Raw genomic sequence first — 123,155 nt, 5'->3', positions numbered from 1 at the left:
CTCTAGAGAGGTCAAAAGATTTTAATAATTTTAGACCTACTGACCTAGTTTTTGATCGCAGTTGACCCAGTTTCAAACTTGACCTAGATATCATCAAGCCGAACACTCAGACCAACTTTCATACAGATCCCATGAAAAGTATGGCCTCTAGAGAGGTCACAAGGTTTTTTTATTATTTGACCTACTGACCTAGTTTTTTAAGGCACGTGACCCAGTTTCAAACTTGACCTAGCTGTCATCAAGGTGAACATTCTGACCAATTTTTATGGAGATCCATTCACAAATATGGCCTCTAGAGAGGTCACAAGGTTTTTCTATTTTTAGACCTACTGACCTAGTTTTTGACCGCACATGACCCTGTTTCGAATCTGACCTAGATATCATCAAGATAAACATTCAGACCAATTTTCATACAGATCCCATGAAAAATATGGCCTTTAGAGAGGTCACAAGATTTTTCTATTATTTGACCTACTGACCTAGTTTTTGATGGCATGTGACCCACTTTCGAACTTGACCTAGATATCATCAAGATGAACATTCAGACCAACTTTCATACAGATCCCATGAAAAATATGGCCTCTAGAGAGGTCACAAGGTTTTTCTATTATTTGACCTACTGACCTAGTTTTTGAAGGCACGTGACCCACTTTCAAACTTGACCTAGATATCATCAAGGTGAACATTCTGACCAATTTTCATGAAGATCTCATGAAATATTTGGCCTCTAGAGAGGTCACAAGGTTTTTCTATTTTTAGACCTACTGACCTAGTTTTTGACCGCAAGTGACCCAGTTTTGAACTTGACCTAGATATCATCAAGATGAAAATTCAGACCAACTTTCATACAGATCCCATGAAAAATATGGCCTCTAGAGAGGTCACAAGGTTTTTCTATTATTTGACTACTGACCTAGTTTTTGAAGGCACGTGACCCAGTTTCGAACTTGACCTAGATATCATCAAGGTGAACGTTCTGACCAATTTTCATGAAGATCTTGTGAAATATATGGCCTCTAGAGAGGTCACAAGGTTTTTCTATTTTTAGACCTACTGACCTAGTTTTTGATGGCACGTGACCCAGTTTCGAACTTGACCTAGATATCATCAAGGTGAACATTCTGACCAATTTTCATGAAGATCTTGTGAAATATATGGCCTCTAGAGAGGTCACAAGGTTTTTCTATTTTTAGACCTACTGACCTAGTTTTTGATGGCACGTGACCCAGTTTCGAACTTGACCTAGATATCATCAAGATAAACATTCTGACCAACTTTCATAAAAATCCCATGAAAAATGTGACCTCTAGAGTGGTCACAAGCAAAAGTTTACGGACGCACGGACGCACGCACGCACGGACTGACGGACGGACGACGGACGACGGACACCGCGCGATCACAAAAGCTCACCTTGTCACTTTGTGACAGGTGAGCTAAAAAAACACCAGGCGCATCAATAAAATATTATTAGACACCCAGACGTTCTAACATGGAATTTATAAAACAAATGATGATATATCTGGATCTAATAGGTTTTATTTTCTTTTTTATTTCTAATACTCTGAACTACTTACACGTCAACTTAAATGAAGGCAACAACATATTGAAGAATTGGAGTCTACAACATAGGTTCGAGTATCAATAATTTTGTGCAGTTTGCAAATTAATACTCGCAAACTATGAATATACATTTAATGCAATTACTTCATATACTAAAATGCAGACTAAATTAACAATTTGTACACCCGAGCCATGTTAAAAACAAATCTGCACAAGGGGTACACAATCTGTGAAATTATCATTGCCCTGTCACACATGGACAATAGCATCTAAATCCGATAAACAAGAGGACCATGATGGTCCTGAATTGCTCACCTGTCCCCACATGACCCAGTTTTAAACTGAGTATGACATCGTTTTTTCTATTATTTGACACTGTGACCTAGTTTTTGAGCTCATGTGACCCAGTGTTGAACCTGACCTAGATATCATCAAGATAAAAATTCTAACCAATTTTCATGAAGATCCATTGAAAAATACGGCCTCTAGAGGTCACAAGGATTTTTATTATTTGACCTGACCTAGTTATTGAAGGCACGTGACCCAGTTTCGAACCTGACCTAGATATCATCAAGATGAACATTCAGACCAACTTTCATACAGATCCAATGAAAACTATGGCCTCTAGAGAGGTCTCAAGGTTTTTTATTATTTGACCTACTGACCTAGTTATTGATAACACGTGACCAAGTTTCGAACTTGACCTAGATATCATCAAGATGAACATTCTGACTTACTTTCATGAAGATCCATTGAAAAGTATGGCCTCTAGAGAGGTCACAAAGTTTTTCTATTTTTAGACCTACTGACCTAGTTTTTGACTGCAGTTGACCCAGTTTCAAACCTGATCTAGATATCATCAAGATGAACATTCAGACCAACTTTTATACAGATCCCATGAAAAATATGGCCTTTAGAGAGGTCACAAGGTTTTTTTGTTATTTGACCTACTGACCTAGTTATTGGTGGCACGTGACCCACTTTCGAACTTGACCTAGATATCATCAAGATGAACATTCTGACCAATTTTCATGAAGATCCATTCACAAGTATGGCCTCTAGAGAGGTCACAATGTTTTATTATTTTTAGATCTACTGACCTAGTTTTTGACCGCAGCTGACCCAGTTTCGAACTTGACCTAGATACCATCAAGATGAACATTCAGACCATCTTTCATACAGATCCCATGAAAAATATGGCCTCTAGAGAGGTCACAAGGATTTTTTATTATTTGACCTACTGACCTAGTTTTAAAGGCACGTGACCCAGTTTCAAACTTGACCTAGATATCATCCAGATGAACATTCTGACCAATTTTCATGAAGATCCATTAAAATGTATGGCCTCTAGAGAGGTCACAAGGTTTTCCTATTTTTAGACCTACTGACCTAGTTTTTGACCGCAGTTGACCCAGTTTCGAACTTGACCTAGATATCATCAAGATGAACATTCTGACCAACTTTCATAAAGATCCCACGAAAAATGTGACCTCTAGAGTGGTCACAAGCAAAAGTTTACGCACGCATGGACGACGGACGCTGCACGATCACAAAAGCTCACCTTGTCACTATGTGACAGGTGAGCTAAAAATGAAGTCGACACATCATAATGTTAATTAAATTAACATTTTCTTACAATAAAGAACCTCATTGCCTTCTCTACATCTTAAAATTACGGAAAATTGACTAGATCTAGTACCAGTTGTATTGATGACTGAATTTTCAACTTAAAATGCTGTATGCCCAGGCATTCTGAAGCAGTTTTCATCGATGTAAAGTTCCCAGCATCATCTACTGACCGCAGAAGTTCTATGTTTGAAGGTCGTAAGCTTCATCGTTCTCCACTTATAGATCGGAAACCAAATAGTTTTATCAACTTACTGACATGCGAAAACAATAGATCGCATATTTGAAGTTGGTCACGAATAAACGACACAGTTTACAATTGCTTTAAGGTGAACAAAACCCCAAGATAAAAGGGCGGGCAGAAATATTAATCTTTTGTAAGCCATCTGGATTACTTCCTGGCATTAAAAATGTCTCGGTTTTTTTTTCATGCCAAGTGTCTTTTCAATTGTATATAAGCTCGGGACACTAAAGTTTTAGACAAGATTTATCAAGTTTTACTGCACATCTATGTAAAATAAGTTAACCCCAGGGCAGGGCAAATTATTATCCAAAGGACATGATGTTAACAAACTTGGTGTAAAACTACTTAACAATGCTTCATGCCAGTTACGTAAGTTTAAGGCCTCGACGTTCTAGAAGAGAAGTTTTTTAACTTTTTCCTATACATGTCAATGCAAAAAAGTGGTCTGTGGTGGGGCAAATCTTAACCCAAATTGGCTGAGGACCACAACATAATGTTACAAGCCAAAAATTTAAGCCCCGAGTCTTAAGCTTTTAATGAAAAAGATTCTTAAAGTCTTTCCTATAGAAGTCTATGTAAATCAAATGAATCCCAGGGCAAGGCCACTGGAATGTGACAACTTGACAATACTACACATTTTAAAATACCTAAGCTCTGCACCTTGTGGTTTTCAAGGTTGTTATTTTTTCCCCCTTTCGATTACCATGGTAACCAGAACATGGAACACAATTCTTTGCACAACTTTGGAACAGGACCATGGACAGAACATCCAGACAAAGTTTCATCAACTTGCACCCAACACTTTCAGAAATGAGATGTCGTTTAGAAACAAAGGGTGGACAGACTGACAGTGATAAACGGTCACAACAGCTCAACTTCCTGCTCAAGTGAGCTAAAAGGAGGAAAGAGAAACATAAACAGGGCCAATCTAATAGTAACCTTATAGTATGGCATTATGTTCTTGCCAAGTTGTTTGAATATCGATCTGGACTAACAAAAGAACATTTTATAAATACAAGTACTTTATTCATTTTAGCATTTTTCAGATTTCAAATAGCACTCTACGACATCATATACAATTGCATGAAAACAAACAAACAACAATTCAACATCTTCAAATTCATTCACTTGAATAATGCATCTATCGGGTTCAATGTCACACAGATATAAGTTATCGGTCATATGGTGACTTTCCAGCTTTTAATGCTGTAGGAAAGACCCAAGCTTTTAATGGTGTAGGAAGTCCCAAGCTTTTAATGGTGTAGGAAGTCCCAAGCTTTTAATGGTGTAGGAAGTCTCAAGCTTTTAATGGTGTAGGAAGACCCAAGCTTTTAATGATGTAGGAAGTCCCAAGCTTTTAATGGTGTAGGAAGGTGCTCCTTTGTGCATTATTACAGGCACAAGTGATTACCTCGGTAGAACCACCAATCTTCCATAAACCAGCTGAATGATTTTCTCACAAAGACTTCTACATCCCAAGTGAGTAACATGGTCTCAACAGCAAGTATTGATGTAAACCTAAACCATGCAATGATATTATAATCTAATGAAGCAAACTGTTCTTGTTAACTCTACAACTCATTTTCCACTGGAGTGTTTGCATTTTATAATATAACAAGAGCTCGCCGAACACGAAATGCCCCCCTTGATGCATTCAGTAATTGCACAAGGAACAGAAATTATCTGCTCACTGTAAACACAAATTCCATTTCGGAACACAAAACTATGCAAGTGGTCCAAATTTGAAGCCTGTACCTTCAGAAATGTGAAAGTAGGTCACTAGGTCAATCTCAAGATCAAAGTTCATTTCAGTGCACAAAACTATGCTTGTGGTTAAAATTTGAAGGCTGTAGCTTGAGAAATGTGAAAGTAGATCACTAGGTCAAAATCAAGGTCAAATTTTATTTTGGAACAAAAAACTATGCATGTGGTCCAAATTTGAAGCCTGTACCTTCAAAAATGTGAAAGTAGGTCACTAAATGATGCTACATTACAAATTACCAAAGCCATAGTCTTTGTGGTTTGGACAAGAAAATTTTCGAAGTTTTTCCCTATATAAGTATATGTAAACCATGTGACCCCCACGGCGGAGCCATATTTGACCCTAGGGGAATAATTTGAAAAATCTTAGTAGAGGACCACTAGATGATGTCATATACAAAATATCAAAGCCCTAGGCCATGTGGATTTGGACAAGAGGTTTTTCAAAGTTTTTTCCTATATAAGTCTATATAAACCATGTGACCCTAGGGGTGGGGCCATATTTGACCCTAGGGAAATAATCTGAACAATCTTGGTAGAGGACCACTAGATTTTGCTACAAACCAAATATCAAAGCCCTAGGCCCTATGGTTTTGGACAAAAAGATCAGAAACCATTTAACTGTTCCTGGCCAATGTAACCTTGACCTTTGACCTAATGACCTCAAAATCAATAGGGGTCATCTGCTGGTCATGACCAACCTAACTATCAATTTTCCTGACACTAGGCCCAAGCGTTCTTGAGTTATTGCCTGAAAACCATTTTACTGTTCCTGGTCACTGTGACCTTGACCTGTGACATACTGACCTCAAAATCAATAGGGGTCATCTGCTGGTCATTACCAACCTCCCTATCAACTTTCGTGACCCTATGCCTAAGCGTTCTTGAGTTATCATCCGGAAACTGTCACTGTGACCTTGACCTTTAACATACTGACCTCAAAATCAATAGGGTCATCTGCTGGTCATTACCAACCTCCCTATCAACTTTCATAATCCTAGGCCCAAGTGTTCTTGAGTTAACATCCGGAAACCATTTTAATGTTCAGGGTCACTGTGACCTTGACCTTTAACATACTGACCTCAAAATCAATAGGGGTCATCTGCTGGTCATTACCAACCTCCCTATCAACTTTCATGATCCTAGGCCCAAGTGTTCTTGAGTTATCATCCGGAAACCGTTTTACTATTCAGGGTCACTGTGACCTTGACCTTTGACATACAGACCTCAAAATCAATAGGGGTCATCTGCTGGTGATGACCAACCTCCCTATCAACTTTCATGATCCTAGGCCCAAGCGTTCTTGAGCTATCATCCGGAAACGGATTGGTCTACATTCTGACCGGCCGACCGACCGACCGACATCTGCAAAACAATATACCCCTCCTTTTTCAAAGGGGGGCATAATAAAGAATAGTATTTGCAAAGAATTAACTCAAAAGTGGCATTATTCACAAATATTAGCGAAAATAAAACCCATCACGAAATCTACCAAATCTGTAGCAGTCAATACATGCAGGTCAATGATGGTAGTACTTTTAGATTTCTTCCCTTTTTGAATTCAGATCAGCTTCATCATTTCTTTGTACAGTATTCTAGTCATATTAGGGCAGCAATTTAACTCAGCTTAAGATTTTTTAAGAGTTAATTCTTGAATGATTTTTGTTTGTGTACATTATGTTTTTCTTCAAACGATATTACATACATTTAGCAGATATTGCTAGATCAAACTGTTCATCCCAATGTTGCCTCATACACATAGCTAAGAAAGTAAACCTAATGCTTTTACTATTAAATACACCATGTAGAAATTTTCTGACTGGTTTTACTAGATCTCCCATTCATTCTACCATTACTAACCCCCTAGCCATTTCTAAGCAGCAAAATTTCATATATCATATATTACCACTTATGCCATCAATGAAGCAGCAAGTTAGCACATATGGTGTGGTATAGTCACTTTGGTATAGTCACTAACTTTGCTATCAACAACACAGTAACAATCCTTTTACTAATGTCTTTTCAGGCCAAACACATGCTACCTTCACTAATCCGCAACACTTCCCTGCACGGTATTTCCATAGTTTTCAATACCAGTTAACAAATGTTTAGCAAAGAAATCCTGTCATGATTTTCCCTTTCCTTTCCCTTTTCCTTTTGACTCCCCTTTTCCCTTGGCTGGGCCCTTCCCTTTTCCTTTTGTTTCTGTTGTGCCTTTTCCTTTTGTTTTCTTCTGTGAAAAAAATAAGAAAATCATATTATCTCATCAAATTCTTCTCGCAATCATTGTTATTAAACTTAGTTTATACATAATTTATTTTAGGTCAACTGTGAAGGAAGTTCTTTAACTTATATTAATCACTCTGGACACTTCATTCCTAATGAAATCCACCGCCTCGAGGGTATGAGAGAAGAGGCCAGTTTCCCATTTTTAATGTCCAGCGCCAAGCAAGGGAGTTACTGGCACCATTTTTCACGTCTTTGGTATGACGTGGCCAGAGATCGAACCAAAGACCTCCCGCACTCGAAGCAGACGCTCTACCACTAGGCTATCGCGGCGGTTTGTTATTAAACTTAATACAAGACAGAACTTCTTTTAGCTGTATAGTAAACCTTGGAGCTAATTTCCCCATGGCTAGGCTTGGGTTGCTCACATGACCAAAATCTTGACCAGTTTCATACTGCTGACCTTTGCAGTAATTAGACGATACCTTACCCATTAAACCATAATATCTGGGCATACAATTGAATCTGCCTTAGCTGCAACCTGTATTAAACATCCACTTGCTACTCAGCTAACTTTCCAAACTATTGTTATATTATTGTTTCAACTTTTCTAAAGCAGCCACCTGTCTTCAGCAGCCAGACTGTGCTGTTCCCATCACTGGCTGCTTAACCTTTAGGCTAACCTGCTATATTTCTGTAATGGACTGGTCCATCATTCAATTCGGGCAACACCATTTATTATTCGAAGGGGTGTTCACTGAAAATTTACTAACTGAATAGCGAAACAGTGCAGACCATGATCAGACTGCACGGATGTGCAGGCTGATCTTGGTCTTCACTGGTCTCAAAGGCAAAATCACTTGCCGCCAGCCGGCTAAGGGTTAATACAGGTTTAACTATAATAGATTTATTAATCTTTCATGTGCAATGAAGTGTACGCAAGAATCTGTAGTGTTCCTTCATTTCATCATTTTATTACACAATGATAACTATAAAAGAACCCATTCCTTACTTTTATCATTGTATCAGTTTCTAAGTCATCCCCCTCTTCCTCCTCCTCCTCAACAGCTCCGCCCCCTTCCTCCTCGTTTCCAAGGAGATCAAGCTCATCTGTATTTGCTCCACCTCCACGTTTCTTCTTAGTAGCCGCTCCTGTTGAGTACGGTGTCATATGAACCTCTTTGTTGTAAGTGCGGGTAAATGCTGCTTTTGTCTGGAAAGAAAGAACACAGTTACATTAGCATCAAATAAATGAAAGACTACTGTCTATTAACATTACACATAATAATCTTTCCATTACCTGTTGACTACTTAATTCAGATAACAACATGTACATTTTATATTTTAGAAATGGACTGTGACGAGACAAGCTTCTTTTTAAATTTGGTTAATTCTGTAATTGACAAGTTTCAATCATGAAATAGTTACCGACGAAAAATGTTAGACAGTATAATTTTAACAACCTTGTTTGGTCAGACCACCACAATTTAGTTAATTTGGCAACATTCCATCGTAACTGTGGAGGACTTTTGCAACATGCTGATCTAGACATTATTTCAGGCATCAGCAGTCATCACAGTACAATCTTCTTTCTAAGTTCGGGCAAGCAGTTCCATACAAGAAGAATTTGAAAGTTTCCATTACATGGAAGGGTTATCACGCCCCCTGGCTACCATGTTTTTTGATAAATCAGAATAATCTGAACAATCTTGGCGGATCATTTGTGTGGAATTAATTTTAAAGTTGGGCCAGCAAGTTTGATCAAGATTTTTCAAGTTTCCACTAAATAAATATAGAGAAAAGATACCACCCGACCTGGTAGCCTTGTTTTTTGACATATTAGAACATGAACATCACAGAAAGACTACTTGTGTGAAATTATTTCAAAACTGACAAACTTTTCTATTTCTAGCTCTGGCAGCCTCAATGCGTAACCAAGTAGAACCACTTGAAAAGATTTTGGAAGAAGACAAACAAAGAAACATCCAGGCCAAAATTTATCAACTCCCACCCAACAGTTTCAGAGATGTAGTTTTAAGAAAAGAATGGACAGACCGACAGTGAATGACCACAGAAGCTCACCCCAAGCACTTTGTGCTCAGGTGAGTTAATAAGGCAGGGGGCTTTTTTGCCACTGAGACCACATAATGAGTTTAAGTCAGATAATCATATATGCCATCAGCTTTTAAGAATGTAATTTTGGGTATACATACTTGACTTATGCACCTTGTTTTAGATTTTAGATTTCCTAAAGGATCTATGCCAAGTTCACATGAAAATGTAATCTCACCTTTGTGCTAAGTTTACTCAAAGGATCAATACTGTTTGGCCATTTCGTTATGTCCATAATATTATCAAAATCATCTTTAACTATATCGTATTCATCCATCAACTTAATAACATCTGGTACACCCTCAGCTTCCTTTTGTATCAAAGGTTGTGTCAGTGACTGACGGAAGAATGGCAGATAGTCCAGGTTCAAACTTTTCTTGTCCCCAGATATCCTGAAAATAAATGTAACAAAATAACACATGTACCAAGACAAAAATGGACCCAACGTAAAAAAATAAGAATAGTGACCAGTCTAAAAATTCTGGCATTTGACTGGTTGATCTTGAGCTCAGTCTTGATACTGACCAATTACAAGGCTTTATTTTGGGACTGGTCCCAAATAGAAGTTTTACAATCTCGGGACTAAAATGCAGTTGGTCTCAAATTCAAGGAGATTAAAATATTTTGTGCAAACTATCACAAAGTTATTTGCCAAGAGGGACTTAAAAACAGTTTTTATCCAGAGAGGCAGTTATACACAAACCATACTTTTCATGAGTATGCATTAAAGTATGTGATACAAGTCTTCTTCATCAAGAAGTAAACTTTCCATTTACCTGAACATTTGAGCCGTGCCATGGGAAAACCAACATAGTGGGTGTGCGACCAGCATGGATCCAGACCAGCCTGCGCATCCGCGCAGTCTGGTCAGGCTCCATGCTGTTCGCTTTTAAAGCCTATTGGAATTGGAGAAACTGTTAGCGAACAGCATGGATCCTGACCAGACTGCGCGGATGCGCAGGCTGGTCTGGATCCATGCTGGTCGCACACCCACTATGTTGGTTTTCCCATGGCACGGCTCATTTCTATAAGTGTATTTTCTCCTTTCTTTAACACAGAAATGAAATCTCTGAGCTGAGAGAACTTCCTACTGAAGACTTTGAAAGGAGTTAAGTTCACATACTTGCAGACACCAAGTAGATTTTCAGAAATAACCTGCTGTTTTTTTTTTTTTGAAAGAGTGCGTATATTAAGACAAGGAAAAATCAAATATTTTCTGAAATTATTCACACAAATTCTTTTTTTAGTGAGTGTATACATTTAGATTATGAAAAATCAAACTTACTCCAGTCTCATATGTGTTCTTAGTTCTTGCAGGATTCTCTCGGTTTTTCCTGTTGTAGAATTTTTACCGAGCCAACTTGGAAATGCAATCATTTGTGTTATATTGCCCCGCATGTATTCTCCAGGTAGTACACTTGCATACACTGCCTGGTAAATACAAAAGGTTACTGTTATATATATAATCGTACAGAAAACATTTCTGAATAATTTTAGAGGTGATGCAAGTATCATATGCGCAGAACAAAACTATGTGACAAGCGTACTTTTCTGTAAGTGTTAAAGCAATCTGCAAAGTTTTAAAGTCTTAATAACATTCTTTTTTTACCGAACTGATCTTAAAATAGGATCTTATTTTCCCATGATATGGAACTATTTTTCTCTTAAAATTTAGCTTAAATCTAAAAATAACTCCACCTTACTTTTATAAGCACTGGGGACACTTTTTCAATTCAATTCAAATTTATTCAGGCATAAGTTAAAACATTATATAAAACTAATGCAATAAAAACATGTATACAATAGCTGATATAGATTAAAATGAGTTGATTATAATGTTATAAACCTCTTAAAATAGATGTGCTAAGTAATACATGAAGGATAACGTCAATTATACTAATGATTTATTAAATAGAATAAAGATATGATCTTAATACCTGGGATGACCCATCAAAGTAAAATCAATCACTTATTTCCAATGGGGTCCCATTAGGTAGATATAATTTTCAATCATTATCTTACCTGTTTAAAGTAATTTAAAATTTACATTACCTTTATTTCTTTTTTAAATTTTTACACTATATTCAAAAAGGTATAATATCTGCTATTAAAAACATTTTAGATTTTTGTACATGCAAATATTATCCATTTCCCCCAAGTATTATAAAATCTGCACTCCTGTGTGCAGTGTCTGCTGCTCCTGTCATTTTTCTTATGTAAGTTTTTGAAATTAACTGACATGTTTCCAACAAGAAAGTAAGTTAGCTATCCTTTCAACACAATATCTTTGGTCTTTTAAACTGAATCAGAATACCTGATGTTCCACCTAGGCTCCCTAGGCAAAGCCTGTATTTGCAGTCAAAAGTCTGAATCTTAAGACACAAATACACTCGATTGTAGCAAACTACAGGTGAGACAAAATCTAAACAAACCTCTAGAGGTAGTAGACCCCAGCTTTGACTAGTTCTAATTCTTTTCTCGCAAACATCTCCATCACACAGAGCGTCAGCTGATCGTGCCAGCAAAGACAAGTGCTTGGTGTTGCTATTCCTAAAACAGTTCAATCATTCTTATTAATCAAATCTTCAAGGTAACATGAATCCAAAAGGTCAGCATTAAGAACTTTTATCCAAAGTAAAAATGTGACAACGAACCCTGGTGTAATTCTTAACTTATTAATATCAATCTAATACTGTTTTTCAATACCATCTCAAATATGAAACTGCAGACAGACGGCCTAACCAGTATTCCATACCAATACTGACTTATTCTCTACCAATAACTAAAAAACTTCCCTATTACAGTCAAAGGCAGGCAAAATTTGTTCGAGTTAAAAGTAGTTGGAGCCATAGCACAATCTACATTATTTAGCGATTTTGCCAGGACTTGATGATAAGTTTGACGAAGGGTGGTGTTTGAATTATCCCAGTTCAAGCGAAGGAAGTTTGACTGTATATTAGAAATGAAGAACACTTCAGACTGTCAAATCATTATGGGAAATGTTCAACCTGCCTTGATGCCAAAGCCATAACCTTATGACTGACTCACTGTACCAAGCTAACTGGAACTGGCTATTTAACACTAAGCCTGCTGGCAGCAAGTGATTCTGTCTTTTGTGACCAGCACAGACTAAGATCAGCCTGCACATCCATGATGCAGTCTAATCATGGTCTGCACTGTTCACCATTCAGTCAGCATCTTTTTGGTAGGCATCCCCTTTGACAGTTAATGGTAGTGTCCAAATTGAAAGATGGACAAGTTCATTATAGAAATTTAGCAGGGTAAGGGTTAAAACTTGAGAAATGGTGGTTATTAGTGTATACACAACATTACCTGGCTGCATATGGTATGACATGAACATAATTTTCCTGGACAAACAGTGGCGCTATGTTGTAGTCATGGAAGAACAAGTCTGACTTATCATTCAGCGTCATTTTGTTTGTTTCCTCGCCTCCAACAAAAACCTTCCGACAGACATCAAAAGGTCCCTGCAAACATAAAATTTAACTGGATGAACCAGACCTGATTAAATTTTTCTTACCAAAAATGCCTTCTTTTTTAATTCAACATCTGGAGAGTGAATTGAAGAAAAATCTTAAAATTCATTTTGATCTCTACTACCTCCAGCTGCTTTTCAATGGCACCAATATCTGCTACAGCTGCATTGGATGGCATAATAATAATGCACAGCTAGTTAATAAAAACCAATTTTTTCAAAACATTACAATTTCAATCCTTCCTTCATTTTTTATTCTTAATTTCCATATGAAGTCTTTTCTTTAAAAGATACAAGAGGAATAAATTTCAACAGTCTGTTTAGTTTTGGGTTTTAACCCAATTTTTTTCGTCAGTATTTTAGTTATAGAACAGTCAGCAATTACCCTAACCAATGTTCCTGGATTCTGTACCAGTACCAACTTGTTTTCCGCAAGTAACTACCAATTTCTCCACATGAATCAAGAGGTGGAGGATGAATGCTTTCAGACACAATGTCTTTTACCAAATAGTCACAGGGAACATTCACCTCACCTGGGGATCGAACTAAAAGCCCAGTGGTCCATAGACCTGCTCTTCCCATACTGTGTTAAGTGGGCATGCTCAAAACATAAAGTCTGAACTAGTCATCAAAATCTTTCTTTTGATAGTACACAATGCCTCCTGAAAAACTTTACCTCTGTGAAAATTTATCTGCAATGTGCATTTCATTGTAAAGAGAAACCTATTTACCAGTTTCATATCTTTCTTCGCATGCTGAGCATCAGATTTCACTTGATCGTACGTAACAGCCTTGTCAGCCGCTGTCCATAGTGACAAATTGTGTATCACCTGTTAAAGTAGAACAAAAATATTTTGCCATGAATTGGCAACAGTTCATTTCTTTCATGAAAATTCAGCAAATCAAACTATTGTTCAATTATATCAATGTCTAAATTAGCTAAACTCCCTGAATTTATAAAATTTATCACTTAAATGAAGTTGTGAAGCATTACTTGAAAAGGATTTTTTAAAAAAGATTTTGACAACGGCATGGTCTGTTCATTGGTTCAACGTCACACTGGCACAAATATGTCTGACGCTGGTGAAAAACCTAAGGTACCCCTCCTGGCATTATTCATCCCATATGGGCACCAGGGTAGAGCCTCGGACCTTCCTTTAACCAGCTTGGTTTCATCAAAGGGAAGAATTCTAAACCCGAAAAGAGGTTTTGAACAAACAGAAGTCAAGGGCAAGTGATTAGAAGTCGGCATCACTGGCCACTCTGCCAGGACGACCCCTCAGATAGTTCTTGAGATCACACTGGGTATTCGGCTACCTACTCGTGTAAGCGATACCGTCCTCGTGTGATTTATGTACATGTAGGCGTACTGTATATTCACACATAAAACAGGTGTTTATTCCGTATTTTACTGAGGATTTGAAAACGTTTTAGTACTGAATGTGTAAGATCATACCTTAACTATATCCATGTCAAATTTCTATCTCATATGATATGAATAATTGTTTCACAAAAACTGGAAGCACAGTAAAATTAGAAAGTTTTTTTTTCCGAAGACATTGTGTAGAAAAAAGGATACCTCTGACCAGGGCTTCGGAAATTTGCCGGTTTGTCGGTTTTGGACCGATTTTTGACTTTTCAGACCGATTCATGAAGTGAAAAAACGAAAAAAATCGGTCCCGTAAAAATGGAGAAAAGTATAAATTTCGGTCTGATATCTCAATACACCATCTATTGCCAAGCAGGAAATTGTTGGTCGCACCCTCAGATAATCAATAAACGTGTCAAACGGTCTGATTGTCACTTTGATAATCGGTCCGTAATAAGCACGTGACGCAATCAGTGCTCGCGCGGCACATCCTTTAATGTTTGCAGACAGTCGACTGCAATGTATTAAACATTTTTGACTGGTTTCCAAATATGTCTGACTGGATCCAAATCATTTCGACGGGGATCCACTTCTTTTATTTAGAATCCGACGGATGTTTTTTTTCAAAAGGCTATGTTTGATCACGGTAAAAGACAAATGGTCACTGCATTTAATCAAAGAGCTATAATTGTTTTAATGAGACATCACACGGAAAACCGATCAAAATATTTTTTATAATTACTTGATTTGAAAAAATTACAAGATTCATTTGTTGGGGCTCCAGTAGAAACAAGTGCAGACAATCGTCTTTGCAACCTGACTGTGCAAGAAAGAAAAAGAAAAAAAAATGGACTGGCAAACACGAATGATAAAGAAAACCGGAGTGGCGCTGTTTATCAAATTGGTCTTTTAAAAAACGTTTCAAAATGAAATTTTGTTTACATCAGAAGAGAACATATAACTTTATAAAATGTAGTTGCTTATTGAAGTACAACATAAGTGAAATGAAATATCCGTGGCCAACACGCGTGACTTTTTGGTACTATACATGCGGGAAATTCGATCTCAGCTTTCATATAACGTACACATTCGGTCCGCGGCAGAGTATTCTTAAAATACTGAGACTGTTTAGCAGAGAATATGTGTCGTGTAATTCACTTTGACGCATTGTATTTTATAGAATTCCGTCAAAGAATGAGGAAACATCATAAAGTATCTGCCGTGTATATGGTACCGGTCACGTGCGTTGGCTTTTAGACTAGTTACGCACACGGTGTTGCCTCGGTAATTTTATCCTTACAAGTATTTTCTCGGAAAAACGTCGAAATTTAAACAAAGTAACAATCACACATAACACTGAATAACTGTCTTCATTGTATAGAAACACGCGGTGACCGGTAACTCAGTTTTAGTGCATGACATGCTTATTTCTTTACTCTATCACGTTTTACAAAATATGTAATATTGGGAATGCAGTGGATGGGGTAGCACCGATGTCAGGATTTTCGTTTCGGACCGATTGAGTTATCAAAATTTCCGGAGCCCTGCCTCTGACGATGTACAATGATACCATCCTCGCTGTTTCTGTCAATCGAGCGATACCGTTCTCGTTATTGAAATGAACATTACATTGAAGCAGACCCCTTTTCCCAGCGAAAAGCGATAATATGCAATGACTAACCAAGGTAAAGATAAAACATGGATCTTTTATACTCTTCAGCGACTGGAAGCAGCCTATCCGAAGAAAACTTCTTCTCGCTTATTTTCTTCAAATTTGCTACCAAGATCCATCCACACAGACCCATTCTTGTGTGTACTTACCAACTGAACTGCGACTTCAGAAGAAGCAAAGTCTGTACGAACATGTTGTCGTCTTGTATAAAATATTCACCCATCGAGCCTGCCATCACCCCCTCCCTTTAATTTCACAACACCCTTGGAATTTCATAGCAGACACTTAAAATTATTGCAAAGTGGTGTGGTAGAGGCTAAGTTGTGGGTCAATCATTTGAGAGTTGCGGGTTCAAACTCCATCAGGTGCCCTAGACACTAGTACTGGTTGTTCACAGGATGCGGACGCGAACATGACTCGGTAAACTTTCAGTTTCTGTCATAATCGAACTGAAATAACTTAGAATGTATACACTAATCAGGTCTGTAGGAAGCATTTGGGGCACTCAAACTCACATTGAGCAATTTTAGAGCGTTTAAAATCGATTCAGGGTTCTCAAAAAACTTTACTAAAGCCTATATATCTAACAGGCATTTGAAGTTCTTATGAGTATCCTGATGAATGTAACTGATAAGTATGAGACTGAATCTGATTCACAAAGCCAGTGGGGTGTTCCTAAACCAGGCTCGTAGGAAGCACTTTGGGATTAAGGGGCACAACTTATGTTCGTAAAATTTCAGTTTTAAATTAAGAAAATTTGTCAACTTTTGTCAGGAGTGGAAGGCACGTGCCCCCTTGCCCCCGCCCCCGTTCCTACACCCCTATCAACCACAGAGAACCAGGACTGTAGGCCTCGCAGAAATTTAAATTGAGACTGACAGTAACAACGTTTTATTGTTACCCCCTCTAGTTTTGCAGGTTTGTCGAAAAAAATTCAGGCCTCAAAAAATTTGCTAATTACACTTTTGTATCAAAATGTTGAACATCGGACCTAAAATAGTGGGAAATAAATAAAATGAAAACAACGACAAATTTTGGTGAAACTATATACTTTTTGCAGTTTGGCGGGCCCCACTGATAAAAATCCTGGATCCGCCCTATGCTTGTTCTAGGTAACTATTTGTACATTATTTCAAAGTTATTAGAGCTCGTCTGATACTTCTTTATTAAAATATCATCCTTCCTGTTTTGGCATCTGTCGGCATGTTGTGAACACATGTATTGCAAACGGTGATTATGAATCTGAAGCCGGGGAGTAAGTTGAAGTATGAACAAACCAATCTACATGTATGTATATTGTATGCACTTGTAAGTAAGTCGTGTAATGAGCACTACCTTAATGGAGAATGCGCCTATAAACATAGGTGAATATTACCCCATACGATATAAGCCGAAACCTCTCCCTATACGCAAACATGCGCAGATCAGGTGAGGGGACCGAATTCCCTTTCGGAAAGAAGAGGAAGGTCTTACCATACGCACAAGTGCTCAGTGCTTCCACAAGTTTTGTAGTTTTAGAAAGAGACTGAAGGAGAAAAAGAAAAAGAACTTCAAGAAGAGGATTTTTCACCAGTATGAATTAATACATTGCCTCGGACGAATCTGTCTATAAAATGTTCGACATCATTAAATATGTGTTATACGTTGGCATTGTTTTCATTTACTCTGAACCACCTACATGTATATAAATCACACGAGGACGGTATCGCTCACAGTTGGTAGCCGAATACCCCGTGCGGAGATCGCCCTGCTGGAAATGCTATTAACCTTTACCTTGCTAAATTTCTAAAATAGACTGGTCCATCATTCAATTTGGGCAATTTCATTTATCATTCAAAGGGGTGTTCACTGAAAATTTACTGACTGAATAGGGAACAGTGCAGTGCTGATATTGGTCTGCACTGGTTGCAAAGGCAGAATCACTTGTCGCCAGCACGCTAAAGGTTAAACAGAAAGCTGCAGGTATAACATACCTGTCTCATATCTTGATTGGCTGCTATAATAATTTCATTCACAGCTGGAGGTGGAACTTTTAATCCTTCTTTAAATGCTATTGACATCACAGCTGCCTGAAACATGAAACATTTTCTTGGTTTTGCTTTCAATTTGAAGCCCTGCTACTGTGTTGTTTTATGAACATGTGCATAATATATGTGTTTAGTAATAGTAAGATAAAACTGTTTGGTATGCACAAATACAAGCAAGCAGAATTGTTATTTTACTTTCACTGGATTATCGTAACAGGAATGAAGACAGCAGCAACATGACCTAGCAATGTACTATAAGTCCCATCTGTTTTGGTTTTAGAGCTATTTCCTTTTATTATTTATGCAATTCTACTAAATTATAGCAAGTTTATATACTAGGGCTAAATCTTTTCTCTGAAGTAGTACTGATACGATGCCAACTACCTTTATTTGTTCCACTCTGGGTCGTTGAAATCGGAGATCGAAGCAATGGTTTGATAGTGTTCTCATTTTCGGATGGTTTCTATCGTTACACATTGTAATAATTGGTATCTTTGTGTTCTTGATGAGATTTACCAATTCCTGAAAATAAAATTGGAGGTAAGTTATTGCTGCTTATCTCTTCAACAAACTGTCAATTTCAGTTCAAGCTTACATGTATTTACTTTTTATCAATTACAAGGATGCTCTTAAATACTTGTTAACTTCGCATGATGACAGCTTAGTGGGCTTCCAACCAGTACTGGCACCTTGATAAGAGGCTGTGCAGATCAGGTTCACATTCTGCTCACATCTAGATTCGAACCGAATTAGAAAGTCTGACAATCCCCACACCACTGTGTCTCCCCAATAAAGATTTTAATAGTGGTTCCAGTCTGCTTGATTAGAAGTTTCACTTATAGGATAGTTTTGCATATCTTTCCTTTATATTGAATGAGACATTATAAATCTAACATTTTGTATATCAGCCGTGCTATGAGAAAACCAACATAGTGGCTTTGCAACCAGCATGGATCTAGACCAGGATCTAGACCAGTCTGGTCAGGATCCATCCTGTTCGCTTTCAAAGCCTATTGCAATGAGAAGCAAATAGCGAACAGCATGGATCCTGACCAGACTGCGCAGATGCGCAGGCTGGTCTGGATCTATGCTGGTTGCAAAGCCACTATGTTGGTTTTCTCACGGCGTGGCTCATTTGTATAAAGCAAACTGAGCTTGCAAAAACAGATTTCATCTCATACATCATTAGTGTGGCTCAAAGGGCACTGAGGAAATCCATAATTATAGAAACAACAAGAGTGCCAGAATGTCACAATATACGCCCGTCACAGCAAATTTCTTTACACTAGCACCTGTATTTGCAAATGGAATTTTGATTTTGTAGTTGTTCACAATGTTTTTTTTAGAAATTATTGTAATTCTTTTATTTTTCTAAGTCCACGAAAAAAATTACTAGGTAGAGATACCTTAAAATACACACAAAATTTGAAAGTAACATCAATGTTGTACATCAATGTTGTACCACAGAAAAGTGGTCTTGGTTTTTCCCTACGGTCAATTATAAAAAAGTTACAATGTAAGTTATTTATAGTAACAACTAAGGGAAGTTAATCTTTAAAAAAAAAAAAAAAAAAAAAAAAAATTGCAAGTCCGTACAAAAATCCTTACCAGGTAGAGATAGCTCAAAATTTCAAAATTGGATGTAACATGCATGTTGTACTACAGAAAAGTGGTCTCCATTTTTCCTTACGACTAGTAACGAAAAAGTTACAATATAAGCTATTTATAGTAACAACAAAGGGCAGTAATTCAAAAGAAGGGACCAGTGATGACACTCCTTCTCATGATGGTGTACAATTGTGCCAAGTTACATCAAAATCCCTCCATGCATGAAGAAGAAATGCTACGGACAAAGTCATTCTTGTATTTGACCTTTGGCCTCTACGTGTGACCTTGACCTTAGACCTAGGGACCTGGTTCTTGCGCACGACACTCCGTTTCATGATGGTGAACATTTGTGCCAAGCTACATCAAAGTCCTTTCATGCATGAAGAAGATATGCTCCGGACAAACTTTTCATTCTTGTATCCTTTGACCTCTAAGTGTGACCTTGACCTTAGACCTAGGGACCTGGTTCTTGCGCAAGACACTCCGTCTCATGATGGTGAACAATTGTGCCAAGCTACATCAAAGTCCATTCATGCATGAAGAAGATATGCTCCAGACAAAGTTTCATTCTTGGATCCTTTGACCTCTAAGTGTGACCTTGACCTTAGACCTAGGGACCTGGTTCTTGTGCATGACACCCCCTCTCATGATGGTGAACAATTGTGCCAGGCTACATCAAAATCCTTCTATGCATGAAGAAGATATGCTCCGGACAAAGTCATTCTTGAATTTTTCATTCTTGTATCCTTTGACCTCTAAGTGTGACCTTGACCTTAGACCTAGGGACCTGGTTCTTGTGCATGACACTCCGTCTCATGATGATGAACAATTGTGCCAACCTTCATCAAAATCCCTCCATGCATGTAGAAGTTATGCTCCGGACAAAGTCATTCTTGAATTTGACCTTTGACCTCTAAGTGTGACCTTGATCTTAGACCTAGGGACCTGGTTCTTGCGCACGACACTCCGTCTCATGATGGTGAACAACTGTGCCAAGTTTCATCAAAATCCCTCCATGAATGTAGAAGATACGCTCCGGACAAAGTCTTTGGACGCCGCCCGCCCATCCGCCCGCCAGGGGCATTCCCATAATACGTCCCATTTTTCAAACGGGCGTATAAAAAAGGGAAGTAATTCAAAAAAATATTTTTGTAAGAGAACAAAAAGGGATCTGCCAAATAAAAACAAGAGCACTGCAATGCAGAGCAATACACACAAAGCAAAGTCATATATGACCTTTGACCCCTAAGTGTGACCTTGACCTTGAAATGACACATCCAAAACATGTGCTCTGCACATCGTCTTGGTTTGGTGAACATTTGTGTCAAGTTTCTTTGAAATCCTTCAAGGGGTTCAAGAGTTACAGAGCGGACACGAAATTGCTAACGGACGGACGGACACACTCCCATACGATTCATGTATTAGGTGGTCATTTCATTGTTTGAAAACAATAGAATGACCACTTAAGGAACAAAAAAATTAAGTGATTACGAAATGAATACAAAGGAGTTCTATTGTCCTAGGCCACACCTCCTACCACCTAATGTACCAATCGTGCGCTCGGACGGATGGACGGACGGACAGACACCGGGACCATAACATAATACGTCCCTTCGGGCGTATAAAAAACACCTGAGAATTTCCATCTCCCTTCAATATTTTCTATTTCTTACCCCTACACCTCCTCTGTCTTCGTTCCCACTCATCCCGTCTACCTCATCCATTATGAGACAGTGTTTGTGTCCATGTGTTGTGGACAATCCTGACCCAATGTAATCTACAATACTTGTATTGCCTACTGACTGCGAGACTACCTCCTTCAAACTTTTGGCATTTCTTGTATCCGAAGCATTCAACTCCACGTAAGAAAACCCTGCTTCCTGAAAGATTATTTGAAACATAAATTACATAATTGCATGAGGCAGAAAAACTATTTTCAAATAAATTTTAATGTTTCTCCTTACTTGAAGGATGTACACCAGTATGACAAATAAACAAAGCCTCAAAATTCATGGAAATTGGTCACCAAGGAATAATAATGACCTTGCAGTATCAACAATATTAAAAAGATGTTCTAGCCTACCCAGTTAGGAAAGTATACATTTGTCCAATTACATGCCAGGGACAGGAACAATTATCTGTAAAAGTGTACACTTAGTGATGTTACTTGTACTAGTTTTAAGTAACATAATGTTGTCACAAATTACATACATTATGTCGGGAATTACCCTTGAAATCTATGTATAATTGGGATCCATTTCTTCAATGTGATATGATATAAAAAGATCTTACATCTGCCTGTGAATGGCAACCATTGGACCCGCAAGATTAAGAAACCCTGCTTACACCCAGTATCTCAATCCATGTGGTCCCTCTGGTATGGAAAACCCTGTCTTATACAGTAAGATCATCCTAACAAACTATTTTCATGCAGGTACAAACTGAAAAATAAATATCAGCTGAAGTGGTACCACAATGGACTTACCTTACAAACAATTGTTGCTGTTGTAGTTTTCCCTATACCAGGCGGTCCTGACAACAAAGCTGCTTTAAACCCCGCCCCGTCACCACTTCCGCCACCTCCAAAGAATTTCCCAGTCACAGGTTTAACTCCAGCAGCTTGATTTCTATGCCAGTCATTCAGCCAATGAAGTAACTTCTTAGCATTACTTTTATCACCAGTTTGACCAATAATCTGTTTCATTTGAGTTGGTTTGTATTTGTCAACCCACAGTAACGAGGGCTGTGATTGGTCAGTTTGAACTTTACCACTTTTCACTGATTGGTCATTTTGCGAACTAGTTAATTCTGATTGACTGTTTGACTCAGATGAGGTATGCATTTTAGAATCACTAACACTTTCTGATTTTGTAGGAGTGTCTCTCTTAAAAGAATCTAATTTTCCGGATGCCATTTTTTGCAGTGAATTCTCCTGAAATAGACCAATTATAGGTAGAAATCAAATCAACGAGTTGTAACATAAAGTAGATGAGTAACTTAATTATGGTCTGTTTTAGAAGTCCTTAACATAACCCTATGCCCTAGTATGTAAAACTGGAGTAGATCAAATTTATCTGGAGTAAATGTATTTTGTCAAAATATTTCTCATAATCTTATCCAAAGTGTAATAGAATGAAATGAAAAGAACTTTGTTTACAAGTAGAATAACAACTTATACAAACGTTGCATCTTGAGTCAACATTTCTGTACAAAGTCTATACTTATTTAAATAAAAATAACGTTTATATCTTGCTTCGAAGTTTAAGTGAAAACACACCGACAACCAATATTCTCTGCCTATCTACATGAATGCGTTATCATGATTATGGTACTATCTGTTACAAATTCTTTTACCACTTCAGGGTTTTCCCCTAAATAAAATTACTTTTGTTAAAATGCGGCAGTCACAAAGTATAAACATGTCTTTTCGCCTCAAATTTTGAACTCAAATCTCAAAGGACTAAATATTTAGGGTTTTTACTAATTAACATCAACTTTGCTGCACAGTTAACATTTGTGTGTATACTGAATTCAGTAAGTAATATTTACTGCTGAAAAAGCTTTAAAATAACATTAAAATACCATGATGAATTTCAATTTTTTTTTCATTAACATTATGTAATGTTTCACTTTCTCCCAAATTCATGGAAATGTTTCTTAAATTTCTTCAAAAAATGATGAAAAACAAGAGTTGTCACTAATGGTGACAAATGCCCCCGCAGCGCCTTGACCTTTGACCTGGTGACCTTGACCTTTGACCTGGTGACCCCAAAGTCAGTAGGGGTCGTGTACTCAATAAGTACTATCAGCATTTGAAGTTTGAAGGTCCTGGGTGAAGTGGTCTGCGAGTAAAGTGCCTTCATGCAAAAAGTTAACGTTGTGATGAACAGACGGACATTTGAAAACTAATAAGCCTCCCTTCGGGGGCAAAAAAATTCAGAAACTTTACTTTGTCTTTAGCATAAGCTTTACATATAATATTAACATTTAGCTGCTTTATCCCTAAATATAAATCTTATCAGTATGTTACCGTATGTAGTACTGACTTTTTTAAAAGATTCCTCAGCTTGTATGGTATATTTGGACTTCTTGCCTGGTCGTGTTCTGATTAAATCTAGCAGTTGATCCTCATCAATAATCTTGGTTTTCAACGATTCTGCCTAGAATAAAGAATAAGTTCAGATCTGATATTTCTGGGTCAATCAAAATGTCCACAGAATATTTTATTCATGATACTCTGAATTACTTTAAGTTTCAAGAACTTATCACAGTGTAAAATGGGAAACTCGACAGACAAGAGAAGATGACTCTTTCTCAACCTGCAGGTTGCTGACTTTAACCCTGCTGAGGTTATAACAGTTTTGAACAACAAAATCATCCCAACTGCAATCTAAATCAAATACACTGCACTCATGATAAATCGTGGATCAATTTAACACATTTTGTGTACACCAATGTAATATGGTCACACTGTAGCTCAAATCTTTTAAATCTATATATTCTTAAAATCAAACGACCCAACAATTTCATCCATACATTTCAGCTTTACACATACAGCCGAAAGCTTTCCTGCCCATTACATTTCGACGGCTGAGCGCGAAACTATTGTATCTTGTTCTTTATTCATATAAAGTTACAATAGTTTCGCGCTCAGCCCACGATTTTCATCTTTGCCGAGTAGTACTATATCAAATGTGCATGTAAATTTCTTTCTTAGGCTGATCAGCTTTACATGTATATGTGACAAGAGAATATTCCACAGAACTATTTCATTAAACATGCATGCTGTTTTCAAACAGCAGAGGTACTTAGATTCAGAGATGACTTAATGATAAGTTTTATCAATAATTAAGACCATTATCTGAAACGGAGTTGTTTCAAAAATCTGAGAAATTATATACATCTCTTTTACCTTATCCAAAAACAATTCACTGCATTTTATTAGTAAATATTGCTACAAAAGGAATATTTCAATCATTTCATAAATAATATGATGCAAAGTAAATAGGAGTTATGAACTGTTTATGAAACACTGTCAAGTAAATACATTTTCCTCTTGTAAAATTGTGGCAAGACATATACTGTTCAATGTTAATATGGTTCGACTCTCTGGTTGCCATTGGCAGCATTATAGCAGGTTTGCACTGTATATGTAAACAAAGATACGTAAGATCCGAAAACACCAAAAACCAAACTTTACCTTTGACATTTTACTCTGTCCAGGATCCCTGCCAGCCACGAGGTAGTCTGTTTTCTTAGTGAGGCTTCCAGTAACCTTTCCACCATATCTCTCCACCATAGACTTAGATTCATCCCTCTCAAATGACTCTAGAACTCCTGTGATCACAAATGTCAGCCCTTCTAAACAGTTTTCTGCTCCCTTAAAGATAAAATTACAGTTAAAACAAGGCAGTCTGAAAGACAGCTAAATCTCCCGCCACTGTTATGGATAGTGAAAGGGTAAACCTTTGACCTTTAGCTGTGACCTTGACCTTGAACTGATATGGCTGATTCATGACTTCTGCACAACGTCTTGATGAGGTGATCATTTGACCCAAGTTTCATGAAAATCTTTCTAGGGCTTTATGAGATACAGAGCTAAAACTTTTGACCTTGAGTTGTGACCCTGACCTTGAGTTGACATGGCTGACTCATGAGCTCTAGATGAGGTGATCATTTGACCAGAGTTTGATGAAAATCCTTCAAGGGGTTTAGGAGATAAAGAGTGGACACAAAATGGAAGGCTCAAACCTTTGACCCTAAGCTGTGACCTTGACCTTGAGCTAGCATGGCTGACTCCTAAGTTCTGCACATCATTTTGATAAGGTGATCATTTGACCCAAGTTTTATAAAATTCCTTCAAGGAGTTTAGGAGATATAGAGCAGACACGAAATGGAAGGCTTAAACCTTTGACCTTGAGTTGTGACCTTGACCTTGAGCCGGTATGACTGGCTCATGAGTTCTGCACATCGCCTTGATGAGGTGATCATCTGACCCAAGTTTTATAAAAATCCTTCAAGTGGTTTAGGAGATATAGAGCAGACACAAAATGGAAGGCTCAAACCTTTGACCATAAGCTGTGGCCTTGATCTTGAGCCAACACGGCTGACTCATGGGTTCTGCATATCGTCTTGATGAGGTGATCATTTGACCCAAGTTTCATGAAAATCCTTCAAGGGGTTTAGGAGATATAGAGCGGACACAAAATGGAAGGCTCAAACCTTTGACCTTCAGTTGTGACCTTGACCTTGAGCCAGCATGGCTGACTCATGGGTTCTGCACATCATCATGATGAGGTGATCATTTGACCAAAGTTTAATAAAATTCCTTCAAGGGGTTTAGGAGATATAGAGCGGACATAAAATGGAAGTCTCAAACCTTTGACCTTGAGTTGTGACCTTGACCTTGAGCCAGCATGGCTGACTCTTGGGTTCTGCACATTGTCTTGATGAGGTGATCACTTGACCCAAGTTTCATGAAAATCCTTCAAGGGGTTTAGGAGATATGGAGCAGACACAAAAGTGTTACGGACAGACGGACGGACGGAGACCATTCCTATAACAACCCTCCACTTGTGGCGGGGGATTAATGAAGATGTTAAGTTGTCTCTAAGTATTAGTTCACAAATGAACCATAGATGGGTATAGCAAAACAATTTGCCAAAATTGATTTTACATGCATTGAAATAGTGAATACTTTTATTAAAAGTTTCCTTTATTCTTTTCGCCAGTGTTCGAAATAAGCGCTTGCCCGATTGCCCTGGCAAGTAAAAAACCATGACGGGCAAGTAAAACTGACTGGTGAATTGCCCAACGGGCAAACTGTGAAAATAGTCTTTGACTTAAACCGCCAGCCAGAAGCCCGAGTCGAGTAATATGCAGATCAGTCGAGTATAAAATCCAACCTTCACGCTCCACCCTAATATCCAGCAAACGTCAATTTTGTGCTCTTTTGTTTTCGAAGGAGAACAAAATCAATACACAGTAACATCAGTTAATGATGTGACTAGCTCCGCCCTGTAACTTATCAAAGCGGTGATTAACTCTTGATGTCTGACTGCCTCCTAAAGCATGTTCGATAAATAGACCGTCTGTAAAATGTAAACTGTCATTCAGATCAGCTGACATGTTGAGAAGGCGCTGATTGCCGATAATAACAAGAGCTGTTTCCGTAGGATGACACATGCCCCCGATGGCACTTTGAATGAATAGTTATGGCCAATGTTAGAGTTTAGGACCTTTGACCTACGGAGCTGGGTCTTGCGCGCGACACATCGTCTTAGTGTCACACATTCATGCATAGTTATTTTAAAATCCATGCATGAATGACAAAGACATGGACCGGACATGCCCATCAATGCACTATCATGAAAAATGATCTTTAACGTCCAAGTGTGACCTTGACCTTTGAGCTACGGACCTGGGTCTTGCGCATGACACGTCGTCTTACTGTGGTACACATTTATGCCAAGTTATTTGAAAATCCATCCATCGATGACAAAGATATGGACCGGACACGCCCATCAATGCACTATCCTTTAACGTCTAACTGTGACCTTGACCTTTGAGCTACGGACCTGGGTCTTGCGCACTGCACGTCGTCTTACTGTGGTACACATTCATGCCAAGTTATTTGAAAATCCATCCATCGATGACAAAGATATGGACCGGACATGCCCATCAATGCACTATCCTTTAACGTCTAAGTGTGACCTTGACCTTTGAGCTACGGACCTGGGTCTTGCGCACTGCACGTCGTCTTACTGTGGTACACATTCATGCCAAGTTACTTGAAAATCCATCCATCGATGACAAAGATATGGACCGGACACGAAAATTGCGGACAGACCGACAGACGGTTCAAAAACTATATGCCTCCCTTCGGAGGCATAAAAAGAAGTACATGCATTTGTCTTGGATTAAGTTGGTAAGTCGTTTGCTCCGAAGTCTGAAGACAATAGAAATAACTGTCGTAATGATACCGACAATTCTAGCACAAAAAAGTTAAATGAATAAATTTTATTTGGAAATTGGTGAGTAATTAGACAGTTCAAAGTCAAAGTTTAATTTGCTACTTACTTTCGAAAATTATAAATCCAACTTTTACAGTATTAAAAAAAAACGCACACACTTCTATCCTCTCCTATTTAGGTTACACAACTGATATCTATGACAAATTTTGACAGCTTGAAATAAACCACCAGCACATGGCAGCTGACTTTAAAGGCAAATTTTCCTTTATTGATTTTCGCTATTGCTCTTTGATGTGGGATGAAAGTTAACTGGTTGGACACTGCTGGGTGACTGACATAATTTGACACAATTCTACATCAAGAGTATAAAAATGTACATTAGTTGTTTGTGGATTTTCATTATGTAGAGGAAGAACAGTAAGTTTGTTGATTTTAATATTTAATGCTGACTGTTGCTATACTTATAATAAAACTATAAAATAGTTTTTGTTAAATATACAATGATATAACGTTTTCTTATCATTCTAGTGGTCCTTTTCTTAAAATTCTATTACTTAACACCATGTTTTGAACCAAATAAATATGAAGATGATATTTCCTGATAATGATGAGGATAAGGGTCATTGTACAAAGTAATACCAGGACTCCAAGTAAATTAAAAAGGGACTGCAAAATCTTAATGTTAGGCAGTACTGACTCCATGAAATTGAATCCTTATGGAAGCCCTTCTGTGAATGAGAAATATAACTTTGATGATAAGGATAATGATAAGCCATAGTTACCACAGGGGACTGTGTTTTCGTTTATTCTGACTTTCAGAGAAAAAATATAAAAGAAAATGTTATGACTATACATTTACAGGAATGTATTTCTACAAAGCAATGCTGTTTCATTTCATACAATGCTGAAATACCAATTATTTTTCTGGCTAGCAAAGTTAACTTTAATTTTGGCTAGTATTATTTTAAAGGCACTAGCCCGAATGTTCTGGGATTGAACGTGTTTTTAAAGAAGAGATCCAGGGCAAGCTGGAATCTAAGGGGGCAAGTTGAAATCAGTTCTAGGTTGCCCTATGGGCAAGTTGGAATTCAGATTTAAATGCTTCACAAGAGTGGCAGAATGTCACAATATACGCCCGTCACAGCAAATTTCTTTACTCTAGCACCTGTATTTGCAGATGTAATTTTAATTTTATGGTTGTTTAGTAATCATTGTAATTCTTTTGTTTTTCTAAGTCCACAAAAAAACTCCTTACCAGGTAGAGATACCTTAAAATACACCTAAAATTAGAAAGTAACAACTATGTTGTACCACAGAAAAGTGGTCTTGGTTTTCCCTATGGTCAATTATAAAAAAGTTACAATATAAGTTATTTATAGTAACAACTAAGGGAAGTTAATCTTAAAAAAAAAAAAAAAAAAAAAAAAAAAAAAAAAATTGCAAGTCCACACAAAAATCCTTACCAGGTAGAGATTGGTCAAAATACACCTCAAAATTGGATGTAACATGCATGTTGTACTACAGAAAAGTGGTCTCCATTTTTACCTACCTCTAGTAATGAAAAAGTTAAAATATAAGCTATTTATAGTAACAACAAAGGGAAGTAATTCTAAAGAAGGGAACTGCGCATGACACTTCGTCTCATGATGGTGTATAATTGTGCCAAGTTACATCAAAATCCCTCTATGCATGAAGAAGAAATGCTTCGGACAGTCATTCTTGTATCTGACCTTGACCTTAGACCTAGGGACCTGGTTCTTGCGCATGACACTCCGTCTTGTGGTGGTGAACATTTGTGCCAAGTTATATCAAAATCCCTCCATGCATGAAGAAGAAATGCTCCGGACAAAGTTTTCATTCTTGTATCCTTTGACCTCTAAGTGTGACCTTGACCTTAGACCTAGGGACCTGGTTCTTGCGCATGACACTCCGTCTCATGATGATGAACAATTGTGCCAACTTTCATCAAAATCCCTCTATGCATGAAGAAGATATGCTCCGGACAAAGTTTTCATTCTTGTATCCTTTGACCTCTAAGTGTGACCTTGACCTTAGACCTAGGGACCTGGTTCTTGCGCACGACACTCCGTCTCATGATGATAAACAATTGTGCCAACTTTCATCAAAATCCCTCTATGCATGAAGAAGATATGCTCCGGACAAAGTCATACTTGAATTTGACCTTTGACCTCTAAGTGTGACCTTGACCTTAGACCTAGGGACCTGGTTCTTGCGCATGACACTCCGTCTCATGATGGTGAACAACTGTGCCAAGTTTCATCAAAATCCCTCCATGCATGTAGAAGATATGCTCCGGACAAGGTCTGTGGACGCCGCCCGCCCGCCCGCCCGCCCATCCGCCCGCCAGGGGCGTTCCCATAATACGTCCCGTTTTTCAAACGGGCGTATAAAAAGTTAAATGTTTTAACAATTAAATGCTGAAACAGTTAAATGCTTAAATGGTCAAATGCTTAAACAAACATACAACTAATTCAGGTCAACCTACCTCTGGCACCTCCTTGGAGCCAAGTGCCTGCGGACCAGCCCGGTTCAAATAAGACCTATACCCAGTTCCACCTTTATGACCTGGTGTCTGGAAAATACAGCTGGATTTCAAAACATAACAATACAATTGTATTCAAGATTTATGCTACTGTACATGGTTATACAGAACATCTGAGGCAAAATTCAGATACTTTTCAAAGACTTCCAGAGCAATTATTTTAATTTTTCAAGGTCATCTTTTCTCCAAACCATGTCTTGAAATCCTAGTCCATACAGCTTTTATTAACTTTTATCAACATTAATTTTATTTTCAAAAAGTATTATGGCAGAAAAAAAAGTCTATGAAAACTGCAATAAACTATGGTCACAGACCACCACCTATGCATATTTAAGTTACAAGTGAGAAAATACCATATTTTCTTTCTAACTATCTTCATTTATTCTACTGTTATTCAAAATTTATTCCTTACAGACATAGCAAGTTGATGAAAGATCATTTTTCAAGTTCTGGGTGAAATTCAGTTTTCTTCAAGTACATGTACTTTTTCATCTTTTTTTCTCTGCATTGTCGCCTAAACCTTTTGTCTTCAAAGGTTTTGTTTGGTTTTTCACACTTCTTCACTTAGTTAATACAACTACATCATTAATAATAAGTTTAGTGCATTGTAATAGTAGTAGTAGTACGCATATGAAAAAACACTTTTTCTCCAATAAATAAATTTCTTGGCAAATTAACTACTGAACTGAGAGCATCTACTTCCACATTACTATATTAAGTCTTCCCATTCATTCTACCGATGCTGCACTGATTTCCAACTATACACTCACAGGCAGACAAACATATATTAAATTTCATATAGAATGACCACATACATTTACTCTTGATGTAGGCAATTTATATTACCTCAGAATCAGTTTTAGCCGGACTGATTTTCTTCTCGGCACTCCCCGTTTTACTTCCCCCTTTATCTGGAGTTTTCTTCGGAGGGGTGTGTTTATCAGGCCTAGTTGGAGATTCCTTAGGCTTTGTTGGAGATGTGTCAGATTTTCTTTCAGTCCTATGCATAACAAACTCCATTTTGGCTTTCTTTGGAGAGGGCTGTGGAGATAAAATAATTAATACATATATATTCTAACAATCTGTGTACTTACGTCTGTTAGATACAGGACTGATTAAATATATGATTAGGAAGACTTAAATATAATTCAGCAAACTTACATCAACACCAACGTATTGTAAAACCTGTACAGTGCATCTATAGCTTTTTTTTCATGAAACTTCCCAAATTCAAATGTATTTTTAACTTACAATTTTTTCATTGCTTCTTGTTCTTCAAATAAATATGTAGTGTTAAATCTTATAGATTTCAGACTGTTAGATATATGTGATTGTGTTTTTCAGCTGAATTTTGTAACTGTGTAAACTGTTTTTTTAATACTGAAAACACTGACTTCTTTTACCTTAAAAGTGACACAAACAACTGCCTTCTTTTCAAGTGTGAGTGTTTGAAAGTAAGCTTTATCTTAATCACATACTTAAGACCATACTGTGAAACTCATCCTTCCAGTATCGAAGGCTGTAGCATCCAGACTTGCTCCATCACTTAATTTTGTCCTAGGCTGTTTTCCTTATATTTTCTACATATCTTTGGACTGCTCCCAACCCTGTATAACTTAAGCAGTTTGCTTATCTGCTTGCGACCTCTAGAGATCAAGGGTTTTACTGTATTATTCGACTACATATCCCTTTCATGAAACAGGTCCCTTATCAAATTTAAGTTATCTGATAATCTCGAATACTCACTGAAATGTATGCTTTATCTAATTTACAACAGCCTCAAATATATATCAATATATCCCTGCATGAAATGTGTGCCTCCCCAAATTTACAGTTACCTTTAATACATACCCATTTATCCTTCATGCAGCATGGCCCCTTACCAAATTTACAGTTAATCTCTAATACTTGTAGCGAAATGTGTCCCTTATCATATTAACAGTTACTTCGAATACATACCCGTTTAGAATCAGGCGTATCAGCCACAAGGATGCCTTGTTTTTTCTCTGGTGATATCACAGACTGCTTTGCTCTACTAGCAAGTTTACTCGACAGACTGGTCATCTCTGAAATCATAAATCAAAACATAAACAAAACTGAAAAGTTAACACAGCGTAACAAAATGAACAACACCTGGTGATTAAGACTTCCATGTTTACAGAATTTTGTGAATGTTTACACTATATTTCCAGACATCCCAACTCTCCCGATCCGATCGGGTTTCTCCCGATTCTGGTTGTAAAACCCGATCACCCCGATCAGAAGTCTCAATCTCCCGATTAAAAAAACCCCAACAAAACAACATAAACACACAAAAATTATGAAATAATCCGCTTCTTTGCGCCTATCTGATACTGTATCACTACTGATGAGTCTGTAAACAACAGCTTTCGGATATTTTCGCACCTTATTCTACCCGTGCTGATTATTGTTTATTACACGATTTAACAAAGCCAGGTGTTGATTAATGTGTCACAGTTGAAATTAAAATCCAGACATTAGATATCTAATTAAATTCAATCAAATTTAGATTAGAAATTATACTGGCTTTACCTTTTTCTGTAACTTTTTGAAATCGAAAGTAGATGGTCGCCGAGTCAACCTGCTAGGTTTTAAAAAACATTTCTCTTAAAATCATTTTGATAAGAAGAAATGTCGTGGTAAATTTTAATATCACTTACTATCAAATGTTGTTAAACTGTCTTTGCATCATAACAATTTGTCAAACACATCCTTTTAACTGGAGATTTAGGCAAATCTACGAAAGTGTAACAATACCCGGACATTCAATTTTGGATAACAGGATTTTGATCAATAAAAGTATTTGAGCCAGGGGTTTTAAATACTGGTTGACAGGGATGAGAATCAAACAGTAAATTTTCTATTGCTTAAACTTTTATTCTTTTAGCTATATACATTTATTTTTTACAGTTCTAACAGCTGCACAGTGTTTGTCATGTAAAATTCACCTGGGGAGTCTTCTTTCCAACAAAAGAAATAAAAGTGCAGGTTTAATTCTCAGTGGTGTTTTGAATTTAGACATAGTGCTTAAAGTGCCATAACTATTTACTTTTGCACAGAAGGCTTCATGTATTATTGTTCCAAAACATTAAAAATGCATGAATAATAAGATATAGACAAGTGAATTTTTTAAGACTAGTGATTTTATAAGGGCAAATAAGTTTATATTATCATTAGATTTGTTAAAAGCTTCGTTATCATGAACACTATTACCGCGGTATAAAATCTCCCACTTGAACACCTCAATCTCCCACTTTGGAAAGCAAAAACTCCCACTTGGCATTCAGAAAAAGTTGGGATGTCTGTATTTCAGACATAGAACAGTTTCATTTAAACAACTTCCTATTACTGCCCTCAGTCACCATCAGGGCACTATTTTTGCCTTCTATAAAGGGTGACAGGAAAAAAACAAATTAGAGGGCCATGAAGGCCCTGTATCGCTCACCTGACCTATTGACCTAAAGATCATCAAGATTAACATTCCGACCAAGTTTCATTGAGATATAGCCAAAAATGCGGTCTCTAGAGTGTTAACAAGCTTTTCCTTTGATCTGACCTTGTGACCTAGTTTTTGACCCCACATGACCCAGATTCGAACTTGACCTAAAGATGATCAACGTTCACATTCTGACTAAGTTTCATGAAGATATAGTCTTAAATGTGGCCGCTATGGTGTTAACAAGCTTTTCCTTTGATTTGACTTGGTGACCTAGTTTTTGACCCCACCTGACCCAGATTTAATCATGACCTAAAGATCTTCAAGATTAACATTTTGACAAAGTTTCATTAAGATATGATCATAAATGTGGCCTTTACAGTGTTAACAAGCTTTTCCTTTGATTTGACCTAGTGACCTAGTTTTTGATCCTACATGACCCAGATTCAAACTGAACCTTGAGATCATCAACATTCTTCCCAAGTTTCATGAAGATACAGTAAAAAATGTGGCCTCTACAGTGTTAAGAAGCTTTTCCTTTGATTTGACCTAGTGACCTAGTTTTTGACCTCAGATGACCAAATATCGAACTCGTCCAAGATTTTATTGAGGGTAACATTCTGACCAAGTTTCATTAAGATTAGGCCAAAATTGTGATCTCCAGAGTGTTAACAAGCTTTTCCTTTGATTTGACCTGGTGACCTAGTTTTTGACCCCAGATAACCCAATATTGAATTTTTCAAGATTTTATTGAGGATAACATTCTGACCAAGTTTCATTAAGATTAGGCCAAAATTGTAACCTCAATTGTAACCTAGAGTGTTAACAAGCTTTTCCTTTGATTTGACCTAGTGACCTAGTTTTTTACCCCAGATGACCCAATATCGAATTTGTCTAAGATTTTATTGAGGGTAACATTCTGACCAAGTTTCATTAAGATTGGGCCAAAATTGTGACCTCTAGAGTGTTAACAAGCTTTTCCTTTGATTTGACCTGGTGACCTAGTTCTTGACCCCAGATGACCCAACATCAAACTCATCCAAGATTTTATTGAGAGTAACATTCTGAACAAGTTTCATTAAGATTGGGCCAAATTTTGACCTCTATAGTGTTAACAGTCAAATTGTTGACGACGACACTGCCGCCGCCGACTGACAGACGACGACGGACACAGGGTGATCACATAAGCTCACCTTTGAGCACTTTGTGCTCAGGTGAGTTAAACAAGAGGGCCATGAAGGCCCTGTATCGCTCACCTGACCTATTGACCTAAAAATCATCAAGATTAACATTCTGACCAAGTTTCATTAAGATATGTCATAAATGTGGCCTCTGAAGTGTTCCTTCGATTTGACCTGGTGACCTAGTTTTTGACCCCAGATGACCCAATATCAAACTCGTCCAAGATTTTATTAAGGGTAACATTCTGACCAAGTTGCATTAAGTTTGGGCCAAAACTGTGACCTCTAGAGTGTTAACAGTCAAATTGTTGACGACTGACGACGGACGGACGACGGACACAGGGCGATCACTAAAGCTCACCTTTGAGCACTTCATGCTCAGGTGAGCTAAAAACTCAAGGATGTTTTTGAATTTTGATAATGCCCTATGTTAGCTTATCAAACACAGTTTTGTTTGGAATTCATTTCTACGTTGATTGTGAAGCAATTTCTACAACTTGTATTAATAACTTGCAACACTTCATTCCTGTTGGAATTCATTGCCACAATGATAAGAGAAGAGAAGCCAGTCTCCCTTTCAATGCTGAGCACCTAGTAAGGGAGCTACTACAACCGTTTTTCACGTCTTTGGTATGAAGTGGCCAAGGGTCAAACCCATGACCTTCCCCACTCAAAGCAGAAGTTCTACCACTAAGGCTATTGATATTCAGTTTTATGAGCAGAAGAAAAAGACTTTCATAGTTCGACAGAGAACATACTCCTCGCCCTGGGATTGAACTTACAACCCCGGGATCCTTAGACCTATGCTCACCTTACTAAGTGGGTGCAGGGTAGTGAAAGGAGTGTGTTGACTGGGGTGGGGGAGGAGGGTATATATAGGGGTATTCAGTACTTTATAGTCTCTGAAAAAAATACTAGCCTTGCACACCTACTGGGTGTTTCTTATAAACAATATTACCATTTTCTTCCTTTACAGGTCTACTCTCCTCTTTCTTGTCTTCTTCTGTTTTCTACAACAATATTCACATAATAAGTCTGTTTTAAAATCACTCTGAAGTAAATGCTTTCTGAACAAATGTTCAAAATTAAACACTCATCCACATCTGGTAAAATGTTAACAAAAGCTAGAATTAAACAGTTAGAACAGGCACTGTAGTTTGCAAAGGACAAAATTTCTTCCAAAGTTAACTTCTTCCCCATCTTGGTAACATTTTCCCCAAGATAAAAAAGTCTTGTGTTACATCAAAGGTAACAAGTCCCTGTTAATTTCTTTCTGTGATAGCTCTAGTTTATTTCTGTAACTCATATGTCAACAAAACAAAAGTTAGGTAATATGGCAGTTTTGCCAGATGTTAAAGGTTGCAGAAAAACTTGAATACAGCTCTATGCACTGCTTCAGGCATGAGCAGACACCTGACCTTCCATAAGCCAGCCAGTTGACTTCCTCACAACCAGACTTCTACATAAAAGTCGAGGTTCCAAACCCCCATTAGTGGAGGGCTGGTGGTTCAGTCAGCAACCTTAAACACTCAGCCAAGGAAGCCCCTTACCTCAGCCAAATTGAAAGCTTCTTCATCAAGAAGTTCTAACGTTCTTTCAAAGTCATCATCACTGTGCATCTCAACATCATCGATTTCCACAGGAACACTAGCCTCCTTTCCTTCATCCTAAATAAATATATTAATTTCAACTTAAGGTTGTGTGTGTGTTGGGGGCGGGGGGGAGGGGGTGTGAATGTAGAAGGTGGTAGGTGGGAATTCATAAATTCATGCAAGAGCTATTTCTGAGTTAAAGAAAACCTATTATATACACTAAGTAGTAATACTTATTTACATGTGTCCATTACAATGTGTTGTAGCCAGTTTTTTTTTTGCTTTCTACAGGAGGGGCAGTTAACCGGTGTCTACCCCTAACAATTTTTTTTGTAATCATGCAGTTTTTCCTTAGAATTTAGCAGTTTTTTCTTTAAACTTTACAACATCAGGATTCCTGATTATGAATTGCAGATCTATTTTCAACCCAAAATGATAAGCACATGCCTCTTCCTACCTCCATGATAATGACCCAGAGCTATTCTTGTTATCCATAATTTTTTTCAGAAATTTTAAAGAAACTTAAATCACATTTGAAACACTATCCAAGAGAGGTAACTCAAGACTTCTTGAAAAGTAATACCTTTTCTGGTTTTCTTTCAACATGTGTAATCTTTCGCTCAACTCTATGCACTGATGACTTTCCAAAGAAATCTGTCGCAGACACCTCTTTTTTAACCTCAGTTTTCGTGGGTTCAGCGTTGGGTTTTACCTTCTTCTGGGGACTGGGGCTCGTCAGGAAGTTATCAAGGAAAGTCTTCTTTGGTTTAACCTCCTCTTCTGTATATTCACCTACAAGTACAGGGGGCTTTTAGCAGTTTTAATTACACGACTTAATACAGAAAAAAAATCGTGAAAAATCATACAGCCATGTCGATTCAATCTTGATCTTTAGTGCCAAGAAAATTAGCTGTAACTATATGCAATCTCAGGAACAAGATAGTCCTTGACAAGACTTCTGGAATGTTGGGAAAAATGGCTGGACATTCGGTCTGGCAATGTCTAGAAATCTGCTGGACCAAAAAAATATCAACCGGACCAAAAATCAACTTGTAATGCAGAACCAAAAGAAGCCGCGGTAGACTACCATTTTAGTACGTTGTTTTACAAGCTAGGCACGAATCTTTGCCATTTATCATTTATATTTTAAAAGATAGAACGTCTTCATTTCGTACTCATTTTTGCTTTCTGTACGTTCGGCAGGCGTGTTTTTTCATTGATTTCTGGAAAAGCACTGGCATTTTTTTAATGACGCCATTTTGTGTGAGCTGTTGCTGTTCTGGGGATACAATAAATGCCGGTCAGCTGGACCGCATCCGGATGAGATGGCGGACCGCATCAAAATTTTGCGGTCATGTCCGTCAGCCAGAAATCTGCCTCGGTATTATTACACCCAGTTTTGTTTACATGAAAATAATTGCTTTTTCCTTTTCAATCAAACTGTACAGTGAATGTAAATGATTTCAGTATTTCTCACACATATAACTACAATAATTATTAAATATCCTGATGGAGGTTATTGTAAATAACCGAAACCGGTAGATTAAAATTAGTTAAACTTGACTCGGTGTTTGACGTGTTGTTCCTCACTTTTATTATTTCCCAGTTTTAATAATTATTATAGTACATACCAGCACCTCCTATATGTACAACTGTCTGTTTCTTTCTGGATTTCTTCTGTTTCTTGTCTTTTGGTAAAGGATCTTCATCAGAATCTATCAAAACACATTGCATTTAATGATTTATAAACATGTAACAATGTACAGTCAATGGAGCAGTATTTGTACTTGCCAGAGAAATTTAAAACTTGTTCAGGTACAAGTACTGTATCAATATTAGAATGATCCCAAACCTCAACAATACCCAACCTCATGGTCTCTACATTACTCTAAAGACCAACATTACCCAACCTGAAATACCAACATTACCCTTTATACACATATCAACATAATATTATATATTAACCTTTACCCTGCTAAATTTCTAAAATGGACTCGTCCATTATTCAACTTGTACAGTACCATTTATTATTCAAAGGGGTGTTTACTGAAAATTTATGGACTGAATAGCAAACAGTGCAGACCCTGATCAGCCCGCGTTGACGACATCAGACATGCAGGCTTATCTTGGTCTGCACTGATCGTAAAGGCAAAATCTCTTGCTGCCAGCACCAAGGTAAATCAACATTTGTCATGTTTGTACAAGTGATATCAACATTATTAACAATACCAGAGTCCAGAAGTTTCTGTATCTTCTTTCCTTTTTTCTTCATGTTTTTAGTTTTCTTGACAACCATATCATCATCTTCATCATCATCCTCAATCTTCACATCGAAGTCTTCATCACTTGAGACCTAACATACAAATCATAAAACTATTCAGAGTCTATCTTAACAATCCCAGTTTGCATCGCTTGGCAATGACAAATCCTATTTTGACATAAATACATGCACAACAATGAAACTAAGTGTGCAAAACACTTAACATGGATCTTGAACAATTTTCACTGGGTACAGATCAATAGGCATATATACATGTACATCTTTTAAATATTCATATTTAAAGCCCTGCTCCACAGCTATTCAAATTCTAAACATTGTATGTATGCAACCCATGATTACAATAGGTAACAGTTAACGGCCACACGCCACACTTGAGCAAAACCACTGGTATTTTATATAGAATTTTATATAAAATAGACTACTTTGACAGGCATCACTGTTCATAGTCAGGATTTTCATGCTTTTTCAGTGACAATTTATGGTTAAAAAGTAGGACTGGAGCAGGTCTATTAGGCAATTTTATTGACAATAAATTATTCATTGCAAGCTGCTTTCTATCTTTTTTGTATAGATCTATAATTTATGCATATAAAAACTATATAGCATATAAAAATTATATAGCAGTTTGTTTCAACCAAAATTACATTTTTAGTCACATTTATAATTAAACAAAAAGAAAAAAAAATTGCAAAGTTTTCCCCTCATAAATATATATAAAGAAACATATGCCCAAAAAACGATTTTTGTACAAAGACACTGAACTTGAAACAGAACACTTTGGGCCTTTAACCTTACCTTAAAATCAATATCTCAAGATAATGAACAGAAATGGTTTTGTACAAACAGCCACTGTGACCATAAACTTTCGAGTTTGACCTACTGACCTCAAATCCACAGGATTCATCAACTGTCCATAAGCTATGTGCCTGCAGTGTCCGACAAATCAATTGCCCGGAGCCCGCGGGCTACCAGAAATTTTCGTTGGGCTACCAAAAAAATACCGGCGGAAGCCCGCCGGGCAACCATAAATTTGAAGCATCAGTAGCCCGGTTATTGTATATTTTACAAAACTCCCCAACAAAATCATCAACAGTCGGTCGTTTACTCGATTGTAACTTGCAATAAACAACTTTCCATGTGTACTGATTAACGGGTCGTAAACCGTGCTATTAGTTTAACCCCGCCCATTTATCGATAATTTCAACGGTGGCCGCAGAAGCAGTCTCCGCCTACGAATATCAAATATGCAAACTATCATGGACTGGTCTCCGCTCGACTAATCAAAGTAGACCGATTTAACGATAATTATGACCGATGTACCAGTCAAAATCTCTAAATTCAAACGTATCCTCTCGTACATTACCGACGACTGATTATGACAGGTACCACGCTTTCACTGCTTCGACAGTTCAAAGGCTGGGTACCAGCGTAAAATGAGTCATTAGTAACATGTCTGTCAGCATGTGCGAAAAACACAAAAACTGTCAATTTACTACATGAGTCTTTTGTATAATGCCGATTTCTTTGGTTAATACCATTTCATGATTATGTGAACATTTAACTAGAGATTATAGAATGTTTATAGAATGTACAAGTACTCAAGCTGATCTCAATATTGATGTTATGTGCATATAGCCAATCTGCGCATTTGGTAAATCGCGCAGCGCAAATAACCAATTTGTTATCTGCGCAACGATTTGTAAATCGGGCAACCTTATATATTTCTTATCTAAGCAGGGTAACTGTCTTGAACGTTTTGTAAATGAGTCTGCGCTTTTAACATATGGATGATATCTCCCGATAAAACTGAATATCATTAGAGGGTTAGACTTGTAGGCCTACATAAAACTGTTTAATTTTAAAACTGACGGTGATCAGGCACGCGTAAAGGTGTGAATTGACTGTGCTTAATTTGTAAAGAGCATTTTTTTAAAGTAAATGAGCATATTTATGCGGTAATTTCAATGAGATGCTCACGTCCCTGGTAGTTTATGGACTAAAAATTTCTGTTGACGACGGTATTAAGAGTCATTTGTCATAGGTGTTAAAAAACTTTAAAATGATACAAAATATCCAAAGTATATTTAATATCACAAGTTTTATTTATTTATTTTTTTATTATTTTTTTTAACTTTTAAACGCCGTAGCCTGTGCGGGATGTCGATCCAGCGCTAATATCAAATCCTGAAATGACACCAATATTTCAAATATATATTGATCATGTCTTACAGATCGTATTGATATTTTTTAATGTTTTGTACTACAAAAGAGTAATTTTCGCCAGAACGTAAACGAATTTTTGTTGCTGCGCAAGATGTGTCCTGCGCGCAGCTGCACATTATACTCGCAGAGAGGAGTGTTGCAGTATAAATAGATAGATAGATAATAAGTTTCGTCAAAATGTGAACGAAATTTTACATTTTGTAGGTGCGCAAGATGTGTGTCCTGCGTTAATAGAACTCTGAAAATTACTCCAAAAACTTGAATATTTTTTATAAACCATTTTAACTTTTACTTCGTTTTTCGATTACAGTCTAAAAATGTAGCTTTTGAAAATCTGAATATAATGTTTCATCCGTAGCCTGCGCGGGATGTTGTTCCTGCGCTAATAGCAAATTCTGAACTGACGCCGATATTTCAAACATATTTCAATTCTAAAAGATATTATTTATGTAACTTCATAAAAAATGTTTTCTTAGTAGAAAAAAAATAGAAAGAAGCGTGATTTCCGTCATAACGAGAACGAAATATTACATTTGTTATCTGCCCAAGATGTGTTTGCCCTGCGCTAATAAAAAATCTGGAAATAATCCTGATAACTTGGATATCTTTCATAAACCATGCTAACTTTATCATTGTTTTGTGATTACAGGCTGTAATTGTAGCTTTTGCCAAATGAATATTTTGTTACATCTGTATCTTGCGCGGGATGTCGGCCCTGCGCTAATAAAAAATCTGGAAATGATCCTGATTACTTGAATATCTTTCATAAACCACGTAGATAACAAATGTAAAATTTCGTTCTCGTTATGACAGAAATCACTCTTTTCTATTTATTTTTACAGTATTTATTTGAAAGTTACATAAATAGTATGTTTTATGAATGAAATATATTTGAAATACAGTGTAATTTCAAACTTTGCTATTAGCGCAGGACCGACCCCCCAATCAAGTTACAGGTGTAACATTATAGATCCATTTAGAAAAATTATAGTTTTAGTCTGTAATTGTAAATCAAAGTAAAAGTTGATATGATTTTTAAGATATTCAAGTTATCAGAGTAACTTCCAGATTTATTATTAGCGCAGACACACATCTTGCGCAGATAAAAAATGTAATATTTCGTTCTCGTTATGACAAAAATCACTCTTTTTCTAATCATTTTTTACAGTATTCATTTGAAAGTTACATAAATAGTATGTTTTATGAATGAAATATATTTGAAATACAGTGTAATTTCAAACTTTGCTATTAGCGCAGGACCGACCTCCCAGGCAAGTTACAGGTGTAACATTATAGATCCATTTAGATTTGTAAAAAACACTATAGTTTTAGTCTGTAATCGTAAATCTAAGTAAAAGTTAATATGATTTATAAAAGATATTCAAGTTATGAGAGTAATTTCCAGATTTTCATTTAGCGCAGGGTACCGAACACATATCTTTGTTCAGCTACAAAATATAAAATTTCGTTTACGTTTTGATGAAAATTAGGTCTACTCTTTATTCAATCGATTTTCTACTATAAAATAATAATAATAATATAGATAAGATCTGTAAGAATTTTCTTTTAATTCTGTGACTTTTTTTATTTCATCTTTTATCTTAGACATGTTGAGAGATATGCTCCCGTTGGTAAAAATAATATTATTGTGAAATTTCAAGATATTTCAATATAATAAAAACGATATTTTGCTAAGTGTGTGCTCGGGTGAAGAAGAAAATTATAAAAATAGCGCTGGAGGAAATCACGCATGTTTGGGTTTTATTGCATCTTGTATAAGATCGGAGGTATTGAAACCTGGTGACCGACTGCCGTGAATTTACTGATGTAGAAACAAATTTATGACACATAACAGGGTTAGATGCTTACTTTTTTTCTAACAATCCTGGCGGGATTCCTCCTTACAAATTCAGCTGTCCCTCCCTGATTTCAGGAATCCCTCCCATTTTCAGTGATTTTATCGATTGTTAACACTATTTAAAAAGATTCAATAAACATATATAACCAAATCAAATACATCTTTCTTTTATTTATATTTATTGAACATAAAGAATCGATACATTAACAGTCAAATCACGCTTACGTTGGTTTTTTTTCGTAATCACGTTGTGTTTCCAAACGCTGATCTTTTGTTTTTGGCTTTTTAATGGCTGGTTCCGTAACGCCATCGATAAATTTCCACATGACTTTTTGACAGGTAAACAAATAATCGCGAAAATATAGGCGACCGAAAGAGAGGCTACATGGTAAAACCCCGTACCCGGACCGTACCGTACATGTTAGACTGGTACCCGCTGTCTCTTCTGTGATTTCACACTATATATTTTATAGGACGCGGAACCAGTCTACGTACATGTATGTATTCGAGAGTAAACATCCGGACTGTGGTTAGAACAGATGTCGACTTCGAAAATCGTTTCAAAGCAAGGTTTTTCTGTCATTTTGGTATTTTTAAAATTGATAAGTTTTTTAGCTATATTGAACTGAAAACTTACTGTCCCGACGGGACAGCCAGCTTCCAAGTTCAGGAGGCCCTCCGCTAAAATAGGTGTCCTCGGGATCGCGGGACTGCGTTAAGATCGAACCCTGCATAATTTAAGTACCAAGATATTCAGCATTTGACATCTATATTTATTAATAAATTGACCATTTGCATGATTTATCAAACACGAAATGCAAATTTCTGATATATAAAGTTACATTTGTTATTTGCGCTGTGCATTTGGTAAATCGCGCAGGTTAAATTTATCCTGCGCAACGATTTACCAATAACATATATTAAGATATAACCAACCTACAAATATTTGTTATATGCGCTGCGCGTTTGGTAAATAGCGCAGATTGGTTATTTGTGCTCAACATTGACACAGGTGGCAGTATCATTGAATCAATGATTGATTGCCGATCACCAATCAGATTGGTCACCCCTTCCCAACCCTAAGACCCCTGATACCACCCTGAACAAAATTCTGACATTCTCAGGTGTTCCTTAATATCCCCACCCTATAAGACCCCTGATACAACCCTGAATTTTTTTTTTCAACTATCAAACTACTGTTTTGATAGTTGAATTTTTTTTCAGGATTGTATCAGGGGTCTTATAGGGTGGGGATATTAAGTAACACCTGAGAATGTCAGAAATTTTTTCAGGGGGGTATCAGGGGTCTTAGGGTGGGGAAGGGGTGACCAGTCAATGATACTGCCACCTGTGAAGATTGACAGTGACTTGCAATTTAAATACATTTTGTGAACATCTAACACAAATTATTTGTGATCACCGGTATAGAAAGTATAAGTACTCAAGCTGATCTCAATACTGACAGAAATTTACAATTTTAATATTTTAAGACTTTTAAGTTGTAAACTAAGAGATACTTGTGTAAAAATGTTTCTTTAATAAGATGTTGTATTAACTTCAACTTGTACTTCTATCTTATGATTAAAGAGAATGAAATGTTTATCTTTGTGTTTTTAGATTTCTGTAATTAACAAAATATTGTTAAAGACCCATCTTATTCTCACATCTCAGAAAGTCGGGTACGGATAGAGCAAGTTAGTACTTTCATGCTTAATTTTCTGGGCAACTATAAGAAAATGCTGGGCTACCAGAAAAAAAATCTGGTAGCCCAGTGGGCTACCAGTAAAATTATAAATTTGTCGGACACTGGCCTGCCATGTTAAATGAGCATAGATGTGAACAGAAAGTCAACAGTCTGCTTACAGATGAGAAGGAACAGCCCAATAACATAGTCCCTTCGGGCATATGAAAATCAGTCAAAAGTTTTAATCAAATTTTTTACCTGTTTCTTTCTCTTCTTCCCTCTCTTTTTCTCTGTTGCAGCCTCGTCATCAACTTCATCTTTCTCTGACAAACTTTTATCCACTTTCTTCCCTTTCTCCTTCTTATCCTTCTTGGGTTTTTCTTGCAACGAATCATCATCTATTTCAATAACTTCACTTTCTTCATCTACTTTTTCTTTATTCTTCTCTCTACTTTTCCCTTTATGTTTACTATCACTTTTGTCTTTACTTCTATCTCTACTCTTGCTTTCCTTTTTCTTATGCCCATCTTTGTCATTCTTTTTATTTCCATTTATATCACTGTTTTCAGTTTTAAGTTTATTTGAGACAGTTATAGCTTCTTTATGTTTTTCTTTTCCGTTCTTGATCTTTGTCAGACCAGAGTCCGTGTCTTTACCTGGTTTCTGAGTTGAAGCTGCTCCGCTCTTCTTCGCACCTCCAGGTGAAAAGAAACTCCTTATATCCTACAAATTAAAAAAAACCAAACCTTTAACATCTGTAATAACTTTAGTGTGATAGGAACTACTTCTAACCTTTTGCTTTTTAGCAAAGCTCTTTTTACCCAAAATAATTTGTTTATAACAAACTTGGTGTGCAGATGTTGATAGCTTTCACTGAGACAAAAGTTTGATAATGTTTTAAACTTTAGTTATTCCTCAGAATCAAGAGTAATGGGTAAGCTTTCATAGTGAATTGGGTATTGCACCATCATTTTGGCTTGAATTGTGTAAAGACTCCGCTGAATTGGGTATGCTAAGACACATTCAAGGATTTCCCTTGGCTTTTCCAGATGAGGGTCCCAGGACTCCCCCACTTGCCAGTTTGGGAGTCCCGGGTGACTTTTGGGGGTCCCCAATTATATTTAATAAAATTTTTGTGTACAGTAAAGCAAATTTATCTAAACAACATGAAGGATACAATATTACATATATAAGTTGACCTGTATTTATTTTTATTCATGCTACTGGTATAACCCTGATAATTACCTTTTTATATGGTTCATGTCATCTCAAAATTCCAAGCCTTAGGTAGGTAAATCTTAATGCTGTAGCCATTTACTAGATTTTGTCATAGAGTGAGGGTGTTCAAAACTTGTAATACTAGGACTGTGGTCTGTCATCAGCAGAAAGTTTGTTCAATGTTACAGTTTTGATACACAGTAGCTGCGATACATAATGTTATTTCAGTAGCGAAGCCATACAAAATTATCTGTCCATTTGTGTAAAAACTTTCTTTTTTACAAGTTTCCCTTGGAATTAGTTTCAACTTCATCAGACTGGCCTAGGCTATTATTATTTGAATCGTTTCTCACATTATTATTTAAGTCTGTGGAGAATTTATACCAAACTAGAGCTGCTTTTGGGAAAAACGAATGTCTCCCACAACTGCCTAATCATCTAAACAGCAAGTCAGTCTTTATATACTGTTTACTCACTAATTCAAGGGCCAGAACTCCAAAATGCCTGGACCGATTTGGCTCATTATCGAACTTGTCCGAGGTCTTATGGTCAAACACATTTTGTTTAAATTTGGTGAAGATCTGATGAGAAATGTTCGACTTAGAGTGCAGACAAAAGTTAAAAGGCCGATTTTCGGTAATTCAAGGGCCGTAACTCCAAAATGCCTGAACCGATTTGGCTAGTTATCAAATTTGGCCAAGGACTTATGGTCAAACACATTTTGTTCAAGTTTGGTGAAGATCGGATGAGAAATGTTTGACTTAGAGTGCGGACAAGAGTAAAAAGGCTGAATTACTGTAATTCAAGGGCCGTAGCTCCAATATGCCTGGACCAATTTGACTAGTTATCAAACTTGGCCGAGGTCTGATGGTCAAACACATTTTGTTCAAGTTTGGTGAAGATCGGATGAGAAATGTTTGACTTAAGAGTGCTGACAAGAGTAACAAGAGGGTCATGATGACCCTGGATCGCTCACCTGAGTAATATGAGCTATATGTTTCAAATGTCAAACTGATGATAAAATATTAAAAAAGTCAGTAGGTCACATTCATGGTTAATGAAATTCAGTTTTACGATTTGTGTGCAAAACTGTGTATGTCATCAAAATTTCAATGCTGTATATTAAAAAAACAAGAAAGTAGGTCAGTAGGTCAAGGTCACAGTCAAGTGACATCATATTACTTGGGGTCATCAGGTAATTATAATTAAACAGTCTTGGAAATAGGATCAGATGATTTTTTAAGAATTTTTCCTATATAACTCACATAATAACTAAGTGACCCCAGGGCGAGGCCTCTTTTAACCCCAGGGGCATAATTTGAACAATTATGGTAGAGGACTACTAGACAATGCATCATACCAAATATAAAAAGCCTAGGTCATATGGTTTCAGACAAGAAGATTTTTAAAGGTTTTTCCTATATAAGTCTATATAAAACTTGGGACCCCCAAGGCAGGGCCTCTTTTCACCCAAGGGGTACAATTTGAATAATTTTGGTTGAGGACCATAAGACAATGCAACAAACCAATTATCAAAGGTCTAAGTGTTGTGGTTTCAGACAAGAAGATTTTTAAACTTTTTTTCCTATATAAGTCTATGTAAAACTTGGGACCCCGGGGTGGGGCCATATTTGACCCTAGGAGGATAATTTGAACAATCTTGGTAGAGGACCACTAGATGATGCTACATACCAAATATCAAAGCCCTAGGCCATGTAGTTTTGTACAAGAAGATTTTCAAAGTTTTCCCTATATAAGTCTATATAAACCATGTGACCCCTGGGACAAGGCCATATTTGACCCTAGGGGGATAATTTGAACAACTTTGGTAGAGGACCACCAGATGATGCTACACACTAGATATCAAAACCCTAGGCCCTGTGGTTTTGGACAAGAAGATTTTTTAAGTTCTTCCTTTCGGTTGCCATGGCAACCAGAGTTCTGCATGGAACAATTTTGAAAGGGGGCCACCCGAAGATCATTCCTGTGAAGTTTGGTGTAATTCTGCCCAGTGGTTTTCAAGAAGAAGATTTTTTTAGGAATTGCTGACGCACGACGGATGACTGACGACGCACATCAAGCGGTCACAATAGCTCACCTTGTCACTTCGTGACAGCTGTGAGCTAAAAAGGCAGATTTTTGGTAATTCAAGGGCCGTAACTCCAATATGCCTGGACCAATTTGGCTAGTTATCAAACTTTGCCCAGGTCTTATGGTCAAACACATTTTGTTCAAGTTTGGTGAAGATCAGATGAGAAATGTTTGACTTAAGAGTGCGGACAAGCTTTGTGACAGACAGACATACACACAGACTGGAGTAAATCAATATGTCTCCCACACCACTGTGCAGAGCTAGGCAGAGCTTCAGCGATTTTTTTTTCCATTTTGGGAAAGCGTCCGCGTCCGGACGATTTGGGAAAAATAGCGTCGTTTTCATCCTAATTGGGAACTTTGTGTAACATACAAAATTACAATAACCCCTTTCCTGGATCTAATTGAGTTACACTAGAGCTAGTGTTCTGATCATCACAACATGATACAGTGGCCTGACTCTGAGATAACGATGGTTGTTCTAAAGGCACACACTCTGGCACAAATTCAACCAGAGTTACACAAGAGTTCTCCTGACTCTGACATGGAAACGACACCGATGTCGACGATTGAACAACAGACGTTTCTTCAGTCAGAACAGGCTGTGAAGATGCCCGTGAGAATCTGAACTCCACAAGGCTTTTGCAGCCAGCAAGCTTGGATTTTGTTAGCCTTTGAACATTATATTTGCTGTTGTGACTCATGTTGATGAATTTGTTTGCACAGTTTGTCACTGGTTCTACAGAAAAAGATCGTGGAAACTGGTTACTGAAAACAATGCATGGTGCGATTGATTAAATTCGCGCTTGTGATGACAGAGAACATGTTCTGAATTTTAATCGAGTATTTGCCCTTTGGTCAAAATTAGCGAACACTCGATTAAAATTCGGAACATATTTTCTATAATCGGCGAATTTCACGATGTCGGGACAGCAGCCGTTTCAAAAATGTTTGTTGGTCATTTTTGGGAATAATTTGGTCTGAAATTGGGAAAAATGGTCATTATTTTCAATTGGGAAAGGGTCCGTTTTACGGACCCTATTAAAGAAGGAAAAAAATCGCTGGAGCTTAAATTAAGCTATCAGCGTGTGTATGCGGCACTCATTTTGACATCTCTCAAATTGTCAACAGTCCTAGTAGCAGTAATTGGCAAGTGGAGATCCTAATAAATCGGGCGTTTGAGGTTAGATAATAGATTTCGTTTGGCAAGGATTGACATGTCCGAATGATTTTGGACTCTGGCGGTGCTGATCTTCAGGGTTAAAATTGTTCGAAAACATGGCAAACATATATGTCTATTTTTAATCTTTCAAACACGCATAGATGTCTGTAAAACAAAATGTTATATGGTGCAAAAATTAACACCATTTTTATGGTGTTAAAGTTTGGGCTAATGTAATTGGTGTTGGCTTGGAAAATTTCCTATCTGGTAGCCCGAACGAGCAAGTGGATTCAAATCTGAATTTCGTACACTGCATACATACATTCATACCCAAAATTTTGCAACACGACAACTAAATTATGCTTCCAGAACAATTTTAGCGCAAACATTTAGCTAATTTTTACGCTATCCCGGCCTCCGCAGAATACTTAATAACCGATTGCCGTTTAAACAGTATTGCTACGCGTCTGAAAGATCGTGCAAACATTTGCAATAATCAGTAAACGTGGGGAGCCTTACTGGCAACATGGGATTCTGTATGAGCTGAATTTTGTTTGTTACTGAAGTCTGAAGCTAATTTTCACACAACGTTTCATCAGTCGACCTCAATAAAAAGCGATCAAGAAAATGAAGTACTTTTTTATTTATCTAGGTAAATAACATATACTTTAGCATGCTCCTACCATGATATCAATTTATAGATGTACTTGACACAGTTGCTATCGGGCAAATTTTGCAAAATTGCAGTTTGTGTACATTTCGCGCCAAATAACGTAATGCGCATGCGTTGATGGTTGTACATAAAGCCTGTTCCCGTTTTTGTTTCCCGTACCGTGTGCCGGTCTTTCGGCACTTCAAGGTGACTGTAGAGTGTAATAATGCAATTAATCCCCCACAAACTTGCACTTCTACGTGATATAAAACAAGATAAGACAAGTTTTATTTTGAGTTGGCATGACATAAAACGATACAACAAAAGGTTCGTATGAGAGATTAAATCGATAAAAAAGACACTGAATAAAATCAGCACATTTAGTACATAATGTACTTTGTACTTCTTTGTTTATATCAATTACTGCAGAATAGTCTGAACAATTCATAATACTAAATGACAAGAATTTAAAGCAGCATGCCTCCAGATCGTTCGACAACAGAAAAGATAAATTTTCTTTAGATATCTTGAAAATAATGCTATATTTCTTAAGAAGGCTTTAAAACTTAATCACTGACGACCTTTATGTTACGGAAACACATGAGAATGTGCTGTTTTTACTACTTTTTACGGTGAAAACCGAAAAGCGTTTGTCACGCTTTTACTCCAGGTAAACTGTCTCTATTATAAATATCTATATTTTGAAGTCATTATTCACTATTTCAGCGCTAGTGGTTACGACGACGGGAAAATGCCTTTAGGCCCTATTGCCGCGGCGGTCCGGGGTTCGATTCCCGACGCGGTCATATTTTTTTCTTGATTTGGAACTTTTAAAATATTTTAGAAACAAAAATTCATGTTCATAATATGACCAAACTTCAATTTGAAAGAAAGATTATTTTTAGCCAAGTCTGGAGGACTGCTGCTTTAAATAAATTTATGAATAAAGATACAATGAGGACATGGAAATACATGTGGTAATGTTGATCTATACGGACTAGGTTATTTACACTGCCATGTAACTCTTGAAAATGTTGGAATCATCAGTAAGTTTGAGGTTTGGTGCACCACATCGATCTGAAATGGATAATCAAATAAGTATGAAAGGATGACCTTCTGTTCAAAACACGCACATTTTTTAATAATCTGTCATTCTGTGTATTGCATAGAATATGAATAAGCCCCTCAAACATAACGGGGTAAAATAGAAAAAGTGGAAACTCCACAGGTCGCTCAACACGACAAAAACGAAAATGTTGCAGACTCGGTTTGATTGAGCCTGTTCACGGACGGTAGTGGAAATGCATGCTACCGTCGTAAGTCGTGAGATCCAGACAAAGACGTAAACATTTCTGTACTTGACTTTAAAGAAAAGAGGAACTATTAATGAGAAAAACAAATTGTTTGTTTGTCTGTAGAACACTCTATCATAATTTCTTGATAAAATCTTGCAGAATTCAAATTGAAGACCTATAATTATCATTCTGATATTTTTTTAATGAAATAAAGACATTTAAAAATCCACAATGAAAACATAGCTCATACACCATCCCTTCGATTAGGGTTTCAGTTTTAGTAGATTTCACAATGTATTTGCTGAACTGAAAATATAATTTCTTGCACCAAAATGACTCAAAACCTTTCTTTTTAAACACAATGTTTTTATGAAAATGTAAATAATATGGACATTTGGATTAAAAGGGGTCTTTTTGTGAGCTGCAGCCTTTGAAAATTTTCTAATTGTATTTAGTGTAAGAGGGCGGGCTATTTATATGTTTATGGCTTTCCATTAGCAGTAATTGCATGACTAAAACGTGCAAATTAGAAAGCCTATGTATAGACATAGACATTTTCAAAGTCTGCAAATACACAATACATGTTTGATGATTATAATATCATTCACATATAAACACAGCATGCAATATAATGTGAAATGTTATATTTCAAATGTATGAATTTCATTTTTCAAAATATGTAAACGTAACTTTGTTTATATAGATATATTCGAACTGTTTTCATTTCATCTTATTTCGATAAATTTCGAAATTAGCAACTGTGTTATATAAAAACAAAAAAGTTGAAGCTCCACAGGTCGCTCAACACGACAAAAATGAAACTGTTGCAGGCTCGGTTTGATTGAGTCTGTTCATAGACAGTAGTGGAAATGCATGCTCTCGTCCACGCCCTTTAGCCCCGGGTTGAGCAGAACTCAACATTTACACATGTTTCATGTTCAAAAATACAATTTAGAGATATGCGCAGATGTGTTCATACGGCGGTGTACATGGAACCTTCAATGATACACTAGAATGAAAAATTCCATGAAAGGCAGCGTATGGGCCCCATTGGCCTTACCCTAAGCTATTGATTCGGAGCGGAAGAAACAGTAAATTTGTGTGTTATTTTTTTTCTTCAGCTGCGAGTTTGTTAATCCTTTACCCCTTTTGTTCATTCCTCTCACGCATCTTGCTGAAGCAAGAAATCATTATCATTACACTGAGGAACTTGCAAACATAAACCTATTCTTGGGTTGGTTGTATCAACAAACGCGTTTAGAGTTTAGGAGATGCTTAAAGTTTTAAACAGTCCCCACCTTTTTGGGGGTTGGGGGTGAGGTTACTGGTAGGTATTACACAAACTATGATTTTACATCTGACGAACCAATGCACGCTCGTCTTTGTGATGTACATAATAAGGGACAACAACACACAACATACTAGTAGTAAAAAGTTAATATAAAAGAAGCCAAGCCGCGAGATAATCCACTTTATTGCAACGGACATACAACAAGAAACTAACGCTAACAAATCATAAACAACATATCGAGATTCAGAATGACTCCACATATAGGGAGAGAATTTACTTGCAGGCAATTGTAACTAACGGGTTACCTGATAGTTCTGACAATTAATCGACGGCATTAGTTTGTGGAAGAGCATAGGTCAACCCGTGGCGTTTACTTGTAGAAATGTGTAGATGATTGAATAATAAACATCTATCAATAAGTCGGTTTGCATGTATAGATGACGGAGTACGTGATACAGGAAGTACATGTACCTATTCAACGGCATTAATTGCAGGAATAGGATTGTATACCCATTTCCTCTTTCCCGTGTCAGTGTAAGGATAGCGGAACACGTAATACATCTGTAAATAAGGTATATATATATAAGATATTTACTTATTTTGTTAGATTAACGTCTCACCGACACAATTATAGGTCATATGACGACTTTCCAGCTTTGATGGTGGAAAAAGACACCATGTGCCCCTTTGTGCATTATTTCATCACAAGCGGATACCCAGGTAGAACCACCGACCTTCCGTAAACCAGCTGAACGGCTTCCTCACATGAAGAATTCAACGCCCCGACTGAGGCTCGAACCCACATCGATGAGGGGCAAGTGATTTGAAGTCAGCGACCTTAAACTTTCGACCACAGAGGCCCCTGGTATATAAGTTAATACGTTATCATGAGAATTAATGACAATGTATGGAATACCATACACATGCCACAATAATATCATTTCAATGAGTACAATTTGGACATACAGTTAGTTCAAACTGCAGTTGTATACATGTTTACATAATATTTCCATTAAACTCAAAAGTGAATTCAGTGACGCCCCTCCGGGAAAACACCACGATTATAAAACCTTACTTCAGATCCCGCCATTTTCCCCGTTTATAAACAAAAGGTTAAAAAATTATGTGTTATAAGTTATGACCTTTTATCAAAAACCTCTTATTTTCCGAATGATAATAAAATTTCAATTAACTGATTCACTTTAATCAATAAAGACAAGTTTCGTTTATTTCTTTTTGATCATCCATTATAGGTCTCTTTTGGGGACTAATTTGCTCACAGACTGCAAATATTCACTCAAATAGTTTTTTCATAACAGATAAATCAACATGACCATAAGCAATAACGAGGGTTGTTACGAAAAATACTTTTTTTTTCTATGTCAAACGCCGGTTATAGTGAAAAGATATTGTAGTCATTAACAATATTTGTGTAACTTTTCCATAATAATATCTCTGGTACGTGAAACGCACACACCATTACGCATAACCGGTTCAGCTGCATTTTATTATAAAATGCTAAAAACAGCTAGTTCAGTCCTATATACGGGACAGGACGCGAAGTGAATACCATCCTGATAAAAATGGCGATGATAAGGTTAAAGAACTCACATAAGTGTACATTTTTTAAATGTACTGTGTCTACTTGTAGTAGTGAGCCCAATGCCCATCTTTATAGTGCTGCTTCACTGGAATATTACGACGTAGACATTTAACATGATACTCCACCCAGTCACATTATACTGACAACAGGCTGACCATTCCTAGTACTATCCTCTTAATGCTGAGCATCAAACGAGGAAGCTACTTGTACAATTTTTACGTCTTTTGGTAGGACGAGGCCAGGGAGCGAACCTCCCTCACTCAAAGTGTGCGCTGTACAACTAGGCTACCGAGGCGGCGATCATAGAAATGATGATTATTTGAAAGATGTACATATAATCTGGGTAACCTTTTAACATTCCCCCGTACAATTAATCTTAATTGTTTAATGTGATGAGTAAAACTAATCCCATTAAGTATAGTTTAAAAGTACGTATTAAACACATAAAGCTTCTGATCTGTTCTTTTCTTTCCTTTAATAATTCTTACTAATGGGGAAACTGATGTGATCAAATAGATTCATTGTTATTTGTAACCTTTTAACAGCCTTAACTGTATAATATGCCGAGTAATTCCAATCCCATTAAGCATTGTTCAAAAAATAAATATTAAACAGATCCGTTTTTATTGTTCTTCTCAATATTCATTATTGGTATGGAAATTAATGTGATCAAATAGAAGCATGTCCATTTGATTGAAGAAATGGAACCAGTCTCTAGAAGCTAGTCTCAGTAGAATTGCCATAGGGTTTTGAATAATCTCACATGTAAAGAGATTTCTTATAATAATATGCAATCAGCAGTTGTAAAGGTTTTAAGAAATACTTTTACTGTAAAAGCACATATTTTCGTTGGGTCCAAATTTCGCGATTTTGAAATTTTGACTACTATGTTTACGAAGTTTAATGTTTGCGAAATTGTAAAATGGTACACTGAGTGAATTAGCAATATACTAATGGTACATATTTACGCGAGGATTAGTTTTCGCGAGGTGTAGGGCCTCGCGAATATAGCGAAAATTAAACCCTCGCGAAAATTTCTGCTTTTACAGTAAATCGTTTTGGTCCAAATCAAGAGGACAAAATCCGTCCTATATCACTCACCTGAATAACACAAAACACGAAAGGCATTGCATGAAGAAATATTTCAACGGAAGGAAAACAAATATACACTCTGACTAAGTTGAATGAGGATCAAATTAACAAAATCTGTGTAGATCCCTCGGAAGCACCAAGAACAAGATAAACAGTGAAAATTGCAGACGCGGTTTGATTGAGTCTGTTCATGAGCATTAAAATTAATATATTTCTATTTCTTTGATTTGACCTAGTGTCTGCATCTAGGTAAAATTTAAGTTTCATATCAGGCCAAGATCTCAAACAGAAAAACATTCTGCTCTAGTCTATAACCCCCAAACGGCCCATTTATGAATTGACCTAGATTTTATCTATACTTCAGACTAAGTTTCATGTAGATCATGTAAAAACAGAAAATGTGGTCTTTAGAAAAATAACATGTTTTGATTTCTTTAAATTTGAACTAGACAGCTGGTTGTCGATCAAGATAAATGAGTCTACAACTTGACATGTATATTTTGTGAAGGTTTACTGTTATACTTTACTTGATGTTAATCAGATAGATAGGAAATAATGTATATACATGTAGATAATTAGCTAAGTTTTTTTTATGATTTGACCAAGTGACCAAGTTTTTAACCCATTTTACTGAATTTAGATTTCATAAAGGCACAAGGTCTTACAGTTCTGTTCAAGTGAATTATCTGTTGACCACACATGGCCAAGTTGGAAAGGCAAGCACACATATTTATGATCAGGGTCTATGTAGATCAGTATGAAAACCTGTTTTCAGGTGTGTTAAAATTTTCGTCCGAGATGATCTAGTTAGACAAACTGGCTGCTTGACTAAGCTTTGTCATCTTAAATAAGTGGATTTCTATCTGACCTAAATAGTGCTCTCAGTTGTGCCGTTGATCTGTTAAGAAATGAGGCATTTAGTATGACATAGAATTCAGATCACGATGACTGACCTTTCTCAGGTGAGCTTAAAACGATGAATAGAATTAAAGCGGTAAGTTGTTAGAAAAAAAATCAAAGAGCTATAATGGTATTATTTTAAAGCATTGCCAAGTTTCTGTTGGCATTTCCGTCGCGAAGTTGCTCTGTAATAGGGAAATATTTCACGAGAGAAATATGGACATCAAGGAAAACGAAACTTTTGACGATTATGAGAATTCGACCTTCATTTCAGGGAGCTACAGCTATAATTTTGTAATTTACACTTGGCCAGAACTTTACAAAACTATAGATGAGATAAACAGAAAATACGTTCTGTTTGTTGTCCTTCTAGTATCAGTAGTGGGGAATTCACTTATCGTTCTTGTTCTAAGCAGCAAAAAGAACAGAAATAATTCTACAGCCGTGTATCTCTTGAGCCTTGCAGCTTCGGATCTAACAATAACGTGTTTCATGTTTCTTCATTGGTTAGATATATTTGGACTTCTGTACATATCTACATTAGCGCGCCGACTGCATTTTATCCTATTCGATGTTGGATTATACACGAATTCATGGGCCATGTGCTTGATTTCAGCCGAAAGAGCTATAAGTGTATGGAGACCACACAAAGTTAAAATATTCTGTACAACCAATCTTGCACGTGGCATGACCATTGGCCTGTGGCTACTTTTTGTGAGTGTGTTCAGCCTTTATAACCAGATCTTAATCGCTAAGCGAAATTATTTTGGAGAAATGAAATGTGCTATTCTTCAGGAGAATTTTCCTATCGTGGACGCTCACGATATTGCTGGTGTATTTGTTCAATTTTTAATTCCGTTTGTGCTTATACTGTGCTCCACAATTCTGATTCTTGTCATTTTGTACAAGAAATCTTTGACAAAATCCAAATCTGTCGTCCAAAAAAATTTGTTAGTGACCAAAAATCTTCTACTGATCAATTTTGCTTTCATAATTTTTGTTACACCGGCAATGGTAATGGAAGCCCTTGATACGTACCAACAGCGGCAGGCAAGCAATACGTATGAGCAATTTCTGAAAAATGCCTTCTTCATTTTCATATTTAGGACACTGAGAGTAATTAACAGCGGAGTGAACTTTTTCATTTACTTTTTCAACGGAACTCGGTTCAGAGAAGACACTTTAAACCATTTTAAGTTCAGGTCCTGCCGGGCTGGAACTTAAACCTCTTGGAACGTCGTTATTCCAACTGGATATTTATGCTTGTTTTGTCTATTACTAGCAACTTGAATCCATTTTGCGGCCTCCGTATGTAATGAAGCATTTTCAATGGTTTTATAAAATTATACTTGTTAAATCAGTCTTGAATTTTCTTGAAATGTATTTTGAAATTAACCAATTAATCATTTTCGTTTTATCTTTCCTTTTGAATGTTAAATTTTATAAGATGTTAATTACGTGATTTTTTTTGTCTTTTTTTTTTAAAAAAAAGTTAAATTTTAAAAGATTTTGTTAATTGAATGACTTTTTGTCGTTTTTCTCCTTCAAAATTAAATTTTAAAATATTTTTGTTACTTTTATGACCTTTTCTAGTTTTTTCCCCGTTTTTTCTTTTCAATTAAATTTTGAAATTTATTGTTAATTACATGGCTTCATTTTCTTTTATATATTTTAAGAAAATGTTTTAGTTTGTAAAACACATTGCGTACAAGCATGTTTGTGCCTGTGTGTTTGGATTTAGCGCCCTTTTCAGTAATTTTCCAGTCTTGTTATATTTTCAACATATGTGTAATAAAGTTCCGCTAAAGCCGGTGCCCGGGGTCGTGAGAGGTGTTGCACATTTCATTACCTCCCATGATTGAGTCTGCTATTATTATTCCTGGTTGCATTCTTTTCTTCCAAAAGGTCTTTTTTACATATTTTATTGTAGCAGTGAGTGCAATGCCCAACTTTATAATGCAAAATCACTGGAATATCACGCCATAGAGTCGTGACATTATACGTTATACTGGCAACGAGTTGACTTGCCGCCGCCAAGCAAAGAAGCTATTAATACCATTTTACGACGCGGTCAGCGAGCGAACCAACGACACTCGAAGCGGGCGCTCTACCATTAGGCTACAGAGGCGATATACTGCGTATAAGTCATAAATATATTTGTATGAATGGGACTCATATAAATGTTATCATGGATTTTCGATGCTTTTATAAAATTAAGTTTTGATACTTATTTTTGTAATTATTTGAATTACTTTCTTGATGTTTATCTTTTTTCCTTTTGAAAATTAAATTTTAAACGCTGGTGCTAATTACATGACTTGAATATTTCAAATACTTATTAACTAATAGTTTTGTGTGTTGGTTGGTCTATGTGCGTGCGTGAGTGTGTTTGATTGCGTGAGTGCGTGCATGTCTGTGTGTTTCTGTTGCTGAGCATGCTGCTTTTCTTGAAGGTGATTTTCTCTGTTCGTTTTTCATTAATTTTCTTTTTTAGTTTGTATATCGTGTACAGGACGTGTCTTTCCTAAAAGTTGTGTGTAGACATAAAAGAATTTATTCAGATTTATTCAGATTTATTCAAATTAATCAAAGTATGCAGTAATGTTCTTAAAATACGCAAATTGTTCTTAAAATGTTTTTTAGTGTTTTGAGATTTTGTATAATTCGATCACAAATCTCATGAAATTTTCCAGAAAAGAAATTGCCGAAACATGACAATTGTATTTCTTTGTCTTCAAAACTAACAGAGTGAAATGAAATACGATTGAGATATGTGCTTTAAAGGGGCCAGCAAAAAGTAACTGATTTAATCTCCGCCAAATTATGCGAACGGTTATAAAATTTGACCGATGGGAAATCAGTTTCTTTTTTTACAATGCAAGAGAAAATTAATGTTAGAGCATGTTGCAGCAGAATGTCACAAAATCGTCATGAAAATATTTGATATATTTTTAAGGGAGTTGGTCCAGAAATAATACGGACTATATTGTAGGAATGTAAATAAAAGTCACGAAGGTTTTTTTTTTTTTTTGGAATTTGAAAATTATTTGACCGTTCTCTGTTACTTTTTACTAGCCCATGAAATGAATTCTGATGTAAATATAATAAAATCAATATGCAAGATAGCTTAAGTAGTAGTACTACTACTACTACTACTAGTAGTAGTAAGAGCAGCAGTAGCAACAACAACAATAGCAACAGCAGTTGTAGTATAAAATTATCATTATTTCCTTTATCATTCTAATTATTTTTTGCCTGATTTTTTAAAAGTTTTATAATATTACATATGACATTGTTTGAATAGTGCGGTGCCTTAAAAGGTTTTAATATCCCTTTTTACTTTCTTCAATGGTCATATATAATTTTTGCTTTGTGTGGTTATTTTTATGTTTTAGTTTTTCTCTAATTGTTTTTATCTTATTTATATTTTTGTATTTTAAGGTTTTTAATGTTGTCATATTTCCTTTGGTCCAATCAATTTTTCTGTATTCAAAAGCTCCGCTTGATGGCACGAGAGGTGTTAAACACTTCCATTACCTCTAAAATATGTACAGCTTTAGTCAAACCGAATCTTCTACTATTTTACCTGTCAACATGCTTTCAAAAGGATTTCTACATAAGTTTGAAAAGTTAATTAAAAGTGAACTTATACTACATGTATAAACAGTTTACTTAATTCGAAATTTAGACGATGCATGTACATATACACATTTCAAATTACAAAGAAAAACTGTTAATATCTTTTATGCTTATTGTGTCAAGAAGACTATAGGCATTAACAACTGGGTAAACATTTTAGCCTTATTTGTTTCAAGAGAAAAGATTTTCAAAACAAAATCGTACAGTCATCTCTTTACGATAACGATTTGACATTATTGCAGGTAATGACACGCACACACAATAATTAATGATGATGTCATAGGTACGTTTTGTTATGGAAACTGTGTAATATGTATGTCATCTAAACTGTTATTAAAACACTATGAGCAAACATTCTACTTGAGTAATAATTTTGTAACAGTATGATTTTAGAATTAAATATTAGTGAGGTAACATGTGCTGATTACAATTCTATGACACTAAATAAAATAAACTACCAAAGGATAAACACGTTTGTATTTGTTCTTTGTTTAATCAAACTGAATAACACATTATGTTTGACTCAGTGTTGCTATTTTTATGTCCTATTTTTCCATTGGCTTTAACGTCGCACCGACAACACTATAGTTCACATGGCAGCTTTTCAGCTTTGATGGTGATATAGGAAGATTCCTCCGTGCATTATTTCATCACGGGCTGACACCTAGGTAGAACCACCGACCTTCCGTAAGCCAGCTGGATGGCTTCCTAACATGGCGAATTCAACACCCTGAGTGAGGCTCGAACCCAAAAATCCACGAGGGACAAATGATTCAAGGTCAGCGACCGTAACCGCTCGCCCACGGTGAGGCCCCCTTTTAAACAATATAGGATGGCATGATAAATATTCTACTTACTGGCAAAAATTTGTACATGACATTTTACTTTTACATTGTGTAATGACACTGTAATTACACACTGTTTAAAATTTCAATTTATGACCTTTACTACATTTACATAAAGAATAATAGGAGGACAATTGAGAGAAAACGTGTGTTAACAGAGAGATTCTCGCGCTCGCGTGCTGTTATAACACCTTTTTATATATGCGCGTTCCGTGGCAAAGCGTAAACGTCATTCGGCCCCAAAACGGATAATTCAAAACGAAATGACGTCAACGTAAAAAACCAACTCAGACATTCCCGCGCATTTCGTGGAAATTTAATGACGTTGAGTGACATTGTATTCATTTATCAGTTTTTACGCTTTTTATGCTAGAAAAGCGTTAGCGCATGTTCATTTCGTGTTATAACATTTGCAGAATCCCTCAGGATACGTTGGTTGGTGCCCTCGCCCTAACGGGCTCGGGCACCAACCAATCCCTCGGGATCCTGCAGATGTTATAACACGAAAAAACATGCGTTTTCCCTACATAATTCTTCATGCAATTGGTCCTAAAAATATCTCATCTACAATACACAAGAGCATTTTTGACTATAAAAAAGATAAGACATATCTTCCTACTTCTAAACGTTACTGCTACCATCCTGGTAGTCTAATACTAGTGTCAACATATGTAACTTATATCAGGAAAAGAAATGAAATTTACGGAAAAAACATAACATATTTAAATTAAAGCTGTTAAACTGAAACTAGAAATGGTTACCAATGTCCACACTATAAGAAATAATCCTCAAAGCTCTGATTAGAATTTTGACAGGTTTATGTTCCTTTTGCTGGCAATGCTTCAGTTCATAGTCGAGCACTGAAAAGTCTAGCTTTCCGTCTCATGGACCACTCTAATTACTTTTAGAAATGGAAATGATTTTTAATTGAAACGGTATATATTTTTAAATGGAAACAGTGTAAACAGGTATTATTTTTAAATATAGAAATAATTTCTAATTGAATGATACATATTTTAAAGTTAGCAGTGAAACATTCCCAGTGTACATCTAATACTTAAATTTGTTGCTTTCTGTATTCTTTTTGAAGTTTAAGTGATTGTAATGTAATTTTATTTATCTTTAGTCAAGTATACTAGATACATCTCAAGAGTAGACATAACTCATATTAATATGAATAAATAAATAAATAAATAAAGTAAAAATTAAATAAATAGAAATACTCCTTTCAATAACTAATTTTAATATATTTTGTACACTGGAAAGGTTTCCTGAAATGCTATTTTTTAATATTTGTACAAATGCTGCTATATGTTTTAATATTTGTACATACAAATAATGATGTTGTCTTAGGTACTGTATAGTCTCAAATAATTCTTATAGAATGGCTGTATTCATGTATATTTGTTTATAATGTATATGGATGAGACTGGAATAAATAAATATATGTATATATATTTAGTTAACAGTACCGGTCGGTACTATAACGAGATTTTCGAGGAAAATAACAATAATAGCTAGTTACCTTTCTGTTTTTTGTCCCCAAAACAATTAAGGAAGATGATTAATGTCTAAAATACTGATGCTAATGTATTATTTATGTTTATTATTATCGCCAGCCAATCAATATTAATGTTTCATGCCAAGGCTATTTATATTGGCAGCGAGGGTTGACTATGACGGTTTAATGTGTAAACTGAGGTCACGCAACTGTTTCATACCGGTAAATATAGGACTTTGTGTAATTATCGGGGCACCAGGTATTTCTACAAAATCAGTAACTACGTTTCAGGTTACAAGCGTGAACTATGGAGTTTTCAAGTCAAGTCAAGTAAATTTTATTTACAAAGTCGGTGCAAATATAACAAATAACATAAGCTCTAGCGAGCTTTTAATACCGACTTAAAAAAAATTTGAAATTATTTTGGCCTAGCAGCTTTATACACAAGTTGGACATACTGAAATATGCAAGTATATGAACAACATACAACAGTGTGGTATATACTTGCAAAACAAAAATGAAAGACAAGTTATTGTGTCTGAACTTATTTATTAGGGGAAAACTGTTTACCTGTTTTAGAACTTGTTTGCTCGTTCTGTCATATGAATAAACCAAGATGTTAATTGACTGAATAACTAATTCTGAGTACATTATTGCTGCAGTACCTTGGGAGGCAGTAAACAGTTTTGAGCCGTTAGTGTCGAATTGGCCGGGGTGAAATTTACAAATAAGAGGCAATTTACGGAATGAAGTGCATATTTGAACTTCTAAATAATAATAATTGCTAGAATTGAAGTTTCAGCGGCTAGAATTGAGTTTCACTTATTTAAAGAAAATCAGTTGAGTAGCCTTGATCTTGATAGTATGACGTAATGACTTGCAGGAGCGTATACATGCTTCCTCTGAGCTAGCTGAAAGTGGGGTTGTCATTTTAGCAGGTGCCTCAGGAAAAGTGGAATAGTGAAAAAACGGTACGGATGGCCCATATATTTCAGCTTATTTTCAGATTTTACAGTGTTACTGGAGTATGGAACAGTGTAGCAATTGTGGCTATCATTTTCAGGGAATTTTCTGCAGCGATTGAAAAATTGGCAAATTTAGCTTTTTTCGTCATCAGTTTGCGCGACCGGGAGAGCACAAAATTCAGGTCTTGTAAACAGAAAACTAGATATTAGAGATGTACTGCAGATGGTTTGTAACGATAGACATACAGTGATGTTAATGTTGCAATATCTTTATTTCAGGTGTGTGGTTACAGACTTTTGTGTGAGGTTTTGAAAGTTAGGTTGGCGACTCTAGGCCGAGAAGCTCAGAAAACTGTTTACTGCCTCCTTCAGAGCAAATCTTGAAAATTTGTAAGTTCTTCCATGTGCATTTATTTGATGTCTTAGAGGTTTTTCAGTATGATTTGTGAAGGAATATGAGTTTTAAAGTTAATTTTGAAGCAAAATGAGAGTTTTAAAGAGCAATAACTAAGGGGAGATAACCGCGATTCAGACATGAAAGTCAGTTTTACAGTGTTTTCCGAGCCGATATAATGAAAGATATATCTGTTATGACACCATTTTACTTAGACATATGCTTACTGTGACATTAAAGTCGTCAAATAAGGCATTTAAATGCAAATTCATTGATTTCTATTAATTCAGTAAGCTTTTTAACAGCAAAATAGCGGCTCGGACTGTGGAACAGACCTCGGGGGTACTTTCGGCAGTATGTCCTCTGAATCAGTATTTCGTTGTTCGTTTCAGTTTAGAATTTGTGTACATATTGCATATAACATAGATTCCAGTCACAGCACACAAAGTTTAGAGAATAGACATCTTTTCCCCTGAAATAGATGGATTTTGAAAGGTTTGTCTCAAAAGTAACGTTTTTCTCATATTTCATCACTCGCGGAAAGTGATCATTATCAAATTGAGGTCTTAACATGGACTCGTGGTCTGATGCAGTCAGTTCTATGGGTTGAAAGTCATGTACATCATAGCTAAATATCACAGTGCAGATAATTATCTTCAAATAGACACCATTTACTGTATTGGAATAGACAAATTAGCACGTAGTGGTATTTTGTGAAACGTTAAGACGGTGACATATGGTGCTCATGCATGTGCTTGTAGCTTCCTGGAGCAGGTCCAGCACAGTACCAGTGACTTAAAATTGCTATAATATTCAGCCAGCTTGGCAGCTGAACATATTTAGATACCAAACACATGGCTGAGACCTCATTTCTGTATGCAGTGGGCCTTAAATGAAACTATAATGTTACTAGTTAATTTCGGTACGCGTTCCTGGCAGAATGTTTGCATACATGATGTACTCCAGTTGTCAAAATTTTCAACAGCATATGTTGGATATGTATGAAATTGGGTTTCTTTTGGTCAGAATTGATTAAATTACAAAATAAACAACAAATGTCATGCTATTGGGATCACTTTTGTCTCCCTTAAGGAGGCAGTAAACAGTTTTGAGCTGTTAGTGTCGAATTGGCCGGGGTGAAATTTACAAATAAGAGGCAATTTACGGAATGAAGTGCATATTTGAACTTCTAAATAATAATAATTGCTAGAATTGAAGTTTCAGCGGCTAGAATTGAGTTTCACTTATTTAAGAAAATCAGTTGAGTAGCCTTGATCTTGATGGTATGACGTAATGACTTGCAGGAGCGTATACATGCTTCCTCTGAGCTAGCTGAAAGTGGGGTTGTCATTTTAGCAGGTGCCTCAGGAAAAGTGGAATAGTGAAAAAACGGTACGGATGGCCCATATATTTCAGCTTATTTTCAGATTTTACAGTGTTACTGGAGTATGGAACAGTGTAGCAATTGTGGCTATCATTTTCAGGGAATTTTCTGCAGCGATTGAAAAATTGGCAAATTTAGCTTTTTTCGTCATCAGTTTGCGCGACCGGGAGAGCACAAAATTCAGGTCTTGTAAACAGAAAACTAGATATTAGAGATGTACTGCAGATGGTTTGTAACGATAGACATACAGTGATGTAAATGTTGCAATATCTTTATTTCAGGTGTGTGGTTACAGACTTTTGTGTGAGGTTTTGAAAGTTAGGTTGGCGACTCTAGGCCGAGAAGCTCAGAAAACTGTTTACTGCCTCCTTGTTGGAAAGAGTTTACAGGTTTACATTTCCCTCACACTGTCTCTAAAATCATGTAGAATATCTTTAAAAGGGAAGAATGGGGGAAGGTCAAATCAGATTTAACTGCAGTGTAAGTTAATGCTTTCTTTCACTTTAAATGACAGACATTAAAATGTTCACAGTTGTTATCAATGACATGTTTTTATTTTAGTTTTGCTTTTTTATCTTTTTGTTTTTTTATCTTTCTGTATTTTTTTTTCTACTCGGTTTTTGCTCCGACTGTTATATAAATCCAATAAACTTTTGTCACTCGCGCGTTTGTTGATAACATGCTTTACCGTGGTGTGTTTAGATTCTTAATAAACTTTGTTTACTTCTGGAGTAGACCTTCAAAGTGACTTTAATTGATAGTAATTGACTTTATTTTATGGCGGCGTGAAACGAACATGCCGTAAATATCGGTAATTGATTTCATTGGGTGTGAAACTATTGTAACCTTGTAAGTTTATCAATAGGAAATGAGAAAATCGCCGGTATCGATTTTACCATGATTGATACAATTTATTTGTACTGCGGTTAACATTTACTTAAATGCATGAAAACATGTTAAGACTCTTTATATACACCAAAAAAGTTTTGTACTTAAACATTCTGAACGGAGATAAAATAGGATACATTTTATTTTAAAAGATAAAGATCTTATCGTTTTATATTTCTAAACAACGGATACTTTAGGTAAGTGATTTAATGTCATGTATTTGAAAATCTTATGGATTATTAATAGCACTATAAGTATCAATGTCATTCACAAAACTTTCTAACAAGTTTTCAATACGCTTTACAAAAATATTCGACATATTTCTCTTTCCGTTCAGCAATTTGACAAAATATAGGTTTATTTTTACATTACAACTGTAAGATCAGGGCCGTATCTTATGCAATGTTAATTCGCAGGGAACATTGATGTACAGTTGCGAGGTTGCGGATAAATTAGTTATTCCTTAAGCTTTGATGTGCACAACCATAAAATGTTCCATCTATCAAATGTAAACAATACGCATGCAGTCGCATAGCTAAAGTTCATAATCTGATCGTCACTCTTTCCATGCTCATAGGTAAGTTTTTCTCTGTTTGATTTTGTAAGGAAAACACAAACGCTGGCTGAATGATAAAAAATCATATGCATAAAATGGGGCGATATGGTACATGTATTATTTATGAATATGATACGACCCCATATAGTTTGAATTTATAAGATTAGTATGTGAATAAGTCACAATGCTCCAGGTCACTCACTTTATAGCGGCAGCTTGTCTAGGAATATGATAGTATCTGCTTTGACTTGAATTGAACAGGAGTCATTTATAATCACTCTTAATCGCATATTAATTACTTTAATCGATATATGATCAAGGGAACGTATCGACAAATGGCACAATGTCCTGCCTAATTTGAAATTGATTATCTCACATGATCAAAACGAATAAAAACTTTTCTTTATTAACCTGATAAAATGCTGATTAAATCTGTAGATTATACAACATTTGAATAGAAATCAATATTTAATCAAGGACATTAGAGATAGACTTTTGACAAAATTTATTAATGTTGACAGAATCACAAACAAGATCGATTAATGATTTTAATATTATTGCTTTAAATGGCGGGTGTATATCCTTGCACTTGGGCAATATGCATTATGCACTTGATATATTTAGTATTTCAAGGGTTTTGATAATATTTAAGCGGTCTTTCTTATCAATAAGTAGAAATTTGATGTTGTCTTTTTAAGACTACTGATATCAAGGAATACAGCGTTTCAAATATTTCGATCATTTAAAATGACATGTAATTTATTAACATAAGGCATTTGAATTGCAAGTAAAATGAATTGTTGACAACTGCGTATTAACCATTTGTGCCGCATGATAAACAAATCTCTGTTAAGTAGAAAGTTTTAAAAAGACTCTGCACAGTAAGAGACCAAAATAGACCTAAATTATAACGTTTAAACCGTTAAAACATTTTCAAAATACACAAATCTTTAAAATATATTTGAAGTAAATTCATCCATGTTTAGCACGCACATTTTCCTTTATTAAGACTTTATCTTTGTATCTTTGTAACCTAGACTGCTTCAAGTATGTTTTGCCTTTTCGTCAATGAAATTGACTAAACTAAAGGTATTTTCAAGATATTAAAAGGATGCTACTTACAGTACATATACCTGGATTTTGAAAAACAAAGACGGAATTCATGAATCCATCCGTCCATCGTCAACACTTTCTTTAAACGACATCTCCTCCAAAACCATTGAATGGATTATGATGCGAATTTACAGAAAGGGCCCTTTTTTAAAGTTGTTCAAATGAAACATTGGTCACTACGGTAAAAATATTTTTTCAGCTATCAAACTTAAATAGTCTTCCCTGAAGCGATAATAGCTAAACCCTTGATATTTTGATTGTGATATCCGGATTTAACTTTCTGCCATAACTGTTCAAATTATTGCCCTAGGGTCAGATTTGGCGACGGTCCTGATTGTGAGAGGTATACAATATTATGTTTGTATATAAGAAACTTTGAATAAAAATCTACTCTTAATCTGTTACAGACAGAGTTTTTTTTTTTGCATGTGATATTAGAGTTTAACTCTCTACCATAAGTGTTCAGTTTGCTGCCTTAGAGTTATAAACATAAATTGCCATGAAATATATATATGATATGCTTATACATAAAAATCTTTGAAAATATTTTCTGAATTCACAATACATGTAGCTAAATCTTTGATATTTTTCGTGTGATATCAGGGTTTGACTCTCTACCGTAATTATTGCCTTAGGTTCAAAAATGGCCATTTGCATGCGAGTGACATGTAGATGATATAGGCTAATATACAAGATTTTTTTGAATATCTGCTTCTCCGAATCCAAAATAGCCGGAGCCTTACTATTATATTAAACTAACGCTGTATTTGTACCATTACGTTAGACAAAAGCCTTTTACACATGTTAGCGCTTTTGGGCCAATGACCTTCTTGGTTTACACTTCTATTTAAAACACATTACCTCAGAAAGTTCCAATCCGTCTTAGCCAGTTAGTTATTTCATTATTACATTTGATTCTTTTTTATTTGGTTTCAAAGCGGCATCAACAGTTTAAGGTATTAGATCACTAATAGAGAACCTCCTTTTTGAAGAGTATTCAATTCCTACCATAATTCCTACTTTTACTGCAATTCTTAGGGGGCGTAGGTTCAAACCCTACTGGGACCAACATTTTTTTTTGCTTATTTTCCTTTTTTTCTAGTAAGATTTTACTTCTTTCAAGACTTATTATTGATTTCTTGTACAAAAATGGAAAAATATGAATCTTATAAGCGATTTCTTGGTGTTCAAAGTGAATTAACTACTTAAACAGAAGGGGTAGAGTTACACATCTTTGAAAATATTGAGTTACACACGGTGAAAGTTCTCTATTTTGCTTTCACTCTTAGATTATATATTTTTGAAGAAATTTAGGTAGGTTTTACGCCTGCTCTAAGGTTATTTTGAAATGGAGTAAGCAAAATTCAAAACAGAAACACAGCATTTGACCTTATTTTTTCAATGCTGAAGTATGAATTCTGTCTCATTAAATCCGTTTACTTGAGGCACCATAGAAAAAATGATATTGACATTTTTATTTTGTGTTTTATAATTGTTTACCAATAGTTTGATGTTTCTTTTATTAAAATTAATGGTGAAATCAGTTCTCTGCAAACGTTTTGGATAGTGGCTATCACTTTGAAATTTGTCTCTACTTGAGCTTGAGGAGATACCATAAGTTATACAAAATTTATAAAAAACGGCACGGTAAAAGTTGTTCAAAAATTGCAAAATAGTGCAAAATACGGTTACCTTTTAGAATATACCAAGCAAAGGCCATTTTGTAAACATTACTATTAGTGCTCTAATACCTTAAAGTGTACATTACTGTTAAAGATATTGCTAATTTTATTAAACCTCTGATGCTCGAGGATTGCGGTTCTGGTGGCGTTTGCTGTGCTTAACACTTTCAGAGAATCTATTTTTGCTTTAGATTTAAACGGTGGCTTAGCTAAAAGATCATGACTATGAAATGGCTTTCAAGCAAGGATAATGCTCGAGTAAACCATTTTTTTTAGTTTAGTTCAGTATTAATAACAAATTAATCTGTACAGTACCGGTGATAATGTTCCAGCAGTTTTAATCTTAATTAGTGTTTATAACTTAAGGATAACATGGTGTAATAGCCATATTTCATATCTTGTAACTGGATGGTAATATTTAAATGAAATTTGGTCACTTAATTTAAAGACATCCAAAATTTAAAAAATTTCACCGAGAGATTTTTCAAATTTTATCATTTTTGTGGGAGATATAATCGGTATTGAAGTTAACACTGATGCCTATGGGAAATATATAATTTCTTTAATTTTAAGAATCTGAACTTGATTTTTTCAGAAAATTTTGCGGTGGAAAATTGCATTATATGATTCTGATACAAATATAAAAAAAACCCTAAAATTCCCCGAAGGGTAAAGGAGAAAATTATTATTTCCAGTTTTCAGGGGAATTAACTCATGGAAAAACCAAAATTATCAGGGGAGGTAATCTTCAGGAAGTTTTTGAGAACTTTTATCACTATAAAACTTGTCAATATGCTCCTTATTTCTATCGTTTGACATTTTCAAAGCTTACATTATCAAGTTGCATGTACTACCCTTTTGTGAAATTGAGGCCTATAACGGGTAGTCTACCGTAAAGCAAAAATCAAGTTGTAGTCAGCTGAACATTTGCAGGAGAACTGTTATTTTCTTTTTTTATTTAGGTAAAGTAACAGGTAAGTACTTACATACATGATGTAATAGTGAGTTTTCAGTTTTATTTGCACATTGTTGTTGTTTGCATTGTCATATTCGTGAAATTTAATATTTTTCAGGTGACCTACTGGCATCCACTGTGTTGTTATTGTTTTTGTTTGCACTTACGAGAGCGAGGCTCCAGTTGGTGTCAAATTATGTTGGGAATAACTCAGTTTCGTGAAATAATAACAAAGAATTGTTAAATGTTTTGCTTTATTTTCACAACGAACATGAACTTGCCGGGTGTGCGAAACAGCGTACAGTGCGAAAGAGAGTTCACTGATTCTACAGTTACAACCAGCCACCACTAGTTCATCTGTAAGCGATGTACGCAACGAGGAAAGTGGTTGACTTTTGATATCATTTGTGATGATAAAATACTAGAGACTTTAAAATTAGAATAAATCATTTTAGTTATGCGTAACAAAACTACTAATATCCTCCATTCTATATGTGTCTTCTGATATTATTATTATTATTATTATTATACCTGATTTATATAGCGCCCTTTTCATGATCAATTTCACGTTCAAATGCGCTTTACATAGTTCAGATACAGCCATACAGGGCGCATAATTTATCCTCTACTAGTACAGACACAGAGACCAGAGAGACAGAGTGAGACAAAGCCCCCATGACAGAGAGATCATAAATCAGATACAGGCTTGTCCGACTAACTTAGCCTAGTTCGTTTCGAATAGACAGGCTGGTCCTTTATCGTGCCCAGTGTATAGCACTGATACACGCAAGGATTGCCTGGGTTCCTGACCAGTACACCTCTAGTTGGGTGGGAAACACTGGAAAGCGTTTCTGAAAATTCCCGAGTAGCTGCCGGGGATCGAACCCCCGACCTCAGGATTGGAAGGCCAGTGTGCAAACCACAGAGCTATCCGTCCACCCAATGCTATTCAATGTCATTTAATACTTGGTAATAAATAGCTTTTATTTTATGCTAACTAATGAAATACTGTATTCTATCAGTTAAATATTTACATATTTCATCACTCACACTGTGAAAATATGAAATCTATATTTTCACACTGTGAGAGATATAGCTCCACCCCCTCATTACATTGTGTATGAATTTTAAATTATTTGCTTAAAACAGGATGAAACTTGTAGTCGCATTTTGTTCTTTATAGTTTATTTCTCGATTCAAATACGTTTACCTAAAGAGGATTTCATAACGTTAAAAAATAAAATAAAAAGGAACTTTATGTTGTATGCGTCTTTATAACGTCACAGCACGTCTGACGTCATGTCTGTTTACGCGTGTCTGATTCCCGCGCTGAGATTATAAATAGTTGCAAAATGCAAATCTCAACGTAATTGAGCATGATAAAATAAAAAGAAAATTTGTTTGTTTTCGTGAATATGGAATATATCTCACCTCGAAGTGAGAAAATTTCAATTTTTCACTCGTGCTACGCGCTCGTAAAAAATAATTCAATTTTCTCACTTCGAGGTGAGATATATTCCATATTCACTCAAAACAAACAAATATCCTCTATATCTTTCAGCCCACACCTTGCCCCAGTTACTGTATAAAAAAGTCAAAATCCATATAGCTACACTGAAAAATATATATATGCATTAATAAAAGAAAAATGGCCCTACGAATACGACGAACTCATTACTACTGTTGGCCCATCCCTTTGTATGACTATTTTAATGTCTGAAAAAAAATGACGGAAGATAAAATAATAATCATAAATAAATATAGGTAATGATCCTACAAGTTAAGATTGTCTGTGATAATGCGTTTTACGACAAACTGGCTTGCTAAAATACGAGGTCCTTATCTGGTTTATCAGTTTGGTTAATAAATCAAAGATCATAAAAATCGTGTCTAAATATGTATCATATCCCTCTTAGAAGACATAAATCAGACATTGGCTTTTGCGCAGTTGTACTACCATATTTTCATTTTATGATCATAAATAAAATGAAGTGTTTTTATTTGCCTAGACCGTTTATAATCTAGTACATAGGTTTGCTTTTTACAAACCGGTACTCAAGTAATGAATAATATTTCTTTCATCTGACGATAATGTTTACTTATGTTTGTCCATGATTTAAAGAACTTATTAAAGTTTAAAAAATAGTTTTAAAGCCAACAGGTTTAAAACGTCAGCCATTCTGTTATCGACTTTTATTACATATCTTTCCACTACAATTTCTATCTATTGCGGGCCTACCTTGCGATGTATGGCTATAGCCGTGTTTGATCTGTTATGTGCTTTCGGAAAATCTACCCTTAAAAACTTTTAATTTTTTATGTAATCAATATGTTCTTACGGTGGTATGTTTAGGATATGCATTTATTTTTTTTAGATTGAATTATTTTGTGCGCACGACATCTTATCTTGAGCGCACGACATCTTATCTCATAAGCTTGGCATCTTATCTCGTGCGCACGACAACTTATCTCGAGCGCTCGACATCTTATCTCGATCGCTCGGTATCTTTTCTCGCATTAAGGGCCTTTGTTGGTATTTAGGTCATCAGTATGACTGCCACTGCTTTTGCTTTTGTTTCGTTTATACTTTTATTTGCGGGGGATTAACTTAAATACACAAACTGAACAAAAATGCCAGCAAAAATGTGATGATGACGCAAGGGAATATATTTAAGTCATTGACAGAATAAAGATGTAATATGTAGTGTTCGCTCATATATCAAAGAATTTCGCCGTGTCCCCTGAATTCATGCATGTAATTTATAACTTTTCTGACAATGTGCGATTTAATGCTATCAGTCATGCTGCGGTCAGTGGCTACTCTAACATGCAGTAAGCATAATTAATTATATGCTTTTTATTTTGAAGATAGGATGACCGATATTGTGCACTCCTTTCCCAAATGATGTTATAAACTTGTGGGAAGTTTAAATATGATTTATACAGGCGGTACCCTAATTATCTACTTGTCCGTATGTTTTTACTAATGACTTAACTTCACACAAAGGCCCTAATAAATATAGATAAGATGTTAAGCGCTCGAAATAAGTTGTCTTGCGCCCGAATTAAGATGTCGTGCGCACGAGAAAAGATGTCGAGCGATCGAGATAAGATGTCGTGCGCAGAATATAAGATGTTGTGTCTCGTATTTTATTGATATAGGGGGTGATAATCACGAATCTCCCTTTCATAAAGTATTACTATTGGTTAGGCATTAAAGCTCATATTTTCTTTAGTTGTACAGTTTGAGCACTGTCATGCGATACCTATGGTATTTTGTTCAGTACACTACAATTGTTTTAACTCTTCTCTTCCTTTTCAACACAAAAAATCAAATCGAAATTAAATATTCAATCAGATCGTATCGATTTTTTTTATCTGACCCTTGGTTTAACTAAGACAGGATGTCCGTGATAGCATTTTGAAAAACGAAGTAAGTATCTTGACACTGAAACATTAGCCATCCCGATGTTTTATAACCAGAAGTTATGTTGATTCAGAATTTTTATTATGCATTAAATGGGTCTTCTAATATATTCATATTCGATAGTCACTAAAAGATATTCAGTGCGTGAAAGTAACTTCATGAAGGATAAGAAGAACAGGAACCAAAGGTTTAAAAATCAAAACAATAAACTATCATGAGTTTTGTTCATTTCTAATATATTGCTATAAAGTTTGTAAACAGAGAGATTCTCACGCTTACAGGCTGTTGATACACCTTTTTACGCGTTCCGTGAACAAAGGTAAACATATTATGGACAAACAACGGATATGTCAAAAGGAAAAAATAAACAACTTTAATATTCCTACACATTAAATGAACATTTAAGGACTTTGATGGACAAAATATTCATGTAAAGCTTTTTTCCACGTTTAAGGCTACAGTAACGTTTGGCGCATGTTTGTTTTATCTTAAAATATGTGATACATTGGTACGAATGCTTTTCCGGGCTCTGTCATCAACTTGTCCCTCATGATTCTGAAGATGTTATAACAGAAATTTTGTATTTAGCATTTTTACACGTTTTAGGCTAGGATAACGTTAGCGCACGTTTGTGTAATTTTAAAACATTAGCAGATTCCTTAGTGATACACTGGTAGGATTGCTCTGCCGGGATCTGTCACTAACCGATCCCTCATGATTCTGAAGATGTCATAACAGGGAAAAACATATGCGATATTCCTATATTCAAAGTAAAAAGATCATTGTAATGAAAGGTAATAAACTATAATTTTAATTCACAGTTAATCATTTCTAAAGTTATGTCATCCAAATAACAAGTTCTATTTTTAAGTCTTAAACAATTAATAACACATTTGTAGATATCAGGCTAAGACGCTAAACATTTGAAGAGCGGTTCTCAGTTCTTATAAAGTCCTAAAAGTTCAAATAATTTTAGCATCTTCCAAGCTATACTATGAAGAGCTTCATTTTCATGCTAATCGAATACAACAAACCATACCATTTACAGTTAACTAATATCTATTATCGCTTGATTTTTGTACATAGTTATAAAAGTATTTCTTAACGCCCGCACAATCCTGAAACTAGAGCTGCTTTTGAGAAAAGTGTATGCCTCCCACAACTTCCTAATCATCTGAATAGTAAGTGTGTCTTAATATACTCACAGATAATATATTTGTGATAGTTTAGGAGTAAGTTTTAGAGTAAATGGCCTTTCATTGTGTATCTGAGTCAAACATGCACCAAGACATGTATCACTGGAATCAGTATTTTTGGTAATTCAACGGCCGTAATTCCGAAGTGCTGGGCCGACTTGGCTAGTTATCCAACTTGGCCGAGGACATATTGCCAAACACATTTTGTTTAGGTTTGGAGAAGATCGGATGAGAATTGTTCGACTTAGAGTGCAAACAAGATTTGTGACAGACAGACAGACACACACACACACACACACACACACACACACACACATATACATGTAAACGATACCAATCGGGGATGTAAGTTATAAACCTACTAAGTGGGAACTTCTTTATTACTGCACCTACAGTTATCATATTTCTATCAACTCTTATTCTTATCATCTTTAAATAATCCGAGGCTTTATATTAGCTATCTTCAATAGTTAAGCAATGAGATTTTTCACATTCAAAACGGGGCATTTTAAAACCAACTGAGGTGAGTGTATAACAAACCGGGTGTTTGTGTATAGACGAAATGTGGAATTGTGTGTTTCAACAAAACGGGGAATTAGTGTAAAGACTAAATGAGGTACAAGTGTATAACTAAACGGGTGCATGTGTATAGTTGAAACGAGGAACTAGCTATTAAACTAATATATGCGGAATCACTTGTTGCATAACGTGTATATGAGTAAAGTCAATCGAGGAATTTGATTTGATTTGACGGGTTTAATGCTCGTTTTAGTATTCAGTTATGTCAGGCGGTCAGTTTACTCAACAATAGTTCCTGGGAACATCCAGTAATAGTCTCCCATCCTCCGTAAGAAACTGACAGCTTTCTTACAAAAAGAGACATGGTCGGGAGCAGGACTCGAACCAATGCCCTTAATCAGTGAGAGCTTACGGTGATTTTAAATCAGCGACCCTAACCACCCAAGCACAGAGGCGGTCAGCAATCGGAGAAATTCTATATTCTGTTTGTAAACGGTACGTCAATCCTTTCAAATTCAACTAAAGTTGCCTATGTCAAATGTTTACATTAATATTATTGTTTTAAGAAGACATAAAACGATCGAAGAACAGCCAGATACATGATGCAGAAACACAATATATCACAAAAAATGTATCTGGGTTATATCAACTTTTTATTTCAATCAAAAGCATTACTTACAAAAGCGGTTGAACTTCGATATTAAGTGATATTGTATACTATAGTCCCACTTATGTTTTAACTAAATTGCTAAGCAGACAATTTCTCCTTCAATTCCGTCTAAATCAAAGAACCGATTTATACAGACGCAATATTGTGAACGAACATTCTACCCTTTGCAGAAGAATACTATTCGTTCCAAAGACAGTTATTACTGAATGTGATTGTAAGTACATTAAAATGGTATTAAGAATCAAAACATATAAGTGGTTCCTATAACTAAAGAATGATTCTGCTTAAGGAAATCACCCGTATCCGAGCACACTAAAAATAAACAGACAACGGTCCGATCGGAGTTAAGTTCATATGTTTTTCACTTTTTTGCGCTCCTACCTTTGAAATGTTATATTATTATAATGAGTACATTGTATAAATTATAATGATTAAAGCTTTAGATAGTGCCAGTTGCTATTTAATCATGGTTAGTTTCAAAAAGAAAAAGTATTACAAAATAGTAAAATAAAATGACGACCGCAGAGTAGGACATAAACCCATGACCCGTACGGATAATGTTTCACTACCTGCATACAAATGAAGGTAAAATCTCTTAAATTTAAGACGAAAAAATAAAGTAATAGAGGAGATTAATATGAATAACATAGATCTGAGGCAAACACATGACCCCAAACCAGGAAGAAAAACAGTGACATAGCATTCGTTTTTATTTGCATTTTTTCTCTTTAATAGGCTAGCGAAACTCGATTTGTTTTTAGAAAAAAGACATTTACGGATATTTTCAAAGTAATATTTCAGGTTTTATTATGTAGAGGCAAGAACTCCGCAATGACACGCAGTTCTCGATTGCATACAAATCGTTATTCCCTGCCCGAGACAAATCGCAAATGATATTAACAAAAAAGATGAACAAACATCATTTCGAGGCATATATATTTAGTTAGCGATGGATTTTCATGTTGTTTTTTTTTCTTCTGTCATGTTTGTGGAAAACCAGGTTGCTTTACACGCTGTCAGGTAATCTTTCAGATTTCTTGGATGTTATGGGTTCGAATCCCACACTTGGAAAGTCTTTTTTACCAGTTTTCGACACTTTTCCTTTTTGAAACTGATCATTATTTAATAGCAAACTATACTATCTAGAGTTCCAAATCACGAACATGTACAATATAACATAACATCTTAAAGGTAGAAGCATGGAAACTGATACACAAAACTGCTACATTTACCGCAGTATACTAGTATTTTCAACCAAAAGCAAACGTACATGGCTCTTTCAAACAAAGGACATGTTGTGCCTGAAAGGTCATGTAAAAATCATTCTGATCAAGGATGAGTGAAATGAAAGCAGTCATAGGTAGTTTAAATGCATTTGGTATTGTTGTTTTAATATAATACTTTCATATCCTAAACTATCAAAACTAAAGATAAATGCACTCTTAATAAATGCCGGGTTAGTGTGTCGGCGAAAAGGGCAATGTCTTGATCTGTGTTGGTCATTTAAACTGTGTTGGTCACTTACGTAAGTAAGTCAGAAAATTCTTAATTTATAGCGGTCCCATTTAGCTAATCTATTCTTCTTTGAGGGCCCTCTTTCAATTAGAATGAAGAGTATTTTGATCATAGTAAACAGTTTAACAAAGCTGTAAGCATTGATAGTAATTTTACAAACATGTCTAAACATGATAAGCTGGTATTCCTGTTTACTAATCTAAATATGATAAGGTTGTCTGCCAAAACCTAATATTTTACAGCGTCATATGTATTTTGTTCTATGTAAATTTCTTATTGCATAGGATTAACATGGAAGCCAGTGGCTTCAACTTAATATAAGTATTCTTTACCATTTGACTTCTGTAAGTGCATTGCGAATGTTTTCCATGTGAATTCTATGTTAAGTGCTGTTTTTAAGAGTACATTGTGGGGTGCACTTATTACAGTCTCTTGTATCTATTTCATAAAACGCGGCTATATACTAATGTTTTAGGAATGGTTTTATTGTATTGTATTATGATTTATACATATATAGAAGAGACGGAAATAAACATAGTATATATATAGTAACAAATATGTAACAGAAATCAAAGAAATTATATATGCATAAAACAAGAGATATGAAATGGAGTTAACATTAAAATCCGTTCATCCATCGATCAATTTTATACAGTTAAATTTAAAACATGGCAATGAAAATTAGGTTTTGATTTCTATTGGCAAACAATTCAATACAATTTGCCAGGAATATAAAAGACTATCTTTAAATAGTTCACAGTTTGTATTTGATATATACAGTTCAGGATGTCCAGGGCATTCTTCATAGTACGCAGAGGTAATGCGTAGGGGTCTTGATATCATCACCATGATTTTTGTTTTCATCTGAGAACCACAAATGGTGCATTTTGGCGTGTATTTGAAGCTAAACATTGCACGAAAACCTTACTCGTTCTAAATCTTTTATATAAAATGTATTATTTTACTATTTTCGTGCTTTGTCATTTTTATCTCGCGCTTCGGGTATCGCCTTCCCATGACAAAGAAGCGTTGAAAGACGAAGCACGAGATCACAACGGCGAAGTGCGAAACTATGAAAATTTCAGGCTTAACATTAGCATTGGGCAGATTTCGTACCAACAATACTGAATCATAAAACACGTATATACACGTAGCGGGATTGTTGATATAATATTATCTAAACGACATCTAAAACAAGTATTACACTGAAATCTTGTTTGATGATTTTTAAAAATGTTGTATAAGGTCTTTCGAAATATTAAACATATAATTTAGTTACGTAGTACGCATTGAAAATATTAAATCACTAATTATATAGAAAGAGCATATTTATCTCACTGTGAATCGATTGTCAAATACTGTAATATCGTATGACTTGTACCGGTGTCAATAGCGTAAGATTTAACTAGGTGTAATGAATGGATTTCTATTGAATTTTATTTTCTGTGGGATAATAGTTGATAATTTCATACACTTAAGTACAATTATAACATACTTCTATAATATCAAAGGCTGAGCGTGAAGCTATTATATCTTTTTTTTTTATTTATATACCGTTACAATAGTTTCGCGCTCAGCTCAAGATAAAGTAAATATTATGCGAGACAAACGTCTGCAGTGTTACACAAAAGTCATATTCAAAAGCTTTTAGCCTTAAAAATGTATTTTTTCCGATTTCAAACCAACATTTTATTAATTGTTTACACTGTATTATAATTTTGTTATAGAAATTTCCTCCTAGACAGCGTATGACTGTAATATTTCACATGGTCAGGATTATTACAAAATAAGCAATCAGATAGTAGGATTATGAGATAAATTGCAAAATTGTACCTAAATTGTTATAAAACTACAAATACAAATTTTGGTGAATTTCAATGCACGTTAAATCAACTAATCATATAAATCAGTTTGCTATACAAATAATGTCTATAAGAAACAGGTTCGCTTTATTTTTATAACAAACTCAGATTATAACGTAACGTAAATCATTACGTAAAACTGAATAATGTTATCTTTCTGAAAGCTATCTATTGTGTGTGTGTTCGGGTTTAACGTCTTTTTCAACAATTTTTCAGTCATATAAACACGGGTGTCTACTTGTAGCAGTGAATGCCCAACTTTATAGTGCTGCCTCACTGGAATATCACGCCGTAGACACGTGACATTATACCCCACCCAGTCACATTATACTGACACTACCCTCTTAATTCTGAGCGCCAAGCGAGGAAGCTGCTAGTACCATATTTTACGTCTTTGGTATGACACGGCCGGGGATCGAACCCACGACCTCTCACGGACGCTCTACCAATAGGCTACCGAGGCGGTTCAATAAAAATTATTTACAACATTTTTTTTCACGGGCCCGGCAATAAAATGTCTTCATATTCCCATTTACGACTGTATTTGAGTAATGAGAAATAAAGATATCGGCAATCATTCAATACATTACATTTTGCATTTTCTGACACCTAGGGAATTCATCTGTGTAATGTTCTGTTTTCGATTTCATCGTCACTGTCACTGTCTTTTTTCGGCGAACGCCGTCTAAATTCGTTTTCATTACCTATGCCACGTGACTTCAGTTTGCAAATCAAACTACCTGATATCGCATTATAGATAATTTATCAAAATGGAAGATTTATGCAACACTCTGCCTGACTGGACGAGAGTGTCAATTTCTTTCACTCTGTTGATTGTGCTACGCTGAGTGAAATGTAGACAAAGCGTTTATCCTAAACGGCGCTGTTCACAGTTTTAAAGCTAACTTTGGCTCAGTATATTTAGCAAGAATATTGATATATCTCAAAATGATAAGTAAGTTTAATAAATATGATAAAAACCTTTTCAAATACCAACATATATCAAATTAAAGAAAGAGCTGAATACGGTCTGCGTATCACATGAATAAGGGTGTGATAAGAGTCTTTTATGTAGAGAAGTGCTTTTTAAAAGATTTTCCTTGTTATAATTGTCGTCTGTATATGAAAAGGTTTCTTGCTTTTGTGACTTATTCAGATTGCATATTAAAATGAGTACTTGTTTGCTTTGATATATTTATTATAAATTATTTAACTGATTTATTATATATGAATATTTTTCTTTAGTATGGTATTCAAATATTGAACTCAGTTGAAATCTGTTTTATTATATATATGCTATACAATGACTAAATCTCATTACACTGAAATGAAGGTACGCTGCATGCAGTTTATCTATGTGATATGACTACGATCAAACTTTGCTTATGAAACAGAAATATTGAAATAATTACAATTGTATGTTTTGCTTGACCTTCACTTTTTTATAGGTGTGACGTCATTGTCCAAAGATTCATGAATAGCGAATATGCATTTGTTAAAGCGGGATCAGTTGGCCTATTTTAGAAATAAATAAAAATAATAAATTAAAAAATCCTTTAATTGATTTTTTCTCATGTATTCTAATCAAACTTGATTTGTAGCATCTTTATTAGGCCCGCAGCCAACTTTGTTCAGCTGGGACATTTGACCCCTTTTAGGGGCTGCTAGAGCTAAAACTAGAAATGCCTTTATACAGCGTCTCATGAACAGCTTGGTGGATCTTTGTCATACTTGGTCTGGAGCATCATTATAAGGTCCTCTTCCAAATTTATTTATATAGGAACTTGGGCCCTATTAGGGACCACTATAGCTAAAAGTAGATATGCCTTTCTTCGCATTAAACACTAAAATGTAATGGATTTTTATCAACTCGATGTGTAACAATATCGTAAGGTCTCCTGCTATTTCGTTACAAATGGGGATTGGGACCAATTAAGCTAAAAATATAAACACGTTTAATGACCTCTTCTCATGAACCGCTTCATGAATCTTCATCAAACTACTGCTGTAATTAAACGAAACAAAATTGCAACCCTACGAAACCTTTGCGAAAAATTAAAAGAGAACCATTTAAATTGTTAAAGTGCGGTGTTTAGTTTTGCAATTTGAAAAATGTTAGATGAAAGATAAATGTTAGATGAAAAATTCATAAACTTCTTTCCTTATTACAATTCGCCGACCATCATTTTTAAAGATATTTCTTGTTTCGCTCTTCTTTCCTCTAAACTACCCAAATTCAATGCTACCACAATACACATACGATGTGATATATTATTGAATTAATAAAAATGATTAGCAATTGAGTGAGGTCGTCCCCTTCCATTAAACAAAATTTCTTAAAACGCAGTTTTGATCAAATTTAACCGTTAAAACAAAAACAACATCACGTTCAGATAACTGTATGCCATATCTATACTTATGCCTATCTAGAATCGTCGTACAATACAATAATTTCTGACATGTACATATGAGCCTATATGCTTTGTTGAAACATTTTTACATCATAGATTTCAACACACTGCGATTGCTGAAACAAAATCAGTGCGAAAATAGCATAAAAATCCTGTGTTAAGATAATTGCATGAGTTAGGTACTGTATGATATAGGTTTTATAATTTTCACGTGTTCTTAATCAGTATTTTAAACGTACTGGAGTCAGATCCTCTTATGCTTTTCTTTGATGTGAAGTAAATAATAATATCAATCAGTTAATGTACAAATGTTGTTGTTTTATTTTTCCAAATAATGAAACTGTATTAAAATTCTCTGGCTTTGCTGTATTAATTACTGTTGAATTTACATAGGTAATTGCATTATGAGCTGATTATATGAACATCTTTGGAGGTAATACTACATTAATTTTTTCAAATGCAGCACGGTAATTCAAAAGGAATCAGTATATTTCAGCACCGCGCTTGAAGTTTAAAGTTAGTTAAATGCGATGAATATATATAAAATGTATATTTTGAGTAGTGTTCCTGTATATTATAATATTCTCAGTTTAACATTAATAAGATTATTATTCAGTTGAAAGTTTGTTAAATGCGATGAATATACATAAAATGTATATATAGAATGTATATATTTTGAGTTGTGTTCCTGTATATTATAATATTCTCAGTTTAACATTAACATTGTCAAATCAAGTCATTAATATAGAAATAAAAGCGCATAACACAATAAGCCAGAAAAGATATACGGTAACATAAATATATAATACTGTCTTATGAACGTTAAAAGATATTTAATTGGTAATTGATGAATTAATCAACATAATCTTTTCACTCATGAGCTTATAATGATGAAAACTTATGTTAAATTAGTGAATATATTTTAAACCTTTGTGTGTATGTACTACGAGTTGTATATACAGGTAAACTGGAGAACTGCAGTAAATGGAGAAAGATATACACACTGTTGTAAAATTCTGTTTGTGTGTGTATGACCAGAACCGGCGTACCGGGGAATAAATTTCTATAGCTCAGAATAACCTCAAATTTCGAGAGATGACTAATTTAAAGGTCAGAAATAACGTGGTATTGTTAAAATGAACTGGGGAATTCCCCGGTTCGAGGCGTATCCCCAGTACGTTGGTGTGTATTCATACGAAATTACCCAGTTGGCAGCGTTTACAAACACACACGCGCGCGCACACACACACACACACACATTCACAGAGGAGTAAATCAGGAGTGTCAACAGTTAGTACTAGATTTATGAAATACACTTACTGGTTTTTTTCACCCGATTATGGTCAATAACATGACAATTCAGTCTTTTCAAAATTGTAAGCCTAAAAACGGAAGTTTTAGAAGGTAGGTCTTTGTATGTTTACAAAATTTCATGGCATACGAAACGTTTGTCACGTTCATAGAAATAGTTTTTGCCTTTTGAAGTATATCAGTCTAATAAGTTTACACAACCTTACTCGATTTATTTCTCATTTCATAATTATCATCAAAATTCAAGTTTATATAAAAAGGTAAGAAAGAATGGCACAAAACTTGACGTTCATAACACAAACTGCACTTATTTGACCTTTGACCTGGAGCTGTGACCTTTCTATGACCTTAAGAAGGCAACATCCCTCACTCTCTCCCCATGAAATGTTTCCAATGTTCATAAAGTTAATATTACACACGACTTTCGAGTAGTAGTATAAGAACTACCGATTTTAGCATTTTGACCTTATTTAACCTTTAATCCTTGGTACAGATTAACCAATGCCGGACAATTTAAAACCCACAAGTTTCAAACCAACTAAAAAGTTTTAAACACATATAATATAATGAGTTTACAGAATAAAATATATTGTTTGAAAGAAAGAAAATTTACTGATAATATAAATCCTCATTATTTTACAACAAAAAACGGGAGAAAAATGATAATGGCTACCTGTTCGTCTTGTGGAAAAATGAAATCAAAGTTTGTTAAAAGTACTATCACAGCAGGTAATTTAGATATACATAAAGCAATGTTACCTTTATTACCTAAGAAAGGTTTAACACTTCCAGGATATAACTATTGTGGGCCAGGAAATCCTTTAGATAACGGACCTCCTGTCAACGAACTGGATGCAGTATGTATGGACCATGACTTTTGCTATGACAGTGGTGTAAAAAAGGGTAATGCTTTCCAATTTAAATAACACTAAATCAAAAACATTTGGAGAAAAGATTGCAAAACATTTAGTTGTAAAACCTGCAATTAAAACGAAATACAAACTTGGTCTTGGACAGGAACAACAGTTCCCTATGGGCTTAACGCCCAGACAAAAACGAAAGTCAAAAAACGGGAAAAGGGGGTAGAGTATACCCCCGAAATCACATGGAGCGATGAATTAGCAGAAGAATTACACAAACCAATTAAAAGAAAATTTAGGAAACGAAGAGTGATAGTTAATGACATTGATGATACTTGGTCAGCTGATTTAGTTGACATGCAAGCTTTTTCAAAATATAATAAAGGAGTAAATTACTTGTTAACCGTTATTGATATATTAAGTAAATATGCTTGGGTTATTCCATTAAAGAATAAAACTGGAGAATCTGTTACTGAAGCATTTAATAAAACAATTTCAGAAGGTAGAATTCAGGGACGAAAGTCCCCGAAGACTGCAAGAATTCCACAAAATTTATGGGTAGATGAAGGAAAAGAATTTTATAATAAAAAGTTTGAATCATTTTTAAATAAATATAAGATTAATATGTACCATACATTTAATGAAGGAAAGGCTGTAGTTATTGAAAGATTTAATAGAAGTTTAAAAAGAATAATGTGGAAATATTTTACAGCAAATAATACTTATACTTATTTAGATAATTTGCAGGAAATGGTTGATAAATATAACAAAACAAAACACTCTAGTATAAAAATGACACCAACCGAAGCCAGTAAAATCTTAAATAAGGGTACTGTTTACTTTAACTTATATGGTAATTTAAAGACACCAAAGAGTAAAGCAAAATTTAAAATTGGTGATCGTGTTCGTTTAAGCAAACTTAAAAGACATTTTGAAAAAGGATATACACCAAACTGGACAGAGGAAATATTTATAATTTATACAATTAATAATACAAATCCCAGAACATACACTATTAAAGATTTAAATGATGAAATAATTCAAGGTTCATTTTATGAACAAGAACTTTTACCTACTACACAAGAGGTTTTTAGAATAGAAAAAGTTATCAAACGAGACTATAAGAAAAAACAAGCTTTAGTAAAATGGAAAGGTTGCAATGAAAAATTTAATAGTTGGGTTCCGTTAAGTGAATTGGAAGAAATTTAAATTGAAAAATGTTTATAATAGTTATATAAATGAGTAATAAAAATCTAATTTCTTATAATAATGGAATAGAAACAATAGATCAATTAATTATTCACTTAACTAAACTAGCTGCTGCTTACAGAAAAAGTTATAAATTTTGTGGGAGAGTAAGTACTGGGTTATATATTACAGCAGGTATTTTTGGTTGCTCAGCTACATTAGCACTTGTTCCAGCTATTCCTATATTTGTAGCAGTTGCTGGCGCTGTTCCATCAGTAATTACCATATTTACTAATAGACTAAAACTTGACGACAAGAAATTTATTTTAAAAACACATCATCACAAAATAAAACAACTTATAACAAAAGCACGGATCGGAAAAGTAAATAAAGAAGATCCAAATAAAGTTATTCAGGATATTTTTACAATACTATTAGAAATGCAGAAAGAAAAAAATTATTCAACACCTCTTGAAATGCATATGAAGGAATTTAAACTTAACGGATATAAAAGTAAAAATGAAGAAGAGTTGTATTAAAGGTTATTAAAGGTTATTAAAGATTATTAAAGATTTTTTCTATAAGTATTTTATATAAATGAGAAAAATTATTTCAGTTGAAGGTAATATTGCATCAGGAAAAAGTACGTTTTTAGATATTATTAAAGAATATAATCCTAATTTTAATATAATTCCAGAACAAATTCACGAATGGCAAAATGTTATGGACTCTGATTATAATTCATATAATCTTTTTGAACTTGCTGCTCAAGAACCTTCCAAATATTTATTTCCTTTTCAGCTAACAACTTTAAAACATTCATATAAAAATGTTATCTTCTGCTAAACAGTTTGATGGTGTGTTCTGTCCTTGAACGTTGTTATTTAACTACAGTAACGTTTTTACAAAACAACATCACGACAACGGTGTTATAAATGACCCCGAGTGGGCAGTATACAATCTTTTCTTAACTGATCATATTATAAAACCATACGGAAAAAACCCAATTGATGGATTTGTTTATGTTAAAACCGACCCAGAAATATGTTTTAAAAGACTTCAAAAAAGAAACAGAACGGAAGAAAATAGAGTTGGTTTAGATTATTTAGAAAAACTACACAAATTACACGAAGAATGGTTAAACAGAATGTCTCAAGAAGGTATTACAATTTTAACAGTTGATAACAATTTAGAAAAAATGACTTTAAAATCTTATTCAAAAGATATAGATAATATAAACAAATTTCTCAAATCAATATAATTTGTTTAGGTGCGTTTTTAAAGATTTTTTTTCTATAAGTATATTATATATAGATGGTTAATAGAAAGATAGATAGAATGATTATGCCAAAATTATCTAGCACTTTAGGAGAAATAATGAATCCAGACACAAATTCATATAAAAACGTTCTTAAAAGAAGAAATGTTATTAAATCAAAACTTGATCAAATAGTTAGCGATGAATATAAAAATCATGTTATTGATAAATTACAAAATGTTATAAATCCTTATCTTTTAAAAAATAATTTATTTGAATGGAACTGCGGTTGTCTATTAACTGAAGAAGAAAATGTTGAAAGATTATGTGATTGTCCCAGACCAAATAATATTCGAAACAATCCTAAAAATGGTTATTGCAACCAATTATGATACTAATGAAGAAAAAAACATATAAAAGCACTTACGCAGCATCCAAAGACCTTAATATTAATTCAGGGTTAATAACAATGTGTTGCAAAGGAAAAAACCAAGTTAAAAGTGGAATATCAAAAACCAGCGGAAAAAGATATAAATTTAAATATTTTAGTTCTTCTTAAACTTTATTAATTTTATTATTTTTTTAATCCTTTTTTCTTAGTGATTTTTTTACCTAAATATAATATATAGATGGAAATTGAGAGATCTACAAAACAATATTATAAGAAATTTGAAATTAAAATTACATATAGACAAGATCCAAAGAATCAATTATATTTAACTATAAACGACTCTTATGAAATACTTAAATCTGAACTTAAAACTTTAAAAGGTATAAAAAATAAACGTTGTTTTAAAATTAACTTTTGTAAAAATGGATAAAACTGATACAATATATAAATCAGCTTATTTTCAATCAAAGGCTTTAGAAATTATTAACACAAACGAATAAAAAACACTTTACGTCAAGCTTTTGATGAAATAATAAATAGAACTGGCAACTGGATTTCAGAAGGAAGTGGTTGGAGAATAGAGTCAGTTGATGCTCATTATATAAATAGATATAAGTATAGTCCATTGGCTGCTTCAAGTTATTTAGAATTACCAAAGAAATTACAACATCCAATGAAAGGATTGATAAATATAAAGAATGATGATAACGAATGTTTTAGATGGTGTCATTTAGCTTACAAATTTCCTGTTGAAAAAAATCCTCAAAAAAATTCAAATTATAAAAAACATATAAACGATCTTGATTATACTGGAATTAAATTTCCTGTAACATTAAATCAAATACCTAAAATAGAAGTTTTAAATGAAATATCATTTAATATATTTGGTTATGAAGAACCTGCAGGTATTTATCCATTGTACATATCAAAATATCAATACGAAGAACACTGTGACATGTTATTAATCAATAAAGATAAGATAAACCATTATGTTTGGATAAAAAACTTTAATAAATTAATGACTAACAAAACCAAAGACCAACATAGAAAATATTTCTGTAAAAGTTGCTTACAACATTTTACTCAAGAAAGAATATTAAATGAACACATACCAAATTGTTTAGCTATTAATGGTACTCAAGGTGTAAAAATGCCAAAAGATGGAAGTAAAGTATAATTTAAAAATTATCATAAAGGTTTAGCAGTACCTTTTGTAATTTATGCTGATTTTGAATCAATAACTAAGAAAGTTTTAACTGCTTTACCATCAACTGAATCTTCATTTACTGAACCATATCAAAATCATATAGATTGTGGTTACGGCTATAAAGTTGTTTATTGTTATGATAACAGTTATACTAAACCAACCCAGATTTATAGAGGTTCTAATGCAGTTTATAAGTTTATTGAAAAAATGCTTGAGGAAGAGGAATATTGTAAAGAAATATTTAAAGAACATGTTAACAAAGATTTGAGAATGTCTAAAAAAGATGAAATGAATTTAAAAAACAAAAACTTTGTCATACTTGTGAAAAAGAATATAAGGAAAATGAAAATCCTGTCCGGGATCACTGTCATATAACAGGAAAATTCAGAGGAAGTGCTCACTCAGAATGTAATATTAATTTTAGATTAACACACAAAATTCCTGTTATTTTTCATAATTTAAGAGGTTATGACGGTCATTTTATTATGCAACAAATAGGAAAATTCAAAAAAGAAATTAATGTTATTCCTAACAATATGGAAAGATATATGGCATTTATGATTTCCGACTTGGTCTTTATTGATTCATTCCAATTTATGTCTCAATCATTGGACAACTTAGTAAAAAATATTCCAGAATTTAAATACACTTCAACTGAATTTAATTGTGAAAGTGTTGAATTATTAAAGACAAAAGGTGTTTATCCATATGATTACATGGATTCATTTAAAAAATTCAAAGAAACAAAATTACCTTCTAAAGAAGATTTTTATTCAATTTTAAATGAAACACACATATCTGACAACGAATATGAACATGCTAAAAATGTTTGGAATAAATTTAAAATTAAAACAATGGGAGAATATCACGATCTATATTTAAAAACTGACGTATTACTTTTAGCTGATGTATTCGAAAATTTTAGAAAACTATGTTTAGAGTACTACAAATTAGATCCTTGTCATTATTTTAGTAGCCCTGGTTTAGCTTGGGATGCAATGTTAAAAATGACTGGAATTAAGTTAGATTTAATAACTGATATTGATATGTATCTTTTTATTGAAAAGGGACTGAGAGGAGGAATAAGTTATATTTCAAACAGATACAGTAAAGCAAACAATAAATATATGAAAGATTATGATCCTAAACTTGACAGCAAATACACTATGTACCTCGAACCAATAACCTTTACGGTTGGGCCATGTGTCAACCTTTGCCCTCTGGAAACTTTAAATTTATATCCGAAAAACAATTCAAGAAATTAATTGCAAAAGGTAAAACTAACTTTATAGTTGAATGTGATCTTGAATATCCAAAAGAATTACATACTGTACATAATAATTATCCTTTGGCTCCTGAAAAAATTAAAATACCAGACGAATGGCTTTCCAATTATAGTAAAAATATTATAACAGAATTTGAAATAGGAAAAAGTAATGTAAAAATATTAGTTCCAACTTTAATGAAAAAAAAACAAAATTATGTAGTTCATTATAAAAATCTTGAACTATATACACAATTAGGGTTAAAAGTAACAAAAATACACAAAATATTAACTTTTGACGAAAGTCCTTGGTTAAAAAAATATATTGATTTTAATACTCAAAAAAGATCTAAAGCAAAATATTCATTTGAAAAGGACATTTTTAAGTTAATGAACAAGTCTGTATTCGGTAAGACGATGGAAAATTTACGCAAGAGGGTTAATATTAAATTAACTCATGATGAAAACGTTTTATTAAAATATATAGCCAAACCTTCATTTGTTAGTTCAACGATGTTTAACAAGAATTTGTTTGGTATTCATAGAATAAAAGAAAGTTTGTTATTAAACAGACATTGTTATGTTGGAATGTGCATTCTAGATTTATCAAAATATTTAATGTATGATTTTCATTATAATTACATTATGGAAAAGTACGAGGGTAATTGTAAATTACTATTCACTGACACTGATTCATTATGTTATGAAATAAAAACCAAAGATGCATATGAGGATTTTTATAAGGACAAAGATTTATTTGATAATAGTGATTACGATAGTAATTCAAAATTTTATTTCGACAATAATAAAAAAGTAGATGGAAAATTTAAAGATGAAGCTGCCGGCATTCCCATTGTTGAATTTGTTGGATTACGAAGTAAAATGTATTCATATTTATTAGAAAATGAAGTTAATATTAAAAAATGTAAAGGAATTAAAAAAACTTGTTGTTAAGAAAACAATAGTTCATAAAAATTACAAAGATACTTTGTTTAATTCAACCCAAACTAATCACACCTTTAAAGTTATTCGTTCTGATAAACACAATCTTTCCAGTTATGTTATAAATAAAACATCTTTATCATGTTATGACGATAAAAGATATATTCTTGATAATGGTATTGATACATTAGCTTATTCTTAAATTAATTCTTAAATTAACTCTTAAAATATAGAACCATAAATTTTTAACTGAATATTCATAACGTTTAAAGAATTGATATAAATAACATCATTTATTTTAAATTTATTAGCATAATTAATAGAAATAGATTAATTTTTTCTGTTATTTTTTACATTATAACTTTGTTGAATTACATTTTCTTTATTTTTTAGTTGTAATTTAGCTTCTCCTTTATCTAATTTAATTACATCAACAAGAATAATTAAAATGCAATTAAAATTAATTCTTACATTATTACCATTTTGAACTAAACCAGGACTAGCATTTACAGTTTTCCATTGAAATAATCCACTACCGGTATCTTGAGTATAACATGTTAGAAACAATGGAGGTTTTCTTATTATTGTTTTTCTATTTTATTTACTTTTTCATTTATATTATTAAATATTCCCAATATATTAATTATTCCAGTTAAATAAAAACATAGTAATTAATAAAAACTAAAGATTAACTCAAAAGTCTGTTTCTATCATAAGATATAGGTTCATCCGATATGTAGAATCTGATGTAACTATCCGTCAAAAGCGTAACAATTATTTCTGTAGATGTTGAATCGTCATAAGGATGAATGTCAAACATTGTCCTTTCTGTTAAATAAATTTTAATTCTTTTCTTATACATAGATATTGTTTTGTCCGATCCAATGTCAAAGTCCTCGGCTACTATATTTACATTACCGATAAATGTACTAAGAAATGGATCATCATTATCATTCCACCGCCTAAATATAAAATGCGATATTGGGCTTTTATGACTTTTACTCGGTTCAGCTTTAAACCCGGCCCCCGCTAATAAAATCTTAATATCTATTATATAAGTTCCGTTTTTTTCGACCACAAACACACCCCTCAAAAGCACATCTGGTACAGCTATTTTATGTTGTTGGTTTATGTGTATAAAATCTTTAAAATCTACGATAATTCCAGGTCTTAATTGAAATGCATTTAAATAGTTCAGACCGGCCATATCTTCATATGTTGAATATATCCAGGCACCCTGACGGTCAAAATACTTTTTCATTTTTACGTATTCATAAAAACCGTATTTAAACCTTGGATCTGTTTCATAAAAACTGTTATATTCAAAAAGAAACACTTCATGTTTTACTTTTTCTATTTCTTTTTCCAATTCTTCTTTTATTTATTTTTTTGTCTTTCTTTTTAAGTTTAAGAATTATTTCAGCTAAATCATCAAGTCGTTTTGTTGTAGCAACTTCAAAAGCAGATAAATTGTCAACAACACCCTTTGTTCTAGCTAATTGTGTTTCTTGTTTTAGAAAAGCATTTTTTACTTTTGTAATTTCTTGGGTATTAGTAGAAATTTCTTCAACATTAGTGGTAATTGCTTTAGTATTAGCAGTAATTACTTGGGTATTAGCAGTAATTGATACTCCTTGTTTAGCTGATATTTCAACTACAGAGTCCAGATCATTTATTATTTTTTTAATTTGATCATTAAATTCATTAATATCTTTTTGTAATAAACCTGTAAGTTTACTTAAGTCTGCGTACTTTATATTGTGACGTGCATCAACATTATTAATCATATCTACAAGTTGTTTCTTCAAATTTTCTAGCTGATCATTAATTATGTTAATTGCTTCAGTATTAGCAGTAATTAACTCTCCTTGTTTAACTGATTTTTCAACTACAAAGTCCAGTTCATTTTTATGTTCTTCAACTTTAGCATTAAATTCATTAATATCTTCTTGTAATTTTTTTGTAATATTACTTAAGTCTGCATACTTTAAATTGTGACGTGTATCAACAGTACTAATCCAAATTCGAATTTGTTTTTTAAAGTCATCTGTTTTAGAATTGAGCTCTTCTTTAAGGTTATCTAATGCTGTGTCATGATCATCACCTCTTTGTGAAGCTGCCTTTTCCAGTTCAGATTTATATTCTGCAAGTTTATTTGAAATTAATTCTAATAAATCTTTATGCTTATTTTCAGTTTCAGTATTTAGTTTATTTATTTTGTTCTGATTTCTAACTGATACATATTTTGTAACTTTTCTCAGCTTCAATAATCTTGTCTTTTAGTTCTTCAAGTTTAATCATACTATCTTTTAATTCTTGAACTTGATTGTATAACTTTCAAAATTGGTTCTAAATACTTTTTTTATGTTGTCATCTGTCAATCAGATTTCTCTTCAAGTTCTTTAATAGAATCAACCATAGCTTTCATTTCTTTTTCAATTTTATCTTGTAATTCAACTATTAATATGAATTCTTTTTAAAATCTTTTGTTAATTCTTCAATATTCTTTACTTCTGCTTCTAGTGTTTGTTTTATACTTTTAACATCTTCAAGATCATAGTCATCTATTACACTTTGAACTTTTTTAAACACAAATCGTCTTGAAACTGCATCGTTGGGTTTATCTGGATCTCTTAGATTGATTATTTCATTACCTCCCATATCTAATGCTCTGTTCATTGTGTTATCAAGTTCCTTATTTCTGTGAAGATATGATTCCGTTTCCTTTTTAAGTTTTTTGAATTGTTTTTTAGTAGCATAATCACTTAAATCAATATCAAATTTAACTTTACTTATGCTGTCAGGTTCACTTATTTGTTCTATATTATTAAAAACTCCCATTATATATTACCAGTAAAGTTTTTTTCTAAAAAACTTCCTTGGTTTGTCAATATATAAGAAATCATATTTTTGATTTGTTGCATTAGCAAAAGATTTAGGGTTAATATTTTGTTCATTACAAATCATATCATTTTCTCGTTTACCTAATGTGAACAGTTAATACGGATATCTTTTGGTGTTTTATAGTAAGACTGACTTAAATAAATAACACAACAGTTTTTGTGACGTCCTTGAATAAAGTATTTTGTTATTTCATTTTGAACCTTTTTATCTTCACATACAAAATCATCAAATATTACTACTTTTTGTTTTTCTGATTCAAGATTCTCACAAGGTTCAATTTGGTTGGGATCAGCTGAATATTCAAGTATTTCATTTGGATCTACTTTAATTTTTTTGCAATTTGGCTTAAGTTGTTAATTAAATCTTGATATTTAGATTGTTCTAAGTTTTTAGCATATAGGTATAATTTATCATAATATATAAGAGGTTTTCGAAGTATATGCATTAATGTATTTGTTTTTCCAGATCCAGAAGATCCACATATTAACATTCTAAAACATGAATCTGGCATAAAGGGATATTGCTTAAATTGTTTAAAGTTATTAGATTTAGAATTGTTTTTTAGTAGCATAATCACTTAAATCAATATCAAATTTAACTTTACTTATGCTGTCAGGTTCACTTATTTGTTCTATATTATTAAAAACTCCCATTATATATTACCAGTAAAGTTTTTTTCTAAAAAACTTCCTTGGTTTGTCAATATATAAGAAATCATATTTTTGATTTGTTGCATTAGCAAAAGATTTAGGGTTAATATTTTGTTCATTACAAATCATATCATTTTCTCGTTTACCTAATGTGAACAGTTAATACGGATATCTTTTGGTGTTTTATAGTAAGACTGACATAGATTTATCACTTTTTGTATCATAATTTGGAATTTCCATTTATATAATAATACATTATTTTACATTATCTTACATTATCTTACATTATCTTACATTATTTTACATTATTTTACATTATCTTACATTATTATATAAATGCAATCAAAACTTAATGAAATAAGAATAAGAAAAAAACTTAGTCGGGCAAAAGATGAGAGCTCTTAGAGAAGAAATAATGAGAGAAAAAATTAAGAAAGCTACAAATCGGGATATGTACACTGAAATTTATAAACCAATTACTGAAGGAATAGAAAGTCAAAAAGAAAAATTATCAAGTCAGTTAAAAGCACTACCTGGAATAAAACAACAATTAGCGTTATTAGGTGATGAAATAAAAGACATACAAACATACCAGGGTTTGCCACAGATATTCCAAGAACCACCACCAATTACATGGTCTCCTGAAGATCATGTGGGTTTGGATACAGATACGGATGATGATGATGAGTTTGAAGACACAAAAGAATTCCTCGAAGAATCAGCAGAAGAAATAGGTGAAACAACCGATGAATCAGAAGAAGAATTTGTGGCAAATTTAGATATAAATATCGATAAAGATGTATTATCAGATTGGGGCTTACCTGTATTATCAGAGTTAGTAATAAATAAAGATAAAGATGATTGGATAAAAACAAGAAAAAAGCTTACCGAAAAATTAAAGATATGTACTCGTAAAATAAATAAACACAGTAAAATAAATTCAGATGAAATAATTGAATTTACAAATGCAGAACCTATGGCTGCAGGTGAGTATGTTTCGGAGTTAAAATCAGACAGAAAAAATCTTAAAATATATGGTGAACGCTTATCAAAAATGATTAATGACTCAGAAGTATTTGGAACAGGAATAAGATATCATAATTCATATAAAGTTTTACCAAATGGACAATATGGCAATTTAATTATTAACTTAAATAAACTTTATGGTCAAAACAAACTAATTGCTAAGGATAGAATAACTGGAAAAGAAGTAATTAACACTAAAGTAGATAACGATTTGATTGATTTAATTAATAAAAGATATAACAATAATAAAAAACATACAATTCATTCAAGAAAAATATTCAAAGAATTAACAGAAAAATCAGGATTACCTATCAATAAAAGATCTATGAAATTTAAAAAGGTAATTAGTAATTAGTGGACAAGGTTATGACGTTTGTTCATGTAATCCAGAAGAATTGGTTAATGAGTTGGAGTTAATTTGTGGTTCAATTAATGCTGGAATAATAACGAAGAACTAAAAAATGAAGGTATTAGAATAATTGATGAATTATTAAAAATGAATTCACTCTTACCAGAACAACATGAAATGTTATATAAAAATTATTTTTCTTGAATATATAAATGGAACAAAAAATAGTATTAAGTTCTGAAACAGTTAAAGATAATAACAAAAATACTCCGAGTGATTTTACAATCAGATTTAGTCGTTCTTTAATTTTAGATAAAAATAAAACTTATGTTGTTGGTTTGGATAGTATTAACACTATGACTTATTCTTGGCATAATATTAGTGATGAATATGACAATAAAAGAATTCGTTATAATAATGGTAAGGGTTGGAAAGATATTATATTTACAAATGGTTCTTACAGTTACACAGATATTAATAATTATATTAGGGAAACATTAATAAGTAATGATGATTATGAATTTGATAAATCAGACATTGCTCCAATAAGTTTGGAATTTGATTTAAGTAGTTTTAAGATTTTGATTTCAATTAAAGATAATTTTATGTTGGATTTGGAAATATCATATTTTCATACATTGCTTGGATTTGAGAAAAAAAATTTGAGAAATACTAAATGGGGAACTACAACACCAAATATAACTAACTCTGTGGATACAATTTACATTCATTGTGATCTTATTGATAATTCACTTGTTGATGGTAATTTCAGTGATATTATTTATGCTTTAAGTACTGCAGATTTAACAAGAGCTTATCCATTTATAAAAGAACCACAAAGAGTTGGATATTCTGAAATTAATAAATATATTATAAATTCAATTAGAATATATATTACAGATGTATTTGGTAGAATAATTAATTTTAATGAAGTTGAAACAAGTTTTACACTAATTTTAAAAGAAATATGAAATTATAAATTTTAGTTTTATATAATGTATAAGAAAGTTTATGACAAAAATAAAGGAATATTTATTTATGTTGATGCTCACACAGGAAAAGAAATCATACATGGTACAGGTATCTTTGACACTTCAACAAAATTGCTTTCAAGTGGAGTTGCATCTTCAATTAGCACAGCTGGAAAAAAGCTCTGGAAACAGCAGGAAAAGCAGCACTTGAAAGTGGAAGAAAAAAGGTTGGAACAGAAGTTGGAAATTTAGCTGCTAATAAAATTGTTGAAAAATTTAAAAAGAAACCTGCTCCGGCAGTTGGTAATTTAATTGCTAAGGAATTACAAGAAAAGAATAACAGTAAAAATAATAATGATAATGAGGAGGATATTAATATAAGATTGAATAGATTATTGTCAGGATCTGGGACTTCAGCTCAGCGTAAACGTATTAACAGATTAATTTATAAAAAATAAAATAATATATAATATATACATGTTTAGAACAAAACAATATTGTGAAAGATACGAACTAACTCCTATTCAATTAGATACAGCTTTAATATCTGTCTTGGGAAATAATGTTAAGCAACAAAAAAACGGATATCACTTTACAATTAATGATAGAAGCTCATATTTTGATTGGTTTAATGCTTATTTTGAAGTAAGTTTTAAAGTAAATAAGCTTGCTAACGGTAATAATTATGCTGATGGAGATCAAATTGCTCTAATTAATAATGCAGCTTCATTAATTGATCAGTTAGTGGTTAAACAAAATGGAAAAATTGTATATGATTGTAATAATTTGTACAAAGTAATAAATGTAAAGAGTTTGGTTGAACTATCTGAAGATTATGCAAAATCAACTGGAACAAATGAGTTTATTTATTTAGATGAAGCTGCTACTGCTGCTGATGATGATGATAAAGGTTTCAAATTTAGAAAGGAATTAATCCAAGGTGGTAAAGAGGTAAATGCTAAAATTCCATTAAATAATTATTCATTTTTTCAGGGTTTAGAAACTAATATTTTACCTCCAAGTCAAATTCAAATAACATTGCAGCTGACAGATGATGATGAATTAATTTTTAGAGCTAATGCTGCTGATGCTGGTAGAGTAATTGTAACAAAACTAATTCTATGGGTTCCACGTTTAATTTTCAATGAATTTGGACTTAATTTCATTTATGAAAGACATACAAAAGCAAGATGATCATACCTTCGGGAAATGATGACGCAATCAACTGATACACAACAGATTAATACAACTTTTAGAATAACGGCTGGTGTAACAAAACCACAACATGTATTTGTTTATTTACAACGACCTGATAAAAGTAATGCACAAAAACAGAATCCGCATTTATTAGATACATTTAGAGTTAATGCAGATGATGAAAATTGTACTTTGAGCTCTTGTCGTCTTGAAGTTGGTAATGGTGTTTTTTATCCAGAAACAGAATACACAAGTATATCAAGAATACATGATGATGTAATTAATTATTATTATAAACAAAATAACAAAACTACTGGAAGTCTCTTAAATAGATTTAATTTTCAAAGTTTGTTTGGATTTGTTCATTTTAACTTGGAATATAAAAAGGAAGTAATAACAGAAGATCCTAAGCAGATTACATTAACAGTTAAGTTAAATACACTTCCCACTGCAAGATATCGTATTTACGCAATTGTATTATATGAGGAAACAGTTGAAGTAAATACTATTGGAAATGAACTTGTTATTGTTTAAATAAAATAAATATAAATTATATATAATGGTATCAAATTATATTGAATATAAAGTTAATCTTATAGATGGACAAAAGAAAAATTTAGTACAAGCTTATAATAATAAAATTCCACATACGTTTAGATTAAAACATGAACAATTATGTGGAAACTTTCCTTTACTTTTAACAAAAACACAAATTAATCAAATTAAAAAAGCTGTTGCAAATAAGAAGGGATTAGAAATTACAATTTCAAAAAAACAAATGTCCAGTCAAGGTCAAAATGGCGGATTTTTAGGAGCTTTGGCTGGTTTATTAGGAAAAACAATTCTTCCAATGGCGGCAAAAATAGCTCCAAAAAAATGAAAGTATTATGATATTCAATCATGCGTATACCTATGGCATACTCAAACGGTTGAGTGATTTCAGTTGTTTGTGCTTAAAACTTGTAATACTTGTTTAATAGTTGTAAAATTTTTGTAAATATATTCAGTAGATACAGCACATTTTAAAATGTTATTATATTTCATTGCAAAATCATACAAACGTATTAAAAAGTTGCAATGTAATAATGAATAATTAAAATTATAATTTTTAAGTGTTACCATAAATCCTTGTTTTCCCTTTTTGTTAACATTTTAAACTTTTTTAAAACTTTTCCTTTTTGACATGAATTTAAAACTGTATTTCTTGTATCTGAGCGTATCAATTTATCCAGCATTTTCAAAGTTTCAGTACATTTATATACATTTATCCATTGTTGGGTTTTCTTCTTCGTAATTACATTCTCCGGTAATTCGTCTTTCCTCTGCATATGATTGTTCCAATTTCGTTTTAACTTTATTATATCTAGTTTCCTTTGCAGCGCGTGTTGTTGTTTTTTTCGATGCCAGTTGATGTTGTAATTTTATTATATCTTGTTTTAAATGTTCGTTGTCTTCCTGAAGTTTTTGTAATTCGTTCGGTTCCCAGACGTATTGTTTAAGAAGTTCGTAATATTTCATTTTCAGAAAATGTCACGTAAATCCCATATAACATTTTCAGAAAATACGTCAGTTATTTATAACCAGATTTTCCGAAAATACGAGAAAACGAAAGTAAATATGTCAGTTATTTATAACCCGATTTTCCGAAAATACGAGAAAACGAAAGTAAATATGTCAGTTATTTATAACCCGGTTTTCCGAAAATACGAGAAAACGAAAGTAAAGTTAAAAACATGTGGGTTTTAAATTGTCCGGCATTGGTTAATCTGTACCAAGGATTAAAGGTTAAATAAGGTCAAAATGCTAAAATCGGTAGTTCTTATACTACTTCGAGAATTAATAAATAATGCCAACATTTTCAGATATAGGCACACTCATTACTCCTTATACATTACTCCTCACTGATGTCTTTTTTGTCTGTTTGTATGTTTTTGGGGTTAACGCCGTTTTCAACAGTATTTCGGTCATGTAACGGTCGGCAGTCAACCTAACCAGTGTTCCTAGATTCTGTACTAGTACAAACCTGTTCTTCCCAAGTAATTGCCAACTTTATCAGAGTTGGAGAACGAATTATTTCAGACACAGTGTCTTTTATCAAATCGTCACGGAGAACATACGCCCCGCCTGGTGGATCGAACTCGCGACCCCGCGATCCGTAAACCAAAGCTATCCCTACTGAGCTAAGCGAGCGGGCAGATTAATTTTCCAAACATGCAAGTACATGATAGATGTTCCTGTTGTTTCACACTGAAGAAAATGGGTTGTGAGATGAAGAGATATGTCGTCCTGCTTATGGGAAAATCCATCTTACATTCCGGGGTTTAAGATGACTCCCCTGCTTTAAATGACGTATGATGGACTACATCTACTATGTAGATCCGTGCACTAATTATTATGTTTTTACGTAAAACCGGATGACAATCAAATACCTTTATCGTTCCTCTTCGTTCCTTCTCGTTTCAAACAATGTCTAAATTATCTTAATTGAAAATTCAAGAGAACTTTGGTGGAAAAAATCAAATTTATTCTTAAAATGTTGAGATCACTCATCTGTTTTATTGACATAAGATAATTATCTAGAAAACAGTAAAAAACAACAATGTGTGTTTGATGACAACCGCCTGTGTCACTCCTAACAATGTCCTTACGGCTAAAGACTCGCCTAGATCCATCAGAGTGGATTTCCACGAGCTACTTTGTTTACTTCTAAAATAATTCAATCACCCGCAAAGTTTGTAAAAGCAACCACTTGGGCATTGTAACCATCGATAACCTAGATTCATTTGGTTTAAACATATCTTATTTATGAATGATATATAATAACTGTGATAGGGGAATTGGACAGAAAGCTAATTACTTCACGCCTGTTTTCTCTATATACATTTGAGGAAATCATATAAATTGAGCAATGCCGCTTAATACTAGATTGTATTTTATTCTAATAGTTATAGCATCATTAACATGTTTGTTTCCGCATCTGTTTCTGCAGATATTATAACACGAACAAACATGCTTTCCCTACATAAACAATATTAAACATACTCTAATTTAGAAGCATGAACGTAAATAAGGCGTAAAACAAAGATGAATACTCAACAGGAAAGCCACATTCTAAACGCAGCCTCCCCAAACGTAAGCCCAGCACGCGACTAACTAACACACACACACACACAAAGTAAACACACGATGACAAAACGAACAAATAAAGGAACACAGTGGGACATCGCCTTGAAACAGTCAGTGGCAAAGCCGCCACCGAGGAGTTAAAACTGGTTCATGGTGCACCTAACCCCACTCTTACTCATACCATGTTCCAAAGTCACAGGACAGTGTAAATAAACGTTACCGCCGCCAGGTGAAACCACATATGTCAGTAGCATTCTATCTTACCTATAGCTTAAATTGTTAGCACACGCAGTGACGTAGGATAATGATTTTGAATTAACCAAAACGCCATATACATGTATACTTGATAATACCAAAAACATAATACTCTTAAAAGGCTAATGAAATTGTTAAAAACACACATTTCTGTTGTTGCAAGTATTTTTTTTGCACCCAAAATACTGTTTGCTACTTCCTTATTCTATAATAAACAGTCGATCTCATATCCTGTTGATGTGAAATAAAGGTTGACTTAGTACAAGTCGATCCTCTAACTCGTCATGCATGCGGTTTGTAAATTCCGTTATTTTGATACTGTGTTGTATATTAAAGATAAACATCTTCACATGAATAAGTCTGAAAAAGTTATTTTCTCAGTGAAATAGCAATTACTTTATATCAAAAGTACGGAAGAGCACTTATTCAAAACGTCGAATGAATAAAACACACACTCATCTGTCTTTGTATTTTCGATTCCCTTTAAGTTGTTGGGATCATGTTGAATTATTGTATATTTGTATTACAGATTCTTCAATTTAGTTCAATGAAAACGCCGGACATCCCTTATCCCTGGCCCTCAGCTTTTTCCTTCAATTACAAATAGCAAGCCAGCAACCTAAAGCAAAATGGCGGTTTGTTTATTAAAAGAGATCAATCGAAAGAAGGCATATTGCGCCATAAGGCCCCGGCCGTCTTTAATAAACAAAAGGAACTCAATGACACCCAAAGTAACAATCTATTGCAAGTAGAATATCGTATTGCATCAATCCTTCTCCCTAACTGCAAAACAAATAGCTTAACAGTTAGAGAAAGTTAACCAGCTGAGCACTTAGAAGTTTAGTACACCTGGAACGCATGGATCCAATGAACGGTCGGATATGCCCTTGTGGAATAGCAGTCTAACAATAGCGTTTTGACGTTCATGGAGAACAGGTGTCAGATTTCTGACTCTTCGCTCAAGTTTATCCCACAGGTGTTTAATGGGATTCTAGTCAGGAGACTGAACACCACTGTACCGTAACACTCGAATGTTGTGTCTCTGCAGCATATTACGTGTAGCAGCAGCTGTATGACAGGTATCGCTTTCTTGCATCTCATTTGCCCTGTTTGTCTAAATATGGGGAATGGCGACTGGCGTAAGAATTTGTTTGGATACCGGGCTGCGTTTTGATTACCATTCACCACTGGACTTCGTTTTTAGTGACATGCCCGCCCAAATCATTATCGACCCCCCGAAACCGGTCGTTCTCAATGACATTAGCGTTATTGAAACGTTCTCCGCGACGCCGACAACACGAGATACATAGAACTCGGATTGTGTGATTTTTCATTTTGGGGGTTGTACCGTTCAGAATTGTTCACGCTTCAATGACCTTGCCTGTTTACGCAATTGTTTCATGAATTAATTTTATTAAATATTTGATCTATATAGTGTCCAATTTTTGTTGAAATATGTCCAAAGGTTAGCGAGATATATCCAAAATTGTAGGTGTAGGGTTAGATATTTTGCTTAGATTATAAATTTTCGTAGACCCTTTTTCAATGGCACATTACTTGGAGCTCCATCCTAGCCCTCTCATCACCGAAAATTGTGGCAAAGCGAGTCACTTTTTGGCTTTTTTAAAAAAGCTATCGTTGTTAAGTTTGTTACGTTATCACATTTTGAGAATAATTGTAAAAGATTTTCCTTGGTCAATCAAATACAGCATGGGTTCCAATTATTTTTTCTATAATATTGAAAAAGATACTTAGTTACCATTTTTCGTATTGATGATAATAATGATACTATAAATTTAATATGCAACTGGGTTAATACGTAGCGCAGTCCATAGAGTAATAAAAGTCTTACTGCTAACACTTTGTTTGGACACGCACAAGATTTGTTAATATTACTTTAATAGCTAGTACGAGGGTCGTTCAAAAGATACGTAGACTGATGCGATAGCTTCATAACAAGCTAACAAGGACGTCTTAAATTTGTGAATTTTATAAAATAATGTATCTGCTACAAATGTACCTAATCTGAAATACATTAAGTTTATATATGATCATGCATTATGTTTGTACTGTTGTCTGATGTGTCCACATCCCGGGCTAGGTCAACGTTGTCTTCATAACGTGAACATAATTTACAATCTTTTGGTATTTAATTAAATCATTTTTAAAAATCCATCAAATTATTTTAAACAACTGAGGTGTTGAAAGTTTGTGTATCATTTGAAGAATAAGAATTTTCATTTGCAACAAGACACTAGGCTCGGTTAACGTTATTTAAGAAGTGCTCTTTCTTTAGGCAATCATAATGTACTAAAGGCATATTGGATTGGCCATTATGCAATGAAACCATGGTTACGTGACTGAGACACGTGTTGTAAACGCTAATATTGTGTAGGTAGATCTCGGGAAATACCTACTTTTACTTTCACTTCACTAATCGACCTTGACACAAACATTGAAGCATATAACCTGGCTAAAATCATCAACAGACTTTCCTATTTACAATCAAGCATCAATGAAGCTTCATGGCGTTAACAAGGCGGAAAAATGGCACTGTATATTGATATGAGATATATTCGAGGTGGGCATAGAGGAATATCTGACGAATTACTACCTTCGTACCTACAATATATAATCGTTAAAAACGATTTCTGTAAAAGATAGCAGAACGTTAATTTTCTCAGGCTAGTTGCGTTGTGCTCTTATGTTCCGCTGTCTTTCATAGAAAGAGCCGACCATCCTGTAAATAGAGGAGTATTCCCCAATGTTTACAAAAGCAATTCCAAAATGAGATTTAGTGATGTTTCTATATCGTTCGTATATTTCAAATATATATATATATATCCATTTTGTTCGCTTTCAAAGCCTATTGCAATTAGAGAAACCGTTAGCGAACAGTATGGATCTTGATCATAAATGCTATATTTCTAAAGAAGGCTTTAAAACTTAATTACTGACAAACTTAATGTTACGGAAACACATGAGAATTTGCTGTTTTTACTACTTTTTACGATGAAAATCGAAAAGCGTGTGTCACGCTTTTACTCCAGGTAATCTCTCTCGATTATAAATATCGATATTTTGAAGTCATTATTCACTACTTCAGCTATAGCGCTATTGGTTACGACAACGGGAAAATGTCTTTATTGCCGCGACGGTCCGGGGTTCGATTCCCGACGCAGTCATCTGTTTTTCTTGATTTGGAATTTTTAAAATATTTTAGAAACAAAAAATCATATTCTAATGTTCATAATATGACCAAAAGTTCAATTTGAAAGAAAGTTTTTTAGCCAAATCTGGAGGCATGCTGCTTTAAATAAAAAAAAAGGAAACAGTGAAATGCACATATGAAGTTTGTTACCAATTTGATCAAAAAATGAACTCCTTTGACTACAATTTTGGACATTAATTTTGGACATTAAAAACATCATTTTATAAAATGCTTGCACAAATTTGTTATGAAACTGAGAGCATTACCATTTACTAACATTGTTGTATTCGTATTTTTAAAGATTTAGCCGAACGTTTTACAAAGTTCCTGCTCGAAATAATTGAAGTTTTCTTGATGCCTCCGTTAAATATGCCAAACATTCGAAATTGCGTTAGTACTGTTTTACTTCCATAAATAGTATGACAGGTTTCATGGAACATGAAATTAAAATTCCAAAAAACTAAAGAATGAATCAGAATTCATTAGTGATCCAAAAGTGAACCACTTCTCTACTGGAGAACAAATGCTTCAGACTGATTATCTTAAATTAAACCGTTCAGCAACAGGATTTATATCATGATCACTAGAAGGAAAGTCGTCTGATTTATAAATGTTAGATGGACCAGGTACTAATTGTTTCTACTATTATAATCTATATAAATATGACGATGTATAGCAGTTTTTTATCTTGTCTTGAATATTAGGCAGTCGCAAAATACAGAATATATTGGGTCAACTTACACTTTTATTTCACCCTGCAGTTCAGACACAGATTTGTAAGCATATAAATGTTTACTAAAATCATGCATCAAGTCAGTGCATGAAAATTGCCTTTACTAGGCGGTAAATTGACACTCTATATTGACATGAACCGCGGCGGTACAGCGAAGGTAAGGTAAAATAACCGATGATGAAATTGACAGAATCGTCAATATATATTTGCCTCCCTTGTCTTTATGTTTTTCTTCGTTATACTCAAAATGTCAATTGCGCAATACCTTGATAAGATAGTACAGGGTATTTCATAATATCTGTTATCATTTCGTTGTTTTAATTTTTTTCAAAATATGGAATGAAAGTCACTTAGCAATAGGAAATATACTAAAGTTTTATTTCATATATATTATCAGCAGGTTTACTAATTAAAAATGCTGACCTCAATATCTCTTCACACGTGCTCAAGATGTCGTCCTCTCTGAAGACTGACTGCTTTCGGTCATTACGTCAATGTTTCTTGTTAATTTTTACATTAGCAACAATATCATTAAGTCTCCTTTAAAATACTATATATCATGTGTTACATATACGTTTTATACTAGCTTGTAATGGTAATAAATAAAAGCAAAAAAATACCGCCGAACATGAAAAACTATTGCAATTTTAACATACCGACGTTTCACCGGAATGCTTTGGTACATTAATGTCTGCGCTATTGTGGTTTAAGTTGAAGTGTAACTTTGATTAAGGAACTTAGCATTCCCTTTGTATATTCATCCTTGTTCTACTTTCCCCTTCAATCTCCTCGCCACCCACTTTTCTACCCCTTACCCCTTCCTCTCCCTCTATCTATACCTTGCATAAAATTTAAATGTATTTGTTGGATTTTTGAAGCAACCTGTCTGTAATATTTTTCCGTCACAGCTTCATTTTGTTGTGGGCCTACTTTGCAAATACGTGGCTCTGAGTCTGTGTTTAAGTGTTCTGTGCTTCCGAGAAATCTACCCTTACCTATTACCTTTTCATCAGGGGAATAAATAAATAGCGGAACTGATGTAACGTCATCGTGAAAAAATAGCACTAACGCGCTAAACAACGTTACATAAGCGTCGAAATGCATTTAACAAAAATATAGCTAAAGGTATATATATATATCAGGCTATCGGATCAGTAAGATACGAAAAGTGTTTATAAAATATACATATATACATTTTTTTCTTGTAGGGGTAACAAAATATTATGAAAACAACCTGTATATAATTATTGAATTTAATAGAGTGCATCTAGCTGGGAAAAAAAAATCACACTTTTTAAGGTTTTTAAGGTTTAGCGAGGGCTGATACTTTGGGAGCTTTAGTAATTCAGACTGCAAATGTGTTCAAGGCAAAATTAGCTGCTCGTCATTTTCCTATTGTTGAATAGTTTCGTCATAATTAGATTATGCCATTTTAATGTAGGAAGACAACAACAGTAGTTGCAGGAAGCTTCACTCCCAACAGTAAATGTGCATATATTCTTCCTGTTCCGTTTAGATCATTTCCCCTAGTTAATTACCCTTTGATTATTCAATATTACCATAGTACCATTTCTTGTCAGAAGTATTCCTCAGTAGCCTCTGGCAGGAAAACAGCAAAAAATCATAGGATAAGGGATGTGCAGATTTTCCTGTGGAATAATTTTTCAGTGAGATTTCGCCCTTTGATCTTTGATTATTCAACATTAGTAAACTATATGTGCCTAGGCAGTGAATTCCACTTGATTTGTTATGCCGCCACCATAAAATGGGGTGGGGGGCACATAGTGTTACCCCTATCCGTGTGTGTGTGATTGTACGTGTGTGCGTTTGTTTGTGTGTTTGTGAGTTCGGGAAAGGGTGGTGTTCGTGTCCGTGCCATAAATTGGACATGCAAAGTCTGATTTCAGAACAATTTCACATAAATGATGAACATGGATATAGACAATGTGTCATGCGCAACAACTATTTCACTAGCTCAAAGGTCAAGGTAACAGTCCTTGGTTGAACTTATCCAATTTTCACTACATATATACTGATAATGTGGTCTTCGTGTCCGGTCCATAACTTTGACATGCATGGTCCGATTTCTAAATAATTTGACACAAATAATGTGTGTCATGTGATTTCACATATATCCCTCGATAAGATTTGTTTTGTAAATCTTAACCGGTGTTGTTTTAATACGCATACACGTAATTGGTATCAAACGGCATAGCTAGCAATAGCGCCTTCACTAATGTTTTATATGTCTACATCGATATACTTCTTCCATCGTCCTTCCTCTAGAGTAAATGTTGTATTATAACTCATATTGTTTAAACTACTGGTCAGAATTCTATCATGTTTGCGGCTGGGTTAAAATGGAAGTCACGCCGATTCAAATTATTTCTATCATCATGTCACATGTGACTTTCCACTGAAAGTTATACATAACATCTAGCACAGAATGCAACCAAGCAGAATAATAGCAGACTCGGTTTAATTAATTGAGTCAGTTCATGAAAGGCAATAAAATGTGCAACACCTCTCACGCCCCTTAGCACCGGCTTAAGCGAAACCTTATTACACATATATTGAATGGATTCCTTGATCCCAAAGGACCAGAAAATATAACAACACCGAATCCAAGTACGGAGAGACATTTTACAGCCGCCACACGAAGTATAAATTATTTTCTCTAAACGCGAACTGCTTAGAAATAAGATAGTTAAGTAGTATCTTGTCAGCTCTATGTATACTGTATTCAGAATTTCGTTACGACAAATTAAAGCCCCAACTTTTACTACCCTGGCAGTTAATTTTTTAGGAGGAGCCTATACAACGCTACTCCAGACTGTCTGTCAGTTAAAAAAGCTCCCTTTCAATGATTCACAAGCAAATGTAAACAATGGGTAGATGAAGAAGAAATATGAACATGTTTTGATGGTTACAAATTAATATTATCCTATATTTTGTGCATTCATATTAAAATCAATCTTATGAAAAATTCTAAGTTGAGACTAGCATTCCTGATATTTAAACTTCTTAATGTAAATTGACGAGTGAAGCTTCAAAATCAAACATTCAATTAGCTTTTCTGTCATTGCTGACAAGCACATTAATTGAGATAATCTAGCAATAAATGTAGAAATAATGAACTATTAAAATCTGGGATGTAGAACAGTACGCACTAATTAGCAAGTGTTGCTGTGATAAGGTCTTGAAAATGATAAGCTATCTGAAATAATTTATCACTGTATGTCTGTAGTTTAGTTCTCTATATCTTGATTTAAACTTAATTTTTAAATAACATAAAAATATAAGTGCAGAAATGATTATGATATTCTATTCAGTTTGAAAATTCAAAATTACTTTTCTGGCAAAGCTTTACAATACGCTCTAGGTGTTAATTACATTGATACATGAAGCCTTCTGCTTAGCAGGTTTGTTGATAAAATTAACCACGTGGGAATTGTTTACATTCTCTATTTCGCCAGGGTTCAAGACCTCATTAGTTCCTCCCGGCAAATTCAAATATTTGGCAGTTAGTTTAATATATTATTTTTTGAAACTCTACTTCACAACTGATAAATAATGTTTCAATGTGTATTTATGCATTTTTATAACTTTTCATTCAGTAGTTTATTTACAATTTTGAAAAAGGGCTCTCTGATGTTAAGCATGCATAATTTATATAAAAATCTGCCCCAGCGCCATCTTCTGGCTTTTATATGGCAGTTGGTAGTTTAAATAAAAAGGATGAATTTGAGATATGTACTTGTCATACAATGATTCTTTTTTTAACTAGACTAATTAAAAATAGCACAATACTAGGAATTTAGGAGCGTTGAACTTTCGTAGAATCTCCTTATTCAACCTAGCCATATTGATTAACCCTTCAACATTAATCTATTTTTGATAATAATTATCTACGTAGGTCACTACATAGTTGACTTATCGATATTATTGTATGATACCGCTTATCACATTAAACATTAGATCCATCACTGACTGGTACATATTTAAAGCGGCACATCACAGTAAACAAGAAAAATCCAATAAATGTATATGCATCATACTACTTTGTAGGGTTTTATTGATGTTCTTCTATAATCTTATTTTAGGAGGCTTGGACGTTTATGTTCTTGAAGAATCATGTAGCCTTTTTCACAGCAAAACACGGTTATTATTTATTTTCTTGGGATGGAAGACACGTAATGCTACTCTGACGATGTGCAATGGAAGTGATAATGGTAATTAATGTTGCTAGTTTCCTTAATGCAACTTTTTCATACAGCCTAACCTGCCCAGTAATTTTATTCGCTTTAAACTGCTAGAACAAGAACAAAAATGTGTCGAACGTCAGAATTAATTGTAAAGGCACAGTGACTTTAAGACAATAAGTGCAATTTCAATTATTTATTCGTTGTCCCTCCTCCCACCATTGAAATACCTATCATTTGAACAAGATTTTATCGCTAAATTTTATCGGTCGTTTATTATTATTGAGCTTTAATCTTGAATTAAGGTGATGAGTACCTTATTTGTGTTCTGGAGATATATTTAAACAGGACGAACCTGTTGTTGTTTTGTTATTAACATCGTAGTTATGACTTTTAATGTTAATTATGTCCCTTTACAGAGAAAATTCTTCGAGTGCCACATTTCCTCTTCTATGAGTACCGGCTATTGTTACAGAAGGTGTTTGACTTAAGCGGAATTTCTTCGTGTCACTTCGAGAGACAGAATTCTATGTAAACACTTAAATATGCACCGGTATTTTATACCACAGTCACACATACGACGCGGATAGCTACGTTTAGCTACGGATAGAAACGTAGTAATCCGTATCGATCCGTACTTGAGCCGTACGGACTGGTACGGATTGATACGGGTTACTACTTTAAGGTACGGCTCGGGTACGGATCGATACGGATCTATACGGATTACTACATTTCTATCCGTGGCTAGACGTAGCTATCCGCGCCGTATGTGTGACTGGGGTATTACGACCGCCCTGCGCGTCCCCTCTCTATCTATTTATTGTTTTTGTCTGTTTTTTGCTTTTTTTTCCGTTAAATAATTTGAAATATAAGTATGATATTGAAATAATTTCCTTAAAGGCGTACGCTAGAATTCCCTGTATATGAGATGGGCGAAAATTTTCCCAATAACAGAATTTCTTTAAACTTTGGATATTGAAGGACAATCATCTAAGAAACAAAAATATGCAATAAAAATCATAGGTCACCAGTATCGAAAAAGAGTTATCTGCCCTTGAAAACGCCATTTTTGGGGGAAATGCGGTTTTCAAGGGCAGATAACTCTTTTTCGATACCGGTGACCTATGATTTTTATTGCATTTTTGTGTTTCTTAGATGATTGTCCTTCAATATCCAAAGTTTGAAGAAATTCTGTTATTGGGAAAATTTTCGCACCAAATTCTAGCATACGTCCTTAAATATAAACTTTACGAATTGTTGAATATTCGCTGTAAATAAAGAAACTAGATGTGTGTCCATAAGACATTGGTGCCCCAACTTCCTGACACTGTCTTGAGTCAAGGTGAAATATGTTTTACGATATATGCATCTTTTAAGCGCTTTATGTATACTTTTTACTAAATCAAGGACATAACTCTGGTATGTCAGAGTGAAATCCCGAATAGAACACCAGGTGCACACCTTCATATGCTATGTAACAATTCTCTAATGTTTTATGTCTCCATGTCAAATACCTTTTTAGACACATGGGGCACAAACTTTTATCCCCTTAATGATATTAGTGACTAAGTCAAGGGCCATAACTCTGGTCTTGACAAGCGAAACCAGAAAAAAGAATACTCAAGTATACAGTTTCACGTGCTGCATAATATACCTACATGGTTTCATTACTAGGTCGAATATCATTTAAGATATATGCAACATAAACGTTTAACCGCCTCGATAGCTTAGTGGTAGAGCATCCGCTTCGAGAGCGGCAGGTCATGGGTTAAATCCCCGGCCGCGTCATACCAAAGACGTGAAAAATGGTACCAGTAGCTCCCTTGCTTGGTGCTCAGCATTAAAAGAGAAACTGACCTCTTCTCTCATACCCTCGTGGCGATGGATTCCATCAGGAATGTGATTAATATAAGCTGTAGAACTTCCTTCACAACTGACCTAAAATAAATTATGTATAAACTATCATAAACGTTTAAGCACTTGATGGGTATTTTTCACTTAGGCAAGGATCATAACTCTTGTCTGACTGAGTGAAATTCCAAATAGACACCAAGTGCACAACTTCACATATTATTTAACAATCTTTTATTGTGTCATGACACTAAGTAAAATACCATTTTGAGGTACCTGCGATACAAACTTGTATGCTCTTTGTACATGTTTCTAACTAAATCAAGGGTCATAACTCTGGGTCTGATCGAAAGAAATCCCATACTCCTACCATGTTTCATAACTCTCGATCAAATATGTTTTAAGTTTAGTGCGACACAAACTTTTATTCTTTTAATGTATATTTTGGACTAAGTCAAGGGCTGTAACTTCGGTCTTGCTGTGTGAAATCTCAAACGAAACCCCAGATGCACAACTTCATATAGTATATGATATTCCTTTTCGAGAAACATGCGACACCAAATTTTAGCCCCTTTTTATACATATCTTTGCCTATGTCAAGGGCCATAACTCTGGTATTGCTGTGTAAAATCAGAATTAAAATTCCAGGTGCACAACTTCACATGTGAATGAGAATCCTGATCAAATGCTTTTTGAGATTTGTATGACACAAGTTCGAATAGACGGACGGACGACAGGACATGAAATATGTGCTATAGGCTGCTGCTTACTTGAACGAGTGTTCCTGCGGATTAATATGTTGGAAGTTTCATTTTTTGGTAAATTGGTCATGCTGTTTTCATGAGTTTTCCAAGAGAAATCATTTGACTCCGAGATATTAATTGCAGTCGGTAGTCTTCAGCGGCGTCTAGTGGACGGTATATGTAAAGTTATGTTATACCGGAAGGCGAATCTCTGATACATGTCATTTCAACAGACGGAATGATTGTAAAAAACAAAAATATGCGTAAAACTATGTAAAAAGCAAATATTTAGAACCAAAAACGCATGTATTCAATGACTTTACAGTTGACAAAGCATCAAAGACACTTCCTTATAGGCCCGACAAACAGGCCAGAAGACGGATATCAAATCAACTTGGTGTTTCTACCCAAGTGCCCGTCCATGATGAAATAATGCACGGAATGGCACCTGGGGTCTCACTCCGCCATCAAAGCTGAAAGGTCGCCATATGACCTAAAATTGTTTCGGTATGACATTAAACCCAACAAAACAAACTTTACCAAATGCAATTGGAAAATAACCATTACTCAAAACCGAACAACGTCTCTAAACAAAATTTCCATGAAATGGGGTTTGATATACAATCTAATGTATTTCAATTACTGTTAAATTTTCAAATTTAATCTGAATTAAAACTTAAACTAAAACATGTGTCCGATCACTTAACAGCTGTGCAGAATGATCATTTGAAAATGTCATTAAAGACCCATCAATAACTCAGAATAGATGGTTTAATTGTTGACCGTAGACTGTTGGTTTACCTGTTGTTTGTGTGTGTGCGTGCGTGCGTGCGTGCGTGTGTGTGTGTGTGTCTTGGGCGGTGCCCCACAGTGTTGTTTTTTCTAACTTGTATGTATGTTAGTTGTGTGTGTGTGTGTTTTTCTTTTTTTTTTTTTTTTTGTCTTTTGTACGTGGATGTCTGCGCTGCTGTGGTTTATGTTGTATGGTTACTGCATTTAAGGAATGTGGCTTTCCCTTTTGAATACTAGTACTCCACTTTCCCCCAACATCCGTCCCTTTTATCTACCCCTTCCCCCTTCCCGACCCCCTTCTGTATTTTGCATATAATTAAAAATGTACTTGTTGGAATTTTGAAGCAACCCGTCATCTTTTTGTTGTGGGTCTACTTTGCGATGCATGGCTCTAATTTAAACAACTTTTACCGTGCCGTTTTTTTATTAATTTTGTATAATTCATGATATTTTCTCAAGCTCAAGTAGAAACAAATTTCAAAGTGATGGCCACTGTCCAAAATGTTTGCAGAGGATTCGTTATACCATTAATTTTGATAAAAGAAACGACAAACTATTGGTAAACAATTTTAAAACACAAAATAAAACTGTGAAAATCATTCTTTTTCTAGGGTGCCTGAAGTAAAAGATTTTAATGAGACAGAATTCTAACTCCAACATTGAAAAATTAAGGTCGAGTCCTGTGGGACTGTTTGAAATTTTCCTCACTTCATTCAAAAATAACATTGGGACAGAAGTAAAATCTACCTACATTTCGTCCACAATATGTAATCTAAAGAGTAAAGGCAAAATAGAGAACTTTTACCGCATGTTACTCAGTATTTTTAAAGATGTCTAACTCTTCCTCCTTCTGTTTCAGAGGTAAATACACTTCGAACAACAAGAAATTACTTATCAAATTAAAAAAAATCACTTTTGTAAAATAAATCAATAATAAGTCTGGACTGCAAAAACTTACTAGAAGAAAAGGAATATAAGGAAAACAGATTGGTCTCAGTTGGACTTGGAACTATGCCCCCTGAAAAATAATAGTCAAAGTAGGTTTATTGTAAGAATTGAATACTGGATAAAAGGTTATCCTAGAACAGTTCCTGACAAATTTTTATGGAATCCTAAAATTGACTAGTGGTTGAGGTTATTACAATATCTTCCCTTTGAGCAAATTATTTTCTGGTGTGCAAATAGTACGGAAAACTTGACAAAACACAAAATGATATATGGAAAGGGATTAGTTTGAACACATAAACAAAAGTAATGGATTCGATGAATAATAGCCCATACATTTAAGCGAGATCAAGAGCAAATATAACAGAATAAAAACAAGAAAAATCCAACTTAGCGATATTGAGACATCCAGTCCAGACACAGTTAGCCATATCCTGGACCAGAAAGAAACAAGTCAAATGGTTTATCGCGGCCAGAAATTTGTACAAACCGGACAGAAGTTGCGAAATTGTCATTTGTGCAGGAATGAAGCGTTTACCATAATGTCCAGTACTGGACAGGTATAGTGACCATGCACGGACACAGCCAATTTTCTCAGAGGGGGTCCGATCCCCTGCCCCAACCCCCACCCGCCCTGGAAATTTTGCAATTTGGCACTTCATTTTTTGCATTCTGGGACAGTTTTATGGACTAACCTGTTAAATTTGCGAAAATGATAAAATCAAGCTTTCTTGAAGGTAAAATTCTTAGTTTCTTTTAGATAAATAATATGAATTATGTCGGGGTCGTATGTAGCAGCAGCCGCATATACTTTACATGCAGTCCTAATGTTGCCTTTTTCGAAAAACATTTTCTTTCCAGCTTGTCTTCTTTCCTTTTTTAAAGATTTTCCAGAGGGGGTCCGGACCCCCGGACCCCACCCTCATCTGGATCCGCGCATGGTGACATATCATGCTTTCTGTTTATGCAGGTAAACTTGTGTTTGGTTAAATTTCAACAGAGCACAATTGTCTGAACAGTGTACAAACTCATTACTGTTTTTTCAGGCAAGGGTGGAAAAAAAGTGGTAGACAATGAAAGCAGTAACATTTTTATTAAAACAAAATAAACAATGAGACAAACATTTCCAAAATCTTTGGACGGTTGAAAAACCCCATGTTAAACATACGATAAAGCCCGAAACGCGTGAAAATGTTCCGAATGTAAATCGGGTGAAGTAAGCCCTCTATGTAGATTATGCGTCTAGATTGATTAAACTGGGCGAGTCTACTTACTTATTACTTGAGGATGAAAAAAAGACGTGTTTTTTAAATGTTGCTCTTAAACAAGGGTGGCGGTTGAACTACTAAAAGTACAACAACAGTTGATTCACAACAAATCGTACGGTATGTTTTATAATCAGTAGAAGCTAGTCGTATTTACGCTTATGAGACCTGTTTCATCCATAAGTAAAGAATTGACAGGTCCATCATGAAATATTTTCCCCATCGTGCAAATACTTGTCCTATTCAATATGATCGCGGCCTCATTTTCTCCATTTCTTGTTGGTAAGTCTAGTAAGTCCACATAAATACGTGTAGAGAAATACAATCACAAATATACACTGATATATGTCTACATATTTTGGCAGACAAAAAAACAACACCAACATATGCTTAATTATTAGAATAATTATTAGAATCAGCATAATTCTACATGTTTTCCAGTTTGGTCTTGTATTTGTGCTAGCCCTCTTGATAATGGAATTGTTAGATATTCCCGTTTCGTCTGACTCGCTGACGAAGAGCCTACAACCATTGCCAGAGCATGGACACATTTTTCCTCAGGATCATCAGCGCAAACTATTGCTCCACTATCTCCTTCTCTAGCAAAATGTGTTCCTTCATTTTCATCTTTGTCTTCAATTTGTATCAAAGGATCTTTCATTCCGTCGATAATAATTTCTGGTGCTGTTATTATGCCACGTCCGGGGTTAGAGGTCGCTCCCCAAATATATACCTTTCTTCCTTTACGAATGATTCTGTCTCCACCTCTGTATTCGTGCATTCTGCCAGGTAGCAAGTTTCTATCAGAGTCTTTAAATCTTATACCGTCTACATCAGGTTGTTCATGCATTTCGGCAGCTGCAATATCCAGACTTCCGTGCTCCTTTACACATGTCGCCGGTATGATACTTCCAATTTTGCGATCTCGACCATCAGATACATGATACAAATCATTGCAGTGCTCTGCAACATGCCTTGCGAGAATAGCGCACTGTTTACTCCTCGATCGTCTTTGTCCTTGCTTTAAATTTACAAAGCATCCAAGTGTGCCACGTTTCCTTACAGATGAGCTGGATCTTCTGGTTCTAACAGATATTGACGTGTCTGATCTTGCCTCGACGCTTGCTCCAACATACATTAATGGTTTGACATTTTTAGTACATTGTGCTATCTCATAATCAAAAATGCCGTTTCTATGCAACACTTCCTCTATTTCGTTATTGCGTTTTGTCTTATTTTCTTCATCATTGATTTCCAGTGCATAAATGCGGAATTTGCTATATCGGTATCCCATTCTTTTAATTGTAGGACTTATGGCAAACAAATCTTGGTAAAGCTGAAAATACAGCAAATATAAGCAACTGAATGAAAGAACATATCTAACTTTATTTTCTGTCAGATCCTTATTTTATTAAATTTTTATCTAAGTATGTTTCTTAACAGCAAAATAAAATAAAAGTATCCAATCTTTAACATTGTAGCTTTATACATAATTTAGATACCTCTGGAGTAACTTTAACATTCTTGTGTTTTGTAAGATTGGGTTTTTCTGAGTCGGGTACATTGCTGATGTCATACAAAGCTAAGATCTCTTCCAGTAGACTTTCTATCTTCTGTTTATCGACATGCACAAGCTTTGTATACTTATAATTGTGTCCTTCTTGTTTTTCATATGCCCCAGGTATTATACCACCATTACATTTACCTGTAATCAAAGACAATACTGTTTTATACAGTGTAAAATGATATGTGAAAATATCAAATTTTGGCTTTTGGATTTTATATTAAATCAACTTATTTTTAAGCAATGACAATAGTTTCTTAGCTTTTTACCCTTTTGAACAGGGAAAGTATCATGATCATATCAAACTGAAACTGACAAAAGTAATACGCATTACTAAGCTGTTAGATGTAAATAAATAAAGACACAGAAGTGGTTTTTGTTTACAAAAATAGTAGTAGGAATTTAACTAATCCTTACAGCATACTTGTAAGATATATATGTCATATTACCCGGTTTCCTGGTAAGAGATATTTTGTTATTGCCATTTCTTAGTCGCAACCGCTTAGAAAACAGCAAATTAGCCATTTCTTGTTCATGATCAGAACTGTCGTATCTAATGGTTTTAGCGTGCTTCTGTTTCATCAAACGAAGACTTTGTCTAGTTTTTATTGTATCTCTCCGCTCTTTGCTAGGGGTTGGTACAGTAACTACCGACTTAATCAAAGATTCATGATCATAATGTAACAGTTTGTCCAAATGTTCGCATGGTTCTTTCAATGGTTTAAGTGCAATATCTTCTAACAAATTGCCTATGTCCTGTGCAATATCTGCCTTTGTAGTTACATATACATTTTCATATTTGTCTCTTCTGAACGTTTCTTTAAGAACCTTCTCTTCCAGTTCATTTCTTGTAATGAAAACAATACGACTTTGGGTACTGATGATACTAAGAAGACTAGCTAGCTCAGCTCTGGCATCCGCAGGAAGTATTAATAATGAAATACAGTCCTGCTTTTCCTCAGGAAAGTCTAAAAGATATTTTAAGTTCACACCTTTCAACACATCATGTTTTTCAATTTCTTCACTTTTATTCACGATATCTTTAACTTCGACGAGACATTTTCCTTGATCTTCTTTATTTGAAATAAAAAAGTGAACTTTCTCAGGCACTGATTTATTTTCATCCCTTTCAAGATATTTATTGAAAATGCTATAATACCGTTCCAGAGGCTCTCTAGAATGTTTTAAAGCATACTTAAATCTTGGAAAATGTCTTACATTTAAATGAAAAACTTCAAAATCCATTTTTCCGCTCAAATATTTATTCAACGATTAAGCATCTATGAACAATCGTTTTGAACTCAATATATAGCTTTAGAATCACGTCCGATATGACGAAAGTTGTTTATCAATTTGTCTATTGAAGTGTTACCATATATATTATTAGTCAGGTGGTAAGTATTAGGTAATCATACATTTTTGATAACATAATCTGTAAAAACTTATATAGATATATAAAATGTGGTGTAAAGATGTTTATCCTTTTTTCTGTTAACTATTTGAACTAGGCTATTGTATTTATTTATTCTTTTAGCAGAATTACGTTAGTTAAAGGAATGGAACCCGAATTTTGTACGTAATGGTCTGTCTTTAACATGAAGTTAAGACATATTATGAGAACATTAGAAAATGCGTTTTTGTTTATGAACTATTTCTAAAAATGCTTCGTCAAGAAAATAACATGTCATAGTCGGGAGTCGAACACAGGTTCCCTCGGAAATAATAAAGTTCCTTTTTTGACATTACCCCGTGATAAATGCTTTTTTTTTTTTTTTTTAATTTTGAATGGAAAATATATTAAAAACAACAAACTCTCATATGCTTTCATAATATACTATCACATAATCTTTTATCAACTACGTTTCAAAGTATTTCCGGATATTTTAAGATTTTCTTTATTTATTTATCTCTTTGTTATCGTACGATCTGGAGGTCCATCCCTTTAAAGCTTTGTTCGGCCGGACACTGGCTCTCTATACGCTTTTTAACTGTTACTTAAAGAAGCCCATCTCCTCTAGCATTTTCCTTTTGTGCATCTAGTTCATCAAATAGTCGACTGATTCGGTATTTTACATTCATTTTTACCTATTCTGCATATGTTGCTTATTATGTTTACCTCTCATGGACAGACTCAATCAAACCTAGTCTGCTATTATTCTACTTGGTTGCATTCTTTGCTTCCAAAGGATCTTTTTACAGATTTTATTCATGTGTTTGTAACCTAGTTACGTGAATGTGAGTTCTGTAATGTTTGTCCTAAGATGATGCATCTGATGTTTTATTTGAATATTTTATTTTCTGGCGGCTATACTACTAAGACTTTTTATCAATGGAGCATCCATCGACTATTCATGGTCAGGCGAAGGACTGTTTTATTTTTATGAGGACGAAAAAATGGACAATGAGCCGAAAATGAAAAATGGGTATCGCTGCCAAATTAGTCATTCCACGGAATATTGAGATTTATTAGCCGTTTATACATGCCATAGTATATCGTTTAAGCTTTGGATTTAATGTACAAGTATATTCTTTAAAATGAAAAGGGGCTTGAATAATTTGTGACAACTGTTTCAATATTTACCCTACTTGCAATAATACTAGGTATATTTTCAAGGTTTTCTGTGTTAAATCATTTGAAATGCATGTACCGGTTTTTCGAGATTTTGCCGTCGTACTCTCGGCATCGACACTACAAAGACATAATGCTATTATGGGACATTGATGCAGCACTGTCATCCGCAACACTACGATAACACAATGCGATCGCATACCGATACGAATCACGATGCAACATACTGCAGTACAATGTGATGATGCGACATTAATGTCGATGTCACAAATTGACATACGGGCCTTATTTTATCTGTAGTGTAAATGCAGGTATTGCATCATCTTTTTGTAAATTTTTGAGTTATTGAGGTAAATGTCAGATTTCACGCATGAAATACCTCTCATGTTTCTCTGTATTTCATAACTTAAATTTCCATGTAAATTTCATTAAATTCTGTTCAGTAATAAGAAAGTTGATATTTTATAAACTTCAGTAATTTATGTTTTTATCCCCAAAACCACTATAATGGGCCTCAAATTGTCAATTTAAATCCGCGCCAAAGTAGTTAGATTCCCCGGCTATATCGTGAATCCCGTGGAAACACAAATAGTCGGAGTCCACGGCTTAGCCGTGAATCCCATGAAATTTAGTATTTGGCGGGACATTACCCTTTAAATAGACTGGACTAGATATGCCTTGCGCACACCACCTTACGACTTTATAGACGAATCTATGTCTGAATTATTTTCTTGCTAGAAATTTATGCTCGATCGAGGTAAGAAATTTATTTGTTAGATTTTTGTATGATTTTTGCATTACGATTTTTATTTGGTAAATTTTTGTTCATTCTACAGAATTCTGTAACATTTACTTTTCGGCACATGATTTTGGCTAGTTTCGGTATGTTAGGATAATTTATTAAATTTTTCAGACTTTTGTAAATTATTTCGAAAGAGGAGTCTAAATGTTTCATTTATATAAGATGTAAAATTTGTACTGAAATTTGTAACATGATATTTATAAAGTACTTTGTTTCAAAAACTTATGTCAAACATTTCGTTATTATGGAACGCCATTACTGCATTGTATTGTTATGTATAAATCTATATGGCAAGTCTAGTACCATGTATATATTATTGTAATATGAAATTGTGTGACAGTCTATTGCATACACATACAATGTCCGTTTTGTTGTATGGCATTAGATATTATATGGATGCCAACTATCATATAACGTTTGATTTACATTGAATTTTGTTAATTTGTAGTTGTAAATAATGGCTGCAGTTTATCATTTCCATTACTATAATGTTTCATCATATCCTTTTCATATCTTTTTCATACTTTAACTTTAATCTTTTAAGTAAGTAATCTTTGTAATAATGGAAGTAATTAGTGACGTATTTTAATCATGTGACGTTTGAACTTAGTAGCACATATGTTTTGTATAAGTAGCACGTATTATTTATGGGAGCCTACGGAGGTATGGTGTACCCAAAGGAGCAGTTTTATGCCCTGACTTATTTGTTTTGCTATGGTGCTTACCATATGTTATATATTTTAGCTTCTTCCGCCAGACGATTTTACCTGGTGATGTCATAACCCGGAAGTACAATGCCCGAGGTTCGCTTGTCTTCACTCGCCTGGATGTGATTTTCCCAGCGCAGAGCTTTCGTCCCATGGTTGTGCCGTAAACCGCAAAGACGCTGATTTTTGTTATCCTCTGAAGTCAGCTCAGGGATGCAATCACCTACCATCATAGGGAGCCAAAACGGAATCAACGTATTCACGGTTTAAAGGGACTTAATTTGAAGATATGTCACATATTCTTTTTGTGCTACTTAAAGTTCACAATTAAATTAAAGAACTGTGTCACGTCAGATTAGAATGGAATTTAAGAACTTTTGTATCTAGAGATACTGAACTTTCTTTTTTTTTCTTTCTTATAATCAGTTTTTTTTTCTTTTCATATCTATTCATTGTTAATAATCATCTTTTGTAAATAAATTTGTAAATATTGTAAAGGGTGTTGATTTGTTCTGATGGTTACTGTCGCCGGTACGGCCTTTCCTGTCACAGTCGAGCTCTCGCATCGTATTGTCGTAATATCGCATACTGCTGTCGTGCTGTCGCATCATTAAGAACACAAACACCAGTAATACTCCTATCAGTATAGAAATAAAAGATAACACGGAATTAACTATATATAGGGACTATCAAACAGAACTACACAAAAGAACGTGCACAGTTCCTATATCAAGAGATGCACCATCCCTATATTAAAAGAGATTTAATATCAATTATGATTCATTTTTATTTCTTAAACAAAGCTCCCACATTATTTCTATCAAAAGTAGTTCTTTAACAGTTTTCTATTATTTTATTTTCCTCTCAGAAAACGTAATATGTTGAAAGTTGCTATTCCAGAAGTACCAGGCGCTGACCAGAAATGAACTCTACTCTCTAGACTGGAACTAGTAAATCATTTCTGAAACGGTTGTGTGGATATTTATTTTGAAATGGGCGCATAAATAAGCGTATTATGAGTCTCTATATTTTCTCACTATAAGCGGTAAGTGTCTCAGTTATCCGGGTGGCTTTGTTACCCGACTTTATCCTTTACAAAAAAACAAATATTATATCCTTCTTATGTTCGGCAATGTATTATTTATCAATCATTCACTAAGTAATACGCAGCCACGTGTAAAAAAAGTATTCTACGGGACCTGTTGTTGATATCTTTATTTGTTTGTAGATCTTCCAAGATTGATTGCAATTTGGAATCACACATTAATTGCGACGGTTATTAGACTACTCACAAATGTTCAAAATATGTTTGAATGAAAACTTTTCCAATACAATAGTTATCATAACAATACTTTGATCTGGGGCCGTATTCATAAAGCATCTTAAGTGTAAGTTTTGACTTAAGTTTAAGATTTTACTTAAGTTTGTGGTGATTTCAACTTAAGTCTAAGTAAAAACTTAAGTTCTAGTCATAAAACAGCTAAAACTTAAGATACGTAAGAAATGACTTAAGTCAGAAAATAAAATGGTGAGTACGATTAAAGTGTTTTCAGATAAAAGCACTTTAAACATAATTGTGCATGTTGTATCTGTCTGAAATTAATGTTGTTTTTTTAATGTTTTCGTCCACAATGAAAAAACAAGAATTACTAATTAAGTTGTTTTATGAATAACAAATATACTTAAGTAAAATAAATTTCTAACCTAAGTAATACTTAAGTAAATAATCAATTTCTTCTACTTATACTTAAGATGCTTTATGAATACGGTCCCTGCAATGCAAATTAAGTTGAAACACGCTTTTGTGTGATAATCAAATTCATATGATTAAAATGGCATGCGGTAGTCTTAGAAGTAGACATTTTAATGACACATTTGAATTATCATCCCAAGATTTTATTATATTTGACTGGTATATCCTAGTTGGTTGTCTCCCTTGAAAATTATCTGATAATCCATATTGGTTTACCTAGTGATGTCACTTTGAGCAACAGATTATATAGGAAATTTATTTTCAATGATAAATTTCAAATATAAATTTAAGTTTGTTGTTTCAAAAGTATCACCATCGCTTATATTGAACATATAGTGAAAATCACTAAACTTTTCAATTTCTTCTACTTAGAGGCAAATAAACTATATTTTCCAAAACATGACAACTTATTAACACATGTGTAGGTGTTCTTGACTTTATAAACAATACAATGGTATATTTTTAATTGTAATAGGGTAAAAGCTTCTTGCTTCCATTTAACGTCAAAGTGTCTCAGAAAAATTAAAAACCTTTGGATTTCTTAAGTTCTGATGTTGTTTAAAGGGAAATTCTATAGTTTTTATGAGCATCTTTCTGCGCAGCCAACACTTTCTATGGAAACCTGAAGTGAAGTCAACATTTATTGAAACATGTGACAGACAATATTAAATATGAGGAATCTTGAATGAAATAACATTTTTAAAAAGTTTTATCAGTAATCAAATGTTGATACTGGTTTATGTTGTATTGGCAAGTATCATGCTTGACAGGTATCTTGCCATTTTTTGTGGTTGTGTTTTCACGTCGCATTTTAGTACAACGACAGTGTTGTTCATATAATGTAAGACAATTGACTTAGTACTGACAGGACAGTATCACCTTTCAGATTAATTAGTTTTCAATTATAGAAAAAATTAAGATTTTTTTTAACTTCTAGCAGATATACATTTAATCAATTTGGTCAGGTTCGCGCCATTTTTCGTCCGAATAGGTGTTGTATTCAAGATCTTGTCATAAAATTTAGTCTGGTGACCCATATACTTTAGCCATTTTTATGCTCACAAAACAATTATTTATACACAAGAAAAACAGGAAAAAATTCTATGAAACAGGGGCGTGGGCAGTGTTGCATTTTCCATTACTCCCCATGAACAGACTCAATCAAACCGAGTCTGCAATTTTCACTGTTTGCATTGTTCTCGGTGCTTCCGAGCGATCTACTTTCCAGATTTTATTTACTTCACAACAGCGGGTGTTAAGTGCTGTGTGGCGTCCGTAAAAAGTCGCCCCGACTTCATCTCAGTGTTGTTATATTTTCTGGTCCTTCGGGATCATTGATTTTAATTCATTTAGATTTGAAGATTAAACACTGCTTAAGCCGGTGCTAGGGGGCGTGAGCAGTGTTGCATTTTCCATTACTGCCCATGAACAGACTCAATCAAACCGAGTCGGCAATTTTCACTGTTTACATTGTTCTCGGTGCTTCCGAGGGATCTACTTTCCAGTTTTATTTCAAAATTTAAAACAATATTCTTCACTATGGGTATTTTTCAATGAAAAAAGTTCACAAAAGTGAATATGAAACAATATATTTTTCTAATTTGTACCAATTATTGTAAGGATATCGTATTACAAATATGACTGTGATATCAAATAAGTATATAATAAATCTGTAAAAAGAATAAACCTTATTGTGCAGTCTTGATTTATATTTTGGTTGGTATTTATAAAAAAGCAGAAAATTATGAAATTGTTGAAAACTCGCTGACAGTTTCAGCAA

General features: G+C 34.3%; 2 protein-coding genes and 1 long non-coding RNA gene across 4 annotated transcripts; 1 reads left to right on the top strand and 2 right to left on the bottom strand.

Moving 5' to 3' along the window:
- Positions 1-6,577: 6,577 nt before the first annotated feature.
- LOC128549590 (replication factor C subunit 1-like) lies at positions 6,578-49,785 on the bottom strand. Of its 2 annotated transcripts, none has more exons than XM_053526595.1 (23): positions 49,668-49,785; positions 44,772-45,236; positions 38,697-38,820; positions 38,099-38,182; positions 37,051-37,259; positions 36,426-36,542; positions 35,834-35,885; positions 32,197-32,303; positions 31,084-31,278; positions 30,181-30,267; positions 24,902-25,081; positions 23,748-23,861; positions 22,187-22,633; positions 21,375-21,581; positions 18,478-18,615; positions 18,040-18,135; positions 13,757-13,855; positions 12,863-13,017; positions 11,962-12,079; positions 10,815-10,960; positions 9,708-9,921; positions 8,430-8,630; positions 6,578-7,424 (listed from the first exon to the last, which is right to left on the bottom strand). In XM_053526595.1, exons 1-23 carry the CDS (start codon positions 49,668-49,670, stop codon positions 7,317-7,319), a joined length of 3,666 nt encoding a protein of 1,221 aa, XP_053382570.1. In that variant the 5' UTR covers positions 49,671-49,785; the 3' UTR covers positions 6,578-7,316. The 2 variants fall into 2 exon arrangements, with proteins under 2 accessions (XP_053382570.1, XP_053382571.1); XM_053526596.1 differs by having other exon boundaries at positions 38,105-38,182.
- Positions 49,786-62,486: 12,701 nt separating this feature from the next.
- LOC128549589 (uncharacterized) lies at positions 62,487-64,940 on the top strand. The gene is made up of 3 exons (XR_008367806.1): positions 62,487-62,773; positions 63,047-63,157; positions 64,827-64,940. It is a non-coding gene; the product is annotated as an uncharacterized LOC128549589 (long non-coding RNA).
- A 48,836-nt stretch (positions 64,941-113,776) lies between these two features.
- LOC128549845 (uncharacterized) lies at positions 113,777-116,892 on the bottom strand. Its single transcript, XM_053527519.1, has 3 exons — positions 115,994-116,892; positions 115,483-115,685; positions 113,777-115,316 (listed from the first exon to the last, which is right to left on the bottom strand). Exons 1-3 carry the CDS (start codon positions 116,787-116,789, stop codon positions 114,396-114,398), a joined length of 1,920 nt encoding a protein of 639 aa, XP_053383494.1. The 5' UTR covers positions 116,790-116,892; the 3' UTR covers positions 113,777-114,395.
- Between the last annotated feature and the right edge of the window lie 6,263 nt (positions 116,893-123,155).

Source organism: Mercenaria mercenaria, chromosome 16 (genome assembly GCF_021730395.1).
Source record: "Mercenaria mercenaria strain notata chromosome 16, MADL_Memer_1, whole genome shotgun sequence".
Taxonomy (NCBI): Eukaryota; Metazoa; Mollusca; class Bivalvia; order Venerida; family Veneridae; genus Mercenaria; species Mercenaria mercenaria.
Note: the sequence above shows the minus strand (reverse complement) of the source record. Positions and strands in the feature narration are given on the sequence as shown.

Coding starts and splice junctions, on each gene's coding strand:
- LOC128549845 (XM_053527519.1), bottom strand. CDS start 116,789: ATGGATTTTGAAGTTTTTCATTTAAATGTAAGACATTTTCCAAGATTT. Junction 115,686..115,993: donor ATCTCTTACCAGGAAACCGG/GTAATATGACAT, acceptor CTTTGATTACAG/GTAAATGTAATGGTGGTATA. Junction 115,317..115,482: donor ATGTTAAAGTTACTCCAGAG/GTATCTAAATTA, acceptor CTGTATTTTCAG/CTTTACCAAGATTTGTTTGC.
- LOC128549590 (XM_053526595.1), bottom strand. Junction 36,543..37,050: donor TTGAAAGAAAACCAGAAAAG/GTATTACTTTTC, acceptor ATATTTATTTAG/GATGAAGGAAAGGAGGCTAG. Junction 18,136..18,477: donor CCAGAGTGGAACAAATAAAG/GTAGTTGGCATC, acceptor TTCATGTTTCAG/GCAGCTGTGATGTCAATAGC.